Source organism: Siphateles boraxobius, unplaced genomic scaffold (assembly GCF_051911475.1).
Source record: "Siphateles boraxobius isolate OS27281-9 unplaced genomic scaffold, OSU_SipBor_1 9, whole genome shotgun sequence".
NCBI lineage: Eukaryota > Metazoa > Chordata > Actinopteri > Cypriniformes > Leuciscidae > Siphateles > Siphateles boraxobius.
The window spans coordinates 20,593,324-20,737,502 of NW_027509219.1; the positions used below are offsets into that span (position 1 = coordinate 20,593,324).

At 38.7% G+C, this 144,179-nt stretch overlaps 5 protein-coding genes across 6 annotated transcripts in view; 2 read left to right on the plus strand and 3 right to left on the minus strand.

The window, feature by feature from the left end:
* The first annotated feature begins 17,571 nt into the window (after positions 1–17,571).
* Positions 17,572–61,057, plus strand: slc16a1b (solute carrier family 16 member 1b). The gene is made up of 5 exons (XM_077223953.1): positions 17,572–17,767; positions 37,711–37,994; positions 56,741–56,884; positions 56,999–57,793; positions 58,801–61,057. Exons 2-5 carry the CDS (start codon positions 37,778–37,780, stop codon positions 59,037–59,039), a joined length of 1,395 nt encoding a protein of 464 aa, XP_077080068.1. The 5' UTR covers positions 17,572–17,767; positions 37,711–37,777; the 3' UTR covers positions 59,040–61,057.
* A 495-nt stretch (positions 61,058–61,552) lies between these two features.
* On the plus strand, positions 61,553–74,351 carry zmynd12 (zinc finger, MYND-type containing 12). Its single transcript, XM_077223958.1, has 8 exons — positions 61,553–61,970; positions 63,159–63,300; positions 63,393–63,564; positions 68,811–68,980; positions 69,219–69,341; positions 69,425–69,506; positions 72,485–72,630; positions 73,749–74,351. The coding sequence occupies exons 1-8, from the start codon at positions 61,858–61,860 to the stop codon at positions 73,860–73,862; spliced, it is 1,062 nt and encodes a 353-aa protein (XP_077080073.1). The 5' UTR covers positions 61,553–61,857; the 3' UTR covers positions 73,863–74,351.
* rimkla (ribosomal modification protein rimK-like family member A) lies at positions 74,352–111,187 on the minus strand. The gene is made up of 5 exons (XM_077223954.1): positions 110,509–111,187; positions 96,267–96,497; positions 84,819–84,905; positions 78,866–79,069; positions 74,352–77,550 (listed from the first exon to the last, which is right to left on the minus strand). The coding sequence occupies exons 1-5, from the start codon at positions 110,669–110,671 to the stop codon at positions 77,036–77,038; spliced, it is 1,200 nt and encodes a 399-aa protein (XP_077080069.1). The 5' UTR covers positions 110,672–111,187; the 3' UTR covers positions 74,352–77,035.
* A 2,441-nt stretch (positions 111,188–113,628) lies between these two features.
* prdm2a (PR domain containing 2, with ZNF domain a) lies at positions 113,629–121,155 on the minus strand. Its single transcript, XM_077224299.1, has 3 exons — positions 121,075–121,155; positions 119,072–119,149; positions 113,629–118,932 (listed from the first exon to the last, which is right to left on the minus strand). Exons 2-3 carry the CDS (start codon positions 119,112–119,114, stop codon positions 114,476–114,478), a joined length of 4,500 nt encoding a protein of 1,499 aa, XP_077080414.1. The 5' UTR covers positions 119,115–119,149; positions 121,075–121,155; the 3' UTR covers positions 113,629–114,475.
* A 14,461-nt stretch (positions 121,156–135,616) lies between these two features.
* Positions 135,617–144,179, minus strand: part of pdpn (podoplanin) — a 10,418-nt gene continuing 1,855 nt past the window's right edge. Inside the window, exons 2-5 of one of the 2 annotated variants that reach the window (XM_077224544.1) lie at positions 138,028–138,372; positions 137,803–137,908; positions 137,475–137,523; positions 135,617–136,852 (exon numbers count right to left, since the gene is read on the minus strand). In XM_077224544.1, the coding sequence (XP_077080659.1) occupies positions 136,796–136,852; positions 137,475–137,523; positions 137,803–137,908; positions 138,028–138,372 (557 nt within the window). In that variant the 3' untranslated portion in view covers positions 135,617–136,795. The remainder of the gene's footprint in view (positions 136,853–137,474; positions 137,524–137,802; positions 137,909–138,027; positions 138,373–144,179) is intronic. The other variant, XM_077224545.1, reaches the window with a different exon arrangement.

Below are 144,179 nucleotides of genomic sequence, written 5' to 3' on the forward strand. Positions count from 1 at the left end.
GTAAAGACAGAAAGGGATGGAGGAGAGCCTCCGGTGAGTGGTGGTTAATATTGCAGACCTCTGAGGCCACAGATAGCACTTTAAACAACGGCCTGACATCCGAGACCTCCCCACACATCACTCTCACATGCTGATGTGTAGACGGGACACAGGACACTGTCAGAGAAAAACAGAAGACAAAGATGGACAATGACAAAACTAGAGAATGAAAGTGATAAAGAGAGATGTCCTCAGCTGTCATGGCTATGCTCTTACTGTATATCATGTTCTGTGAAACAGACACTTAAATCCACCTGTAAACGAGTAAATCTGCACATTAGACATACCAAATTATCTATACAGCTACAGTACAAACCACATTACGTAATAATCTGGGACTTTATTTGATTTGATTATTTTAAAGAAGCTGTATGTGACTATGACGCAATTTTGTTATTTCATCAATGAAGTTGTACGTTTTGCCCAGATGTGATATACATGCAGCCGTGGTCTATTATGTAAATGAATTTAGACACCAGGCAGTTGAGCAGAACACTCCTGCTGAGAGTGTCCCTTAAATAAAATGTCATCCATTATTATTCATCATTATCTCTGAAATATGTTTTTGAGTCATAAGAAGCCATTTTATCAATGTCAGACAGAAACCCTCTTAGATCCTTTTTTTTTTTTTATTCAATTACACACACTCTTACTCTCGTTCAAAGGTCAATTTACCTGTCTCTTTTTAGCCCAGTGATCTCACTCTGCCTTTCTGTCTCACACACAGGGGTTAATTTGCTGCTCTCACCTGTCTGTCTCTGTGGGGCTGCAATAATGCCCCTGTCCACTTATCTTAATTATGTGTCAGTGAGCGTATCTGTGTGACACTGAGGGGTGTGTGTGTTTGTGTGTGTGTGTGTGTGTGTGTGTGTGTGTGTGTGTGTGTGTGTGTGTGTGTGTGTGTGTGTGTGTGTGTGTGTGTGTGTGTGTGTGTGTGTGTGTGTGTGTGTGTGTGTGTGTGTTTGCACGCACTTGGGTACATTTATTGAATTTGGGACCTTTAATCTCCTCATCAGAATGGACTCAGAGTCTGTCAGGACCACTGTCGAAGAGAAGACCATTCTCTCCCTCACTCTTTCTTTCTCTATCTGCCTATAAAAGAAGTCTTACAGGCTCTGACAGCTTTAAAACTCTATTTGAAAATCGTTGAAACTAAAACTGAATGTTTTAAAGTTCCAAGTAAATAAAAATCTTTTACATTTCAAACCGTGTTTACAGACAAAAATGTCCATCAGTGTTTGTGTGTTGTAATGCTGAATCCCTATCATCTCAAAGCCTGAATATGCTGATGACTTATTGTTCTTTGGCTTTTCAGGACACAGCATGCATCTGAGAAGACTTTCTGATCGTATCCCTCTAATCTCATCTAATCTAATCTATTCTAATCTAATCCTAAAGGTCTACAGTCAAAATGCTGACCTCATCTGACCTTTACCAGCTCTCACTGAAAGTAGTTTTCTCTGTCATCTAGTTGTTGTATTATGGGAAGGCCTAAATCAGCACTCAAATGAGTTTCACTTTATGCAAAGTGTTCTTTAGGCAGAATGGAAAACAATAGATTTAATGGGATACTGCAGATTCTTTTGGCCTAAAAGCACGTTTTAAAACTAATATTTTAGTGTGCAAAATCAGCTGAATGTTGGATGTCAATAAAACTCAATTATACTAAAACTTAAAGTTATTCGTAATCAGATTACCTTTTCATTAGTAAAATAAAGCATTACTTTAAAATTTACAGCAAAATATTTCCTTTTTGAAATAAGTAATGCGAGTCACTTTGTTTGCCCATTTATTGTGCAATTGTTTTGTCTCAAGATGCTCACCAGTAATTGTTTTTTTCTAAGGCACGTTTATAAAAGCTATTTAAATGCCCTAATTGAACTAAGGCCTAATCCTGGCTTAATCTAAACCCTGTCTGTGAAACCTGGGGCCTGTACCATGATGGTAGTTGAACAAACTCAGGGTTACAGGATTAGTTTTGAGTTGACAAAACCAAACCAATCCAACCAGGCTTTGTTGGTACCATGATGCTGATCATCAACTTTCTCTGTCAACTCAGGCTTTGCTCCTGAGTTTAGGAGTTTAGGTGTGACATCAGTAGCGAACAGCCAATCACACGTTGAGAGATTGAAACTGAGATTAATTTCTCGCGAGAGAAGCAGCGCAATTCACTTATTAAATTAAAGTATTAAAATTGGAAGAATTTAAACAAATTTACACAGTAAGAAGAAAACAGATGTCTATGAAAGAGGACAACTAAAAGAGAAAGTCTCACTACTGTATATCAGTGCAAGTAAAAGTTGTGAAGTTATTTTATACAGCTGATAAAGGTTTAGAGAGAATTGAAAATTTAAGCTCTCATGTAGTTATTTTAAAGCTTCATCTATTGATGCTAAAGTGTATTTATATTACCTTTATATATTTATTCATTTAAACTGCGTAATAATAATTGATGAACTAAAATTGTACATCTGTGATTGATTAAGGGTATAATAATTACATAAATAATATCTAAATCATACAAATTTATTATTCTAAATAAGCATCACTAAAAACCAGACGGTTTTGTCTTTAAAAAATCATTTGCTATGTAGTGACCTTTAATTTGGAGTAGAAACAGGTGGAGTGACTTTATCGCATCAGGCATGTGCCACTTTGCTCACAGCTGATTGGTCCAAGTTTGGTTTGCAACCTCTTACCTGGAACATAACCTGCCCCGGACCAGGTTAGCCATGGAGCGTAAGTTACTATGGCGATGAACACTGCTTAAAGCCAAACCACTTTCATGGTCCCTAAAACCCAGGGTTGTCGCAAACTAAATTGAAACATAGCTGGCTAGCCACCTAAACCGGCTTCATGGTATAGGCCCCTGGTCTTTATGTATTTAATTTCATTTTATTAATCAAAGTCTTTGATGCAAACCTACAAGATAAACATTCACTTTTGTGTTCTTTTTTTCCTGCAATCCAGAATAGCAGTACAGCTGAAAGGTTTGTTTGAGCTGCACCCTCTACTGTACAGACCTGCATTTGCATTTTCTTCAGCCTGAGGCTTATTCATTTCACTTTTGGTGTAAAATGTCCTTTTCATTTGCCAAAAATATAACTTTTTGTTGTTATCAAAAAACAAGCAAAAAGCTCAAAAGTAACTTAACACATTACTTTCCAAATTACTCACAAATTACCATCCCCACTCACTCACACCAGCTCAGAGATCCAATCTTTGACGATCATGTTAACATAATTGGTTACAAGGTATTTTATGATGTCAGAAACACCAGCAATTTCAAACTGCGTTTTTGAGACTGTCTTTAGTTCACGGCAGTTTTAAGGAGAAAATGCTCAGCAATGGTGTTGACTTATGAATTTGCACAAGGTTTGTCTTAAAGCATATTAAAAACACCACATAGACATATAAACAACATTTAAAAGCTTGACATTAAAAAGATTTTCACCACGGGGGGACTTTAACTTTTCTAACTAAACAATTTTACACAAAGTAAATAAATACAATAAAAATAAAAAAGATAATATTGTTCACAAATAATAAGATATTGTTCAAAATTAAGTCAAAATATATATTTGAAAACTTTCTGGTTGTCAAATATTTGTTGAACATGTTCATTCATGATTACATGAACTAATGTAGCAAATAATGGCATTCATGCATGTCTTTTAACATGTTCCAATATTTTGGAACCTGTGTACTATATTCAGTTCAGGGATATTAAATAATTTTCTTGGGTGAGTTGTTATTTTATTTCATTGAATTTGTTTATGAAGAATTTTTAAAGAAGTATTTGCATGAAATTAATAAATGTATTAAGGCTGTTATGTACAGTAGATACCAAGTAAAGAGGTGCAAATGTAATTAATCGATATTTTTTTAATCTTATGATATCTATTCTCACATGCCCTGTGCCCAAAATAAGGGCAGTTAAGATAAGGTATAAAGTAAGGTGTAGTTTAACCTGCCTTTTATTTGTCATTTTTACTCAAGTCCTACCAACCTACTTAATTCATCTTGTCCACTAGAGGGGTCAGTGTTACAGTAATACCTTCTCTTTTTTTTTACAGTCTATGGTTAATAAGCCTACATAAAATGCCCAGAAATCGTCTGGATACTGTGGATAGACCATTATTTGATAATCTTCAAATGCCTTTATTGATATCAGACAAATACATAAAAATCTTATGTTTCAAATCATTTTAAAAGACTGTGACAAAATTTGCCTAATGTAGGCCTACTCATTCAAACTTTAGCAAATAAATTCAAAATGTGAAAATGAAACCTAATTTTTGCATAGCATATAGCAAATTAGAGAAAGAGTATATGAAAGACTGTTTCCGCCACATAATAATTTGCCAATTATTTTATAATTATTGTTATTATTATTATTATTATTATTATTTATTTATCAGCATTGCGCGATATGGGTCAAAATTGTGAAAAATAAACTCACAATTGTAAGAAAATGTCAGAATTAATGTGAGCTGACTTTTTCCCCCTCAAAAAAAAGTCAGAAAAAGCTTCCATACGAGTCAATGTTGTTTAGTTGAAATATGGATCATCATTTCTCTGGGTTGCAAGGCACCTGCTGTGAAAATCTGATGCTGAGAATGAGCCTGAAGCTGCCAGTCGGACAGCAAGAAAGAAACCCAGCAGCTACAGACAGTTCGAGAACTGTCCTGAGCCCGACAGAAAAACCGTGTGAGGATCTGAACATCCGTTTACTTTCATTCATCTGCAAGTAAACAGTGACAGATAAAATAAATAAAAAAACATTTATCAGTCGTATTTTTGGACATTCACTCACAGCACCGCCTCCAACCATAGACAATAAAAGAACCGACTTTATAACTCCTGATCTCCACTAGATGTCGCCATGGTTACAGAAACCACAGTTGAGCTCTGTCTCCTAGGCCGGATTTGATACATAAGTTTTAAATATATCCAGATTTATATTTGATATACAAGTTTATAAGGCCTCTAAATTATCAACACGATCAAAACTTTGTTTAAAAGCAATCATGCCTTTTGTCATATAATTGATAGTTCATACTTTTTTTTAGCAACTAGCCTATAAAAGGCCCTTCCTATTGAAACTCTGATTCTCCTTAGAATCCTGCTAGGCTATATATCTTTCAAAGTTTTATTTTATTATAAACATTAACTTTAATTTACTGAATTATTAACTAAGTATAATTTAAAGTAAGGGTTAAATAAGGCTTCAGGTGTTTCTTAATGATTTTCAGTTGCTCGAGTGGAGACAGTAAATGGTTGAGATATGTAAACTTGGTGGTTTATGAACTGGAGAGATTAGAGTCCTGCTTTATCATATTATAACCTTGAACTTAGGATATAGTATTGCTTCTGTTTTTTAACTGGAACAAAAATGAACCATAAAAGTGTTCCACGTGGTTTGTGCATGATTCTTCAAGTCTTCTGAAGTCTAGTATGAGCAACAGCCAACAGACCAAAATTTATGCCATTATTCCCAGAAAATATTCCCCATCGCTTCACATTTTAAATCTCACTCTCAATTCTGTGTGTTCGAAACGTGACACAATTAAGAATTGAGCTTCGGCAGAGAGGAAGAGTATCAAGGCAAGAACATCTTATATAAATCCGAGATGTGCGCTATATTTTAAGTCATATGGATAACTTAAATGGTGCTTTAACCCCATAAAGTCCCCCCAGATCCTGTACACACCTGACATTTTCATCCAGCCCACATGGAATGATGGCACTTGCATGTTCCTCTCCTGTTTGACAGATCTTGGCCGCAAGCAATGCAATGCCACATGTTAGCCAAGAACAAACCAAATAAACCAAACCTGGATCTAATGTGGGCCACAGTAGATTTTTATTTCAACCCTATTTCAAGTTTCTTAGGCCTCTAAATTATCAACATGATCAAAACTTTTCTAAAAGCAATTATGGCTTTTATCATCTAATTGATAGGCCTAGTTTATACTTTTTTAGCAAGTAAAAGGCCTATCATTTAAAAAAAAAAATGCTTCCTCTTCAGTGCGTGATTCACATGTCGTTTAGCATTTGTATTTACTTACATTTTATGTAATAGTCTGATCTCACTGATTTACATTACAATTTAGGGCTTTTCATACTGCGTTTAACCCCGGGTTATCATTTTTTTACACTATTATTACTGTATTCTTAACAGTATCCTAGTGTATAAGATGTTTACAGTATGTTACTGTAGATTTCAGTGCATTCTGGGGGGAAAATTAGCCTACTGTAACACCTCCTCAGGTGTATGGTCGGTTAACTATCATTTTTTAAATCACTTTGTGTTTTATTCTGATGTTATTTATTTTCAGCTTTTTTCCTTTACACTGGCACAAAGTGTTAGGCTATTGAGATTTTACAGGTATGGCTATAATTGTATTTTGTTCATTGATGAAATATGGCTAATATGCTGGTAAATCTGTATATTCTATAATCTGTACATCTTTGGCTATGAAATGTAAAAGATGAAATCTGAATAAAGCTGTTAATGTGAAGCAATAACTGAAGATATAAATTAATAAATTAATAAAATAATGAATAATAACAGTATCTGTACTTTATTTTACAGTAGGCATATGCTTAAAACTTCTAGAGTTAGTTTTACAGTAATTTTACTGTGGTATAAAATACAGAAGCTTGCTGGCTATTGGTTGCCAGTAAGTTACTGTTGATTTTATGTTACATTTTATACAGTGTATATGATAAAAATATTTTGTCTAAAGGTTCAAACTGTTACATTTTATTATTAATTTCTCTGACTACTATTTCACACGTCAGGCTTCACAGGGTCAATGACTTTCTTGTCCTTGACAGATGAGGTCACTATAAATTCATAAAGTGCAACTTTCATTCATTCTGTAGATTTGTTTGAGAAAAACAGAATTACTGAATGACAAACTGATTCTCATGTGCTCAAGCTGATTGTACTTTTCAACTCATTGGAAAATCTGCAGCACTGTTGCTATAATTAGTATATTAACATTTCACTCACTATGTCATGCACTGTTCCACAAGGACTATAATGAGAACACCTCACACACACACACAAACACACACACACACACACACACACACACACACACACACACACACACACACACACACACACACACACACACACACACACACACACACACACACACACACACACACACACACACAGAGAGAGAGAAACCAACTCCAGCCTGTTGGTTCTGGTTAAAACTTCCCCACACCAGAAGGAACATGTCATGCAAAAACACTCATTCACACACAAATGCATTATAAATACATTAATTACATGTATATGTCGTTATAAATGCATTTATATGAAGGGTTACAAGTGATTTATAAGCAGTCATAACAGAGGTCACAGGTCAGTATCCATATTCTCATTCAGGCCGTGATCAAATCCCATCTGGTATCATCACATCTAAGGAATTCAAGACCCTTGTTATCTCAACATGTTTTACGTCATACACATATTTATGAGCACATTGTTAAAGGTCAAAGCCAGCAGCTAGCAGCCAGCAGATCTCTCATTTCCTTCACAAGCTTTTTGAAAAGCAACCACCCCTCTACACTTTCAAATCTCTTCCTTAAATCAGATACAGATGGCCACACAGCCACCTCCTGTCCACCAATCACAGCAGAGGCGGGTGCAGGCTCCACCTCCCGGCGTCTGAAGGGTGACAGGGTGCATGTGGAGATGAAACAACCCCTCTGTGCTGTAAATATGACATGCATGACCATCACAACAAACATGCACACCTATATACACATGACAGGGATTGGCAGTGTGGTGGGATACGGCTGCTCTCATGTGGTTTAGAGCAATAACTCTCATAGTCGCTATATAGTATACACCATGTAGGGTAAAAAATAAACGTATATGTATAGATATATAAAAGTAGAAGTGCATCATTTTGTGATGTCTAATTTGCAGAGACAAGAAAGCCATTAGTTGGTCTGCATTGCAAAAAATGTAAATACTGTGCACGTGCAGTGGTATTAAAACATTGCTCTGTTTGATTAAACTGTCTGAAAGCAATCAAGTTTTGCTTCTTATTTTGGTTGTGGCATAGAAATGATGCACTGCAGCGTTGAGGCATTTAGTAATACAGTACAGTTTTCTGTATAAAAGTTTTAAAGTAAAAAAAACTAAACATAAATTTTCATGTAAGGTTTAAAGTCACATGCAACATAAAGTTTCATTATTGCAAATCTTTGACATACAACGATGTCGTTTCAGGAAATATAGAGTCTCAATTCAGCAACAATAATTCTTTCAAAAAATATATGATCAATAAGTTATGACAACCTGTGTTTTTACATTGCGTTAACTCATCAGAAACAGAATACATACAAGAATACAACAACCATACAAGAATCAACTTATTTTATTTAAAGTCAGTTTAGTTTAAGTTAAAATGACTTAAACATCAAAGTTAATTGATTTTTGCTCAAAATTTCTACCCTATGAAATGTTTTGGAACTTGGCATAACTAGAATAATGCATATTCTTTATAAAAATGCATTTTAATATTTTATTAATTTACATGACTTTTCCAGGTCTAGAAATCACACTTTTAAAAGGCTACCTCATATATCCAGTTTTCCAAGTCCTCGGGAATCCTGGACCTTCATAGATAAAAACAAACAGTTGTTCAGTAAGTGAATTTAAAAGCTTGGTTTGTCTTGGGACTGTTACGTTAGGAACGAGGACACAAAATGCAAGTAAAAGGCTCTTATTATAGTGAAAATAAAGATGATGATGATGTAGAAAAGTCCAGGTGATGCAGGCGGTGGCGCAGGGACTTCGATGGTCAGACACCAGGTGAAGGATGAAGTGCCGGGTGCTCTGAAGAGTGACGACGTAATCCAGACACGAAACGAAATCCAACAAGACGAAAACTGGAACACTGGAACTCGAGACGGGACACGAAGCACGGGAACAGGAACAGGCAACACAAATACTTCATGGTTAAAAACCAAAGGAGACCGTGCATTTTCTGTGGCAGCCCCGCGTCTTTGGAACAGTCTTCCTTGGCATATCAGAGCCAGTGACTCGTTAGAATGCTTTAAATCTATGCTGAAAACACACCTATACGCTATGGCCTACAATTGCCCCTAGGTTTTAGTATACTGGTCAGGGTAGGATATTAACCCAGTGTTTTGTGTGAGTATTGTTTGAGTGTTTGAGTAATTTTTAGATATGTACAGCACTTTGGCCAACTCGTGTTGTTTTTAAATGTGCTTAACAAATAAAAGTTGATTGATTGATTGATGCAACGATCTGACAAAGGGAATGAGAAAGTGGTAAGTCTTTATAGGAGATGAGATGAGTGGCAGCTGGTACTGGTGAGTGATCGCAGCTGGATACTAATCAACTGTGACGATCCGGACACACCCACTCACACACTCACACACATGTAAACAACAAAGCACGAGACTAGAGAGAGACACCGGATCCATGAACCATGACAGTACCCCTCCCCCTAGGAATGCCTCCTGGCGTTCCCAGGACTCCTTACCTGTCGATTGTAATCATCGATAAGAGAGTGATCCAGAATGTCTCTTGCAGGTATCCAACTTCTCTCCTCTGGACCGTAACCTTCCCAGTCCACCAAGTACTGGAATCCGCGCCCCCTCCGCCTTGAGTCCAGCACACGATTGACCGAATAAGTTGGTTCCCCATCTACGAGCCGCGGCAGGGGAGGAACCGGGGTAGGCGGATTAATGCGAGAATGAAATACGGGTTTAATTTTGGATACATGAAAGACGGGGTGAATTCTCCTGTACACTGGAGGAAGGTTGAGGCGGACTGCCACCGGACTAATGATCTTGGTGACAGTAAACGGGCCAATGAATTTGGGAGCAAGTTTATTAGAAACGGAGCGGAGAGGAATGTTCTTGGTAGAAAGCCACACTTTTTGACCAACGACGTATACGGGGGGCCTAGACCGGTGGTGATCGGCTTTGGCCTTGGTGCGCAAGGAGTCTCACGGGCTCTAGTCCAAGTGCGGTGACACCTCTGGAGGAAGGTGTGAGCAGAGGGGACCGCGACCTCGGATTCCAGAATTGGAAAAATGTATGGCTGGTAACCTACGCTACACTCAAACGGAGATAGGCCCATGGATATCACTGGCTACGTGTTGTGGGCGTACTCCACCATAGAAAGTTGTTGACTCAATGAGGAAGGATTCTTGGAAACCAAACATCGTAACGTTCTCTCCAAATCCTGGTTGGCTCTCTCAGTTTGGCCATTGCTCTGGGGGTGGAACCCTGAGGACAGACTGACAGTCGCCCCCAGAAGCTTACAAAATTATCGCCAAATTTTGGACACAAACTGGGGTCCCCTGTCAGAAACCACGTGTGTCGGGAGGCCATGTAACCGAAAGACGTGGTCAACGACAATCACCGCTGCCTCCTTGGCTGAGGGTAATTTGGACAAGGGAATGAAATGAGCCGCCTTCGAGAACCGGTCCACTACGGTCAAAACTACCGTATGACCCTGGGAGGGTGGGAGGGCGGTAACAAAATCTACAGCGATAAGGGCCAGGGTCTCGAAGGGACTGGCAGCGGTTGGAGTAACCCATCTGGGGATCGATTGGAGGTCTTACCAGTGGCACAAACTGAGCAAGCCAAAACAAAACTGTGAATGTCATGAGCCATGAGAGGCCACCAGAATCGTTGTTTGACTAAAAACCTAGTCTGATTAACTCCTGGATGACAAGCCACATTGGAAGAATGCCCCCACTGAATGACGCTGGACCTCAGACCCTCAGGCACAAATAAACGATTCGGTTGGCAACCGACCGGGGGCATTACCCCTTCTAAGGCCTTCATGACCTTCGATTCGACCTCCCATATGAGTGTGGAGATGAATAGAGTCTCTGGTAAAATGCACTCGGGAGTAGACGGGCATTCGGAACGATCAAAAATGCGCGATAAAGAATCGGGTTTGATGTTTTTAGAACCCGGGCAGTACGAAAGAGTAAAATCAAAACGACCGAAAAAAAAGTGCCCAACGAGCCTGCCTGGAGTTCAACCTTTTAGCAGTCCGAATGTATTCTAAGTTCTTGTGATTGGTCCAAACGATAAAAGGTACCCCCGACCCTTCTAACCAGTGACGCCACTCCTCCAATGCTAACTTGACTGCCAACAACTCTCTGTTCCCAATGTCATAATTGCGTTCGGCAGGAGATAGACGGGAAGACAAAAACGCGCAAGGATGCATCTTGTCATCTGAGAGAGAGCGCTAGGATAACACTGCTCCTACCCCCACCTCTAACGCGTCGACCTCCACCACGAACTGACGTAATGGATCAGGGGTTGTCAGAATGGGGGCTGAAACGAAGCATCCCTTCAGTTTGGCAAACGCAGCCTCGGCTGCGTCTGACCACCTGAACGTCGTTCTGGGGGAGGTCAAGGCGGTCAGAGATGCGGCTAGTTGGCTGAAGTTGCGAATAAAACGTCTGTAGAAATTGGCGAACCCCAGAAATCTCAGTAGGGCCTTACGAGACTCTGGACTTGGCCACTCTACCACAGCCTTGATCTTCTCAGGATCCATGCGCATTCCCTCAACCGACACGATGTATCCTAGGGATGGAACAGACTGTGCATGAAAATCGCATTTCTCCGCCTTGACAAAAAGCCATTCTCTAGCAACCTCTGAAGCACTCGTCGGACGTGCTGCATGTGTTCCTGGAGAGAAGAAGAAAAAATCAGCACGTCGTCCAGGTAGACATAAATGAACTGATCTATCATATCTCGCAGCACGTCATTGACCAGTGCCTGGAAGACCGCTGGACTGTTGGAAAGCCCGAAAGGCATAACCAAATATTCAAAGTGTCCCCTGGGGGTGTTAAACGCGGTCTTCCACTCATCCCCCTCCCTGATGCGGACCAAATGATAGGCATTACGTAAATCCAATTTTGTGAAGATGGTCGCTCACTGCAACCTCTCGAAGGCTGAAGACATCAACGGCAAAGGATAAGTATTCTTTACCGTGATGTTGTTCAACCCCCGGTACTCAATACAAGGTCGCAGAGACCTGTCCTTCTTCCCCACAAAAAAGAACCCCGCCCCCGCTGGAGAAGAGGAAGGGCGGATGAACCCTGTTGCTAGAGAATCAGAAATATATTTCTCTGGTCGAAAACTCTTTTCATCTCAGTGGAGAGCTCCTGAAACGAGGTGCAGCATGGATCTTCATTCTCCCACACCACCGTTCCCCATAACGCCGCTTTCCCAGTCAGGAGGGTGAGCACAAAAGCGACCTTGGAACGCTCAGTCCGGAAAGTCTTGGGCTGGAGCGAAAAATGCATGGAGCACCGGGTTAAAAGGGCTCTGCAAAATTTTGGATCACCTGAATAGGGCTCTGGGGTTGGTAGGCGTGGCTCAGACTCTCCAATGGTGTGAGGGGAACGGCCGGTGTGGGCGGCGCAATGAGAGCCCGTAGCTGTTGGATCTGCCGGGTGAACTCGGACACCTGCGCCACTAACGCCTGAACAGCGCGACAATTTCAGCGTATCATTTAAATTATTTTCTTGGATGTCCAGACGAGCCATACTGTTACTCAAACAGTCCTCCATCGTCAGCGCTGGTGTACTTGCTGTACCCATTCTTGGTCAGATTGTTCTGTTACGTTAGGAACGAGGACACAAAATGCAAGTAAAAGGCTCTTTATTATAGTGAAAATAAAGATGATGATGATGTAGAAAAGTCCAGGTGATGCAGGCGGTGGCGCAGGGACTTCGATGGTCAGACACGGAGTGAAGGATGAAGTGCAGGGTGCTCTGAAGAGTGACGACGTAATCCAGACACGAAACGAAATCCAACAAGACGAAAACTGGAACTCTGGAACTCGAGATGGGACACGAAGCACGGGAACAGGAACAGGCAACACAAAGACTTCATGCAACGATCTGACAAAGGGAATGAGAAAGTGGTAAGTCTTTATAGGAGATGAGATGAGTGGCAGCTGGTACTGGTGAGTGATCGCAGCTGGATACTGATCATCTGTGACGATCCGGACACACCCACTCACACACTCACACACATGTAAACAACAAAGCACGAGACTAGAGAGAGACACCGGATCCTTGAACCGTGACAGGGACAGTTCACCCAGAAAAGAAAATTCTGTCATTATTTACTCACCCTCAAGTTGTTCCAAACCTGTATGAATTTCTTTCTTCTGCTGAACACAAAAGAAGATATTTGATATTTTGAAAATGTCAGTAACCAAACAAGTAGGCCCCATTTACTTCCATGGTATTTTTTTCATACTATTAAAGTCAATCGGCGCCGTCAACTGTTTGGTTACTGACATTCTTCAAAATATCTTTCGTGTTCAGCAGAAGAAAGAAATTCATACAGGTTTGGAACAACCTGAGGGTAAGTAAATTATGACAGCATTTTCATTTTTAGGTGAACTATTACTTTAAGTCATCTTGAGGGACCCTGCGTTGAGAACCACTGCTCTACACCATTTTTATTTTGTAGAAAAAGCAGAGGACAAGACAGTCTGGCTGATATGTTACATATTTGGGCCTAGAACCTGTTTCTCAATCTGTGATCAATACGTATTGATGGGTATTTAGTGATCATTATTGGCTTCGATCAGTGTTCGAGTGCAAGGAATGTCCTTCCAGCTCAGTCAGTGAACATAAAATCCCCAGAGGGCAACACATTCTTTAGTTTGGTCTATATGTGCATCTGAATTAGGCATTTAAATCAGATGTGTTGTACTGCATTCTGTACTATCTAGAGCATGTCACATGCTTCTCTCTCGACATGCCTCCCCTTAGTAACGGAAAAAAGAGCACAGCTTCTCTGCGTGTCTCTGGTGAGCGTCATGGTGACAGTTGTGGTCCTGTATTGGCTATCTAAATGTATAACTGTATTAGACTTTATATTTCTGTTGTACTGAAGGTCTTGTGATGCAGGAGTAGTGAGTTTAATCTGTATTCAATGGTCGTTTGACCTGAACTAATCTGGCCTCTAAACTGGAATCTTTCCACCTGGCTTTATCCAGTACTGTCAGAATCACACAAAAGATTCTTCCATGAAAATGAATCACTGAAACAACCATAGATAAAGATTATTTTTGAATTGTGCTGTTCTTCGGGTTACGAATTCGAATTCTGGAAATGACTTTGAGATAAGAAGAAGGGATATTAGAACAATTTAAATCAGAGGGCCATCCACCCTTTTATAGGTTGTGACCGACTGTATCCACAGTTTAATCACATTATTCTGTTAAAGTACTGCTTCACTCATCTCAGCTGCTGATGTAAATATTTAGTTTTTGTGCAGAAAAATAGACTTCTGTTTATCATAAATGGAACAGAAACCGGAGGAGATACAGGCGGGTTTCCTCTTGAACTGCAGGGAGATGTTTTGAAAGGGACTTGAGAAGAGAAGAAGTGCAGCGTGGATAAACAGGCCTGTGGACTAGTTTACTTGTGTTGTGGGTTAAAGTTCCCACATGTGATCTGGTCAAACAGAGATGGGTCATTCTACATCTGCAGTAGTGGAAAAACAACAGATAGAGGGAGAGGATTTGTGCATGTTGGCTCTGTGATATGGGAAAGATGTACACTCTCTAGAACAAAAAAAGAGTGTTCATTTAACCTATGTCAGTGTGGTCCATAACAACACTGTACACTTTAATTGCATGGTCAAAAAAACAGAAACATTTTCTTTTGTGTTCCACAGAATAAAAAAAAAAGTCATACAGGTTTGGAACAACATAAGAGTGAAAATTCAAATAGAAATTCAAAAACATCCCTTTTAAAAATAATTGTTTATGGAAACTGCTCTAAAGCTAAACCTATAGCTTTTAGCTTACTATTACGTAGATCTAACCAAATTATGTTATTGTAACCGGTACTCTACCCGCTCCCAGCAGGATTTGAACCAGTGTTTTCGTTGAACAGGTGAGAAGGACCCATTACATTTAGTACCGTGACCCGGATTGGATTGAGGTTTAGGTTGAGTGTTACATATATAGGCCAGCAAGAGCTGTATGTGTAAACCTCACTCCCCTGGCCTCAAGAGGTGAGCTAGCGACTGATAATCTATATGCAGACTTGTTACCGCACCCGCCTCCCATGCCAGAGACTTCGAATCCCGCTTGGAGCGGGTTGAGTAGGACTGGTTACATTATCACTATTTTTGCTGCGCAATTCTTGACTTTGACACTTGATATCATCCCTGATCCAATAACTAACATTTGCTGAGAAAATAAATGAATTGGTGATTTAGACTGAGAAAGGGCAATGGAAAGAGGTCAATAGGTACAATCACACAATGTACTATTCCTGTATAGGTGAAGTCTGAGATTTTAATGATGGCAGTGATGTGTGTGTCTGCTCCTGATAAAGTTGTCCTTATGGCTTTTGAACCCTAAAAGATGATAAAGCAAGTTACATAGAGAATGCCAGTGTCTGTTTAAAGTGCAAGAAAGAGAGAACGGTTAGCATATTAATAATTTATTTATGCATTGAATGAATAATGGAAGTGTTTGTTTCGAGCTGTGCTAAAGATCATACTGAAATTAAATGTGTTGAAAAGGTAATAATTTCACCTTTAAATCTAATTGATTTGGCACATGGATCATGTTAGCAATAATGTTTTCGGACATATGGTACCTGTAGCGCATGACTATAGAGATCTGAGAGATTCCACTTGATGTCCACTCCTATTTAAAGTTGGAATGCTTGAGTGGGGAGTTTCCTGGAATGTCCGTTTTTTGAGAGTTACTACTCTCACTCCTGCTGCATTTTTAGACACTCCAAATGTAATAAAAACATGGAATTTTGGAAAAATCTGGGGGGGTTAAGAATGCTTACTTTAAGAATGTTTAATCAAAACTGATCTCAGGGAATGATATACAGAAATACACTATAGGGGATCTCTATGAAAATACATCAGCTTCTGTAAGAAATCCTGATTATTGCTGTCAAACTAAAGACACACCCACTATATAAAGGTGAACCTTTGTAAACTGCATGTCTGTTGAATGTTCACAGACGTGTTTCAGTAATTTTACAAATGCACAGTTTGGAATTCTGTGGTGAGAATGTCCAAATTGAACTATAATTATTCCAAAATAGATGTGCAAAGTCATTTGAAGCAACTAAATTTAGCTTTGAGTCACGTGAGATTGATGTATGCAACTATTCCGTATAAGTACTACAAAGAGCTTCTTTGTTTATGGACTTTGTGACCACTATCTGTGTTTGCACACCAGCAATATTCATATAAACAGAACAAGTTGTTAACCAAGACTTATTTTCAAAACATTTCTTTCATTTCAGTGTTCTTTTATATGTCAATCTCTGATTCAGTATGCAGGAATTTGTTCTCTTTGCTGCTGTGACTGGAACTCATGCTTATTAACAAAAGGCACTAATTATTCTCTGCTGGTACAGCACAGCAATCTCACATGCTGTCAACTGGAAATGAAAGAATGGGAGACAGCAGAATATTGGTGAATACAAAAGAAGCTGCAGACATTAACTATTCTAAAAACATTAGGGATGCACCGATATAAAGATTTTGGCCGATACTAATAACTGATAATTCTTTATATTTGAAAGCCAATAACCAATATTGGCCGATAAATCTAAACCCAAATTTTTATATCATTTTTGAAAGTCTCATTTCAAAAACAAAAGTCTCACCATTAAAAGCCATGTCCCAAGCACAGAATTATAATGCATTATAATTTTATGTAGCCCATATGACAGACTTGTGCTGCCCATGTCACACGTAGGCCTAACTGTATTTTCTTTTTCTTTTTCAGTGATTCCAATCATATTTCAAGCAATTCAAAACCATCATGGTGAACAGTGCGCATCTGAAGTGTCTCAGCGGAAGGACATAATCCATTATTTTTTCCGCTTATATATATCGGCCAAATTTCCTTATCGGGACGATAACGATAGCATTAAAAATGAACATATCGATAGATACTGATATGGCGGCCGATATATTGTGCATCCCTAAAAAACATCCTAAGGATGTCTAAACACACTTTTAAACAATAATTTTGCTTGAGAAGTAATCGTGCATAAGAAAGTCAATAATGTCTTATCAAGGGTTGGCAATAGCAAAAGTAGCATACTGAGAAAATGTAGGCCTACTTAAAGTAAGAAAAATACTGGAAGTAAAAAGTAGCCTATATGCATTAAATTGTAGGCTACTAATATCTTATGTTTTTTTCTTCTGAATTTAATATATCTTGTTTAAGAATAATTAGACATTTTATTTTAAAACGCGGCCAAAATACTTTTCAACACGTTTCAGTGTTGGGCTCAACTTCAGTTGAACTTTTACTTCCTGATTTTTAAATCACGCATTTTTCGTTATCTTTAAACAGGCAATGGGGTTGTAAATAAAATATAGCATTAGCTTCAAAAGGTTCCAGTGAAGTTTTAACATCACGTTCAAAGTCATCATAACTCCTCGTGTCCTTGTAACTGGAGACTACTATTACACCAGCGCTCGTGGGGCAGAACAGTAGTTGTGCGCATGCGCAGCTGCACGGTTTCTATAGTCGAGTGGTTGGGTAAGTTACACACCAGTGACACCATATATCTACGGATCCACGGAGCCATTCGAGCTCTCCATGCTGCTCGGTGAACCGGGAGCTCACTTCACAGAAGGATATCGCACACTTGCAACCGGAGTTGGTGAATGAAACGCTCAGGTATGTGTTTTCCGTGTGTATTTACAGGCTGTGTACCACACGGTCCTGCTGGAGAGAGAGGGGGTCCATTTAAAAGTGCATTTTGAGCTTTAGAAGAACACAATGAATTAACATGAACTCTGGTGGTGCGAGCACACTCTCTTTGTGATTCGTTCGTGATGTTGTAAGTTAGTGGGCGCAGACCTGCAGATTGAGACAGTTGTGCCCATTTAAGACGGGCTGTTGAGTCAATTGGGGATTTGTGACCCTCCAACACCGAAACAGACCAAGAAAGGGGTCTCATTTATCACGTTGTTCGCTTTTCTCGCCGTTTGAGTTTATCGCCACGTACGCGTGTCACGCGCTCACGAAGCGCAATTATGGATGTGGGATGAAAAATATAATTAATTAAAACAGCATCTGTTCAATTGCGGATATATCAATTGTTTTATCATTTTGATAGAATTTTGAAGATTACTTTTGTGCTTTCTTAGTCTTAGGCTGGATCAAATCCTGATGAGATGCCTACCTAGATAAGTTTTTGAGCATCAGAGACATGTGCTGTGTTTTATATGATGCTTTCTTGGCAGGCATATTACCATGTTTTGAGACATTGAGTAACTTTAGCTTGATTTTCAGAGTAAGCTAATTTGGCCAGTTTGGGATATTTCTTCTCAGCCAATGTCACCAAGCAATTCAGACCAAAAGTGGGTAAGAGAAACACTGACGGTCTGACTTTTTTCACTGCTTGTAGAAGCTAAATTAGAGCTCAACTTCCATTTGTGAGAGGAAACCAAAACATTGAATAAACAAATAAGAAGTTCTCAGAAACCTTCACTCTGCTCCACTTATATATTTGGGTCAAAATTCTAACTGTATTTATACAGTCCATTTTAACAGTGGATTCTCATTAGAAGAATCTGATTTAGTTTATCAGCTTTTTATTGCAGGGGAAAGTTTCAACACCTCTTATATTTCATCATGAGCTTATTGGTATCATCAATGTTGCAAGCTAATCTCATGAGGTTAAATGTAGGTCGCCAAATCACCTCAGATTGAATCAAACAGATCCCTACTCAATTTAGAAGAACTAGCATGGAGTAGAACAATGGTTGGTAGAGAGATGTCAGTGAGGTCACACTGTTATAAGGGCACAAATGGTGCCACTCTGTGTGTGGTATTATCAAAAACCTGATATGACTTTGTCTCTGGAAATGGAAATCGGGCATAAGATGAACACACAATCATTACTTAACAAAAGAGCAACCTGAAATTATTTCTGTAGTAATAAATTCCACAAGGCTTCTGATTAGTTCAGAAGGCTTCTGTAAAGTTCAGTGGTGACGTCTGATTTGTAATTGATCAAAGGTTCACACAAGGCCAAATGTTGAGGTTGTGGGAGAAGAGCGGGTCTAGCATTTCAAAAGAGTCACAAGACCAATCAAGAGCACACAATTTAATTGATTTGTGTAGGATGCCAAACTGTCACCATCAAGCACACACTTATGGATATCATATTTCATTACAGGTATTGTTTAGTGCTAAGTTTATTATATTTCTTTTCATGTATAATTTGTTGCTAAGACAAGCCAATAAAGGGGTTGGAGGAGAGAAAAAGAGATTTTGAGAGAACAATATTAACTATGCAAATTATTAATAATATACCTAAGTAAAACAAATAAATAGTCAAAGAAATAACACTTCTGTTTTCTTTGTAACAAAATACTGTTGAAAAACAAACAGAACTAAAGTCCATTGTGGAGATGATGCGAGTATGTTGAAAATTCTTCAATCAAGTTCTCTTACGTTTACATAGTAAATTAAATGACTACTGTTTCACACTGAGGTAACTGAGCCTTACTGTCTGTGCTGTAAACCTCGAATCAAGTAAGTAAACATTAAACAAATAAGCAACTTCTTTCTCTTAAGAAAACCCAAACCTGTTGTGGAGTTGATTTAAGGGAGTTGAAAATACTACTTCAGAAACACCATGTCCACATTGTCTGGTGAGAGGCTGGCTTGCTCATTGTGCTGTGACAATGTCCCCTGCAGTGAAAAACACACTCTCACTGGGGACAGATGTGGCTGGGATTCCAAGGCAACTTTTAGCCAACTTGGCTAAATGGGGGAACTGGTTCTGGTTGTCCTTCCACCACACAAGTGGATTTGACTTTACTGAGAGGCTCTGCACTGATCTTTAAGCATAATGTTAGATACAATGGAGGATATGAAATCCAGGACAATTACATTAATAGAGCTATAGTTTAATAAAGTTAAGCATTTATTATCTGACTATATTTAAATACTGACTTTAAATAGGCCTGACTTATTTAGACAGCACTTTATTTAATTATATTAATATTAAAATAATCAAACACTTGAACAGTCTGTGAACAATCTTCTAGAATTCTCTCAGTCAGACTCTTGAAGATTGTGTCATGGGTGGTCTCATCAAGGAAAGGTAGAGATTTGAAACGGGGGTCAAGTGCAGTGCTCATATGAAGAAACTGAATTAGTGCCCTATCCATATCAGGGTGTCCTCAAAGTCATGTGCAATAGCAGCTTTGATGTCTTTCACTACTTTTGAGTCAGAGCCACTGTGCTTCATGGAGAACAGGATTCTGTGTTTCAATGGCGCGATCATTGTAATGGCTGTCTGTGGCACGGTACGTCCATCCTTCGGTGTTGATTGTGATGGATTCAGAAGTACTCACCCCTTCCTTCACCTTAGCCTTTGTTTTCTCTAGAGGTTTTGGTAGCACATTTTGAGAGATACGCGCCCGGCTTGGTAATGCATAACGGGGCTCGAGCACACTAAGTAGAACTTGGAACCCCTCGTTTTCAACATATTGCATATCCAGTGCCATGAGAATTCAAATTGCATTAGTAATTTTCTGTGCTTGATCTAAATTGGCTTGAAACTTTGCTTGGAATAAACTAGGCAGTGTGGGCTGCTACTGTTGGGTTGTTTTCTGTACTCCAGCTAAATTGATTTCGGGATGGTGCCGTATGCATCTGCATGTTGGACGCGTTGCCGGTCACTTGGAGAAACTTCTTAAAACACTTACGGCAAATTGTGTGGGTCTTGTCGACTACACGATTGCCATCCTTGTTCTCCACCTGGTAGCCGAAATGTTGCATTACTACTGACTTAAATGTATTGGGAGGGTCCGCAATCTCTGGGTTGGTTGCCATGTTTCCTCGTGTTCTTCAACTAGCTCGCGTCACATGATTGGAAAGGTAGTCACATGTAATTGGAGGACACTTACCGGTAAAATTAAAGAATTTATCCTCAACTAGTTTTGTGGTGTAGGTCTATGTATCTTATGGCGCTTTTCCACTGCATGGTACGGTACGTTTCGGTTCGGTACGGCACGCTTTGGCGCTTTTCCACTGCATGGTACGGCTCGGTACGGCTAACTTGTGCCACTTTTCCACTGCATGGTACGGTACGGTACAGCTCGCTTTAAATGGTACGACCTCTTTTGAGGTTCCAAGCGTACCATACCGATACTAAAATGTGACGTGAAAACACTACAGATCACTGATTGGTCAGACAGACAGAATCGTCACTACCAGCGTCATTGTATTTGTGAGACATCAAACCTGCTAGATATAAATAGCCAGTAACAGCCACCGCTGTAGCACCTGTTTTAAAACTACTTGCTTGACTTGCTTGAAGAAAAAAAACTTCCAAAAAAGATTCGGAATCGTGGTCAGTGGACGAAGTGCAGACGTTCCTCTTGTTGGTTGCCGAGCGGATAAACTATAACTGTAAGTCATAGTCCCACCCACTTTGAAGCAGTACTAACTGCAGTGGAAAAGCCACCGAGCTAAAGCAAACTTAGCCGCGCTGAGTCGTACCACGCAGTGGAAAAGCGAAGCGAGCCTAACCGTGCCACACCGAACCGTACTGAGCCGTACCGAGCCGTACCATGCAGTGGAAAAGCGCCATTATAATGTTAACTTCACATAATACTAATAGTAATTTATAGATGTGGTTGCATTGGATCTGGATGGGAAGGATAACTCTGAGAGTTGGAAAGGCTGTGTTGCGATTCTGCCTTCTCACACCGCGACACAGGTTCGTGGATCTGAGTGTCGCGATTTCGGTTTCATATCGTTACAGCCCTACTAGTCATGAATGCCACAAACTCACTGTTGCATGTCTGAATTTGAGTGTCCACTTTAAAGAGTGGACACAGTCAAAATTTCTGAGTCAATGGTTGTGACATTCACGACTCGGCTCATTTTACTTTGGCTCGGTTTGCTTTTCCACTGCAGTTTAGTACCGCTTCAAAGTGGGTGGGATTATATACTGATCACTATAGTTGTGCTGCCTCCTCGTCTACTGACCACGATACAGCCCTTTTGTTTCTTTTCTTTTAAGTTGCGTGAACCGATAGTTTAAAGCAAGTCGTTCAGCGGGTTTGGTGTCTCGTGTTGCAGATCCAATAATGCTGGTAGTGACGATTCTCTCTGACCAATCAGTGATCTGGAGTGTTTACACGTAACTTTTTAGTATTGGTACGACGGCGGAACCTCAACAGAGGTGGTACTAAAAAACTTGGTACTGTACAAAATCGAAAATTAAGCGGTACCATGCAGTGGAAAAGCGCCAACAGTCTTGGCAGCTGGAACGTATTGAGTAACTTAAAGTCTGTGGTTTTATAAAAGATGAAATGAAGGGGGGAAAGGTGAGCTTAAAGACATGCTTTCTCATCATCTATCTATTTAGTGTAAAGTTTGAGAATCAAAAGGGAATTTGAATGAGAATGGAGTACAAGGGGGAGGTGTGTATGTCTTAGTTCCACTGTTCTCTTGGTGGTAAATGTTAATTCTATTGATTCTCTTAAACAATTGTCAAAACCCTTAATAAAGCAGTGGTTCTGAACCTTTTTTTTAATCCAAGGCCCACTTTGTCCGCAACAATATTCGAAGGTGCCATAGCTTTGAGAATATATTTATTCACAATTTCTACTCATTAAATATTTTAGAGCTTGGCATATCTTGTAAAATGTGTTAATTATAAATTATAAATAAATTATAAATGCCCAAGATTTTATTAATGTATACATGAATTGTACAGTTCTTGAAATCACACTTTTAAACTGATGCTTCCTCATAAATCCTGGTTCTTCAAAGAATATTTTATTTTACGGGGGTGAATTAAAATAAATATCTTGTAGGGATGCACGATATATCGACCATCATATGCTCATTTTTGATGTTATTGACCCAATAAAAAAATGTGGCTGATATATTAAAGCTAATAGGCTAAATTATTTCATTCCACTGAGAGACTTCAGATGCGCACTGTTCACCATGATGGTTTTTTAATTGCTTGAGATATGACTGGATTCACTTCAAAAATTCACTTCACACAAAGTTATTGTATGACTCAAGAACTTGTATAGCAAATATAGCACGTTTTAAATGGACTACTATTATGGTACTTTTTAGAGCTTTTTTGGCTTGAAGCTTGAAAGCTTCAGTCCCCATTTATTGTCCTGAATTGTCAGTGTAATTTTCATATTTGGGATGAATTATCGTTTTAACTCTGAGTGGAAGAGAACTCTATCTCTCTTCAAATGTAAAGGTTTGTGCTTTAGTCAAATGTTTCCTCGTCAGAGTCCTATGGAGACAGACGTTGCATATCAGTCAGAAACCAACGAATGTTGGTGGAGTGTTTAAACCCACCTCTCAGGACTCAGGACTTTGAAGGGGCAAGTTATTTTAATGTCTGTGTAAGTGCCTGTGAAATTGTTTTAATGGATATTCCTTATATATTTCTGTGTGTGTGCTACTTGTTTCACCCGTTAATAATTGATCAGGGTCATAAGAACAGCTCTTTCTATGAATGAATGATTGTGGGCCCACTTTTAGATTTCCATCAGGCATTATAATGAGCAGTCTGTTTTCAGAAGCAAATAACCTGCTGTGTGTGTGTGTACTTTTGCAGAGTGTATGGATGAATAAATGTCACTCAGTACCATCCTTTTTGCTTTACTGTCCATCAGTATGATAGACTTTACAAGGCATTTGGCTTCAAAGAACTGTAAAACTTGTAGTTCCCAAAGTTTAAAATGTATGTAAGCAAAACTTGCTTAATGAACAGTCTGGTTTCTGACTAGAGGCATATTTCATGAGTGATTCACTTATGAAAAATAGGCGTTGGGCGTTCTCTATCAGATTTCTTAAGAAGAGGAAATTGTTTGAGGATTTCTTCAGGGTTATTGCAAAAATATACCAAAACTTACCATGGATTTATTTTTTACTCATGTTGTCGTGTTGCAGATCATTCCATATGGCTTCCTTTTCTAATTTGGATGAATGTGGAGTTAAGCTTTCAGAATTCGAAGTACCATAAAAGTATGGACGATACATCATAATTCTTCTGAAGCCATACAATAAGTGATCCGTTCATGAATCCGTTCTCTCATGAGCCCACCAAGGAGAGAGAATTTATTGAATATGGACAATATCAGTCTGTTCAGAAGACTTGGAACACCACGAAAGAAATTCCATTTCTTCTGAATTTCTAAGTCATACAGGTTTGAAATGACATGAGAGAGAGTGTAGTTTAGTCACACTGGTCAAGTTCAAAACAATTGAGTATGTCCTTCTCTGTTTGCAAAGAACTTTTGACGTTAAGTCTTTAACCTAAAAGATTGTACTTTTTTTGATTGTACTCATCCTTCGGATGAGATGTTAAACCGAGGTCCTGACTCTGTGTTCATTAAAAATCCCATGGCACTTCTCGTAAAGAGAAGTGTCCTGGCCTCATTCCCCAGCCCCATCCATTGAATTGGCTCTATCACTCTCTCCTATAGCTGTTGTGTGGTGAGCGCACTTGCGCCGTTGTACTGTGGCTGCCGTCGCATCATCCAAGTGGATGCTGCACACTGGTGGTGGTCGAGGAGAGCTCCCGATATGATTGTAAAGTGCTTTGGGTGTACACTGTACTGCTTTGTTTTTAAATAGTGCATGTTTAATGTTTTAAAAGTGGAGTCCCAGTTTACATCTTAAAAATAAATACACTTTTGCGTTTTGTCTTAACTCTGGGCAGCCAAATCATGAGTCATATAATGAGCTATTGACATTTTTGCAACATCTCATATTCATCCATCACACTCAATATAAAAGGTAAAATAGAGCACATTGCATCGTGGGATACAGTATTCCCCCACATTTATACAGATAGGTTATCTCAGTAAAGAAAATTTGTATACTTAATGTAGCAATAGTAAAAATAGTATATTCTTCTAAACATAGCTGAGGGCCCTCATTATAATGGCAGCTGTAGACTGGTTGACCAGAGCTCTAGTCTAGACGGCTGTAATTGGCCATATCTAAAGTCTCATAGTCTCTAAGTAGGTGACTACGTATTTCTTTTGTTTATCTACCGTGATCTTTCTTATTACACTGTAATTGGCCTTTCTTCATTAATGTTCTGCTTTTAAACATTTCTCAGGAAGATGCATTTAATGTTTACAGATGTTTTGATGGAGGTTGAATTGAAGGTTTATTTATAGGCCTATTCAGTTAGGCAATCTATTTAAAATTCTTGGGATTTTGTTATTCTTTTGAGCATCTCAGAAATGCATACTCGTGTCTAGCATATATAAAGTCTTAGGTTTTATGTTTAGTTTATTTGTAGTGATCTGTTTTGTTCAGTGCCAGAGAGGACTGATGTTCACAGGAAGATCCAGTTCTACAAACTTATGTTAAGAACCATATGGCGTTTGGAAGGTAGACTAAATGTCACCGCCGTAACAAATGGAGATTATGTATCAGGGACTGCGTAGGAAGTAGGGCTGCACAATATTGATGAAAAATGCAATATGCGATTACTTGTTAAATAATGTGATATTCGATATGCAATACATTATTGCTTTAAGTGTGTAAAACTTATTTAAATTATGTAAACAAAAACTATTTAAATACTATTTACATTTTCAGAACTGTTTTCCGCAGCTTATTGAGCTTAACTCTTTTTAACGTCAAGCAAATCGCATGCAAGTAACAGTCATGTGCCCAGCCTAGTCGACCTGAAACTTTGACTTTTCGCAACTTTTTGTAGTAGCCTATTAAAATGATTCAGATATCGCAAGCCGTTGCGATTATGCATGGCTCGATTATGCATATTACGATATGTACATTTTTGATGTTTCAATAATTTCTATCGTGCAGCCCTAGTATATGAAGTGATATTTCTTTCAGACTTATTTAACCATAAAAAACTAGGGTTATGCATTCTTATCATTTTGTATACTTGAGTACTTGACAAATTAATCACCAGAGTAGTTATTTTTAACTAGGTTACCTGTCAAGTTAAAGGTACAATATGTAGGATTTTTGCAGTAAAATATCCAAAAGCCACAAGGCCAATGTTATATATTTTGTTTAGTTGATTAATTACAATATCCCAAATGTTTCAAACAATTTGTAAATCGTGAGAAAATTGCGATTTTTAACCAAGGAAACAGGGCGTGTGAGCAGGGGTGCGGAGTCGCCAGTCAATGACGTCATATCCGCGTTACCCTCGGTTTCTGCCAGGTTTGACCTCGTACTGCCATAGTAACCATGGCGACAGACGTTTACAACTGGCCCGTTATGCCTAGCAGGACGCTCACGCTGTTGTTGTTTTGTTCAAACATTTTGGACCATGGCAAGAAGACTTGAGACAAAAAGAGGACTAAAACGAAGATCAACATCTTTCGAGATGCCGAGAGCTCCACGTCTGCGACTAACTTCGACTTGACAGAGACGCGACTGTTGCATGTACTTTTAGACAGGTGAGCAAATGTACATAAAACAAATGTTATCAATGTTAATCAATGTTAATCAATGTTATTTAGTTCAACATGATGAAATGTTAGAATATGATCTGTATGTTATTCTAATATCGTATCCACTTTAAGGTATTGCTTTTAACATATAAGGCATTAAACGGTCTTGCACCTCCATATTTGTCTGATCTACTTTTCACCTACCGTCCTGCACGCTCTCTCAGATCAACTGAACTTGGTTTACTGTCCATCCCTCGTTTTCGATTATCTACAGTAGGTGGAAGGTCATTCAGTGTTAATGCGCCAACATTATGGAATTCACTGCCCCTTTCACTTCGAAATATCTCATCAGTGACTGCTTTCAAGACACAGTTAAAAACATATCTGTTTAACATGTACTTCGCCTAAATGTGATTATATGTGCCCTTTGTGATTGTAAAGTTGTGTGTCAGTGTTAAATGTATTATAAAGGTACCATGTAAAGCGACCTTGAGCTTTGGAAAGGCGCTATGTAAATAAAACTTCTTCTTCTTAATGTTGATCTAGCTTGACGTACTTGGTCTCATACAGCCAACACACAACCTAACTAACAACATTCAACACACTCAAATGCCGTTTAGTGTGATAGTGTAACTGTAAGAGCAAGTGAAACAGCGCTGCGTTACCTCAAGTTTGATTCGTCTAATAAACTGACCTGTGTGAGTATTAATTCAGCACTTGCGTGTAGTTCGGTAGAATGAAATGTCCTTATTCTTTTATATCCGCAGGACTCGCGTTGCGTGTGGCGCTGGTATACGTCTAGCAATCGCGCCCTGCTTCATACCACTGTCATGTTAAAACAATGCATTCACTCATCCATAAAAGATCCATCAGCTTGACGACAAGATCCATAATTCAGCTTAATATGGAATATACGTCATCAGTATACGCCTTTGTTATTGTAAGAGGTTAGCGACCCCTGGTGGCGAAAAATCCTTGCATATTGTACCTTTAATGAGACCTTCTGCGATAGTTGGTGTTATAACAGTATTCAGACGTACACTGTTTACATTACTTGCCCAAAGCAGTCGTTGCCATCGTGGCCTAATGGTTAGAGTCAGACTGGTAACCCAAAGGTTGCAGGTTCGATTCTCAATACCGGCAGGAAATGACTGAGGTGGCCTTGAGCTAGGCACCTACGCCCTAACCGTTCCCTGGGCGCCACAGCAAAATGGCTGCCCACTGCTCTTGGTGTGTGTGTGTGTGTTCACTACTCACTGCAACTAATGTGTGTGCTTAGGGGTGTGCGATATAGCTAAAAAATTATCACGATATAATGTTTCATATCGTTCGGTAGCGATAATTATTGACTTGTTTATAACTTGTTTATAACCTTTTTTTAAAGAAAAGTAGAAAAGTTTGAATTTAAACCAGTTTTTTTATTTATCCACATAAATGCAAACAACAAATTATATTAGTTTTAGCTGTAAAAAAAAAACTAAATAAAATGTAAACAAAAATATCTTCTTTGTCTTATATTAAGATAAAAAAAGTGTCAAAGAAACTCTTGAACTTAAATAAAATGTTACAAAAAGTGTGCAATGTAAAAGTGTAAACAGAACAATCAAGGCCAACTTTGAGGTAGATCAACATCTGTAATTTAAAAAAAACTTTAAGTTTTATAAATGGGGTAATCTTTGAAGAATGAACAAATAATGTTTTGGTCATCACATTAAAAATAACATTTAATTATGATAATATTTAGTTTTGAAGCGCTGGAAAAAGATGTGTAACTACTTGAAAGCATTTTACTATTCGTGCCAAACTTCCTTAGTTGAAGTTAGTGTTACTATACTATAAATCCATGGTGAATGTTGCTGATCTGTGGACTGTTGCTGATCTGTAGTTCATTCATGGCACAATGTTTCTCCTGGTTTCCAAGTCAGCGCTGTTTGATCTAATCAGTTAATAACGGTGAAATTTGAATGCTTCTCACTAGATCTCACAGCGATGTTATTACTTGTGGCGAATTCAAATGCTTTCTTTACTGGATCTCTTGGCGCTGTGTAGTAAGTGTCGCTTGATCAAGATCGGCTCGCGCTGGACTGATATTGATGGTCCAAACTGATAAATGGTCTGTGAAGCACAAAATAATGAGTAGCTTAGTTTCGTTCCGCTTTCATTACGTTTGCCATTTGATGCAACGTTGTGGTGGTCGCGTCATCTTTAATTTCGCACTCCACTTACGGTCGATTAGAATGCACCTTCAGTCAACATGATGTGTAGAGCACGGTTCATGGTTGCATAGCAACGACAGACGCCACGAGAGCGCAAGCGCTTTGGAAAGCGGCACAGCCGCACTTTCCACACGTTTTCGACCTAATATGTGAACAGCCCCTAAGATCCACGGGCGATGCGCGCGCATTTTAATTAAAATATCAAGCACTATATCAAACATTTTTTCAATATCTTTACCGACAATGGTGTACCGTCGATAAATACCGATACCGTTTTATCGCCCAGCGCTATGTGTGCTCTAACTTGGATGGGTTAAATGTAGGGATTAAAAGCGGTGGATAAATTCTGAGTATGGGTTGCCATACTTCAAACATTAAAACAAGCTGCTCTGAAAAACATAGCTACCTGTTTGATTGGCCTGTTGAGAAACAGATTTGATTTATATTGAAAAACATGAGCTGACAGCCTCAAAAGAATTTCACTTAAAATGTCATAATTATATTTAAGTTTCAGAGAGCAAAGTGAACAGAATATGGAATAACATTATGATAGTGTGTATGCAATATTATCCATGTTTAATGGGAATTAATTAATGCTGGCTGATGATGGATGATCTATTGACCAACTAGTCGACCATTCTGACTTATCCCAACTTTAGATTAAACGCAACACCTCACCTACACTGAGAGGGTAATAATGGACATTTGCTTCCTTTTAGTGCTGATCTCTTGTCTCTTGTAAAAAGCACAAAACCATCATCTCTCAACTTATGACTAGTCAATATCCTGCAGCTCCCAGTAGAGAAATATTAGGCCATAACCTCTTTGGTTGAGAGTCTGACTGATATATACACACAGATCCACTGTGGAGGGCAGTTCAGGACATCCACAGACTCTCAGGAGACTGATGAACCTGCAGCCTGTCCAACACTGCAGTCTCAGGAGGAAAGGGACTCTTCATGGCTTAATTGGGCCATATTGAAGCATTCAGGGAGATTTATAGGCTATTTAATATTAGACATGGTCATGGTCCAAGCAGTTTTTAAACCAAAATGATTTCCGTATGGATGCATACTAGGGCTGGGCGGTATGACGGTATATATCGCTACCGCGGTAGAAAATGTCATCCATAACAGATTTTTTAATTCCGCGACATGTAAATAAGTGGGCGTGGTTAACTCAGACTGAGACACTGAGATTTGTCAAAGAAACATGGAGAAAGCAGATAGGGGTGGGAGAAAAAATCGATCCATCGATGCATCGCGATTCTCTCTCCAACGATTCTGGATCGATTCTGAGAATTCCAGAATCGATTCTGAGCTTAGTTTTTAACCAGATGTGCGATGACGTTGAGTTTGCTTTAGAAACACCTGTATTCTGCTTGCTTCCAATTCCTCACACACATACACCACTCGAACCTTCCGTAAAATAATCTTTCATAAAGTTCGGAAAGGTTGAAGCGAATTACAAGGACATTCACAGGCTTCATTGCACAGGATACGCTGTGAGAGACGCGCGCTTTCTTTGATGTTACACTTGAAGTGTGCTGTCTCGCCCGTCGGTATTTTCCTTACAAATGCTCTACGAAGTCATCATTTATGTGGTTTGGAATGCAGTGGACTTATACAGGTCCTTCTCAAAAAATTAGCATATTGTGATAAAGTTAATTATTTTCCATAATGTAATGATAAAAATTAAACTTTCATATATTTTAGATTCATTGCACACCAACTGAAATATTTCAGGTCTTTTATTGTTTTAATACTGATGATTTTGGCATACAGCTCATGAAACCCCAAAATTCCTGTCTCAAAAAATGAGCATATCATGAAAAGGGTCTCTAAACAAGCTATTAACCTAATCATCTGAATCAACGAATTAATTATAAACACCTGCAAAAGATTCCTGAGGCTTTTAAAAACTCCCAGCCTGTTTCATTACTCAAAACCGCAATCATGGGTAAGACTGCCGACCTGACTGCTGTCCAGAAGGCCTTCATTGACACCCTCAAGCAAGAGGGTAAGACAGAAAGAAATTTCTGAACAAATAGGCTGTTCCCAGAGTGCTGTATCAAGGCACCTCAGTGGGAAGTCTGTGGGAAGGAAAAAGTGTGGCAAAAAACGCTGCACAACGAGAAGAGGTGACCGGACCCTGAGGAAGATTGTGGAGAAGGACCGATTCCAGACCTTGGGGACCTGCGGAAGCAGTGGACTGAGTCAGGAGTAGAAACATCCAGAGCCACCGTGCACAGGCGTGTGCAGGAAATGGGCTACAGGTGCCGCATTCCCCAGGTCAAGCCACTTTTGAACCAGAAACAGCGGCAGAAGCGCCTGACCTGGGCTACAGAGAAGCAGCACTGGACTGTTGCTCAGTTTTGCATGTCATTCGGAAATCAAGGTGCCAGAGTCTGGAGGAAGACTGGGGAGAAGGAAATGCCAAAATGCCTGAAGTCCAGTGTCAAGTACCCACAGTCAGTGATGGTCTGGGGTGCCATGTCAGCTGCTGGTGTTGGTCCACTGTGTTTTATCAAGGGCAGGGCCAATGCAGCTAGCTATCAGGAGATTTTGGAGCACTTCATGCTTCCATCTGCTGAAAAGCTTTATGGAGATGAAGATTTCATTTTTCAGCACGACCTGGCACCTGCTCACAGTGCCAAAACCACTGGTAAATGGTTTACTGACCATGGTATTACTGTGCTCAATTGGCCTGCCAACTCTCCGTACCTGAACCCCATAGAGAATCTGTGGGATATTGTGAAGAGAAAGTTGAGAGACGCAAGACCCAACACTCTGGATGAGCTTAAGGCCGCTATCGAAGCATCCTGGGCCTCCATAACACCTCAGCAGTGCCACAGGCTGATTGCCTCCATGCCACGCCGCATTGAAGCAGTCATTTCTGCAAAAGGATTCCCGACCAAGTATTGACTATTGTGTGCATAACTGAACATAATTATTTGAAGGTTGACTTTTTTTTTTGTATTAAAAACAATTCTTTTATTGGTCGGATGAAATATGCTAATTTTTTGAGACAGGAATTTTGGGTTTTCATGAGCTGTATGCCAAAATCATCAGTATTAAAACAATAAAACACCTGAAATATTTCAGTTGGTGTGCAATGAATCTAAAATAGATGAAAGTTTAATTTTTATCATTACATTATAGAAAATAATGAACTTTATCACAATATGCAAATTTTTTGAGAAGGACCTGTATATTTAAAATATGAACCTCACTAACAGAAGGCTGCTTTCAATTTCAAATGCTGACGCGCGCTTTGTTTGTGAGACTGCTCGCGCATGCGGCTGTGCGACTCCGTGTAGTGGTTTAATGTACTTGTGCAAAATTAACGTAAACACAGTCAGTTATGTCTTAAGGGATTAAACGGACAGGACTCACCGCATTACTTCTTTTATTTCAAAAGAGATGCGTGCGTGAATGCAGCTTAATAGATCTCCCGCAGTCTATGATGTCATAGTAAAAAACAACAGTAAAGATGAAGAAAAATCACTCACAGTTCTTGAATGGAAAACGTTCAGATAATCTATAGGCTACTCAAAGCACTTTTTGTTTGTTGTTATATTTTTCTATGCTCCTCTTTATTATTTTTTATATTAGTTTAAAATTCTTAACATACAACTGTTTTAATAAAAAAAATTTAATTTGTAATTATTTTTTAAAAGGTACTTAATTACTTATGTAAACTAATGAATTAATAACGGGGAGAAAGGGAGATAAAGAATCGTTCTGGAATCGGATCGTGACTCCCAGAATCGGAATCGGATCGGATCGTGAGGTGACCAAAGATTCCCACCCCTAAAAGCAGATCAAGAGGACCTACAAAGGAATTACGTTTTCTAAAGGGTTGTTGTTAACATGATATTTTCGGGAAAAAATTAGCAGCAGTCAACTAGCAGTGCAGCACCCATAGGCTACAGTTTAGAGGAGTGCACGTTCGCAACGGGGAAAGCATGAAGCTTACTTGACAACATCAGTTCATATATCAATATCGTAACGAATAGAAATAACCTTAAATAATGTATAGTTATCTGCATCTTTCCGTCTCTTATGTATAGTTACTTTTTAAACACGAAAATCAAATTCAGCATGACACGCAAGCGGTTGCCGTTGTAAGGAACAACCTGCTTGTTAAAGCGAATGTATAATCCTGTATCTGAGGCAAAATTACTAAATATGCAGCGCGAGTTATATATTTCTAACTCCAAACAATTGGCCATTGAACCAGCTGATAAAGTCTTCCTTTGATTCGATACGTGATCACAAATTGACACTCAAATGAACCAATCGCATTTTACTGATGCAAAAGACACGCGCGTGCACACGCACTCAGAGGGAGCGCGCGGTGTGTCAGTATTCACCGGGCTATGGTAAAATAATGACGCAGTTAAGAGGTGTGTATAATTGAGTCTACCTAGTCAACACTAACAGTAGCTCCTGTTCGGTTTTCATACTGCTGCGCTCCTTCATTTGATGAAATTGACACTTCTGAACTTCTCTTTATTAAAGCTCCAGGTGACAGGTTGCTGACATGGCAAAAATGTACCGGGGAACACATGTAAACTAGTATAGTATTACTAATATCCTACAAAATTAAAAGGAAGTAACTGATGTATTATGAATATAGAATAGTTCAATATAAAATATTCAGATATTATAAACTAATTGAAGTAAAGCAATAACATGAAATTAAAAAAATATTCAGCAACACTTATTTAATGTTGAATTGCACCTATGAATTGTATTTAATATCAATCAGCTGGTGGCAGTTCATCTAAACGTTGATGAGTGTGTTTTGTTTACTATATTTAGCTATCAAAATAGTACCAAAGAAATACCAAATAAAAGAAAAATCAAACAAGGTGAAATACTTTTAATTTCTTAAGTAGTTGGGTTTATTTATTATACAAAGCCCTTTTTGTTGATTTTTCATGTATAAATACAATATCGTGAAATATATCGTTACCGTGAAATAAAATAAGTGTAACCGTGAAACAGAAATTTGGTCATACTGCCCACCCCTAATGCATACATTGTGTAGATGTTTTAATAACGTTGTGCTGATTTAACATTCATTTCTGACCCCTGAATATTACAACATGGTTTTGCAGTAACCAGAAGTATTCATCTTTGCTTAATGATTTATAAATAACTTTATGGCAGTTAAGCTACACTGCCCTTACGAGGGCATATGCAAAGTCACCGTAAAACAAAAATGCTTATTTTAGATATCTGGAGGTTTCAACACACACATTACGTTTTCCTGTACTAGTTTTAAGTAAGATTAAATGCATACGTTTTTAGAGGATTAAAAGAACAGCGGGTAGGAATGCACAAGTCTTATGTATGAGTTGATCTAGCTCCAGCTGATCTGGTATTCTGCTGGGGTTTTGGCCCCTCACAGGTCTCAATGGAGTGTGTTAGGAAACAGATCAGCACTTTAAAGTGCTCAAGCCTACGGATTTTTTCTAGACTCAGGGGTTTTGTCAACATGTGATTGTCTTCATTAGCCCATTGCGTGTGTATGGAAAAAAACAACTGGGCATCCAAGTGAAATTTGTAAGCATTTATTGCTCTGTTTCACTTCCCATGCGCTGTCTGGTATTTCTCATAGAAAATGTTGTTTTTTGTGTGTGTAAAAAATCCAAATCAGCAAGTTGGGATGGTGATTGATTGACAGATTTGCTGACCAATTAGGATTAAGAGGAGGGGTTAATGCATTACTTCATTGGCAAACCAAAGAGAGGTTAGTCTGTAGTTATCAATAAAACATCACAAGGAAGTTGGAGAACGTGGGATCTCAATGCTCAAGTCTCAATTCTCAGTTTGTTTCCTGAACAATCCAGCTACTGTCTATGAGCTTGTCTGACGACAGATGTTTGTACGACTGATGCCATTAATATACAAGATTAAATCACATAGGCCTACTGGGTTGAAACAGTCACATGCAAGTTGACATGAAATCAATATTCAGTCTATTTCTACTTTAATGCATGTTTTTCCAAAGAAAATATTTTAGTCTTAATATTTAATCTCAACTTCAACTTGTTCCTCTAAAAATAATTTTCTTGCTGATGTCACTTTTCATGCATGCTCTTTAGATAATGTTAATTTTTATTATTGTTATGAAAAATATTAAGAATTTTGCGTTTAGGTGTTATTTTTAGCGAACTTGCACTTTTGCAGTCTGATTCCATTCTGTTATTGCCTGTATAGTCGCATCCCAACTTTTTTTCTCATTTCACAAGAAACAAGATATTTGCAGAAGTAAAATGGTTGCAATTTTGCAAATGGCAATTCTACGGATGTCACGTGTAGGTGAAAAGAAAGCAAGACCCTCAAATCCGTGGCCGCTTGCAATTCTTCCCCTCAGTTTATTAACTGTTCTCACAGATTCTTTAATTGTTCCCTAGGTTTATCAAATCGTTCCCATTAATTAATGAACCGTACCCACGAATTTTCAATCCGTACCCACAATTTCATAATCCGTGCGCACACTTTCGCAATCCGTTCCCACAGTTTTGCAAACTGTAGGCCTACTCATGGATTTGTGGCCCGTTCTTCATTTTGGTCTGTAGTCTGCCGACACAAGAAGAACAAATCTTTTTGTATATTGTTTTATTGTGTATTAAGTTAAGAATAACTGTCTTAACTTCATTCTTAAATTCCAGGCTATAATTTGTAGTAGAGACAGGGTGGAATTAGATTTAAAGAATTATGTCATAATCTTGTCCATCTGTTTATTTGTGATATTCTAATACTCTCAATTTTATCGGCAGGGGTTGGTGTACTTTCAATTAAAAATAAATTTTACCCCAGGTCTTTTTCTAATGCAAATATTTACATTTGTACAAAATCTTATATTTGTAATAATTGCACTGCAATATTTATGACAAAAATCCCTGATCACTGCACTAGATTTCACCAACAATTACCCAAACCTGCTAAATCTCTTTCATCCTTTGAATGGCTGGAGTGTACTGTACACTCTCATGCTTTTAGCTTCTTCAGACATGCAACAGCAAGCCTTGACAATTCCCATGATTCTGCAAATACCATATGACCTTATTAATAAACCGGTTTTAACAAAAAATGAAACTACATTGTCATGGTTGATCGGGCATAACCTAGACTAATGTGGTTAAAAGGATTTACAAACCTGTATGACTTTTTTCTTCTTCTGTGGAACATAAAAGATGATATTTTGAAGAATGCTGGAAACCAAACAGTTTGATTTTTCCCATTTACTTCCACAACAAATAACAATGGAAGTCAATGGAAACTGACTGACAATTTGATTACCGACATTTGATTACCGACATTCAGAATGTCATCTATTGTTCCACTGATGAAAGTCAGCCATACAGGTTTGTATTGACATGAGAGTGTGTAAATTATGATACATTTTTCACTTTTGGGCGGGCTTTGAAGATGCTGTATGTAATCTCTTTTTGGGCTATGCTAAAGTGTATAAATACCATATGTTTGCAGATATTTAGGAAACATGCCAAGTTCACATACTTGTTTCTCAAAAACAACAATATTACAGCCATTAATTCTGCTTTAAAATGTGTGTTCTGTGGCTGTATGTCTGTTTTTGTTTTAGTATGTGTGATTCCTCCTACTGCCAATATACCCAATAGTTTTTCGACACCTGAGGTTGCCAGTTGGCGGACAACACAACGTATTGCAGCATTGGAAGCTAACAAACTGGGTCAGAGATCGTAGATTCTACCTCACCCAAAAAGCCACGTTATTCATCTTAAAAGTTATTACCAAAGGCTCATTTAAGGCACAATATATACAATCTTTTTTATTAAAATATCCAAAAAACACTAGAATGTTATTTAGTTGACTTGTGTATTTGCATTATTCCAAATGTTTCCAAAAATGTTTAAATCTAACTAATCTAACTAATCAACTAATAATTGTTGTATAGTAATTGTTGTAACACTGTTAGTCTTATTGTTTGAATCTCTTGGTTTTTATTTTATTTTATTTACTACAAGTTACATGTTTATACCCAAAAAGTAAATTAGACAATACTATTTTGTCAAGTGGCTAACATAGCATAATCAGAAAGAGCTTTATTTGTAGTAACAATAAGTAACCACCGTACAATGTTTTAAAATTAATTGCATGTCTTTCAGCAACATTTTTATTATGATATTGTAATATCGATCTAGCTTACTGCAGTGTGCAACAAGTCTCATACCAGCTACAAGGCACAGAGTAATGTTAACGTAATTAAATGCATCTTTATTATGATTGTTTTTAACAAGTAAAACAGTGCTTCCCCTAAACAGTAGCCCCTGAAGTGCACGTGTCACCCCACACATTACCTCACAGTAGTTGCATCATAGCAGCTATTTGAGTTTTCAGTTAAGGAAGTTCTGCCTGAAGCAACAGAGCGGATTTAATTAAAAGGGGACTCCTTACCCCCATCTGATATATGCCCCTTCCTCCTATCTGAGGCCCTGCAGTGATTTAGCCTTCACCCCTCCAAGCACACATACCAGCCTAGACCATGACTTTCATGCTCAAATAAACCGATTCTGTGCTCTAAAGGCAAAGAGAGACAGAAAATACTGTTTGTGTGTAAAGGCATTTGTGGCAACATCTGTTCTTTTGATGTTTCTAGGTCTTGTATGTTTGTGTGTTTTGACATCAGCTCTGTTAAAGAGTAACTAACTATAGCAGTTATGCTCAAACTACAAGCTGTTTACACAGTGTTTTTGTTCACGCTTTGTTCATTCACATGCTGTACTCTTGCTCTGTCCGCGTGGATAACTTTCCCTGAATTGGATCTTGTCCAGTGTGATCTACAACAGCGTCTGACAGAGTTCACAGGGTTAGGGTTGAGATCTCTCTGGTGAATCATCTTATTTCAGTCTATGCTTATGTGCCGCCTTCTCTAAATCCTTATCTTTTTCTCCTCACAGGCTGATCTAGTTCGCTTGAAGCTCAGCTGATTCTTCTCTTCATCCTCATCAGTGTGTGCGTGTAAAGATGCCGCCAGCGACAGGAGGGCCTGTAGGCTACACTCCTCCAGAGGGCGGCTGGGGCTGGGCAGTGGTAGTAGGGGCCTTTATCAGCATTGGCTTCTCCTATGCCTTCCCCAAATCCATTACGGTGTTCTTCAAAGAGATCGAGGTCATTTTCAATGCCACCAGCAGCCAAGTGTCATGGATCTCATCAATCATGCTGGCTGTCATGTATGCGGGAGGTCAGTTTTGTATTACTACTTTTACTTCTGTCCTGCTTGGTACTTAAAGTCCCCCTGTCAATAATTTAATTCCTTAACTGATCTTTGATCACCAAATGGGTGCATTTAAATTTTTTTTTTTCCTGTGAAAAAATGTATTCAGGCCTTAAAATAGCTTGAATATAACTCTACACCCTTGCTTCATTTAGAATACGTGGATCATTTAGTATAGAATGAATATGCAAATGAGCCCCGCCTCCACTCACTCGTACAGGTTTGTCTACAGGTCGATGTATCAGAATGGTATCAGAATTAGGTGAACCCGACAACTCCCATGATTCCATGCTCCATCACTGCATCATCGTTACATCTTTGTTATTGTTTTGAGTAATGTGTGATGAACTCTATTGATGAAACTAGCATACTTTGAAATTAGGCTTCCGAGTTAACGCACAGCAAGTACACATCTCACCCACTTGATATCAACGCTTTGTCATGTCGCATTCCAACCTAAAATTACTTGAAAACGTAATCTGTGAGGGTTTGCCTGCAAACAGCTGTGCCGAAAATATGAATACAACACGCTATATTGTAGATTAAGCTTTTTTCTATGGAAAACCATTATAAAGAAAATGTTTGCATTGAAAAAACAATGGAAAAACAGCGCCGTTTACTGCTAAAAACTCATTCTGTGTGAATATCCTACTGTTTGTTGTGATTGAAATACTGGTAGGTGATATGGATCGAAAGTGCCCAGAAATTGATGTTTTTTCACATACATTCCTTTTCCTTCTTTTGAGAGGTGATCTAAATATTCGTGGCATGAAACAGATGGAAAATAGATAGGCCTGTGCTGCAGTTCATTGCATGTTTCCCTCCAGGACTAAAAACTATGAGTTGTTCAATTCTGAGTTTTGTGTAAAGGCCCGTTCACACCAAGGATGATAACGATAAAGATATAGTTCTAAAAATCATTCTAAATATAAGAGATTAGCTGAGTCCGCACCACAACTATAACGATAATAACACAGGGAAACAATATTGTTAGAATCACTTTCAGAATGATTTTGTCCTGCTGATAAAGGATAAAAACAGTGACAGCCAATCAGAATCCATCAAACATTAAAGAGCTCGAGCATTTAAAGTGGCAGGTGACAAAACTGCAGTGTGCGCTTTTTTTAATAAACTGAACATCGTCTGCTGGTGTGGACACTAATAAAGTTATTTTTATAGTAGAGATGTGCGGATGGGCTATTATTTCATCCGCAACCGCATCACAAATCTCAGTCATCCGTCTGCCATCCATCCGCACCAACGTTTTTGACCAACTTTCAAAACCGCACCCGCCCGCCATCCGCTGATACAAGGCGCTGCTAATGACAGCCACGAGACTAGCAAACCGCCCGCCACCCGCACGAATTTAATTACAATATTTTTTTTCGTCACGTCATCCACCCGATCTGCGGTGTGTCCACGGCTATAACCGCCAATCGCGCATCTCTATTTTATAGTTATCATTTTTGGTGTGAACGAGCCTTAATTCTCTCTTTAGCTGTTTTGTTTCTTCTGTGTTCTGCTAGAGTAAAATAAGGTGAGATCTGAAACACAGCTGTCTGTTTAAACAGGTTTTCATATAATTAAGCTGATTAGGTAAATGTAGGTTTAAACTAGTGTTCCTACCAGATGTTCTAACAGGCAATCACCCAGAATGCTGTGCTGATTTGTCATTACACATTAGACTGTTAAACCACACTTATTTACTTCTTTTTTATTTTTATTTTTTATATTTTTTATTTTCGTTATTTTTCCAAAAGCAAGAAAACAACAACCAAAAAAAACATCAACAAAACACAATCAAACAGACAAAATATATATATATATATATATATATATATATATATATATATATATATATATATATATAAATATAAATATTACTCGGTATAGAAAAACACAGACATTATAAGTGAAGTATGGTAAGATTATCACAAAAAAGTTATTCTTTGTTACATTAAAGTATTGAATCACTTGAACCCAAGGAATATATTTTTATACATTTGAAGAATTGATCATATACAATACCTATACGAGTTAAAAAAAAAAAAACACTACTGCAACACATTGACCCAATTCTTGTAGAATGTCTGCCCAAGGTCACTAAATCGCAACTGTCTTTTTTTTATTCAGTTAACCTTAATCTGGTTGTATATGGGTTATATAATCAATCCAATCTCTCCATAGTACTGAAAACAACTGAGACTTTAGTCTTAGAGCATAGGTTAGCTTCTCCATTGTAAAGATATCATGTACTATGTTCTTCCAGTCTTCGAGAGTGGGCAAAGTTGGTTGCAGCCACTTTCTTGTAATTGCTTTCTTGCTTGCTATTTTTAGGATTCTGAACAGGTATTTGTTTGGAAAATCACTGCTAATCAAACCCACTTATTTACTTCTATGAATTTTTGGTTTAAGGTTTGAAAAGTTGCAGAGTCACTTGACACTGTACTAGGGAGGATACAAACATACAAATAGTATGACTAATATTTGCAGTCAAATAACACGTCAGAGAAAATGTGGCCGAGTACTCTGTAGACTGATTGTCACTTCCTGGTGTCAAACGTGTCTGTGGTTTCCACCACACACTTATATACACTGACTACATTAGGTTCATGTTGATCTGCACGTAGCCTGATCTCAACAAAGAGGCTCTTCCAGTCACCTATAACCGGAGAAAGGCAGAGCGAGGGAGGGGGAGAGAAAGACAGTTGCTCTTTTCTTTTTTCTTTCTTGTGAACCAGTTGTTGTAAATGTGACTATTTAAAAAAGTGAATGTTTGAAAGGAAAAGTGTAGTTTGCATAAACGTTTTACATTTATTAAATGAGCATGTGCTGTAACCTTATGAATGAATCAATCTTTATAACTTTCTATCTTTTTTTTCTTCCATAAGGGGTGGTCACACTAATCAAAATGATGTCACTGCTATATGGTATCATTCAAATAATAAGAAATGTTTCTTGACAACCAAATTAGCATATTAGAATGATTTCTAAAGGATCATGTGACACTGAAGACTTTTAACAATATTACCATTTTTACTAGAGTTTCGGTTTGTTTTCAGTTTTTTTTATTAAAGGGGGGTGAAATGCTATTTCATGCATAGTGAGTTTTTTACACTGTCCATGTTTAGCATAGGAATCCAACTCTTTAACAAAGTTTCAAAAATTAAGTTGTACATTTGATGGAGTATTTCTGTGCCACAAGTACTCCTTCCCGTTTGTCACAAGTTACGGAAAGTTTTTTTCAAGTATGGGTGTAAGGAACTCCGCTTTTTGGAAATATTAATAATCAATAATATCTTGTTATTATTAATTATAAATATTTGGGTCAGTTAATTGGATTAACTTGATGTAGCTGAATTAATATTACAATCAATTAATCAGTTCTTCCAACGAACTCTTTTGATTATTAATTTATTCTAAGAAAAGGGTATCTTCCATGACCACAGAAGAATAATTATTTCTTCGCCTGTACAGTACTTTGAGCCAGTAGCAAAAACCGTGATCGTAAAGTGACTTGTATTGCAAACAAAACAGAACCAAATACATATTATGTACAAGTTTTAATAACTAAATATAGATATTTATATGAATATAAATAAACTAAACAACATACACACATGAATACATAAATAGGCTAGTGATAGGATGAAATTGGAAACCGGAAGAGGGTCTATGAGAAGAACCATCAGAATTTCATTTTCACATTTCATTGAATTGAATACTTGCATTTGTAATGGGATCAATTCTTGAAGTTGTTGAAAATTGAAGTCGTTGAACGCATCGCTGGTTTGGTCAAGGCCTGGGACTCTGTTGAGGCCACGCCGAGCACCCAGGAGAAGTGAGGAAGTCGGAAGGATGGGTGATTGGAGTCGTTGTTGGTTGGAGTCTTTGTTCCAAAACTCTTGAGATTGTCCTTGGTTCTTTGTGAGAGAGTCATCTCTCTCCTGCCTGAGCCCATATCTGGTTGGAATCGAGGCCTGCTGGGCCCTGGGGCCCCCGTGGAGGGGGAGGGGGGTTCCCCCGAATCACCAGAACAGTGTTGCGGCTGGATGAAAGAACTAAGAGAGGGAGGTCACATGTGGACTGTCTCTAATAAGGCCTGGAAAAGATCCTCCCCTAAGGGTTGAACTCGACCAATCAGAAAGGTGACATGTCTGAGAGGGAAAGTGGCTCTTAGTTGATTTACGGATCTTTGTCCCTAGCATGATTGTACGTTCATTAATGCTCAGAAAGCTATAACACATCCACACTGCATTCTAGAAGAAGGTGATTTACATCAAAGTGTGAGTCATTAAATGAGGATTAATTAGGTAGGAGGCATGATACAGGTGAGGTTACATTGATCGTTAGTTGGTTGTATACCAGGATACATACCATAATATATACCTAATAGTACGCGAGACAGTAAACCATTTACACTGTTTCTTTCACAGTTTTATGCATGTTCATTTATAGATCAGTTAGTCTATGATTAATGCAGCAAAGTCTGTTTTAAAGAGGGTTTCTGTTTCATAGTATCTCTCTTGAGTATGTGGCCACATTCCTCGGAGGTCGTAAAATCTCCTTATCATGCCCTGTAACATGACACTGTTTCTGCCCTTGTGTTTGTTCATTTGGGCTGTGTGAGGAGTTTCATAAACCTTTGTATATAATGAATAATTAGTATGTGTCTGATTGGTCCATACCCTACATGGGCGTGTGTGACGTCAGATGCGCCGGGATCTCCTTATACGGGTCCTAAGGGCACTTCTCCCGGAAGAGCGCGCGCACCTGTAGCCTAGAGCGAGAGAGTGAAGGCAGTAGGCCCACCAAAGCGCTGTGCTCTACTTTTGCAGATCGTCTAATGCTGAAGGATGGCGCAGTCTCGATAAAGGTTTCACGGTCGTGCGTTGGAACCGCAGGCGGTGAGTAAAACTGCTTCAAATGTCTGTGTGTTAACTATCGGCGTGTAAGCACGGCAAGTAAACAACATGATCACGTATAGTTAATGTATCTATGGAGCATGCGATGTATGGTGTGTGTTTAAATACATTTGTTTAGCTGGCCACTGTAGGTGTCTGTTTGTTTATTCTAAAACCAAATCATGTCCTCATAAACCACATCATGTCCTCATAAACCACGAGTAAACCACACACACAAATGTTGTGAACTCGCGCATGACATGGTGTTCTAAAAACACTGCGCTCAAGTTCAAATCATTTCTACTTTTAAAAAACTCTCGAGACCTTGTATTTTCCCCCCATTTCACTGCTCATTTCACGGGATCTGATTCGGGATCAAAAATGTATGGCTGAATCTGATTGTTAGCCATGGTTTGTTTTGGGATGTTAGTCATGGCTTCCACACGCTCTCAACCTTCATTAATGATACATTCAAAAAATACTCCTTTGACATTGCCAAACATGCAGCTTCTCCTAATGAGTAAAGTTTATATTATCTAAACTTTCAAAAAATTGTCTGTCTTTGATTTGACCAATCTGTGACTTTTAGACCCTCTCTTGGTCAAACAAATTGTTGCCATACAATTTGCAGGTGAGAGTTCACCATACATGAACTTTGGCACTCTAAAATGAGAATATCCTATACCATTTTCAAACTTCTTTGGTCTGCTGATCACGTTTGACCTTAATTATTTACTTAAAATTCCCCTTGGGATTGTAAGTTGTTCAGTTTTCTGAGGGTGGTAATGGTCACATGACATGCTGCAGGTAAAAATAATAATAATAATAATAATAATATCTGTTCTTTGTTTCCTCATGAACCCCGCCCTCTAAAAAATGCTGGGTTGTTTCAGCCCATGTTTGGGTAAAATATGGACCAACCAAACAGTTCTGTCCATATTTGACCTAAACATGGGCTGAAACAACCCAGCATTTTTAGAGAGCGGGGTTATGAGGAAACAAAGATCAGAGAACAAAGAAATTGATTTGAACACAAAATCTAGTGTGGTGGCCCTTTTGTCCTTTACTTTTATTCAAGGTCTGGACACTTCTCTTGTCTTGACGCATTCATGTCAGCACTTATTGAATTTATATAATATCTTTGTGTCATGTATTGAGTCAGTAACTAAAAAGGTATTCTGCATCTGCGCACTTTACTGCGCAATTGCAATTATCACATTCAACACTAAAGACATGTTCAAGATGAGCTCTGATCTGAGTGTCTTTCTTACTATTGTGTAAGTGTAAAAACATAACAGAACTGGTGGCTAGATTTAAAATGACCCTGTCATGCAGCAAACCACAAAGAGTGGAAGCATTTGTCTATCCTACCTCAAAAGTTCTGCAGAGTTGCTTGCTTCAGATTGAGGAGGGGACAAGCAGCCCTTACGTACCAGGAGTAAAGTGCAACAGAAATTGTCTAAAGGTATAACAAAAGAAAGAAAAGGAAATGTCTGGGTGTGTCGGACAGATGGATGCTTATGAAAGTACATACAACCTCTTGCGCAGTTTAACTAAACCAGTAAAGCCAGCGGAGAAAATATTCAAATAAATTGTTCAAACACATTTTGAATCCAAAGCCCTTGATGTTCATGGAGCGCTTTCGCTTTCATAAACGTAATCAACAAAAGACAGCATCAGAATCGGATAGGGGTGTAACGATACACGTCACGATTCGATACAAATCACGATACTGAACTCAAGATACAATACTATCACGATATTTTAAGCCAAAATAAGACTTTTTTATTACTTTATTATTAAAATAATACCATCATTATCAGGACCCATAAATATGACACTGAAACACTGAAACTACATTAACTTTTTTTCCCTCACATAATACTCTTACACAGACAAGACAAGCCGCACACAAAGACTCTCCCAGTGGTCGCCTATGTCCTGCCTCTCCCGTTATTAATGCACTATACATATAGGGATCTCCCAGTCACGTGACCCCTAGCCGCGTGTCAGCCATTTTGACGGAATACATCCGTGAGCTACTCAGTGGCAATGGATCTATTATTAGGGGTGGGCCACCCCTTATAATAGATCCATTGCCGTGGGTAATATATATTAATAGTATATTATTATACTAATAATATAATTACATAAAAACGTTTTGACATTGGGCTACAGTGTGTTAGGTAAATGCATTTACCAGTAACGTTACATACTCTGAAGCTAACGGAGCAGTTCCACGGCTCTCTTCTCTACTCTTTACTACTACTTTAATACTGTTTCTAGCTAATGTTGGTAGGTTTTTTTTTCACTGCTACAAAAGAAACGTAGAAAAATGTAGTCAACCCATACACCGTTAGAACCGTGTAAATTTTTTTTCATTGGTTGTTGTTAAATCTTACCCAGATACGATGGTGCTATTTTCTGTTTGGCTATTGTGTAGCTCGACGAACAACACCAGAGGAGACGCGCTTGATTCCTGCCAGTTCCACAGTGAGAGCGGCGCGGCCAGAGTTTTGGCCGCGGCCAGAGTTTTGGGCGTTGCGGCATATTAAATATATTACAAATAGTTTTTCAGCGTGAGAAATACAATGTGTGGCGGGAGAGCGTGACAAAAGACCGAAATGAGTGACTGTCACTCTCAATGCGTGACACTTGAGAGCCCTGTTATGTTATGCTGAACAGTGGATTTATAACAGTTGATCCTGAACTCCGAGAAACCATTCATTAGCCTTCGATGGGACAACTTACCTGATCCAAAATGAAGACTGCAAAGCTGTGTTGAGTTGGAAGCCAAACAGTAACACCGCCATCAGCGTTTTGCCTGTTTATTGCCGCCAACCACTTGTTTCTCCGTTTTGTTTCTTTTAGGATACGGTATAAAGATATTCCTTTTGTACGATCACGTATCTGATCGCACCCAACTGCACAGCATCACTCGTGCATGATAGAAATATTTCGCGACGAGCTGTATTATCACCGGCGGTATAGCATTTTCTATTCTGTCAAAATAGCTGCTCCAAATGGCGTGACGTCACGCGGGACGTCCCTATAAGAATAAACCATCTAAAATGCTTTGAATAATACTACTAAAACAAAATGTGATATGATTAAATTATGTTTGCACTTTCAATTTGAGGAGTGCCGTATTTATACCTAAGCTGAGCCTTGGATAAAACTAACTATCGCATAGAATAATGCTTACATCAAGCATACATATCGTCGCATTTCATATTGCGATATCTAGATCTAACAATGTATCGTTAAACCCCTAGTACAGTACATATAGTAGAGTAAATGACCGAGCTTAGGAGGCTCACAGAGCACTGCCAGTTCAGGCGATGGGTTGCACTGCGCTCTGCACAGTGAGAGCAATCAAAAGAGGCTCCTTACTGAGTCGGCGTCTCTACTAAGACAGCCGCCTTAAGACGCTGGTACTGCAAAGAAAGGCAACAGCTGAATGTCACGTAAACAAATTTGCGACTAAGCGAAGTGAACAAAGAACGGTATGTTACATTTGCAAAAAGAAACCAAAAGATAAATTAACTGAATCAGACTCAGAAAACTCTATGGCAGGCTTGTCCCTGAAAAAAAACTGACCACAAAATGATCTGAATCCAAATATTGAAGAGGTAAAATTTAAAATAGAACTTGACGTAGGATCAGTGCTGTCAATATTATCATACACGGATTACAAAGACAATTTTGACAAACTAAAAATAAAATGCACTTGAGACTACACAAGTGTGAAAATTGCACCCATGGGAAAATTAGAGTCAGACCAAAATGTGAAAACAAAAGGTGTGTTTTAGATCCTTATGTGCTGGAAAAGGGTGGAGTACCCTTATTTGGATATGAATGGCATTCGGCTCAATTGGCAGTCCATAAGACATGCGAGTTACCCTCAAGGTAACCTTGTGCTCTGTGCAGGACAAACTAGAACATGTGCTTGCATAATCCGCACATGTTTTCCAAGATGGCATTGTAACACTGAAATGCGTTAAAGCAAGGTTTACTATTGAGACTAGGGCTGTGAACCTACACTGGTCTCAAGGTTTGGTTCGATTACGATTATCATGTCATCGATTCAGTTCAATTCGGTATCACAATGCATTTCGATGCACCGCATCCTCAATTTTCAAATTTACTTTAAAAGTGATCCGTGCGCGTGCGTGTGTGTTCGTCTGTTCGGGAATTCGCAGTAACAGAAACGGTGACAATCCAGTTTGAATTTCAAAGGCCTGTTTATGCCATTAAGAAAATACATTTTTATCAAATCAATTTTGTTTTAAAGAAATGTTTATTTAAAAACAGCCCTCATTCATCAGTGTATATGTCACCATTAGAGGCGCGTGCATCATCCATCGAGAGTTCACTGTTGAAGATGACGATCATTTATAATCACCCGTAACAACACAGAATAATTGTAATTTCACCACCGGCTGGCAGCGAATACTTAAATCAGAGAACAATATTGAGGCGGGTGGATTATTTGTTTTGGCTGCGGATTCGGGTGACGTTGAAGCTCATTCTCTTACTCTAAAGCAGTCCAGGTCTGCCAGGCTTAACAGCTCGGGGTGAACACGGCTAACATTGTTTATCAATTTAATATAGCTATTACCTCCTGCCTATTCTATTTGTGCGTGACATGAAAAGTCAGAAAAGCGTCAGTACATTATAACCAGTTATGGTCTATTACTGAACCGATAACCAAATCGTCCTCGTCTGCATCGCGATGCATCGTAGAAACGATTAATTTCGACAACCCTAATTGAGACTGGTTTGCAGCCAAAATTTCACAAGGCACGGCCTGTACCATATTCGGTACGCCCAAAAGTGGAGGCTGAGCTAAAATGACTAGAAGGCCAAGGAATTCTGTCTAAATTAAGCTGGACTGACTGGACTACACCTATAGTTCCAATTGTCAAAAGTGGTGAGGTAAGAATCTCTGGTGACTTTAAGCTCATAATTAACCCGGTCTTGCATATTTGCGTCACTATCAGGTGAGCAACGTTTTTCAAAAATTGGTCTAGCCCAGGTGTACTTGCAAATGGAGATGGAAGAATCTTAAAAAAAAATACCTGACAATAGACACGCATAAGGGTCTCTTCCACTACAACAGACAGCACTACATGGACAATTGTGAATTTTTCAATGATTCAATCGAATACCGTGGAAACCATATTGACAAAGACGGCCTTCACAAATCTCCAGAAAAACATCAACTCTCTTTTGAAGGCACCAAGACCAGAACATGTGAATGAGCCTGTAGCGTTTCTTGGACTCATTAATTATCACAAATTCTTGCCAAATCTTTCCACAGTGGGACATCCATTGAATGCATTGCTGCAACAGAAAAGCATATGGATGTGGTCCAAAGAGTGTGACAAGTCTATAAAGGGTTAACGCACTGACCCAGTCTCCAATTGCATTTGCATCTAGGTCCAAATAGGTCCAGATTGATCAGGAGGGCTTAAGCGTGATATGGGGAGTAGGGGTGTAACGATACCATCATGTCCCGATTTGATACATATCACGATACTGAAATCACGATACAATATTATTGAGATACTCCAAGACATATGATAAAAGGTTAACAAAAAATTTACTGTTGATTTAAAATGCTAAATTTGGTTTTACATTTTGTTTGTAAATGAATAGACTTGGACTTGGTGCTGGAAACCCAATGCACAGGACAATAGAAACACCAGAAAAAAAAATATTCATGATTCTGAAGCTGAAAATACAGAATTATTTTAGACTAATATGTTTGCACTCTGCCACTGACTAAATATATTTAAAATAATATAGCCCACTTTTTTCTGCTACCATAAGACATTTGGCATTATCAGGACCCACAGATATTCCCCCATTGCTTTATTATACATTATTTTCAACATCATATAGTAGTTTGATGTAGGACTGACAATAATCCTCTTAAATTATATGATGTTCTCACACAGTAATTTTTATTTTGGGTGAACTATCCGCAATACATAGTGTCACTATCCACGATACACATTGATTCATTTTTGTATTGCAATATATTGTGACACGATATTTTGTTACACCCCTAATGGGGAGTGAAGAAGTTTAATAAGTATTTGTATGGGTACCATCCAGAAGCTGGCCCAGAACAGACAGGAGTGGAGGGCCTTTGTTGCTGCCCTAGATGTCAGTGGCATAAAGGGCAGTAAGCAAGAATAGGAAACACTTCACTCTGATCACTGATCAAAAGCAAAAGTGTTCCGGGTGATTGCTGCACGACTACAGCGTTTGGCATTGTTCCTTGGTGGTCATAACTATTCAGTTGAGTTCAAGGGCACAAAGTACCATGGCAATGCAGATGGATTGGTGCATCTTCCTCAGGAGAACCTAGATGATGTCAAAGATGACACAGATGTGTTTCACATCCCTCAAATGGAACCATTACCTGTCACAAGTGTTCAAATACAAAGGGAGACACAATTAATGATCCTGTATTGGCCAAAGTGTTTGACCTATCCATTAAAGGATGGCCAGCTAGAGGAGATCCACAACTTCCTGACTACTCAAACAGCCGTGAGCAGCTTTCTGTAACACAAGGATGTATCATGTGGAGTACCTCAGTGTGCAAGGTACTCACTGCTTTACACATGAAATGAAAAGCCTGGCCAGAAGCTATATTTGGTGGCCTAGACTAGATCACCAAATTGAAGATGTAGCTAAAACATGTTCTGGGTGTGTCAGATTCAACAACAGCCACAAACAACCACTTAACATGTGTGGGAATTTCCCACCAGTCCCTGGCAGCGAGTCCACATCGACTATGCGAAACAACGAAACAAACTGAATGCTTCTCCTGACATGCGTGTTGCCCTCTCGTCCTGCGAACCGGATTGGGACCAGATTATGCAGAATAAGCAGACCCACCCTTCTCATTAAAAAAAAAAAAATATATATATATATATATATATATATATATACAACACACGCACTCGTTCGCTCCATCGGCAGCAACACACAAACACTTGTCATTCCTTGCGGCTTCCGCAACACACTCTCGTTCGCTCCATTGGCAGCAACACTCACATTTCAGATCAATGTATTTGTTTTCCTTAAAATTGTAATTAACACTAACTTTATTCTCATTTGAATTATAAATATATTTGCTTTTAAACTGTGTGATTTTGGTTGGGGGACAGTTGTAGGTTAAGTTTGACAAGAGTTTACAGTTTGACAAAAGCACAATGTTGTGTTTTAAAATAATAAAAGTCTATCTAATATAAAAATCACACTGCTCTGTTTAGATAGCAGTAGTAGGCTACAATTCGTACCATTCAGCGTAAGCACTGTGAGTCAACTGTGATGTTTCCATGCACATTTTTGCGCATGTGAAAAGGATGATTTTTTTTCCTGTCGATATTGCAACGTGAGTGAAGTTGCTACAAAGCCAGTGCTCGAAGTGGGGCGATACTCACCGGTATGCAGTCCCGGCACTTCTACATTTTACCTGCACTTTTTCTTGCGTACCGCTACTTCTCGCATGTAGCCGGTAATAGACCACTGACAGAAAAAGCGCCAGTGTCACGCCTGTTGATATACTTCGTTTGCAGTGCGTATTTTTTCCGCACCCATGTTAACAGGTTCGAGCTTTCACACTGCACGCGCATGCGGTCGTCAATGCGCTCCTGGTGCTGTGCCTATACAGCAGTGCAGTGATCGTTCCGAGTCTATTTTTGCTGTGCTGCACGCGCTGAATTAAAGTGACAGCTCATGGTTCGTGGTCAAAACACAGATTGACATGAAAATATAATAATCTCACCATAAATGCATTTAATTCAATAAAATGTAGTAATCTAAATGTATTTTTGGACTTGCAGACTTGGAGGTGTAGAAATCTCAAATGTCATGATTTGCCAATGCAATGGAGTACCGGCACCTTTCTTTTCCTCACTTCAAGCACTGTACAAAGCCTATAATAAAGAATAGTTTACCATCAAATACATCGCGATTCGCGAATGTTGAAACATTTTGATTCTAATGAGTTACGTGAGCATAATGCCCCTTTTACTTTCGCTTTAAATGATTTCGTTTTGGCTTGTTTATAGTTATTATTTTTTTAAATTCTTGTTCTGTTCTGAATATTACATTTAAAAGAGTTTGTTGTGGAATATGTTTTGTGTATTTTTTAAGCATGCAGCAAACGATAGGCTATTAATTGGTTAAAATTCCAGTATGTAGGCCTATAGCTTGGATCAAATTAGTTCAGAATCGACTTTGCGTTGCAATCGCGTCAAGGATCAGCAAGTGCACGTGCATCATCAGAAGTGGTTAAAAAAAAGTGCTGAGCTGATTTTTTTTCTGCGCACAAGCCTATGGGTCGCGAAAAAAAAAAAAAAAAAAAAAAAGGGTCCCTCTTGAAAAAGTTTGAAAACCACTGCTGTAACGAATGGCCTGGGTGAACGCTTTATTTAGTCCCTGAGTCCCATGGAAGGAGAGTGCCACTGCGAGAAAAGATTGCAAACTAACTTTTGGCCTATAGGAACTCCACTTGCGTAAATCTGACTTGCTACGGCGTGGAAACTAAGCTGTGTAGCCAAAATCATCCGTACTCAGGACCTTGCAAGTTGGTCATAATGTGCTTGCTAGAGACTATAGACAAATCACACCAAAAGTGGCAACCAGGTAAAATGTTGACTAAGACTCACTTGCACAGTAAGTTCGTACCAACATGGTTTGGCGCAGACACATCTATCTACTTTTGGATGCAACAGCAACACAGGTTATTTATTTTCAAAACATCGGAAGTGAGTACAGCAAGGCTGGAGGGGAGGAACTGTTGTGAATTTAGTCCATAACTAAAAAGTTATTTTGCATCTGCGCACTCTCGTGTTGAATGCAATCATTGCAATTGCGTAGTAAAGACATGTTCAAGATGAGCTCCGATCTGAGTGTCTTTCTTACTGTTGTATTAGTTTAAAAACATAACACTGTGATATCTGTGGCTGTTTTTAGCCTTGTAGAGTGTTCGAGTTTTTTCCAGTGTGAGTATAACACTGCTGTGCTCCTGTACATTTTAAATCTCTGTACATTTTAAATCATCTCTGTAAAAAAATATTTAACAAGTAGCTCTCAGACTGAGTATCTAAAAAAAATTATCCTCTTCTGACTACCGTGTTTCTGAACCAGTTTATATAATCGTGTATGTGTGTATTTGGATCACTGCTGTTTTTGTCTCTCTTTTTTTCTTTTTTTTTGTGGGCTTGAAAGGATGGCCTGTTTGGTGCTACACAAAGCTTGTCAGAATAAATTAATTAAAGGAATGTGACTGGGCGACAGAGAAATTGCTTTGAACTCTGATTGGCTGCATCAGGCTGCATCTGATTGGCTGTGGTTTCAGATTCTCTCATAGCTCTGTGATGGATTCTCAGATTCTCATTCTTTTCTGTGTCTGTTTATTGTTTAAAAGTCTTTGTTACCGTGACTGAACCTTGTTTTAAAGTTATCCAGCTCTAATTGCTTTAAAGGGTTAGTTTGCCCAAAAATGAAAATTCTGTCATTAATTACTCAGCCTAATGTCGTTCCAAACCTGTAAGATCTTTGTTCATCTTCGGAACACAAATTAAGATATTTTTGATGAAATCCGAGAGCTTTCTGACACCTCTATAAACAGCAACGTCATAACTTTCTCATACTTTCTCAAACTCATACTTTAAAGGCCCAGAAAGGTTAAGACATTGTTAAAATTGTCCATGTGACTACAGTGGTTCAAGTTTAACGTTATGAAGCGACGAGAATACTTTTTGTGCGCAAAAGTAACTACTTTATTCAACAATTTCTTCTCTTCCTTGTCAGTCTTCGAGCCTATTCACGTGAGCATGCGTGTGATACTGACGCAGGGGCTGACCAATAGGCTACTGAGCTGGCGTGAAACGCGTCAGAGACTGAAAGGGAAGAAAAAAATTGTTAAATAGTCGTTAGTTTTTTGTTTTTTTCGCACTTCTGATGCTGCGGCCGCGCAGAAAGAATAAAATGCCTTGTAGAGGACAGACGTGAAATGTGTGGGGAAATCCATTTGATTGAAGTTTAAGTGAGAAATAGTTGCAGTGGTCTGGTCAACCGCTATAGAGTTGGTGTCACTATAGAGTAAAAACCGGTGAATGCAGTTTACAGTAGTAGTGGGAAGTTCGGCTCATTTTACTGACTCGGATCTTTGAGTCTCATTCAGCAAAATGAACAAATCTTTTTTCGAGTCATTTCATTATTTCAGCATAATATAATTAAAATGGCATGATAAATATCCCAACACATCTAGTACTTACGAAAATGTTGATTACATTTGTAAAAAGAATAAAAATAAACTAAAGGGTAATGCAGCCAAAGACAGATTATAAGAAACCTCAATGTTTTATTAATTGATTAGTTGTTGGGTCTTAAGTTCAGGCTATTGCAGACTGATTCTGTTGGTTCACCTCCTTATCCGAGACGTTTTTTCCTTTGCAACTTCATATTGATCAGGTTAGTTCTCCTCTCGTGTCTCGAGACGTTAGTTGTCGACTCGCCAGTGTCTGACTCTGATCTGTCTGCCGGGCCGACCGTGCCGTCTGTGTGATGCATCAGGGCCGGAAAGAGAAATGATTATGATCTTTCGAGTCTCGAGTTCGGGTTCGGACGGGTCCTAGTCTTTCGTTCTTCCTGTCAGTCCCATGTAGGCTATGCTGTCAGTACCGGAAAGAGAAATAATTAGTTAATCCGGTTCGGAAGGGTCCGAGTCTTTCGTTCTTCCTGTCAGTCCCATGTAGGCTATGCTGTCAGTACCGGAAAGAGAAATAATTAGTTAATCCGGTTCGGAAGGGTCCGAGTCTTTCGTTCTTCCTGTCAGTCCCATGTAGGCTATGCTGTCAGTACCGGAAAGAGAAATAATTAGTTCATCTGGTTCGGAAGGGTCCGAGTCTTTCGTTCTTCCTGTCAGTCCCATATAGGCTATGCTGTCAGTACCGGAAAGAGAAATGATTAGTTCAATCTTTCGAGTCTCGAGTTCGGGTTCGGGACGGGTCCGAGTCTTTCGTTCTTCCTGTCAGTCCCATATAGGCTATGCTGTCAGTACCGGAAAGAAAATTGATCAGTTCATTTTCTTCGAGTCTCGAGTTCGGGTTTTTAATCCTTTGTGCTTTTGTCACGTGACCGCTGGTATCTCGCATCAAATGCAACATTAGATTCTTGTTATTGACTGCATCTGAATGTATATTGTTTAATGTTTAGGAATTAAAATACAAATTTATGTGCCATAAACATTATCTGAAAAATTAAAGTTCCATCTTATAAGCCTATTTGTCCCTGTCCGTCTCTTTTCTAAATATTTCTTGTGCATCTGTGGTGTGTTTTATTATAAATTATACTTTAATTAACTACTATAATATTATACATTAACTACGTGCTTGTTTGTAAAAAGGTTGTGAATTAGTAGGCTATTCAATACGGTGACAAGTCACGTGACAAAAGAACGAAGGACTGAAACCCGAAGACTCGGAAAAAAATGAACTAATCATTTCTCTTTCCGGTACTGACAGCATAGCCAATATGGGACTGACAGGAAGAACGAAAGACTCGGACCGGGCCCGAACCCGAACCAGACAAACTAATCATTTCTCTTTCCGGTACTGACAGCATAGCCTATATGGGACTGACAGGAAGAACAAAACACTCGGACCCGTCCCGAACCCGAAGACTCGAGAGAGATGAACTAATCATTTCTGTTTCCAGTACAGATTCAGAACCCCTATGTTGCGCAATGCGCATGTGCGGTCAACACAAAATGAACGAATCACTCTCTGAGACAACTCTGTAGTCCCGAGTCATATTAAAGATTCATTCAAATTGAACGAATCGTTCATGAACGACACATCACTAGTTTACAGGTTTCAGAGAAAGACAATGATATGAGGACGTGTGAGTTGCGGCCAGTGAGCCAGATCAGTCGCGGTAAGAATACTGTCATGTTTGCGGACCAAATAGCTCAATACAAGAGCCAACGAAAAACGCAGACGTGAAATAAAATTTCAGTTCACATTCACTTTTCTTGAAAATATTTAGCTATTAGGTCTATTTAAATGCTTCAGTTTGTTTTCATATTATAATAATATAATATGAAAACAAATTGAAGCATTTAAACTGATATATTATATCACTTCAAATACTTAATTTGTTTTTTTATATTATATTAGGCCTATATTTTATTATATTATAAACCTAATAAAGAATTGATCTTACAAGGGTAGGCCTATTGTTTAGGGTTCCTTGAAACCCCCTGCTAACGAAAATATTGGAAATTCATAAGCAATAAACAATCCTTTAACTTGGATAGTTTAATGCTATACCTGTACAAATGAATTGACTGTACAAAAGCACTCGGTGTAACAGCTTAATTTTTTCATATTATATTATTGTAAAGAAATTGAACTGTCCTGCAGAAAATTTTGTACATTATTTTTTATAGAATTTCTTGGTAAAGACTGGTACAGTTAACAGCACTGTAAACGATTCTCAGGTAACCTAAAAGGTAACCTTCATTTAGTGACTTCTTAATTAACTGCTTGTTTTCAAAAATATTATTTAATAACAATGTTACACCAATGCTCAAATAAAATAGAAATGGCCCATTCAAGTTAAGTTACAACTGCATGTTGATATCATTGTGTTTCTATGTATGCTGTACAGGTCAGGTATAAAATGTTTTTGCTCAGGTGGCGAAAAATGTCCGCCCAACAGAGTCCGCCTAAAAAATTAGAGGGAACATTGGTCAGAAACCTCTCTAATTTCATCAAAATTATCTTAATTTTAGTTCCGAAGATGAACAAAGGGCTTACGGGTTTGAAACAACATGAGGGTGAGTAATTAATGACAAAATTTTCATTTTTGGGTGAACTAGCCCTTTAAGGGTGACGCTGTTCTAAATGGGGCTTTTCACAAGAAGAGCACTACACTGATGGAACAGTTTATTTATTCACCAAGAAAAAGATTCTGAATGCTCTTTCTTATACTTGTATTGCTGTCTTCTGTGATGCACAGTATCAAAAATATTCACTGTATATCTTTGAAACCGCTTATTAAATCTTGCAAATGTGTATTTGTATGGGAACTCCAAATTCTGTTGAATAAAGGAATGTTGTATTAGGCTGCTTGTTTTGTCTGCTTTCCATAATGTTCGAGCCATGTTTACTGAAATGATCAGAATTCTGCTCCTGTTCTGATCACTTTAGGTCAGCCCTATCTGGCTGATAAAGTTTTTCTCCCTCACACCACCTCAGTTGATCACATTTCATGTAGCGAAGTTTTCTTCCTCTGAATCATCTCCGGTGTCCTGGAGTCTTGTTTGAAACAGTCAGTGGTGTGAATGACTGCGATGCCATCTTGTGGTGGAACATTAGGCTAAAAATGTAGCCTAAAACTCTTAAAGTGATTTTTCTTTTTCAACATATGGTTGTCAACCTCAGGGGGTCAAATTAACATTTTTTTTATATTCTATTTATTACAAGATGAATTTATAACTATTATAAAACTATTTACTTATTTGCTTATTTACCTTTTCTAAACATTAGATAAACAAATTAAATTTACAGTTTATGAAATGATTTTTTTATAAAATACCACAGTGGGTTGCAAATTTAGTTTTAGCTCATTTGTTTTTCCCATTGTTACCCAATCTAGTGTCTTATATATTTAATTTGTATATCTATATTAATAATAAATAATCAAATAAATCAGTTTAAACTGTAATTGGACATATGCCTGTCTTTTTTTTTAAACCAACCTGTTTTTTCTCAACAGGACCAATCAGCAGTATTCTGGTGAATAAATATGGTAGTCGACCCATCATGATTGCTGGAGGGGTTCTGTCTGGCACAGGATTAGTCGCCGCATCCTTCTGTAACACAGTAGAGGGTCTTTACTTCTGTGTGGGAGTTATAGGCGGTAAGTACATTGAATGATACTGATCATGAAGACAGGACGAGTACAATTAAATAATGAAAGTTACAAACTCACTTTCTGAATCATGTGTACAAGCTTTCTCTCCTCTATTTCTAGGACTGGGTTTGGCTTTTAATCTGAATCCAGCGTTGACCATGATTGGCAAATACTTTTACAAGCGGCGGCCAATAGCTAATGGCATCGCGATGGCGGGCAGCCCAGTGTTCTTGTCCACCCTGGCCCCATTGAACAGCTGGCTGTTTGATTATTACGGGTGGAGGGGGAGTTTCCTCATCCTGGGAGGAGCTTTGCTAAACTGCTGTGTTGCGGGGTCGCTAATGCGACCCATTGGACCAAAACTACAACCTGCCATTCCAAAAAAGGATGGGGAACCCAAACGTCAAGAGAAAAAAACATGCCTTCAGACTGTCAACAGCTTTCTGGATCTGACCCTGTTTACCCACCGAGGCTTCTTGCTTTACCTGCTCGGAAACGTCATCATGTTTTTCGGCCTCTTTGCACCCCTTGTGTTCCTCAGTAACTTTGCGAAGAGTAAAGAGATTTCCAAGGATAAGGCTGCGTTCTTGTTGTCCATCCTGGCCTTCACTGACATGATTGCTCGGCCGTCCATGGGCCTGCTGGCCAACACGCGCTGGGTCCGTCCTCGCATCCAGTACTTCTTCGCAGCATCTGTGCTGTATAATGGCATCTGTCACTTGATGGCGCCATTCTCCACCGATTACTTGGGTTTTGCCATTTATGCAGTGTTTTTCGGTGTGGCGTTCGGCTGGCTCAGTTCTGTGCTGTTTGAGACTCTCATGGACCTGGTGGGCGCTCAGAGATTCTCCAGTGCTGTCGGGTTGGTCACCATCGTGGAGTGTGGACCTGTGCTGCTGGGGCCGCCGTTACTGGGTAAGGCTGGGTGTAGACCAAAAACTACAAAATAATAATTCTCTTCATTTACTCACCCTCACGTCGTTCCAAACCTGTATGAAGAATGTTGGTTACCAAACAGTTTTGTTTACCACTGACCATTTGATCATCCAAAGGCGGCGGCCAAGCAGGTTTGGATTGATAGAGTAAATGATGACAAAATTAGTTAAAGACTATTTTCACATTGTTTTAAATTAAATGTTGACTTAATATATAAAATGCTTGAATATTTTCTCATCATTGAAAGTGTTATTGTGTAATATTAATGACATGACAAAATAGTGACAATTTATAGAATGTTTTTAGTTTTTCAAAAATATGAATATATAAAATTATAATAAATATATTAAAAATAATAAATAAATAATAAATATTCATTAAATGTATTAAAGAAATATTAATAAATATAATTAAATTAATGTGTAAAGTGCTTGAATATTGAATTTAATAGTACATGTTCTCCAACTAAAATGTAATTAGAAAAATGTATGTCATATAAAAAATATGAATATCAAATTAAATATTAATGTTACAATTAATATGTAAAAATTTTAATATTTGGTTTATTGTTCTCATCAAATAAAATATTTCAAATAATAAAACCAATATTAAAAAAATATGTAAAATGCTTGGATATATTCCAATTTTACATACTCTCATCAACTAAAATGCTGTTACTGAGACTTAAGTGACTTCTTAAAATATTGACTCAACATAAAAGCTGATTTTATTTTTTAAACTGTGACTAAAATAAACCACTAAAAATTAACACTAAGTGAGCAATTTTTAAGTTCCACTAGCCCTGTGCACTTTCAGAATGCGCAGTCTTGACCAGATTGTCTTGGCTCAAACAAAGACCAAATTGAGTCGGGACTTAACGTGCTTCAGCTTTAACTACACTAATCGATGAACGTCATTGCATGTCCTGTTCCAGTTACTGTGTAACAGAGATTGATGAAAGCTTTTTCCCTTTTTTTCCCTTGCAGGAAGACTCAATGATATCTACGATGATTATAGATACACATATCAGGGTTGTGGAGCCATCCTGGTGGTTGCCAGCGCATTCCTGTTCGTGGGAATGGGAATCAACTACCGGCTATTGGACAAAGAGAAGAGGGAGGAGGAGAGAAGAGCTAGGCAGGAAGAGAAAGATGAAGAAACAAATATAGACAATGCCCTGAACGAAAAGGCAAAGGAGGCGGATGGAGACGAATGTTATGCATGAGCGGACGTTGCCAAACGGAAAATGACACTTTAAACTGCTCACACATGCCAAGAATCCATGTCTTCCCGTTCTCACTGTCCAAAATGATAAAGAAATGCACAGAAACACAGAAAAGAAATGTTCCCTACTTAATGATTCGGCCAATGTTTTGAAAAGCACAAAAAGACTGTTGCCAAGAAAGTCTTTTTTTATGCAATCCCACACACACCTCAAATGTTACTTTCATTCTCCCAACATTCAAATGGGAGTCTCTCTGTACCTTAATGACCCAATTCACATTTTTCTGGTACATTACAACCATTACGAGAGCATTCCTAGTTTGAGACTTCAGAAGTACACAGTTCATCTGCCTTTTAAATGAAACAAAATGCACATTTCAAAATAGAGCAGATTTTCATTAGAGAATTGCCATGTGTCATTTTAAGGTGAGGTGCGCACAGAATTTTGTCAGGTCAAGACATGGGAGAAGGATATCTATCATAGGAATAGTTGTTTGGACTAAAGGTCATTATTATTTGTAGGATACACTCTTTTTTTTCTTTTTTTTTTTAAGTTGAGTGTGAAGTTTTTATGTATTTGTAATGTAGTCTTCCCCGTTCTGATTGGCGGGTTGAAAATAGTGCCAGGCTATGCTAGACTGCCACATGAAGGCAAAACGCAGATGTAAAAGGTTTTTGGATTGATTCAATGGCAACTTTCATGCTCTGTTTTCCAGATCATAGACTTATAGAATTTATGAAGTTAAAATATGAAGTTACTGTGTTTTGCCTTTTAGCGTGGCAGAAGAATTCATGGTTAGTTTCCAAGTGCAGTTTAATATGCGGTTTTGCTCCGCACTGGTGATCTCATGATCTCTCATTGCTCATCTTTTTATTCATTCACTGTTCTGTAACCATGGAAATTTCCGTGGTTACTGTTTTTAGGAATGCTTGTTTTTGTCTGAGGCAATTCTCACTTCACATGAGCAGTCTGTTGGAGATGTGCTTTAGCTTCTCTGTTTTTACCTTTTAATTTAGTGAAGAGGATAATTGTTTCACTAGGATACATTCAAATAGGGGATCCTTTTTAAAGTGTGTGTTGACTTGCCATTTTCACCATGTTGTTTTTAGATGTCTAGAAACTTTTAATTACGGTTGCCAACTATCTATAATTATGTGCCTTTCTATCTACATACAGGTAAATACAATGCTAATTCCTGAAACCTCTTTTTACGGAGCTGTTTGCGATTTATCAAGAGGATGTGTATTGATTTTAATTTCATAGTCTGAAATTAATTTTTATTTTGTGCCATATTGAGGGAGAGTAGGATCCTTAATTTCAACCTGAGCCAGCAACAAACGTGGCACTGAATTTCTGTTGGCTAAAGATAACTTCATTTCAAGTTCTGTTATTTAGGCTATTTATTTAGCTTTTTCCCTTAGTAGAAAAGTATCTGTCTGGGTCTTTGGGGATGTGTGCTCCAGTTCTCTGGTAATCTCAGAGCTCAGCTGAATAATAGCAGCTGCTAGAGAAAGCAGAAAGAGGTTCAGTGCAGTGTTAATGACACAATTTCAGTATCTCCGATAAGTTCATCGCTGCTCCGACTGCTCTTCGGATTACAGGAAGAGCTGTCTAAACTCCACTCGACTGTGTGTGTGAAGGACAATACTGCTGTACAGAAAATGGACCACCCTGAGAATTTTCCATCATTTTATTCCCACTTTTTCTTGTTGGCCAACTGAACAGAAGTAACACTAACCACGGTGCTTTTTAAACGTCTCCTGTTAGAAAGACAATTGACTGAGGTCAAAAGAGACTGAGGTAGGAAGTATTTGATTTAGTGTGTGTGTGTGTGTGTGTTTGTTTGTGTGTGTGTGTGTGCACAGAGATTCCATACAAACTCAAGGTTTCATGATTAATTTAGGAGAGTGGGTAGAGTATTTTTGGTAGGCTATTTTAAACACCATCACGTGTGAAATGTTGTATGTTTCTGTTTTGTGTGAATGAGCAAATCAATAAACTTTTTTTTTAAATGTTAAGTGTTCTTACTGAGTTTAATATATAAATTCTGATATAATTGTCATTTTATTGTTGCATACACCCTGGGTGATGAGATGTGCATAATGGTAGTTAGACAGGTTGTTAGTATATGGGGTAAGTTGTCACAATAGAATGTGACGCATTAAAATAGATTTTCAGCTAGATTTTAAAAGGGCGGCAATTATTAAACAAAACTGTAATGTAAAATGTGAAAAACGATACACAAAAATAGTATTTTTTACATTTAATAAAGCTTGTAGTATGCTATATAAAACATGTTATATATAAAACCTGTGACTATGCCTAGTCTAGAGGAGGAAAAATACACTACAGTTAGATATTTTAAGTAACTTTTTATCACGGAAACCAATAATTTCACCACCAGATGGCGATAAACTTGTAGATCACGTTTTTACCTGTATTTGATTTCGAGACAAAAAGTTAGGCAAATGAAGCGTTTTGTTTAGATAATAAATTACGTAATATACCTTTGGAAACACAATAGCAACGCTATTGTTACACAATAAATTGTATAAAATATATAAAACACCAAAAATCCTGGGGCAGTTAAATCCTCGTCGGTTAAGTTGAGGTCGTCTCCATGGGAACCCATTTGTAAAACACTGAAATTATTCAGACACAAAGCAAGAAATATTGCGTGAGCTGATTTGTAATGGGAAAACGGTTGAAGCGGTTTGTGGTAAGAACGCAGAATTAAAGCTTGTATTTGTTTTTGTTTCGTTTTATATTTAAGCACATTTTGCAGGCTGAGAGTTTTAGTAGAGATTTGTACATTGGGATGTCGTTCACTATAAACCCTCTAGCAAATCCCAAAGGAGTGAAAAGGCTATGCGAACTTTGCCAGAAACCTGCTCAACTGAAGTGCACACAATGCCTGGTCACATTTTACTGGTGAGTCTGGAGCCTTCGGGTTATTCAATGATGTGTCTAGTCATAATACAACTCCTTATACTGGGAAAGAATACTCCATGGTGTAATTGCGCTTACAGACAGCAGGTGGCATCATAGGCACACATGATAAGCACGCATTCTTCTTTGCCGTGTTACTGCAGAGATGGAAAGGTTGAACGAGTTCAAACAGCTGGATGAGAAATTATGTGCAGAGGGAAGAGAATAGCCAGCCATGCGTGCTTAAAACCAACCAGGAAAAAAGAAAGAAATATGACTGGAAAAATATATGTTTTTTAGTTTCGCATCCGTGGATTTTTCACTTGCCGTTTTAAAGTAACCACGACGCATATCTATGGTCTCACAGTGTCAACATGCAAATGTGTATCTAATCTATATTATATCTCGGTCACGTTTTTTTTAACTCCAGAAACAGATTGTTCTCCGATGGGCAGCGCTTAAAGCGATAGTTTTAAATGAAAATTGTATAAGGGGCGATTCCTCCGAGGAAGCAAGGGGCCCAGTGTCCTCCTCAAAAAACTAGATGAGAGATGAATCAATATATATTTAAAAAAAACGCAAATATTACTAGATGTTACGTAAAAAAAGCGTGCATTTTACTTAATTTTTGAATTAGCGCCAATTTTGGGGCGATAGTTGCTTGAATGATAGGTTCATTATTATTGAAGAAAAACACAAAACAAATCTTCCGCCATCCTCCGCCATTTTCAATCAAGAGTAGCCGGCGAAATGGGGAAAGTGAGGCGAAATTGACTCCTGCTGATATGTATACAAACCAGTCTGATATAAACTACAGAATGTTTCTGGTGGGGTAAGGTGTATCTAAAATCAATAAAAGTATCTTAGATGTGCTCATTTAGCTAGCTAAGTAATGTGTGTGTGTGTGTCCTGGTAAACTCTACATTATGGGGTCAAAATGTCCCCACAAAGATGGCAATATCTGAAATCCTTGTCCTTGTGGGGACATTTTTTTTGGTCCCCATGAGGAAAACAGCTTATTAATCGCACTAAGTGATGTTTTTTGAAAATGTAAAATAGCAAAGTTTTCTGTGATGGGTAGGGTTAGTGTAAGGGAATAGCATATACAGTTGGTACAGTATAAAAATCATGTCTAAAGTCCCCATAAAATTTGGAAACCAAACGTGCGTGTGTGTGTGTGTGTGTGTGTAGTAACCCTGACCACCAGCTGACTGACTGGATCAGTATTCATGAAAAAGTGTGTCCGTTGCTGGTATCTATTCACGCACCTGCACCATTTGGCACACTGCAGTCCGACCAAGACCACCACCAAAAAGAAAGAGTGAAGAAACAGGTTCATATGCACTCCAGCACATAAAATGGGGCAAATTGGTTTGTTAGCTAGGCAGATGTCTGATAAGTGTGTGTCTTGTATGTTTTCGACAGGAGTATCTAATAGAGATTGCTCATTTAGAGGCACAGAGGTGGGTGTCCAAGAAGAGGTTCCAGGATGTGTTGCCAGCCGCTCTCCTATTCCTGCGCTGGGCCATGCAGGTGTATGGAACCTGTGCTGTTGAACTGGTACCAGCTTATCTACTTCTTGCACAGGCTAATATAGGTGAGACATGCACAAAACTAACAAAAGACATGCACTAAAGCTGCAAAAACCAACCCATGGCTGTACTAATTTTAAATCTCTGTAAGGTCCATTAGATTGCAGACTTCACAGTTTGCTTCACTTCCTGAACTTCTCTGGAGGCTAACAGCCAATAACTTCCACTTTTGTAGAGAATGAAAACAAATGTTTGCTAAAAACCGAGGATGACATCGAGCCCTATTTTACTTCTTGTGGAACGGTCTAATAGTGGGCTCAAGGGTGGTGCTTGGACATGAACTAAACGGTGAGACGTTTGTTATGTAATTCAGGATGTGGCAGACTAGTCATGCAGATGTGTACTGTCTGAGTGAAAACCTCTGGCACTGAAAGCTCTATGACATACATAAGCATATGAAAGATTCATCTTTATGTGACTAGAAATTTGATAGTTGGCATGGGATAATTCACTGACATCAATTTGCATATTGTGAATATGATTTGGGGCCTTGATCCATTAAATATTGGGACACTGATAACTCAGTTCGCTGTGTCAAGACATTCCGCATCAAAATGCATCTGACATTTATAAACAACATCACAGTGCATCTACATTATAGCTATTACAAAACAAAGTATGTATAAAAAAAATTTCAGCCAGGCAATAAACAAGGTACAAAATACTTGCAATATACTTGCATTTCATAATAAGAAATGTTTATCGACCACCAAATCAGCATATTAGAATGATTTCTGAAGGATCATGTGACACTTAAGACTGGAGTAATGATGCTGAAAATTCAGCTTTTCCATCACAGGAATAAATTCCTTTTTTTAAGTATATTTAAATAGGAAAACAGTTATTTTAAATAAATGCAGTCAAGGCCCCGATCACATCAAACGCGTTTTTTGCAGTGAGAGGAGCCTTTTTTAAATTCTATTCCTATGTCAGTGAGCGTTCAGCGTGCTGTTTATGCGCCCCAGCCGCCTCGAGTTTTTGCACATTTGCAGTTGAAACAAAAAGCAACTCCAAGCAGAAAAAGTGCCCGACGTCATTGCGTTTTTTTCCACTCTCCAATCGAATGAATGGAGAGGCAGGCCTTCCGTTGTAGTGATGGAAACTACACACAGTTGCTTGGAACGCCCGGAGAGTGCTATGATGGAGGATAAACTTGTGGTGCTCTCGCGGGTTACCACCAGGCAGAAGCTTAACGACTTCAGCAACCGTAACTACCACAATGTTAACAGAAAGTAAATAAAGTTAATAAAAGGCTGTTTTGTCGTTTACTTTACTTACAGGATAGCTGTTTCGGTGGTTGCCTAGCAACATAAAAAACGCAGCGCACTGCTCCTTCGGGGCAATTTATTTTTCAAATCAATCTTACAAAACCCCTTAATTCCTGTATAATTCTTTTTGCAGGATTGTTTTCTTTCCATGCACATTAGAAATAAAAGATTTTAAAGGCAGTAATAAAGCTTTGTCTTCATTTACAGACAATTCCAGTAAGTGAAAATAGTTAGCAGCTGATGCTTACTGTTTTTTTTTGTAGTAGGTTCAGTGGAATTCTGGGAAGTGAACATTTCAGTGCAGTGGAATCATTTTGACATTGAGACAGCCCTAGGAATGGCCAACTCCTTGGGCAAGGGCAGTGCACTGGGTAGTGTATTGAGACACACCCTTGATGTCAGGGTTCTGTCACTTCTGTCTAGTCTATTTCTTGGTTTTGTGACAAAGCCCTGACACTCCTGTTTTGTCTAGTCTGTTTGCCTTGTTTCATGTGCTTTCATGTCATGTTTTGTCTTGTGCCATGTTGTCATGTTTTGTGTGAACACGTGGCTAATGAGTTCTCATTGGCTGTTTGCTGAGCCATTTGGCTGTTTGCTGTTCATGTCTTGTTTTGTGTGAGCACATGGCCAGTGATTTGTTTTACTGGCCATGTGCTTGTGTTTTAAGGCTTGTTCGACTTGAACCGGCGCTGCACAGACCGATCGGTTGATGACATCAAAGTACCGCGAGAGCGATTAGAGAGCAGACGGCTCCTTATGCTTTTGAATCGCTCTCGCGGTACTTTGATGTCATCAACCGATCGGTCTGCGCAGCGCCGGTTCAAGTCGAACAAGCCTTTAGTCATGTTTGGTGTGAGCACATGGCTTTTCATGTATGTTTCCTTGTGCCATGTGCTCTCCTGTAGATTGTCTAGTCCCACCCATCTTGTTTCCTGATTATTGATTAATTTGCCCCACCTGTCCTCCCTCGTTTCCTCCTTTGTTTGCTCTCCCTATTTATTCTCCTTGTGTTTGCAGTCCTGTGCTGGTTCGTACACTGTGTGTTTCCCTGCTGTGTGCTTCAGGCCACATTTACACAGCTGGGTATTTATAGAAATTAATATTTCCCCCTCTCCGTTTTCAATAATAACATAGTGCACACAACATCATTTTCAAAAAAGGTGTCATTTACATCAACCCGCATAAATACGCCGTTGAGCGCCATCATAACAATGCCAAACCTATGGGCGGCAGTGTAGGGAGAAGGATCACATGACGCTCACATGACATTAAGCATTTTCTGACGCATAATGTGAAGTTTGAGAACCTAAAACCTTGTTTCTCCCAGTTGACACAGCAGCACATAACCAGTGATCAGAAATCTTTCAGAAATCTCCACTTTGGCCGGAGTTTTTAGAAATAATTGTTTTCTGTGATAAAAATGGGGTTTTCGTGTTAATGAGAGCCCAAACCGCAGGAAAATATCTGCGTCTTCCCTTTGTGTAAATTGGGCATCAGTCAAGTCAAGTCAGTCTTGTTTTCCCCCTCTGGGTAGTTTTTATTGTATTTTCTTTTATTTTTATTATTAATAAAAGCCTATTCTTCTGCTTTTGAGTCCTCGCCTCAACCCCAAACCCTGACAGAACGAACCAGCCAACTGAGGACTCAGCAAACAATGGGCATCTCCCGGCTCCTCCGCTCATCAGATGGTGGAGAAATGTAGCAAGCTCCTTTCTCTTCGGCAAGGGGAGAACAGTGTGAAGTAGCTTGCTTACCAGTTCCTGTGTTTAGTAGAGGGGCTCAACATCAGCGACGCAGTGCTCAAGGACATTTTTAACAACAGCCTTAATGAGCCTGTCTGTGCCTGGGAGATTGGAACGCTGGGGATACTGTCATTCTGACAGTTTGTGAGGTATGTGTACAACCGTGGAGAGGAGAGTGGCCTTCCGCCTCTTGGCCCACCTCCCATTCACCTCACAAACTGCCATGTCCCTAGTGCTCCTATGACCCCTTCGGGGAGAGGGAGGAGGAAGAACATGTCCGCCTCATCTGCCTCCTACCCAGTGGTGACCGAAGAAGCGGCAGCGCTCCCAGAGGTGGTAAGCTCCTTCCCACAGCCTCGGCCTTGCAAGCGCAGGAAGAGGAGGGCTCCTGACACTTCCCTAAGTCCGGTGGTCCAGGTGGACCCAACTTCAGGGGTCTCAAGTCCAGTGGTCCAGGAGGACCCGACTTCGGGGGGTCTCAAGTCCGGTGGTCCAGGAGGACCCGACTTCGGGGGTCTCAAGTCCGGTGGTCCGGGAGGACCCGACTTCGGGGGTCTCAAGTCCGGTGGTCCGGGAGGACCCGACTTCGGGGGTCTCAAGTCCGTTGGTCCGGGAGGACCCGACTTCGGGGGTCTCAAGTCCGGTGGTCCAGGAGGACCCGACTTCGGGGGTCTCAAGTCCGGTGGTCCGGGAGGACCCGACTTCGGGGGTCTCAAGTCCGGTGGTCCAGGTGGACCCGACTTCGGGGGTCTCAAGTCCAGTGGTCCGGGAGGACCCGACTTCGGGGGTCTCAAGTCCGGTGGTCCGGGAGGACCCCACTTCGGGGGTCTCAAGTCCGGTGGTCCGGGAGGACCCCACTTCGGGGGTCTCAAGTCCGGTGGTCCGGGAGGACCTGACTTCGGGGGTCTCAAGTCCGGTGTTCCGGGAAGACCCGACATCAGGGGTCTCAAGTCTGGTGGTCCGGGAGGACCCGACTTCGGGGGTCTCAAGTCCGGTGGTCCGGGAGGACCCGACTTAGGGGTTCTCAAGTCCCGCGGTCCGGGAGGACCGACTTCAGGGGTCTCGAGTCTGGTGGTCCGGGAGGACCCGACTTCGGTTGTACCAGAGCTGTCCACTCTCCCTGTCGCGCCCCCAGTGGTGGCCGAAGAGGCTGCAGCACCGCTGACCTATCATAAACGGAGGAGGAGGAGAAACGCTTCCTCCGTCCCACAAGGCCTGGAGGCCATGCCCAAGCTCCTTGCCCTGCCAGCGCTGCCCAAGCTCCTTGCCCTGCCGGCGCCGCCAGGTGGCGTCCCTTTAGAGGAGGGATACTGTCAGGTTTCTGTCTCTTCTGTCTAGTCTATTTCTTGGTTTTGTGATAGAGCCCTGACACTCCTGTTTTGTCTTGTTTGTTTGCCTTGTTTCATGTGCTTTCGTGTCATGTTTTGTCTTGTGCCATGTTGCCATGTTTTGTGTGAACACGTGGCTTGAGAGTTCTCATTGGCTGCGTGTTCATGTCTCGTTTTGTGTGAGCACATGGCTGGTGATTTGTTTTACTGGCCATGTGCTTGTGTTTTAGTCATGTTTGGTGTGAGCACATGGCTTTTCATGTATGTTTCCTTGTGCCATGTGCTCTCCTGTCATTGTCTGGTCCAGGTGTGTTTAATTGGGGTTGGAGCTAAACTCTGCAGGACAGTGGCCCTCCAGGACTGAGTTTGGACATCCCTGGTCTAGTCCCTCCCATCTTGTTACTTGATTATTGATTAATTTGCCCCACCTATCCTCCCTCGTTTCCTCCTTTGTTTGCTCTCCCTATTTATTCTCCTTGTGTTTGCAGTCCTGTGCTGGTTCGTTGTATGTACACTGTGTGTTTCCCTGCTTCAGTCAAGTCGTTCAAGTCAGTCTTGTTTTCCCCCTCGGGTAGTTTTTGTTTTATTTTGTTTTATTTTTATTATTTATAAAAGCCTATTCTTCTGCTTTTGAGTCCTCGCCTCATCTCCTCAACCCTGACACTTGATCATTAGGCTTCTGTCTATACAGATAGACACTTTATATGCTGAGAATCCACACAGTGGACTTTTTGACAATTGAGGAAACCAGGCATGAATCTTTAAAACACTAGATGAACACTATCTTCCAATAAAAACATCAAAGATGGTTGTATTGAGTAGACACAGACAGGCCCTCTAATAGCCAGGTTCAATCCAACTCAAGAGGCATCAAGGACCCTTTGTTCATAGTGTGTGTTGTTTGTGTGTTTAGGTTTAGGTTCTCTCTCCCAGGCTCATGAGTATCTGTCTAAGGCTGAGTGGACAGTGATGAAAACACCAGGCTGCAGTCACACTGTCCTTCATCAGCTACACAGAACCCTGGGCCGACTGCACGCTGCTATGGGAAAATACACATCTGCTCTCACTCACTTTGCCAATGACGTGAGTCCTAATATACGTGGAACACTGTGATTGGATTGCATGTAGATAATAATGTACCAGTGGTATACTGACATTAGATATGATGTTTAATCATTTTAATTTGAACAAAAAAATCCATATTTCATGTCCATTTATTTATGTCAGTTATTTGTTATTCTCTTTAAACACCCAAAGTTCATTTTGAGGTACTGACTAACTACATTAATTTTTACATTTTAATATTTTTTTCTTTGTGCAGGTGTACTATGCCAGTGAGATGTTTGGTTTGGACAGTACTGTGACGTCTGGAGGATATTTCCTGATGGCTGATGTGTTTCTGAAGCAAAACAAGCCTGACGTTGCCCTCTCGCTCTATGCAGAGGTAGACACACACCCACCACCAGTGCACATTGAGTCATCTGTGTCTGTGAAACGTCTCTCATCGCATTGCGTGCGTGTGTACAGGTGGCAAGTTCATGGTACTCTCACCTGTGTAAGCTGATGGATGATATCAGTCAGAGTGGCACTCAACCAGAAAAATGTTTTGGTAAGTGGCATAAAGACAGTAAACCTATACACAAAGACATATCCGCAAACAGTCTCATCTCTGTGGACAGTAACGGTTTCATTGTTCATCAATTATCAAATGAATATATAAATATTAATATTATGAAGGGCCAATAAGGAAATAATTATATAAAAATATGAATCGTGAATATGTAAATGTAAATCCGAATATATATTTACAAGCCATATAAATGTAAATCTGAACATATAGTTATAACTGTAAGTCCTGAAATAATCCTGGATATATAAATGCATTTATTGTCTACTTAGCTTTTGGCACAGGATTGTGGTATTGAACATAATTTTACTCATTCCCACAAGTTCAATGCTTATAATGTGCTAAATTCCTGCAAACACTTATTAGCATGCAGGTTGAATAAGTTAACTAAACTAAAGTCAATAAGATCAGAAGGCATGGAATCTACAAGACCCCTGAAGATGTCCTTAAGTATTTGGCACCAACAATTTAGCAGCAGATTCTTCAAGTCCTATAGGTTGCAAGGTGGAGCCACCATGGATCGAACTTGTTGGTCCTGCATATCCCATAGATGCTCAATTGGATTGAGATCTGGCCATCAAAAAAAAAAAACTGGACTCATCGCACCAGGTGACCTTCTTCCACTGCTCCTGGGTCCAGTTCTGATGCTCGTGCCCAGTGTAGGCACTTTCGAAAGTGGTTAAGGGTTATCATAGGCACTCTTGATTGGTCTGCGACTACGTAGCCCCATATGCATCAGAGAGCAATGCACTGTATTATGACACATTCCTCCCATAACCATAACTAAAATTTTGTTTGACTTGTGCCACAGTAGACTCTGTTGGGTTGGACCGGACAGGATAGCCGTCGTTTACCCACGTGCATTGAGTGGGTGCCCAACAGCCTCCTGCTGGTTTGTGGTAGTCCCTCCTCGGTAGTCCCATTGTTGGTAAAAACTCACCAATGCTGACCGGGAGCAAAACAAGCCTTGGTGTTTCAGAGATAACTTACCCAGTCAATCAGATCTTAATTCCTGCCCATTTCACCTGCATCCTGCATATATATAAATTTACAAAATTCTTTTAATTTATATATATATATATATATATATATAAATTAAAAGAATTTTGTAAATTTAATGCAGTTCATATCCTGACATAAATTTGACTTATTATGATCTCTCATGAAATGTCACATCTGTATGGTACAGATTTAATTATTTATAAGCTTTTATGACAGCCTGTACCATCATGATTGTGTGTGTATTGTATTTAGTTTGTATGAGGTCATCTATATATTTAGAGCCATGTCATGAGGTTGTGTCCTAGAGCAGAAGCTACTTTATTCTACTGATGACTAAGAACAAACATGACAGAGGCGCTAGTACGTGCCGCACTCCTGCCCTAGTTCTCTCTCTAAGCCTATTAACCTCAGTGTTTTGGCTAAGTCTTCCAGTGACGTGGCTGGCTTAGCTCTGTGTCCATACTGGCTGGTCACTGGTCAGTACACTTGATCCCTCCTGCTCTCTGGCCTCTTAACGACTGACCTGAGGTCAGTAGACTGGCGCCGGTTCCGCCCTCTGGCCAGCCACATCACATTATAACTTCTGAGCAGATGACTCTATAGCAGGAAACAGCTCAGCCGGCCTTGCTCTGCATGTCACTTTGGATGTGACTGCACTGAGCAACAACAACAAGCATGACCTGATATCAATCAGGGACACAGACTAGCCAGTTTTATTTTTTATGGTCTCTATAGAGCAGACAGTCTGATCATGTCACTGGAGCCCTACATCAACTTTCAGTCAAGACACTTGTTAATGCAATAGGTATCATCATAATTACTCTTATTTTATTTATAAATGAATACATTAAATAGCAAATCAGTGTAATGCTAATGTTTAAAAATACTGTTGTTCATTGTGCATTTATCTTTGTTCGGAATACACACAACTTGAAATGTTTAAATAAACCAATAATATAAGCGATTACTTTTCAATTATACATACACATACATTATTGTTTAAAAAAAATGAAAGTCTTACCAAGGCTACTTTTATTTTTTCAAAAATACAGTACAACAGTAATACAAGGAAATATCATTACAATTTAAAAATACATTTTCTAGTTTAATTTAATTCCTGTGATTAAAGCTGAATTTTCAGCATCATTACTCCAGTCTTTAGAGTCACATGATCCTTCAGAAATCATTATAATATGCTGATTTGGGGCTCCTGAAACACTTATTATTATTATTATTATTATTATCGATGTTAAAAACACTTGTGCTGCTTAATATTTTTGTTGAAAACTTGATCAAAAATAATAATTCTTTGAATCAAAAGAACTTGATTTTTTTTAGCTACAAATCTTTTTTAATGTTATGTGTTCACTGTCACTTTTTTATAGCAATTTCATGCAACCTTGCTGAATAAAGTTAATTTAAATACATTAATTAAAAAAATCTTACTGACCCCGAAGCTTTAGAACGGTAGTGTACATACGCTGAAATTAAAAATTTTCATGCAATATTTAATTGAAATGCACTAAACATATTTGGAAACAAATTATTCATAGACAAGGTTGTTGGTAGATTTTTGAACTGGCTCAAGGGAGAGCTAGTATTTCTCTTAATGGACCGAGTGATCGTGGTTATCAGCCGATACAGACAATCTCAAAGTGGGAAAATATCGGCTGATTCATCAGCCTGACAAACAACGTCAAATGGAAACAACTCTGTGTAAGGTGATATGTTTCAAACACTAGATGGAAGATCATATTGCTGAATATCTCATAGATTAGAGATTATTCTACAGAATTCATCATACAATTTCACAGGTATTTCCCTGGTTTACTCACCTCGCAAGATCGAACAGTGGTTAAGCTTTTAATACCGACATTTGAAACAGTTTTCTCAGATACTACACTGACCTGTGATCTTTGTATCTAACATTGAGATTGCTCTTTTGTGTGTCGGTATAGATGAGGCCCAGTGTGTAGAGGCTGATCAGATGTTGAGATGTCTGTTAGAGTTTGAGGAACAGTGTGTGAAACCTCGCCCTGACCAGTCATTCGTGTTGGTTCATTCTCTGGCTATGCTGTGGTTGCTATGCAACAACTACACCAAGGTAAACAATAAAGATCGACTAATGAAATATTCTATAAAGAAACTTAATATGATACATTTACAATATGCTCTTGGATTCAACACTCACCTCCTCATCACTGCCCTGCATAGGGAAATTATAGTAAATAACCAAAACCTCGCCCAAACATCTAAATTAAATTGAAAGTGCTGAGATGAAACGTTTGAATCCAGATCTGGATGCATGGGTGTATATGAAGACATTCTGTGCTGTAAACATGTTAAGTTCTTGAATTCAGTGCAGATTAACACTAATAACACTAATGACTAAAGCCATGACCCTTCTATTCTGGTTGTAATGGGATTCTCCTTCAGGCTTTCTTCTACTTCCCCAACATTTTAAATCCCTAATTACTAACTAGTTTAACATCCCAGCTCTCATATCCAACTACAAAAAAAAAAAAAATCTTCCCATTTATTACCTCACATCTCCCCAGCTCTTATACCAAATTGCTAAAATCCCATTATTCATCAAACCATGCTATACTCTCTCAATTAAAGGACAACTTGGCAACTATTTCAACTTAATAAAACCGTTTAGAAATCATTTGGATGGTTAAATAACCTGTTCTGGTGAGAATGGTGACTTTCCCCGCTCCCCCCAGCGTTCCCAACCTTGCTTCCCAAGGCAGAAAACCAACCTTGCAACTTGGAAAAAGGAAGTCTTGTGAGAAGCGAGAACGAGCGAGAAACACAAACTGCTTTACGGCAATTCGACATAAACACACACGCCGCCCTCAATGTGTGTGATGTATTACCCACCTCGGTAGACATACTCCACATGATAAAGTTGGCCGGCTCCGATAATAACAAATGCACATGAGCAGCGGTAGAAAGGGGGAGGAGGGTGCCGCAAGTGAGTTTTGTGAAATATACGCCCCACAGCTGTAGGGGGAGCTCGTTGAGACAATATGCGACAACAAAAGTGAAAATCAGCGAAGAAATGGCTAGAGTTGCTGAGTTCCCCTTTAAACAGCTACACTTGTCATACTACCAGATTAAATTGGAAACATTGGTCTATTTATTATAAGTTTGGAGATCAGATTTCCTTTTTTGTTTTTGGTATATACTCCTTTCATGTTTTTGTGTTTGTGTTTATAGGCACTGGAGTATGGGAAGAAGGCTGAGGTGTTGATCCAGGGGTTAAGTGAACAAAACAGACTGAGAGAGTCAATTCATAATCTGCTGCAACATGCTGAAAAACACTTGGAATGAGATTGCCCGCTAAACCTATACACCACAGACATCCAAAAAACAATAAATCAAAACAGACCACAATTTACAGCACAATCAACAGTCAAACAGTGACATTACACTGTACGGTGGCATCCTGCTTAATTTTATGTTCATTCGCTAATCTATCATCAATGGATATTGGGAGATGATGTACAATTAAGGTGCAGTAACTAGTGAAATGGCTCCGGCAAAAAGGGTCCATTGTCAATACTGTACGAAGAACAGCTCACACAGAAGTCACTTTCAAACCTTTCTGCTGGTAAATTTGTGACTAACTCTAACCTGCTGCAAAATCTAAGTGGGGAACTCTCACAAAACTCCCAAGCACATGGATTCCTATTGTATTGATTGGATTTTGCCTGCAAAAGTTTGAAATGTGACAGCACCTTTAGTGAGGCAAACAATAGCAAAAGTTCAATGGAAAAGGTCAGTCAACTGTGATGTGAGATAAAGACGAGCTGACACAAATTTCATGTTCTGGACATTTTTTGAATGTCTTTATTGGTATTATTGGTTTTATTACGTAATGACACAACATCAATGTTAGCGTTCTATCACTAGTAATTTCTTGTTTTAAATTATACAACATTGCTTGGTTTTTGGCATTTAGGTTCCCACTAAAAAAAGGAAAACAAAAACAAAACAAGAGGCGCAATGAAATGAACACATGAGTCTCAAAACATTTCCCTTTTCCATTCAATAGAACAGTTCATTAGCAGCAACTGTTTTTTGTTGTGACGCTAAGTTAATTGCCAAGTCAGAGGAGTATAGTGGTACCTTAATACTCAGAAAGAGTATTATTTCATATAGACAATATTTTCCACTGAGCCAGATCTGATGACGCCATTTTAACTCTGTTCAGATTTAGGACTCCATTCTGAATTGAAGTATTTAGATTTGGAGTCACAGTTTTTATACTAAACATAAGGGGAGAAGAAACTTCCTGTTGTATTCTACCGGAAGTGGAGGCAGAGTGTGTAAGAGTTGGACAACCATATGGTGCGTTATCGCAAACACCGAAAAGTGTCAGTTTACAGGGACACTTGTTCTTGAGTGGGCTGAGGTGGAGGATGCAAGTCTCTGGTGGCATGGAATGATGGAACACATCACACACAAGACAGCAAATCACAACGCTTGAGAGGGGGTGGTGAGAAGAGTGTGTGTGTGTGCGCGCGCGTGCGTCTCAGGTGGTCAAAGTCTGTTCAGTCAAACTCACACTAAAACCCTTCGCCACTCCTTTCCCAAGCAAGATTATCGCATATAAACCAGTTTGTCCTTTTTCTCAACAAAACAAAATTATTAAATTAGGAAAACAAAAGACAACAGAACACTAAATATAAAACAAACAAGAAAAAGATTACATTTAACCATCAGGTCTCACAGCATCCATTTCTTAAAATTTTATAACGCTTTGTCCTTTTGTTTATTGATACACATAGGCAGGACTGTCTAACATGAATGTCACGTTTCCAAGGACAGGAATTTGATCAAGGCTGCTTCCCCGAGTTAACTCAAAATTTCAAGTCTATTTCATTTTAATGTAAACTGTATTTCATCTTAAGTCTGAACTCACATTCATTGATCTAAACTATGACGTCTAAAATGGCAAACCATTCCGAGCTGGTTTGGATTGTGAGTTTGGTCCATTTGAGGTTTGTTATATGCAATTTAAGACTCAATGTAAATTTGAATATGCAAATATGCAGAGTAAGGATTTTTAGAGTCTATATATAGAAGAATTAGACTTGAGGAATGTGCAGTGCTCAAAACAATACAATTCCTGGTTTTCTTTCAGGTTATTGGCTTTTAGACCACTGGGCTGAATTAAGAGAAGTTGTAGCACCCATTTGAGTTGACACTTCAGTTTTATTGTTGCATTATTTTTGTACAAACAAATCGTTGAAGACAAATAGCTTATCCATCGTCAGCGCTTAGTGTTGGCAAAACGTTCAGCCCTTGTGGTAAATGCATTAGTATTTAAAAGTCTACTCTATTTCTATGCAACTCACTGTTCAGACTCTAATATGTGGGAAATTTGCTTTTGGAGTGGCAGACATGCAGATTGACGTGTGGGCATTAGCAGGTTTGAATTAGACATTGGATAAAGCAGCTTTTTTTTTTCTTTTTTCTTTTAAAGAATTTTGTTCCCTTTCACATCATCTTCCATACTATTGATCTGCAAACAGAGTACATTAACCAATCCAAAATGGTGGACAGTGGAGGTTTCTAAAATGGCCACCTCAATTACAGAATTACCAAGTAGAAGATGCCTATTAACCAATTAAGTTCCTATAGGCCAAATCATCACTTACACATTAAGGATGGTAATTCAAAACGGGTCCCACATCAGTCATTCAATTTTACAGACACCGGTAAAGCAAATGAAACCTTTACGCTTGTCTGATCAGAAGTAATTCATTTACTACAGGCAGCCATTGCAACAGACTAAAATAACTCATACTCATTCATGCTTTTAAAAGAGTCGGGATGGATGAGAATATTCACAGCTTTCCAGTTTTTGTTCTTGGTGTCCCTCTATGTGTCTGTCTGGATGGGCTTTTTGAGGGCAGGGAGGTATGTGCCTTTGTATCCTGGTAGGCAGTTGAAATTTGGGTCCATTCATTTGCTCTTTCTTTCTCTCTCGCCCCATGCAAGCAATGTATTATGCCTTCAGCCAGGCTTTACCACAAGGTTTGTAACAGACAAAATTCATTCATTCTCTCTCTATAATCCAGAAGACTTTAATATGTCCTTAAGTGTATGTCAGTGTGTGTGTACCCTAACCCACATTATGAACATCAGAATCCAGTTTGTTGGTCGCTGAAAGGTTACATTTGGGAATCATGTCCTGATAAAACCACTCTACAGTGCATGCACCCTCAAATTATAGTGGCAAACGCATATTCCGCTGGTGCACAACAGCCAGACTAGAGTGTACACTATCTGGTGCACTTCCAAACTGCACTGTACACTTTTTAATTCTATAGTCTGTCAATGGAGAAGAAACATCAGGGGAGCAGCCTCAGACGGGGGTTTACAGGGAGGGTTAGTATGATTACACGTGTGCATCTGTATGCATTTAATGTCCACTTCAGTATGTGTTGCTCTTTGATGTCTGTGTATCTGTGTGTGTTTGTGGCTGTAATTCCAGCTCACTCAGTCAACAGTTTAATCTCACTCGCGAGGAGGGAGTTGATATTGTAAGCGGGATCTGCAGTGACAGGGTTGGGGCCCGTTTCGTTTAGATCCCCCTCACTCTCGCTGGAGGTTGAGCTTGTGCTCATGGTCGACACACCGTCAGGGATGGTACAGCTAGTGCCGGGTGGGCAGATCTCGTTGGGAATACACACCTCTGTGGGGATTATCACCTCAGGCTCGCTGCTAGTTTCACTGGTGCTGGAGACTACAGACAGCAGCGACATCTTCCTGCTGAGGCGGTTTGGCAGGAGTGAGAGGGCGTAGTCGGCCACGATACCAGCCACGTCCATCCCACACGCCTGGTCGAATGCGATGAATCCTACGTTGGCATTAGCCTCGCACACCAAAAAAGAACCATCGTTCAGCTGGAGCAGGTCGATCCCGCAGACGTCCATCCCCAAAATATTGCACACCTGCACGGCCAGCTGCTTCCCTTGCTCACTAAGGGGGCACATCATTCCCACCCCACCTAGAAAAAGGAGTGAAATCATGAGCATAGAGGCTAATGAGAAATTATGATTGTTAACTAAAACAATTAAAAGCGATAACTGAAATAAAGATGAAGTAGAATTTTTTATAGGAAAAATAGAAATGTGGTCTTGAACTGAAAATTAAAGTCATTATTTATTATTGCAATTATTAGGGCTGTCACAATTCCTTGATTAAATTAGAGTACTCGATTTAAAAAAAAATCCCTGATTGCAATTTACCCGTGTCGAGCAAAATACCAGAAGTGGCGCATTCCAAGGACGAGAATCCATGAACTGCATTATTAGATCATTTTGTAAGGCTGCACGATGTATTAAAACCATATAAAAAAAACATACTATAACATAGTACTATGGTGAATTCACAAAGGCCGCAATTCAATTAAATAAATATATGCCCTGCATGTTTAATATATAGCCCCATGCGATTGTGTCTCAGAATGGCTCCGTTCACGGTAAACGCTTTTTCACATGAACTGTTATCTTTTACATGCGTGGAGCATGCCTCAAACTCCATCTCTGAAGGTTGAGAGTTTGGGTTGATTGTAATGTTCATGTGCACCATTTCAACAGCTTTGAAATGTAAATAATTTATAAACCTACGCTAACACAGGAGAATACACTCAATATGTGTCTAAATATGCAAACTGATTTCAACTAATATTTCAAAATGAAAGCTAAATCCTCGCTCCAAGTTTGCATGTTTTTATTTCCACATATTCTATAGCATTTCTATCAAAGTGGCCAAATATTAAAGATTAAGTTAACATTTTAATTAAATGTCGTTTGGCCCATATTAAACAAGGATTTCAACTGCTGTAAAGTGGGACAACAAGAATCACCAGGCCATTGGTTCCCTCTGCAGGCATTTGTTATAATACATAATGTACATAAATTGATTGTTTATATTATGTATTTTAAAAATGTTGTTGTATAAAACCATAAGATTACTTGCTTTTGGTACATTATTAATTTATAAGCAAAAATGAATGCCTCGTTATTATATATGTATTTTAAGTCATTATAAAGGCCATTGTTTGCTTGGTTCTAGTTTTAGTACAACAAAAAAATATCTGATTACTCCATGTAATCATCGATTATTTTGACGATTAATCATTACCAAAATAATCTTTAGGGACAGCCCCATTACTTTTATTATATAAATCTTATATTTATATGAAGAAGAAAAAAATAGTTGATACAGAAAAACAAAAACACCCACAGATACCAAAAAAATATCAGCAGTTATATATATATATATAAAGAAAAATTGGAGGCGAGTGCACAAATGCATACCTAGTGAACAGTTGCTCTGCATGCGTCCGTCGGTAGAGCATCGCAACATGGACCCGATCACTCGCCCTCCAACTAGAACTACTCGCACATCCCTCCCATGGCTCTCCTTCACATACTCCTGAAACAGATATGGGGCATCATGGCGAATCAGATGACATAGGTCTGAGAGATGTTGCTTATCCCGGGCCAGGAACACAGCTTTACCTGCACAGATTAAAATGTGACATCATTAAAGACCAACTATGATCAAGTGCAAATATAACAGTAGTGAGGTTTTGACTGTAAAAGTACTTTGAAGGAATTTTTGGAACTACCTAAACAAAATGTGTCTACTTTAAACAGGTTGTGTAAAATGTACGAAGTTTCAAAGTGTTACTAAAAGCTAAAGCAAAGAATAATTCCTCTGCATGAGGAGCAAATAGAACAAGTAACAATCCAGGGTTAAATGCATGAACCTTCATGTGACGACAATCTTGTGGAACAGTGTCAAATGCATCCCTTTCACACATTAACAAATCATTTTACACTCTTGATACACAGGCAGGTGTAGCAGCATGAATTTGGCCACATATGAAACTGTTTTGTTTATTAACACAAGGAGGAAGAGAAAATAATTAGTTGTAATCGAAATGATTCAACCCCCAATGCAAATCAGGTTTATTGGCAAAATGTACAGACTTTCAGCTGTTTGCAAATGAACAAATCAAACAAAAGTAATTGAAATAGCTCACAACGACAAATGTTTCAAGAGGTTTCCCCAAATTAAACTGAAAATACAACTTTAAATGGCTTCTGCAGTCTCAAAATTATTCAACCCCGTCATGCCAAGTATCTTTAGTACTTAGAACATCCTTTTGCTGTTATGACCAGCTGAAAATGAGATGTATAAGCAGATCGCTCAAATACTCTTCCAACAGCTGCTAACTCTCAACAACCGCTCCATTCCAACATGCATTGCAGCCATCAAAGAACTTGGACTTCGGCGCCGTCCACGTTACATCCAAAGAAGTTCCTGTCGAAAGTTTGTTTACCATTAGCCTGGCCAGCCTGCTTCAAACATTCCATCCATCTGGACCACTGTCGCACGTCTGCTGCTTCATCAGTGTCGTTCTCGGTGCTAGCAACACGGGAAACGTCGCAAGATCTCTGCTCGCTCAGCTGAGCAGCACGGGAAACACGGCAAGATCTCTCCACACCAAGCAGGCCAGAAAACGTGGAGTGGATTCCAGTGTACTACGGCCTCTACACAGATTCACCACAGCATCAACACTCAGAATATAACTTTTCAATACACACTCCCTCACAAATAAAGCATCCTTCATACAAGACCACATCATGAACAAGGGATTAGACTTTATGTGCCTGACAGAAACATGGCACCAGCCAGGGGTTTACTCAACGCTTAATGAAGTCTGCCCCCCCCAGTTACAGCTACCTGGAGAGAGCCCGCAGCACTGGTAGTGGTGGCGGCCTAGCTGTCATACACCGACAGAGCTGTACCCCCTCCCCCTGCCCAGACTGTCCTCATTCGAATGCCTAGCATTTAAATGTAAACCCCTCTTCCCCATGACAATGCTCCTCATCTACCAGCCCCCCAAACCCAACTCAGCTTTCTAAATTCCACTATCGGTGTTTCTGACTCTGTCCATGAGTGTTTCTCATCCTACCTCGCCGGGAGAACTGAGCATGTCGCCTTGGGAGAGGCTAAATCCCTGACACACAACGTCACCTGTGGTGTCCCTCAAGGCTCAGTGCTCGGCCCTATCCTGTTAATTCTCTACATGCTCCCTCTTGGCCACATCATCAGCCAGCATGGAATTTCATTCCACTGCTATGCTGATGACACTCAACTCTACTTCAGGGCACACCCAACCCCCTCTGCTGCCCTACCATCATTTACTCTGACCACCTGCCTGGAGGAGGTAAAGGCGTGGATGAAGCAAAACTTTCTGCAGCTAAACCGCTCCAAGACGGAAGCCATCTTAGTCGGCACTCCACACCAGGTTCGGTCATCTGACATTACTAGCATCACCTTCTCTGGCCAAAATATTCCACTTTCAACATCACCTTCTCTGGCCAAAATATTCCACTTTCAACATCAGTCACCAACCTGGGAGTTGAAATGGACTCTCATCTGACCTTTGAGGCTCACATCAAACATCTCTGCAAGACCTCCTTCCGCCTCAGGAACATCGCCAAACTCCGTCCCACACTCACTCCTGCAGATTTGGAAAAGCTTGTCCACGCTTTTGTTTCCTCCAGGCTGGACTACTGCGATGCGCTCCTCACCGCGATCCCTGAGAAAAGCCCTGAGAAAAGCTGCAGTACATCCAGAACAGCATTGCTAGGATCCTGTTGAGGGTGCGCAAACATGACCACATCTCCCCATCCTCAAATCACTCCACTGGCTTCCTGTCTCATCAGGATTGAGTACAAGGTCTCCCTCCTTACCCACCAGTGCATCCATGGTGAAGCCCCCCACTACCTCAAGGAACTCCTCAGCCCACAGACCTCAACACATGCCCTCCGATCTGCCTCAGTGTATCTCCTGAAACCTCCCAGGACCAAGCTCCGTACAATGGGAGATCGGGCTTTCTGCTCAGCTGCTCCCAGTCTGTGGAATGCTCTCCCTGACCACCTAAGGACACCACAGACTGTGGAGGCTTTTAAACGTGGCCTTAAAACCCACCTTTTTAGGAGAGCTTTTGATTGAACTCTAGCCCTTTTCCTTATTGTTTTTATTATTATTATTATTATTATTATTTTCATGCTTCCCATGTGTTTTTATTTTTAGCACTTAACTGTTTTATCATGTAGCACTTTGGGATTTGCTTGAATATAAAGTGCATTACAAATTAAATTTATAATTATTATTATCCTCTGGCGGCGTTTCTGAGGAATCTTAGCCCATTCCTCATGAGCAATGGCATCCAGTTCAGTAATATTCTTAGGTTTGTGTGCTGCAACCGCCACCTTTAAATCCCACCAGAGATTTTTCCTATGGGGTCAGGTAACTGATGCCACTGTAGAATCTTCCAGGACTACTTCTGCAACAAAGCTGTTGGAATTTGAGGTATGCTTGGGATCATTGTGCTGTTGAAAGGTCCAATGATGCATCAGCTTTCTCGGCATGCCGTTTTCTACTAGGATTTCCTGGTAGTTCAATGAATCCATCTTGCCTTCCACAAACTGCAGGTATCCAGTAGCAGAGGATGCAAAGCAGCCCCAGATCATCACTGAGCCACCACCGATGTTCTTTTCAGCATATGCTTCATTCTTTCTCCTCCAAACATACAGCTGATCCATAGGGCTGAAAAGTTCCAGTTTTGTTTCATCACTCCACAGAACAGAATCTTAAAACTTCTATGGCTTACTTATATGATTTTGAGCAAATTGGAGGCGACTTTTCTTTTGCTTTTGGGTCAGTTGTGGTGTACGTTTTGGAGTTCTGGCATACGTTTAGCATACGCCCTACTGTGCAGCTAAAACCTCAGTGCCTGTTGCCACCAAGTTTTGCTGCAGGTCTTTTGCAGTCACTTAGGGCCGTTACATAGTCAACGCATTGGTACGCATACGTGTCCGCAAGGCTACTCATCGCTACGGCCGCCATTATGCGTCGATGCGTAGCCAAATATGTCGTCCTAGTTTTTGATACGCGACGCACCGATGCACGCAATACTATACGTTGTCGGTGGGGCGACATTGCAAGTATTGTACATTAATTCAAGTATATTATGTTTACAGAAAAAGGTTTGAATACAATGGCGGGCGAAGAGGAAAAATTATGCGAGCTTATACGTATACATCCGCATTTATATGACCAAATTATATTGATCAAATTTTGGCGCCGACATCCTAAAGTACTGGAAATGTCTCTCCTCGTCCAGGATTCGCACGGGAAGCACCAGAGACACAAACTCCCCATCCTGATCTCTTCTTCGGTTTAAAAGGCGAACATACCACCACCTATGTCTGCGCTGCCTTTGTTGCCGCCGATGTAAAATCAGCAATATGCACTCCTCTTCAGTTGTCATTTTGATCTGATTACGACGTGCCCTGACTCTTCTAATATCACCCGACTCTACTACCCTCTGTTGCGTGAGCGGTGTATTGCATCTCAAGCATCACCCGTGACGCTTGCGTCCACTGTTTAGACTATGAAAGGGAGCGCGCCACTCGCGTAGCTTGCTCCCGTTGACTATGTAACGCCCCTTAATGGTTTTCTGAACCTGCCTTCCCAGGAATCTGGTTTCAGCCGTTGATAGCTTCCTTTTTCTGCCCTGTCCAGGTAGTGTAACCACTGTTCCTTTAACTTTGATCTTGCAAACTTTGCTTCCAACTGTGTCTCTTGGAACATTTGCCTTCACTATCTTTTTGTGTCCTGTTCCTTGTTTGTGAAGGGAAATTATATCTTCTCTTAACTTTTTGGACCATTTTGACTTGGCCACCTTTTGAATTAGCCATATTTGTCTCAAAAGACCTAGCCAGTTCAGATAATTCATGTGTTCTACCTCAAGCACACCTGGTGCAACTAATGAAGCCCTTGATTAGTTGCATCATGTGTGCTTGAGCTAGAAAACATGAATTATCTGAACAGGCTAGGTTTGTTGGGACAAATATGGCTTTGTTCTAGCTCAAGCACACCTGGTACAACTAATGAAGCTCTTGATTAGTTGCATCAGGTGGGCTTGAGACAACACCTGTATTGCAGATTTGTGCTGTTGTGAGGGATTCTATTCAGGGGATTGAATCATTTTGAGACTGAAGATGATATTAAAAGGTGCATTTTCAGTTAAATTTGGGGAAACCACTTGAAACATTTGTTGTGGTGAGCTATTTCAATTACTTTTGTTTGATTTGTTCATTGCAAGCAGCTGAAAGTCTGTAAATTTTGCCAATAAACCGGATTTGCAATGGGGCTTGAATAATCAATTTTGGTAGGTAATAGTCATCTATCAGATACAAGGAAATATGGAAGACACTAATTGCTGGGAGAGACCTCTAGAGGAACCAGGGGTAAAGTGTCTCGCACAAAGGTGAAACAGCAGGATTGTGAACTCTCCTAGATGTTCAACCATCAGGCTGCCGCACCGTCACCCCACCCAATTCATCCTGGATCAGAGGACATCTTTCAAAACATGTCACAGCCCAACAAAGGTCAACATTGTGAGCAATTTTATTTTCATCTATAGTTCAATCAACCCGGTACCTTAAAGATTTGACTCAAATGTGTGCATCCTGCTTTACGTAACCACCAGTGTTCCCACACCTTTAACCAATAAATTTAAATTACTTATCCAGTAGTGATCATAAACTTGGTACGAATTTAAAAACAAGAGTGAGTAATAGGCCATAAATACTTTAAAAATGAGATTTGAACAGAACATTAAAAAAAAATTCAGTGTTCTGAAACCGCATTCAGAGACTGGTTGGGCTGATCTGGGAGCATTAATTTTTTTTTTTTATATTAAATCATTGATAAGTGAATGAAATTTTCATAATTTTCTTCAGGTGTGACCACTGGTTTTAGCTTTAATGAGGCAAGATCTCATCTGACCTCAAGACTCTTGAGTTAATCCAGACCAGTTTGTAATTCTGTATTGTTGCTGATCATAGGCAACTACCATTAAAATAATAGCATCCGTAAAAAAATGTTATGCTTTCAGCACACACACCTCAAATTTGCTTGGTGAAAAAAATCAGTGCAGGACAAAGACGCCTTATGTGCACTAAGAGAAAGAAAGACAACCTTTTTTTTTGTTTTTAACGTAAGAGATGATGTTTCTAAGCTCCTTGATTTTCTGAGATCCAGCAGTATAACTTTGAGGCGTTTGTGTTCTCAGGGCTCCTAAAGGTTTGTCAGCACCCAGATCTAAAGTCTAATGTGGCCTGTTTCTTTCGGTCCCCAAAGGAGCCATTATGCACACAGACTGTTCTAGTATCAGTTATTTACCTCTGTGTCCACGAGCGTTCTTCACCACCACAGGGTAACCCAGCGGCTCAGCTTCATCAATCATCTTGCGGAAGTTGTCATGTCCTCCTGGAGACACATGCATACACACAGCTTAGTGAATATGTAATGAATGTAATTAAAAGTGAGATTTAATTTGAGTGCCAAATTCATGAGCAAGACGCAAACAGCTCTAATGAAACAAGCAACACTGCGACATTCAATATCCACATGAGAAGAACTGCAACACTGACAGATTTTTTCTTTTGCCACACACATTTCCCATTTCCTGGATGGCACTCAATCCAACTACATAGCCAGTTTTTGAAGGTTCATGGCTTAAAGATGTTTTAAGCCATGAATGTTTTAAAGGGAGTACCACATGTTAGACCCAGAGGTTGTGCTATAAATAATTGTATCACTGTGAAAATTTCCCTCATGGTCTATTTTTACACTTTAAACTTGTTTTCATTTCCCCTTTAAGAATCTAGAGATATGCTATTCTATTTGTGTAGATTTTATATAATCTCAATTTAGCCAATATGAACAATTTCAATAATTAAAAATGACAATTCACGCTTTGGACACGTATGATCTGTTATTAATGTTTTAACTATATAAATAGTTTGTTTTTGAATATAAGTCACAGTCTATGTTTCTGTCTTCAACAACCTGAACTTGGCAAAACAGACTACAAGCTAGAGATGTTTAAAGGGAAAAAAACAGGTTTGAATTGTTTTCCTTGTATTTATATTAAAATGCTAGGCAGCATATGAAATGTCAATGTAAAGTAAATGACAGGATTTTTAATTAACGCAAACTCTGGTTTGATAGAACGTGTCCAAGATGAAAAACAGAGAGCATATGGAAAGAAAGTAGAAGAAAGAGAAACCTTAGAAGTGACTTCTTGACAAAGGCTTGTATGTGTTTTTTAAAGGTTTAAGATGTCCAAGCTATAACAATATAGGGATGCAACGATTAAAGATTTTGTAAGTACGATTATTGTCTGAGAAATAATCACGATTTAACGATTATCACGATTATTATGCATCAATTAATTTCACAACACTATATATGTATAATATCACATGAACACTCAACACTAGATTTTCACGTGTTATTTGCCACAACACAGTACAAAATTATAAAATGACAAACGATAATCAATCTCTTCCTTTGGAATTAAAGAGAAGTGCTTTGTAAACATCCAGCATTTTTCTTTTAAAATAACAAATTAAGTCAATGGCTGCAGGGCTCTTTGATTGAAATAGATCACAAAATGATTAAGTGTTTAGTTTGTTCTAAATTTATTTTCAACCTGAGGTAGAAAACTTGATAACATGAAAACAATATCTTGTTGGTATTTGACTTAAAAACAAATAAAAGGATAATAAATCCCAATGAAAATAAGAATACCAAAGTATTTGGCTCTATTGAATTAAATGTAAGCTAAATATTAACTATGTATTTCTTTTAAAAGAAAACAAATATAGTCCACATGTTATCCACTCCAATATTATTGTACTTATTTTAATACTCTTTTTTAAATTATTAATCCAAATTTTACATGTGCCTTTAGAAAATCATCTATTATAATCTCATTATTTTGGTTTGTTTGTTTGAAGTTTAAGTAAAAATTATAGAAAGAAACTGAGAACATCTCTCATGTAGTGTTATTAATAACTGAAATGCAGTTAATTGGTAGTCCTAGAAGTCTACACGGCCCTGATCTTATGTTAGTGTTTTACACCAGGCATATTAAAACTACAAAACCTAACATTTACAGGAGAAAGCAATAGGATATTAAGTTAAATGTTCACTGACTGAAACTCTTGAGAGCACGTCAAATTCTGTTTTCCACAGACTTGGGTAACCAAAACATTCCGCTGTTTTTTGGTTGTTGTTTTTTTACGTTGCACTGAAAGCTGAAAGTTGCACGCCGCGTTCTCCTTTTTCCAAAGCGCTAGGGCGGTTGCGCTCCAGAGGCGTATGTCGTTGCTGTGTTGGTTCTTGTCACTTGACCTAAGGTGCGCTTGCGGCATTTTGAAAAGTAGAGATGTTTATATCTCGATGCGGCGCGCCCGCGCTTGGAAAAAACGAGCGCGCCGCTTCCCTTATGAGCGCGCATGCCGCACGCTTACATTTGAAATAACGAACTTGAGCGCGCAAAAGACGCGATCTGTGAACAGGCCCTTAAGGCGTTTTTCCGGTGGGAATAGAGCGTCGCTGCTAGTCCCCCTGCCATAGTGGTTGACGAGCACGGCATTAAGCTGGTGCACCGCTGGTGTAACCTTGTTTTCGTTTGGTGCAAAAGTTCCGTTCCGTGCAGAACACTCGGTGTAGCATAGTCTTTACGATTAATTAACCGTGACGTTTTAAAGCGCGGTTAATTGTGAAATCCGGTAATCGCTGCATCCCTATAACAATAAAGGCTTTTTAATCTTTCTAAAGAGAGTACCTTGGAGTTTCCTGAATTTTTGGGTAGAAATATAATTTAAGCTTAAACCCAAAACAAAAGCCAGTATAACTAACTTTTAAATGTGTCAGCACCCTGTACATTCTCAAATAATGTTCTCTTCAAAAGCATAAAGAATATATTTATGGATGTAGAATCTGTTTGGCTGGTTTGAGAGGAACAGATGAACTCGTTCAGCGTTCAGTAAGAGGGGGCGAAAGAGAGAAAATGCAGTGCATGTCAGAACGGCTCTGCCAGGAACACGTCACTACAGCAGCTATAACCGCTGTTATACACCCCATTCCCCTTCTTTTCACTATCTCTCTGGTTTTTCCATTCTGGTTTTCTTTAGTGTAATGATGAGGGCTTCCCATTTCATTCTACAAATCGGAGTGTTGCATAAAGAGCCGTTGTTTGTCTGAATAAATGATAAATACAGGAGTGCACATGTATTACCATTCAAAATGTTGGGGGTTGTAAGATTTTGTAATGTTTTTGAAAGTCTCTTATGCTCAACAAGGCTGCATTTATTTGATCAAAAATAGACAAAAATATTACAATTAAATTAACTGCTTTATGTTTTAATATATTTCAATATGTATTTTTTTCAGGCGAAGAACAAGAGCTGAATTTTCAGCAGCCATTACTTAAGTCTTCCGTTTCACAATCCTTCAGACATTATTCTAATATGATGGTTTGGCGGTCAAGGAATAGCTTCATATTTTTATGGAAACAGTGATATATATTTTTTTAATTCTTTGAATAGAAAGTTTAAACTTGAATTCTGAAAAAAATTAATGCCGGTCAAAACTTTTGAAAAAATTTTAATGTTTAAAAAAAGAAAGAAAAAAAATCTCTTATGCTCATAAGATATATTTCAGTAACATTGTGAAATATAATTTTAAAATATAATTTATTTTTGAGATGCAAAGTTGAATTTTCAGCATTATTACTCCAGTCATCAGTCTCACATGATCCTTCAAAAATCATTATAATATGCTGATTTGATATGGAAACTGGAACAACTGGAAACAGTTGAGCTGCTTAATATTTTTTTGAAACCTGATACTTTTTTCAGGATTCATTGATGAATAAAAGTAAAAAAGAACAGCATTTATTCAAAATAGAAATCTTTTCTAACGATGTCTTTACTATCAATTTTATCATTTTAAAACATCCTTTCTGAATAAAAGTTAATTTCCAGGGTTTCCCTAACTGTACGTTCACACCGCCGCCGGCGAGAGCGAATTTTGCCGCTCTCGCCGGCGGCGGTGTGAACGTACAGTTAGGGAAACCCTGGAAATTAACTTTTAATTTGCCCTGCCAGCGACGCTGTGGAAAGATTTGTGGACGCTCTGATGCTCTGACGTAGATCGAACGCGTGGTCTTTACAACTGTCTTTAAAGGGGCCACAAAGCAAACAAGCATGTCGATCGTTATTTTTGCAGAAAATTGATCGATGGAAAAAACTTAATTATAGTGACAAGTTTGCTAATGAAATAAACAAATTAAAAGCCATTTGTGTGGTGTGGCTTTTGTTTTCATGGTTAAGTGCTATTATAATTTGCATTCCCGCTGAAAAACGAGCGTTCTAGCGCGAAAATATTGCCTATAAATACTAGTGTTGCGCGCCTTATCAAATTCAAATGATCAACATTCTCAATTTTGCTTGGGAACTAATGTGGTCGGAACCAAAGTTTACAGGACTGCGTTCTCTGGACTCCTCTCAAACGGAGCACCTCTATATTCCGATTGGTTGCCGCCGAACCGCGTCATTCCTTATTACCATAAAGTTGACCTGACTTCTACTCTCTTCGCCGCTCTCACCGTCCAAGACGCGCCGCTCTCGCCGGAGCTCGCCGCCGGCTCTCATTGACAATGAATGACTTACGGCCACTTTGACGCTCTCGCCGGCGGCGGTGTGAACGCACAGTAAGAAAATGTGTTAGTTAAGGTGTTTGTGGGTGGGGGATTTGGAATTGCATAACTCCTGACACAAATTAAGACAAATACTGAAACTTGAGTCTTATATCTTTTTAATGATGTATAGTTTGTAGCGTGCACGTGTGTGTAGGCCAGTGTTTATTTTGGCAGCCATTTTTGATTAAGTCTTCTTCATCTTGCTCGAAAATGCTTATTGATCTTAGTCACATTTGAGTCATTCTGTCTTTCATAGTTTTAGTTGATGCATTTTTTGTCAACTATTAGTCATTTCTTTTAGCCAAGCTTCAGTTACTTTACTTTTGGTAGCTATTTTATAAGTAGTCTTTAGAGAGAAAATATCATAATTATTCTCTCTAGGCCAATTCAATTAAGATTATGTGAAATTATTGACATTGCACTCTTTAGCAGTAGCACTTGTGCAGCACTACATATCTTTTCCTTAGTTCCGTGGTTCTCCAATTTTTTAGAGTGCCGTACCCCTCTTCCACTTAGACTGCAGTCACACCTTTTCCATTAAGGGACAATATTTGCCCCCTTTAATCAATTTTTCCATTTCATTTTTTTACCTTTGTAATACCTTTAAAAAATAAATAATTCCTTAAATAAAACCATTTTCAATAAATAGGCAATGTTAAAAATCGTTTAAAGGGGTGGTTGATTGCGATTTCACTTTTTTCATTTTAAATAGTGTAATTTTGCTGTTGGTGCATGAACAGTAGAGCCCGACCGATATGGATTTTTGGGGGCCGATGCCGATACCGATATTAGGGAGTAAAAAAAGCCCGATACCGATATATCGGCCGATATTATTTATGTGTATAATATAATACAGTAGCAATATTATTTATGTGTATTATAGTACAGTATACCAGTCAAAAGTTTGGACACTTTCCTATTGGTGTGTACAAACTTTTGATGGGTACTTTACACAGTAGCTATAAACAGAATAAATATATTTTATAAACACGTTTTGCAATGATCACTCAAATGTGGTAATCAAACACTTGTGTGACACAGATATGTAATGGAGGCAGGGGGAATGATAGAATGAGAATTATACAGCTGAGCTGTAACCAAACTAGTTTGCATTGCATGTTATATTATATTATATTATATTCTAAATACTGTTGCATAATCTTCACTAACGACGACTTTGTCTTTTAATTTAGTCATAACTTGTATCAATAAATATATAAAAAGTGTCACTGACAAAACCTTATTATCTTCTATTTTTACTCTTAATTCCTCTAATCTCTACCAGTGGAGGAAGAACTCAGATCTTTTTACTAAAGTAAAATGAATAAGATCATAATGAAAACGTTTTTAATTACATATGTACAGTACTTTTATACTATTTTAAATAATTAGTAAGCAAAATGTACTAAACGTGAAACTAGGCTACTCTTAATGCAAAATGGCCCTATATAAAGTGTTATAATTATATACATTTTTGGAATATTGCTTGATGTTGTAACGTAGCGTTATCAGGCAGAATGAGCTTTAACACGGTGTCTACACCGGACGCGGCCGTTACTGCTCGCGTCGCAACAGCTATTTACCCTAGACAAAGCAGAATCAGTTTACTGTCGGAGATCGCTCGCGCCACGCATTTTAATCAATGTTTCATCAACCAATTGCCTTAATAAATAAGAAGGCCTAAATATAGCAAACAATATAATCAGGACTTCTCAGCTGCGCGCTTGCAATAGTCACAAGCTCACACAAAACGTGACAGAGGCTTGTAGCAGAGAAATCAATTCTGTGAATTACACTGCGCAAATCACAAGTAGGCTACTACCCACCGGATGAAGAAGGGTTGGCTCTCAGTCTCCACAGGCTACATAAAATATTCATTTTATTTTATTTTTCGTGTTTGCATTTATGAGGAAAAACAATGTTACAGACGCGACAGTTCAGCACTACGGACGTGAGCGCTCTGAAAGCGGCACTAATGCTTTGAAACTTTCACATAGACATCAAACAGAAAGCACAAAACCTTTCGTTTCAAAGTGAATTTCGTTTTGTATTAATTGCATCTTAATTTTAATCAATGTTTCATCAGCCATTTGCCTGGATTTAATTTATAAGAAGTAAATTTAGCAGACGATAGATAATCTCGACACGGAGGCGCCTGCGGGTGAACTGGAGCTCGTCTCATGAACCGAAACTCAGCGTATAGACCTGAGAATTGAAATATATCTATATTGAAATGTCTACTTTTAAACAGAACAATTCAAAACGAAAGACAGACAGACTCATGTAATCGTATGAAATGTGCATTTCTCTCTGGCGCGCGCTCACTGAAGATCGCGAGTCAGCATCGTCAACTTCATCTTTGGCTGACACTGACTGAAAACACTTGTTTATTAATAAACAATTAAAATGTCTCCTTGCTATATTTGTTGTATTCATAATCATTATTTTTGCCAGTTCTTGTGACAGCTTTTAGGTGCTTTATTGGCAGCGCCACCCTTACATGAATCACCGTACCCGCATTTTTTAAAATATTCATTTATCGGCCATTATAAATGCCGATACCGATAGTTAGGAAAATGCCTAAAATCGGCCGATAATATCGGCCCGCCGATATATCGGTCGGGCTCTAATGAACAGTATCTGCAAAGTTGCTGCGCTGAAAGTTCAACGTAAGCAGAGATATCGTCCTTTAAAAATCAGGAAGTTTAATGCCTACAAAAACGACTCGAATGGGACTACAACGAGATCCTCCCGGGTTTTATACGTAACTAACCCATAAATTTACATCAACCCTCCCTCCGGAATATGCAAAAAAGGGGGCATGGCCATATTTCTGCTGCTTTGTCGAAGAGGAAGAGTTATAGCAGTAGCTATACAGCAGTAGCCATGCTGTCGAAAGTGTGTCATTTTCACCAAGCTGTCTGGTCTTCGGTGTTCGGGCTTCCTACGGACGCTGTAGTTCGTCAACAATGGCTACAATTTATGTTTGATTATGTTGCTGAAAATTACAATCGTAATTTAGCTCTCTGTGCTGCGCATTTTATGGAAGACAGCTTCCAGAATCTCCACCAAATTCAATGCCGGATTCAACAAGAAACTGTTACTAAAACATGATGAAGCAGTTCCAACTTTAAAACCAGAGGCAGCAGTTGTTGGGCCACAACCTGCAAGTAAGACTTAATCATTTTAAATGTATCTGCATGTATAATTTTAGACGTAATGTTTTATTTTTTATCAAGGACGTAAACAAATGCCAGTGCTGGCTTTAAGTAGCCACTTAGTTATGCTATTTCGTTTGTTTATGACAAACGCGTACAAACATTTTGGACCTGAATTTGTAATTATGTACTAATTTTGTAAATGTATTTTCCATGTATATTTTATTACGTAATTTTTCGATTTGATCAAGAATGTAAACCAATGTCAACGCTGTTTGTAGCTAGTTAGTTCTTTGTTATTTTGTGTGTATAAGACAAACGTGTATAAAGTTAAAAAATTATATGTAATCGCAACAGCAATCTTCAGCTGCTGTTATCAGATGTTTTCATGTTCTGTTGGCATTTTAACACAGTTGCCACATGTACACCTAAAGAAAACGATACACCGAGTAAACTAAGTTTTGTGAATAGATAAACGGTTGTTCATTATATCGACAAAACAATAACTTTAAAAAACGGTATTACTCAGACATATATTCAGTTATATTAAACATTTAATCAGGAGAAATTCATATCTCAAAAGCTAACAAGCAGCAGTAGCATTTTCAAGTAACAGCATATCGAAATTCTTATATAATAATAGTAGAATAGAATAATAATAATGATTCAAAAATGTACCATTCAGAAACGTTTTGTAAGAGCCGTGTTTGGGGAGGTTCTGCTTGACTCTCTTCATTGCCTCTTTCTGGGTCTGATTCTGGCTCAAGCGGATACACAGTATTTACACCATTATTTACATTTGACCGGAGCACATGCAGCTTTCGTCGGTAAAGGTAATGGGCGTGAAGTTTCCTACGCAGTTTAGCCAATTGCAACACAGCGGCCCAACTAAGCAATCTGAGCCCATTGCCCGTTTCTGAGGGAGTGGTTGCATAGAATCAGGAAGTCAACCGGTCGTTCAAATGACAGAGGAGAAAGCGGCTTACAACAAAGGTGACATTTATGAAAAATAAGGCTTTAAAAAAAAAAAAACACGAAGACATGTTATATTGCACCCCATAAACACAGTCATGCAAAGAAAAAAAGCAGTAAACCACCCCTTTAATATTAATACAAATATTATATTAAAATTGCCAGTAGGTGGCGGTAACTCATTGTCTTTATGTGTGAGTCATCGAGTCATTCATTGAATCTCACGATTCGTTCAAAGCCACAGGTTTCGTTGCAAAATAGAGCAATAAGCCTGACTATACCGTTTTAAATGTAGTAAATCACTTAAAGGCCATGTTGCAGGTTAACCACCACTGTCGATTAATGGGTACATAAATCACTCAAGATATGTATATCCTTTTTAGGAAGCGGTGGCAAGAGCCAACATGTATGATGGCCCGCAGCCGGATAATTTCGAACCTGCCAGACGTGAGAGGGCAAATGAGGAATTGCCAAGAACTGATGGCCGTCAAAGCCAAATAAATGCATGGTCCGAGGAGAATGAGTGGAGAGTTGGTGAAGTGTCCTGGTGGGTCGCTATCATTCAGCAACGCAGCAATGAGCACTGGAGCTAGTCTACGAGCAGCAGTGCACAATAACGACACTTTTTTTTTTTTTACTGTCATTGAATAGCACCGAGTGTAAAATCTGTTTTTTTATCTAGTGGCAGTGATCATAACGTTAGTTCAGATAAGTACCGGTAACCTTCGTCATAGTGTCGTAGAGTACTGGTTAACTTTGTCTGTGTCATCTAGAAATAGAAGGCATCATGCTAGCTATATGGGCGTTTCTAAGCGTTTACCTCTTCCTCCGGTGAAAATGTTGCAAACGTAGCCGCCGCGTGTCTGTCGCTGTGTTTGGCAGGTGCTTGTGTGGTCGGTATAGAGAGAGATAGGCAGACAGCCAGATAGCATAACGTTAGCATAGATAGCTAGCAGCTAGACAGATAAATAAATAGAAATATATAGTAGGTAGATTGACAACGTAGAGTTGGTCGCACGTCAGAGGCGCCCGCGCCATTGGATGTGCAGTTGCCGCATATACTAGCCTATCTATATATCTGTCTGTCTATCTATATATCTAGTCTATCTATCTATCTATATCTATGTATTTATCCATAGTCTGCGCTATCTGAATACTCGTCTACTACTCGACTCTCTAGTCACTCTCAATGCTCTCAAGGCGGGCTTTGGTAAATTCTCTCCCCAAGGTGACGTAATGCAATGCATTGTGTGGGAAAGGAGAATCGTTGCAAACCGCTGTAAGATAGTACCTACTTTTTCGTATTATATTCCGTTTTGTGATACCCAACAACATAAAATACAATGGATAACAGTTTAAATGTTTATTACCAACAAGCAAATTGCACAAATTCGTTGAAAAATTAACCCTGCAACACGGCCTTTAATGTTACCCTTTTGTCTTGTTTATAACTGTTGTATAAAATCAATGTCACATTTGAAATCGTGTGTATAATCGGGAAAAATTGCATCAACATTAAAACTGCTGGATATCAGCCTGCATTTTGTTCGCACAAACGGCTCGTGACAGAACACAGATCGACTGAATGACACTTCAATTTAAGTGGAAAATCTCAAATGAAGATTGCTGAACTCCAGCTTGTTTGTGTTTTCAGATCATCCGCGCTTCTTGAGGCAGTGTAGAGAGTGCGCGCGCATGGTTGCCAGCTATGTTACTATTGAAAAGACCAGGTAGAAAACAAGTTCTTTTAACAGAAAAGCTCTGATTTGGAGGTTAAATTATTGAATTCTGGTATTTGTGACCACAGCGGATTAAACTGAAACTTTCCTATTTCAGACGACAAACTACGCTTGGCTAACGTTACTGTTCTGTAACTCACTTGCCTAGTAACCATAGTAACGGTGTGGACGCTTTCGCGCTTTCTGCTATGACGTGGAGTGCGAGGTGCACTCGACGTTGCATGAATTTTTAGTAACAGTTAATTTTCTTATGGTATGAACTTAATCCTAGTAAAGGCAAAAATATGTAATACCTTTGTATCGAAATCCAAGACTTTGTATACCAAATTCAAGGCTTTTAAGGCCTTAATTTGAGGTTATTTTTCAATGCTTTTAAGATCCCGCGGGTACCCTGGTTAATGTGTCTTGTCCCCTCACAATGACAGTAAACTAATTATTAGGCAAACGTTACATTAGATGAGTCACGTCACATAGTGGTCTATTTTCAGTTAAAAATGGCGAAAATAGACAAAAGTTTATTAGTTTGCCTGATTATTTTTGTGCTTCGTTTAACATTTATGACCTAAAAAAAACTGTCAAATAGGAAATGTTTAGTTTAGCAACTTACATCTTATCTCGCACTTGACCGGCCGTAAACTGAAGCACCTCGAGTCGCTCCTGCCTATGAGTCGCTCTGCTAAAATTTGCGCTGCGAACAAAGCCCGCCTACTTTGATTTGATTGGTCATCTCAAATATTCTGACATTGACGAGCAGTGACAGACCAATGTGGCTCAGATGAACACACACACACACACACTGTCTTGTTTGTTCTGATGTGCTTGGCGCCGCTACGGAAGAACGCGCTGATAACAAGACTGAAGCGAACACGAAGGCTCATCACATATTTAAAGATTGAAAGGGAGAAAACAGGACCGAGTAACTCGGCGGATATCGCGCATATAATTTGTTTTGACGACGTAATTAAGGCGGCAGGCTTGTGTTGCTTAGACGGCCGCCTTAGTTTTAAAGTGCTGCGGGAAACCCTGATTTCTTTTTTTTTTTAAAGAAAGAAAAGAAATTACCGACCCCAAACTTTTGAATGGTGGTGTAGGTTACATAAGGTTCTGTATATAAGATGCAAGTAAGAAAAATGTAGGCTATTCCTTTATTTTATTACAAAGTGATTATTGGGGAATGATGCGTTAACAGACAAAGATAATCTCTCACCGTAGGAGTACGTGTCTGGCAGAGGCACTCCATGCCCAGCGAGCTCCTGGAAGGTCCAGAACTTATTGACACAGTTGAGGATGGCTTGAGGGCGGTTGACCAGACGACATCCTAGCTTCTCCAGGTGACGCAGTACGGTGATGTCGCTGTCCGACTGGACCCATGGGGTCGGAACACGCACCACAGCAACTTGCGGGTATGAGGTAACGATTTCCTGCCCAACCCGCAGGCCTGAAAGAAAGAAAGGGAAGATAAATCACATGCTGCAGTACAGGCAGTGCAGTCTGTGTTTTGGCCGCCACAGTATTGTGTGGAGGGATTACACTCGTGTATCTGAGCAACCAATGAGAGCCAGACTTTCATTTGGATGTGTTGCCCCTCTCTCTCACTTGCTCACATACAAAAACTCAATATGATAGATGAGCTGACCTTGGTTCACCAAACGCACGACAGCATCTAAAACGGCGGATCTCCTTCTGAGAGCAGTTACACAATGCTGCAGAAGGTCGCTTGCTTTGCCTCGCTTTTGCGGCGTTCACACTGACTCACTAACCCAGTTTGCACTGCTTTCTGTTTTTAATTAAGGTGCCAGTTTGGGTTTATGCTCACTTAACACCAACATTCACTTAGCAAAATCTGAAATCAGTTTTAAAGTCAGCGCTCATTGGATTTGACTTAAATCTTGCATTTTGACTCGGGTTACAAATACAAGGGCAGTTGAAAGCAATCAAACTTTACTAAAAATGGCAAATATGTAATTTTGTTGTTTGGATGAAACAAAACAGCTTTATGTAATCTCTGAAATCCTTTCTTGTCATGCTCTAAGCATGTGATTGAGTAATTCAAGAGACAACAGGAAATGTAAAACGGAGGATATAAAAGGAGCCATGAGGGAACAAGAGACAAAACATGAATGCGTCACAGTATTTCTAATCTCTCCTGCTTCTCCGCCATCTTAGGATGGAGCAACACACACAAACCACGACTCAGCATCTTCACTAGCAACTGCTACATCAGCACTATTTTCCTCTCATGGATCAAAGCAGATGGGACTTAAATGCAGTTAAACGGGCATGACAGGACTATATGGGATTTGGGCATATATGAAATGAAAGAAATACAATCATTATTGATACACAAGATGATATTAGTTCAAATTATATAACATTATGTATTGTTTGTTGACTAACAGGCAGTCATCTGCTTAGATTTTTTTACCACCTTGTTGAACATCCATTGTGAGGACAATAGCTCTGTTCCAAAACCTAGAGAATTCCTAGGGCCCTATGAAATCCGTTTTATTTTTTCTCAAATTCAGTTTTTTTTTTTTTTCAAATTCCATTTTTTTGGATTTATTTTTAGCCCTTTCGGATTTTTCGGATTTGCTTGTTTTCTTTTCACTTCTAAGCAGTATTGACCGTTAAATTCAGTTACACAAACTCACAATTCAGCTTTTTTATTTAAACTCTTAATATATTCAGCAAAGTACATTCAAAATTTTTCAAAATTAAGCCAAACCTTCAACAAATCTCTGGCCAAAAATAACAGTAACAGTTACAAGGTAGGATTGATGAATATTAAATCAAAGATTAAATGCAGACATGCTGCAGGGAGACAGAAACATTGAAACAACGATATGTGCCTGACAGAAAGCCAACACAATGACATTAAAACCACTTTTCCTAAAGTAAAAAATTCTTTATAACTACTTGCATACATCATTTATTCTTTCAAGCAGACATATTAACAAACATATTAAAGCTATTAACAAACAGTGAATATTTTTCTCTTTTTCTTTTGTTGCTTGACACGGACCGCATTAGGTTTATTACCCACTGTCACTTTAAGACGTCGGATCATGTCCAAAGACATGCGATCTCACTGTGATGCACATCCGATACGTCTCACAACTGTTTAAGAAATAGCCGACATAGTTTATGTGAATACTCTCCAAAACGGACATTTAGACATAATGTTGTGTGTATTTGTCTATTTAGACATGAAAGAGAGCTCAATTCAGTACTCGCGCGCTGTATGGCTGCACGCTTCGAGGTCGGGTGTGTGCGCAAAGAAAACCGTACCGGATAGAGCTCTATTTTGCATCATCCCTCTTATTCAGATCGCCTGCTCTACTCATTCTCCCAGACGTTTAATTTTTTTTAACGTTTTATGAGACCGCTGGTTAGATCAGCACGTTACAGTATACAAATGGACGCATCTACCACAAACGCAGCCCCCGTTAGCTCATCAGAAGCCACTCGCTTCGACATTTTTTTCCCTACGCGTGAACGTGAGGTCGTATGGTTACTAGGCAACATGTTTAACAATGCCATTTGGCTACGGTTTAGCTAGAGACCTTTCTACGTTTGTTGTTTTAAACTGAAAAATGAGAAGTAAAAAAAAAATTTGTTTATTTAATATGTCAACAAAATATATGCAAAGTCCGCGGGTATAAGATAATTCCGTTTTCACGTGTAAATTCCGTGATTCCGTCCGCGTTTTCCGCATCACGGAAATCATAGGGCCCTAAATTCCCTAAATAGGCAGCATCCTAATTGTCACACTGTCTATGTAGAAAAGCCTCATAAGTTACTCTACAAAAACAGCTTCTCAACGTTCTACACAAACAGTGCACACACATTGGAAACTCGCAATGGGTTGCAACTGATTTTAATAGAATTTGACTTAAAATCATAACCATAAAAAAAGAATAAAAATACAGAGCACACAAATATTGGGTGCAATAATACATCTAACATTACAACCAATTATAATATTAATTACAACCGAGTAATTACTCTTCCGTTCAAAGGTTTGGGGTCTGCAAGATTGTTTTAGAGAAATCTCTAAGGCTCACCTAATGCTGCATTTAGCCTATTTTATATAAAAAATTATACTTTTTGCAGGATTCTTTCAAAACAGCATTTTTTTTAAATAAAAATCTTATGCAACAATGTAAAAGTCACTTTTGATTAATTTCTATGCATCTAGGTAAGTCTATATTCGTAGTTGACATTTCTCTCTCTGTCCACCATCTTGGATCAGTATTTCACAACACTGATAAACATGGTGTTATCACATTTATTTGTTATTTGGTTTTGAATAAACTAATTACCTGACTAATTCACAATAAAACCTATAAAACAGTACATTATATAAACCAACTGTAACCAGCCAGGTACACTAACAGATTTGACACTCATACCAGTCTGACAAACTTCCGGAGGAAATGATAGTCATACATTCACTGCAGCACAGATAATCCCCCCTTAAAGGGACAGTTCACCCAAAAATGAAAATTCTGTAATCATTTACTCAAGTTGTTCCAGCCTGGATTAATTTCTTTCTTCTGCTGAACACACAACATATTATAAATAATGTTGGTAACCAAACATTTGGTGGACCCCGTTGACTTCCATAGTATTTTTTTCTTCATACTTTGAAAGTCAATGGGCTACATCAACTGTTTGGTTAACATCATTCTTCAAAATATCTTTTGTGTTCAACAGAAGAAAGAAGCAGCACTTCCCCTAAGTTACCCCTTCTGTCAGTCCTGCGGCAGCTGTGTCATTGTGGGTTAAGAAACATGACTGACTCTCACACTCACACACTGAATCCAGAGCGAGTGAGGATTTCAGGGTAACCTAAACTGTTAAGCACAGTATGGACACAGGGTTAACCTACTTCAGAGGTAGCTATAGAGCTGCACGATTATGACAAAAATCATAATTGCCAATTATTTCCTTCAAATTGTAATTGCGATTATCACAATTTACATTGAATATATGTAGGCATATTATAATACATGTTTACACAAAAATTGTTAACACACACAAGTACTGTCCCCCTTTACTTAACATACACATAAATTGTATGACTCATAGTAAAGACTAGAAAAATATTAGGACTATGCTAAAGCAATTAAATAGCAGTCCCAAACTAGTTTTTGTTAATACAATGTTGATATGAGCCACCACAGTCATTTAATAATATAAAAAATAACACAAAGTGAAAATAAAGTGGCATTTTTGGGTTATGGAAACGACAGTTGCCATGGTGAATACACAATACCAACAAGAACTGTTAATGACACAGCGCCTGCTGAATAGAATGAAAATCATACCTGCAAGCAAATCCTTCTCAGCTAACACGTGATATATTGGTATTTTACTTTTATTTCGTGACTTACTAATTTACATTGTAACGACGTTGCTCGTAGTTTCTTTTGCACTTTATACAGTGAAGCAATACACAGCGCGCGCGCCGCATTTGCGCGTGCAATTGAAGAGTGCGCGCTACGAGCACAGTATACGGCTGACAGGACTGTAGAGTCCGTTTTTCTGAGGTGAAAGACTTTTTATTTCAGCGTGTACTTGCGTCACTGCCTGGTATGTCATATTGTGCTGGGTTTTCTGAAGTAGTCGTGATTCGCCTCTCATAACATAATTATGCTCTAAACACACACACACACGCAGAGTGGATTTTCTTTTGTAATCGCGGCTTTGAACGATTACGTAATCGTGGCATCCGTAATCGTAATCGCAATTAGAAATTCGATTAATTGTGCAGCCCTAGGTAGCTATAAAGGTGAGGTGAGCTGGAATTAGATAAGGTATATAAACAGACAAAACAGTGCCTGGATAATACCACACAATTATTCAATATAAACTGCCACTCAAAAGTTTGGGGTTGTAAGGGTGTGTTTTTTTTGTCTCTCTTATGCCCATTACTGCTGTATTTATTTCCTCAAAAATATAGTTAAAAGAATAATATTGTCAAATATTACCACTTAAAATATTTTAAGTAATTTATTCCTGTGATGGCAAAGCTGAATATTTAGCATCATTACTCAAGTCTTGAGTGTCACATGAAATCACTCCATACTCAAAAAGAATTTGATCCTTATTATCATAAATGTTGTGCTGCTTAATATTTTTTCAGGATACTTTAAATAGAAAGTTCAAAAGAGCAGAATTTATTTGTAATTGTAAAGCCATATTACAAAATATCTGTCACTTTTGATCAATTTGATGCATTGTTGCTGAATAAAAGTATTAACTAGGGCTGCACAATTAATCGAATGTCTAATTGCGATTAAGGATGCCACGATTACGTAATCGTTCAAAGCCGCAAATAAAAAAGAAAATCCACTCTGTGTGTGTGTGTCTAGAGCATAATTATGTTGAGAGGCGAATCACGACTACTTCAGAAAACCCAGCACAATATGACATACCAGGCAGTGACGTAAGTACACGCTGAATTAAAAAGACTTTCACCTCAGAAAAACATACTTTACTGTCCTGTCCCGTTATACTGTGCTCGTAGCGCGCACTCTTCAATTGCACGCGCAAATGCGGCGGCGCACGCTGTGTAACGCTTCACTGTTTAAAGTGCAAAAGAAACTACGAGCAACGTCGACACAATGTAAATTAGTAAGTCACGAAATAAAAGTAAAATACCAATATATCACGTGTTAGCTGAGAAGGATTTGCATGCAGGTATGATTTTCATTCTATTCACCAGGAGCTGTTTCATTAACAGTTCTTGTTGGTATTGTGTATTCACCATGGCAACTGTCGTTTCCATAACCCAAAAATGCCACTTTATTTTCACTTTGTGTTATTTTTTATATTATTAAATGACTGTGGTGGCTCATATCAACATTGTATTAACAAAAATGACAATAACGAAATTATTTTGTTGACGCACTTTTTTTTATGACGATAACGCGACAATGACTAGCTAAAAATGGCTCTAATGTGACTAAAACATGCAGAGACGTTTTCGAGTTTTCGTTGACAAGACGAGACGGAACGAAAATGATTATAAGTCTGACGTTCACAATCACAATGCATGTCATTTCTGCCTATTTTGCGTGAAATCTGTCTGTTTTGAGCTAAAAAAAAGTATCAGCAATGCTACCGCTTCCTATCCTTGTTTTGGGTACGCCCACCACCCATGCTGCGCGCGCACCAGATTCCACACAACAACAACACACCTGCGGCTAGTCACTCACCACACATCTTCGAAGGACCATGGCGGCGAAGCCAATAAACGGCTTGGTGGTCGGAAACGACGAGATGATTTATGGACATACTTCAGTATAATCCAGCAGTTCTCAAAGTGTGGGGCGCGCCCCACTGGCGTGACAGGTCTCCTCCAAACGGGAGGAAATTTTCCTTTTTATGCCTTTATATCTTTATTCGTTCATGGCGAGTGAGCATCGTCAACTTCATCTTTGCTGCGACACCGAAAACACCAGTTTATTAATAAACAATTAAATGTATCCTTGCTATTTTTTACACATTCATAATCATTACTTTTGCCGGTTCTTTGTGGCAAGCTTTATGCGTGCGGCCGTGCGCTTAAGTGCGGCTATAACGCTCATTATCCTGTATAGCCTATTTAAGTAATTAAATTAATGTAAAGGGGCGATTTGTCCACTAATTTGTCCAGCACTTATTCCACATATTCTGGAACCAGCAGGCCATTCTGTGTTGAGCGCGCGACCCTGATCGGAATGAGTGAGCGGAGGAATATTCAGAAATGCTCTTTCCGCTCACATGCTCTGATCGGAACAAAAGAATATTAAAATAATTAATCATTAATTTATATCTTATACACTGCCCATCATTTTAATCCCATTTCAAACACAGTATCTTATGTCTATTTTATATATTCAAATCTATTTACTAAATCTATTTTAGTTTTTAAGTACCGGTAGGCTAAAGGCAGAGAGCTGTGTGCATTATTCTTCCCTTTGCCACATCATATCTCTGTGAGATGGGCTTTTCAGATGTTTCAGCTTCACTGAAAACAAAGTACAGATCTCAGCTGAACATTGAGCATATGACTTTTGATAAATTGTGCAATAAATTGTGATAAATGCAGGCTCATTGCAGCCACTAATGTAGGGATAAATAGACCTGTCTTGCCAAATGGATTTCTATTCTTTTCTTTTTTTTAACAGATTGCAAAGTGGCATTTTTTTTTCTATTTTTGAACTTGATAATTGACACAGCTGCACTTTTATATTTTAAAGACTACTTTTTTTTTTTTTTACTAAAATTGACTAAAACCTTTTTGCGTTTTCGTCGACTAAAGCTTGACTAAAACTTTTTTTGTTTTCGTCGACTAAAACTATTAAGTTTATAAGTGACTAAAATGTGACTAAAACTAAAAAGCATTTTCGTCCAAAAGACTGAGACTAAGACTAAAACTAAAAGGGCTGCCAAAAACAACACTGCAAGTGTACCACCTTCTGCATTCAAGGTTCCTACACATTTTTTCATTTCAAAATTGCATACTTTTCCAGACCTCTATGTAGATTTTGAAGACTATATTTAACAAATTCAGCATTATTTTACGCTTTATATTTGGTATTAGGGATGGGCGATATGGACTTAAAAATGTATCACAATATTTTCTGGCATTTATTGCGATTACGATATCAATGACGATAAAAATATAATACCATATTCACCACTGTTTTTGGCTACAAGTAGGCATGTGCCGGTATCAAATTTTCATGCTGCGATTAATTGATTGAGCTTTTATCACGGTATACGGTATTATCACGATATTTTAATTGCACAAGAGAAACAGACGGATTGGGGGTATCTAAAAAAAAAAACTTGCATCACAATGTGTAATTGTGATTGTCAAAACATTAATTTTATTTTTTAGTGACAACATGTTATAATGTTTACATGGTTACTGAGGCTACTGTTTGTATTATTGCTTAACACAATTTTCATGATTTCAATTAAATTCTTGGATTTAATTTCAATCTTGATTCAATATTGACTCATTTGGATAAATATTAGGTAGGCTACAGTAGATAGCCTGCATTTAAATGTTTCTCAAGAAAAAATATATCTCACATAATGCTGTAAACATACAGAGAGAAATGAAATATAATGCATACAATATAAATATAATAATAATATAAATATAAAAATGTAATGTGCCGTAATTTTCATTATAATAACAATTATATAATGACAAGTAAACATATATTAAAATAATATAGTGCACATATTTAGCAAAATACTCCTCTCTATAGCTATTTTCTTATAGTCAACTAACATTAAATGGCTTTCCTGAGGTAAATGTAACGTTCTGTGACATAATTGTTCTCCTGCAGTGTTATTGACCTCTTTCCGTGGTTGAAAAACACTGATTGATCGAAAGTACGTACCTTTCGGTGGGTTGTACTGTATCTTTAATAAAAAGTAACAGATGATCGGTTTACTTGATCTGAGGCGCGCGATCTGTCACGTCACATTTACAAGCACCAAAACAGTATTTATTGTCTGAATTTCGTTATAAAACCTGAGAGCTGATATTTTTTTCATATCAAAAGTAACCTGCTCTGTGTAGTCTGTCGGTGTCAGTGTCCTCTTTGCTCCGCGATTTTTCTCTGGGTGAGAAAATGGATGTGTGGCGCGAGACCGTGTGAAAGTGTCAATTGCGTGAGTCTCAAGCTGAATGCGTGAGAGTTGGCAGCCATGCGGGGGATAAATAGTCGGCAGCGTTCCTCCTTCCGCCGTCCTTCTTTTCCATGTGAGGATTGTTTACATTAGACTAGAGTGCGCACTGCATGCACAGTGCTTATACATGTGATGTGGGGATTGTTTACATCAAAGTGCACATGTGTTTTGCGCAGCATATACGCATTGTTTTTTAAGCGGTTGATGGAAAATAAGCTGATGCGCGTTCTAAAAATCTAAATTCAGATCTATTATTTTTCACGGTATTTCGAAGTCCCCGCGATAACAATATCGTGCATATTCATTACCGCGATTTATCGCATTACCGAATACCGGCACATGTCTAGCTACAAGTGATAGCTGCATGCAAAGTAAAATGTACCCTTCATCAAATAGGCTCCTATAAAATACCAATTACCGTACATAAAATAATTAAAAAAACGGTAAAAATCCAAACACCATCCCTTGCAGAAATGGAAAAGTTGCATATATACGTTTCTTCTGTAAAAGTGCAGATAATGTTTAAATAGTGCAACTATACTGAAAAACATCACACAGTTCAAATCATTTACAAGTTTGAAATGTAAAAAAACTAACTACGAATAGTTATAGCTACTAATACTACTACGAATTCTGATACTAATAACAATATAAACCGCACTAAGGATTGATGACCTGCTGGGTTCATGAATATTATCACGTCTGCGTTTGCGCATTAGTTTCTGCTTGCTCATAAAAGCTGAATAATTCCAAATGAACTCCATTATTTTTACAGGAAAATACAACAAGTAATATAATTTACATGTAGACGTCATGTACACTTTAATTCTGCGTGGTATGTAAGACTCTCTCTCTCATTGAGTGTGTGACAAACACTGAGCGCTCTCAGCAAAGTGACAGCATGCGCCTCACACTAGCGTTTACTGCGCGTCAAATACACTGTTGATTGAGATGAACTGATATAGTGGGCTTTACGGATCACTTGACGGAGAGCGAAACTCAAGCGCTCAGTCAGTGTTCGGCGAGATGAGCGGGTGAAAATCTATCTGTGTGTATCCTACCAGTTCCAGATTGTAGAGGTAGGCTAGTAATGGTGTGTTCACACCGAACGCGAATAGAGCGTCAAATATCGCGTCTATATGCTTGAACATGCGCTCGAGTTCAAATTTTTCAACTTGCGTGGAAGACGTTCGCGGCAAATGCGTCGCCCAATTCGCGACGCCCGGCGCGAATGATGCGTCTATTCGCGTCTTTGCATTGACTTTGTATGTAATCTACTCGCGCAAATAATTAAATTCGCATTCGGTGTGAACACACCATTACTTGTTTAGCGATAAACTTCAACTCAGCTTCACGTCCGCCTTCCGCCATGGCCGTGTGCTGCGAATGGGTCCCGTCATCAGTTAGGCTTTATCGTTATTATCGCGGGCAGACTAATTCTTATCGTGAGGAAAAATTTTACCGGTATATCGCAAACGATAATATATCGCCCATCCCTATTTGGTATATACAGTGATCTGTGAATATTTTTATTTTCTATGGGGTTTTTCATTGATTCTTGAAGTGACAAACAGAACAGCCCCTAAAATAAAGAGATACAAATAGAATTCTGCATGCACAAGAGAAACTTTTTCGTGCCCTTGAGAAACTATTCACATGCGCACAGGAATATTTTGTATATTTCTAGTTTTGTATATACTATAACTTAGGGTATGCGATCTTCCCAAAATTTCATATCACAATCTTATAACAATCACGATCCACGATCTGAATCGCGATCTTCCCAAATTTTGAGATGTACTATCGAGAATATCCAGATTGGAACAAGCTTATGGATTGATCAATTTTCTCACTTAAAAACAGTATTGCTTTAAACAATCAATTGTCAAAATAGTCATTAAACTAATGGTCGACCGATATTATTTTTTTAAGGCTGATGCCGATATCTTGTAAGAGCAGACTGGCTGAAATAATATGAAAATGAATTAAAAAAGAATCTCTAAAGTAAATCGACTTACTTTAGATTGCAACTTCTTGATTCTGTAATCATATTACTGTATTTTTCACGAATAAAGAAATTGTTTGGAAAAAAATAAAAAGGAAGTAAACTTAGTAATCTGGTAAATTAGCATGTACTGGGAATCTTTTTTTTTTAAAGGCAAGGTAACAGTCATTTTAAATGGAGTACAGTGAAAACTATGAATATAAAAGTGGGCAACTGAATATAGCACAGAATAGTTTGAAATCAAGGGTTTAAAGTTTGTCGATCGTGCATCTCCAGTGAAGCTGATCTGACAGTCACACACAACACGTTGATAACTAAACCTGCAAGGTTTGTGAAATTAAATATTTATTGGATAATGAAAGATTTGTTTAAATTATATAAATGCGCATATGCTGACGGTAAACAACTATTAAGTGTTTGCCTTTATGTTACTAAGAATATAAAAGCAAAAGCTATGATACTCTTTCGTATACGGTTTACATTCTTTGTTTAACAGTTCTATCCAGTAATGCATTGACAAAACTGTACAGAGAATAGTGTTGTCATGATACCAAAATTATTGTTTCGATACTGATACAAGGTCAAGAATTGCGATTTCGATACTTTTCCTGAAAAGGGAGAAACACTCTCAAATATCATTGCTGTGCTTTATTTTAAAACCGGGACAACATTCTAATCATATAACAGAGACCACAACTAATGAAGACATTGAATGTGACCGCTGAGCTCAGGCCCTGCTGTTCGCAGAGCCGTCAAAATAAAAGTCCCGTTTTTACGAGAACATAAATAATAGAGAGATCAATTTACTCAATTTGGCTTTCCTTAGGGTAGTATATCTAATATCAAGGCCTAATGTCCAATTCAAGGCATCCTCTATGGCGGAGAAACCATGACATGAATGGGATTAAGGCACAACACGTGCCAACTATGTGCATTCTCCTATTTGCAAAGTTCAAAGGTATTTAAAAAAGACTGGTACTATAATGTTATGGCAGTACACCATATTTCAAGGCCTTAGGTCTGCTTTAACGCATACTCTGTGGCCACAGCACAAAATGGGCTGATGGCGCAATAGTTGGCTTAGTGTGCAAAACATTGTGCTATGCCAAGTTTAATGGTTTCTCGTGCACACACAAAAGTGCACCTTGAATTCATTCAGATGTGTGTGACAATCACTAAATGGCTACCATGAAAAAACTACTTGAATTATAAATATTTTCATTCAATTCTTATTTTTTTATTAGGGATAACTAAATTGGGGCAATAGTCTGAAAATGCAAATATTTTTCCATACTGCATAGGAACCCTGTACATTTAGGTTTACAAATGTGCAACTTGCTTTTTCCCAGTTGAGATAATCAAGGGGAACTACCTCAATTTCAGTGCACAACAAATACTACTGCTATTTAAACACTACACTTCTCAACTCTTTTCTATGTCTATAAAATCTTCCCTATGACTTTATAGTTAAAAAGAAACATCTTGGGAAGTAGTTGATTAAATCGTTCCGGTCTGAAGCTTCACTTCCCACTAACTACGGTCTTATACGGTCATGTGTATGCATTATCTGCATGTTTTTTTTTTAATTTTCAGCAAGCTTGCAGTTTGTGCATGTGTGAGACAATCAACTGGTGTTAGATATCACATGTCTTAGAGGAATGGACACTTGACATCAAAACGTAATGCACAGATTTCGCTCGCACCATCACATGAAGTGAAAAATCAGTCTGCCAAAAGTCCTGAACCCTGATTGCCTATTGATTGCCGCATGTGGTGTAACACGCACAGCAGGTGAAAAGATAACATACACACTCTTGCGGCACACCTGTCAACAGGTTCACATATAAATTTAGGAAATTATTATTCAGGAATTATGGTATGTACTCAAACAATGGTCTTTAATCGCAATGCTTTTACTGGCACAAGTGACCATGACTATTTGCTGACCTACTCTGTTGTCTCACGTTGATGATGTAACTCAGCAGAATGTCAGGATCTCTGGGGGTTTAAATCCCAGAGCTGACCAACTGTCAACCACTTCTTTTTGGACCAAGACAGAATCCAGAACAGCACATTAAACACACAGACATAAACATGACAAGCCAACAACCTGCTCCGGTTGTGTTGCTGTCACAATCTCTATACAGCTGTCTACCTTTGCATTAAAGTAGCTCAATATGGTCTTAGTTCTTCTTTCCTTCTTATCTTGTCTATTCAGGTCTTCCTGTTAGACTGGCAATCCATTATGTCACAAAGTCACACCACTAAACTTAAAGTAGCTGTTTCAAGGCAGAGCTGCATTGGTGCATAGCCACTCCCTTTACCTCAGGTCCATGCAAAATGCTTTATGTCCAGTGCCAATCTGCATCACTTAAAAGAAATGCTGTCACGTCAAAACAAAACAGCCCCACCTTCCACAATGGCAACACTTGTTTCAATAACTCAGATCATTATCTTACAAAACACATTGCAACTTGCTGTCAGCTTATTATTAAAGGGATAGTTGAGCTGAAAATGAAAATATCACCATTTACTCACCCTCATGTTGTTCCAAACCAGTATGTTTTACTTCCAAAACGACTTTAGGCAGAATGACAGACTATGTCACCATTCACTTGCATTGCATTGGAAAAAAAGATGCAATTAAAGTGAATGGTGAGTGACCCAGGCTGCCAACCTCTCACATTCTGCCAAACATCTGTTTACCACTGAAGAAAATCGGCATGATGATGTTTTGGAACACAAGGGTGATTAAATATTAAGAAATGTATTATGATTTTTTGTGTGAACTATCCTTTTAATTTAACAGCATGACCACCGTACACGTTTTGTGCATTATATAAGGGGTTCTGTCAGATCAATTCAAGTCTTTAAGTGATCTGAAGTCATATTTGGCAGTAACCAACGCTGACTCCGATGTTTAAACATATAAGTGACTATTAAAACTAGACTGGTAAAACAAGATAATCTATGACTAAGATGAAGTAAGTTACAGTTAGGTGTGTGTATCTTTAAGCATCCCGGATACCACAAGTTAGACAATGTCTGCCTGTATTCTTAATATTGCTTTACTACCAGACCGTGATGAGATTGCATCAGTAATCGTCTAAACGACCGCAAAAACATCTTCCGACTACAGTCGTATTTCAGTCGAGGTTTGCACGTGACGAATCGGTCATTTCGATTAAAGCCCTTTGTATGTGAAACCTCGCACAAATGCGTCATAGCATGCCAGTTTAATTAATTCCGACCAAAGCTTGCCGATTGAATATAAAAAGGTTAAAAAACCTAAAACCATCGCTTGTGTAGCACCTGGATATAACGGGTCTTTGTGACCGTCGCGCCATCTGCGCTCGAGGCTTTAACATTATGTGATAATGAACGCGCTCGCACCGCACACTCGTGACTGTTCGCGCGCACATGGTAAAACAATAAATGGTAATATGATATCTAAATACTGATCTGAATATATTTAAATATTCGATTAAAAGGATTTCTCGACTAAACGGCGTTCCATCCATCGGGTAGGCTGTGGCGGCTGACTGAAAGTGGGTTAGGCGGTCACCCACCAGCACATCTAACTTAACGTTACACAAAACACATTCACACGGTGATGCACATCCGCTCAAAGCAAGCGTGCTAACCATCCACACTGACCAGTTTAGCCAACTCAACAGTTTAAACAAAAACCATTTCAGTACTTGTACAGATGGAATGTATGCGTGTATGTGCGCGCAGTTTTTACCGAGCTGTCCGTCCGTGATGGTCAGGACGATTTCATCCATTAGAAGATAGCGGAATTCAACATCGTCCTCGGCGCAGCGCTCCTTGAGAGCTCGCAGGATCTGGACCTGCGGGTATTCCTGGCTGATCCGCCGGTCTGTGATAAACCACACCCGGGAACACATGTTTTGGAGCTTGGAGTGCGGAACTTCGGGTAACTTAGCTTACAACAGGGACACGAAGCTGAAGCCACACAAAGAGCCGCAACACGTTTTTTTTTAAAACAAAACCCAGTTAATCCACTCTAGCCAGATCCAAAATCAAGCAGGAACGCACCTAAAATCGATTTTTAACGAACGTGCGGCGAGAGGCGGCAATTTTGCCTCCCAAATAACCGAAAAATGATTACGCGCTCCCCCCCCACTGAGGGCAACAGTAATTGCCCCCAACACGGGCTAACAAAAGCCTCGCTACAGAGCTCGGTTCCCTTTTGCTCACTTCGATTCAGACTTCAAAGATATACCGAAACAAATCGCGACAAAATGGAGAGAGGGCGGCTAAGAGGCTGGATGTTGTGACGAGTGATGCCCCTGCTGATCTCCGGTGCTCGCGCCGCTCTCTGCTCTACGCCTCGTCTTTCCCAGCACGCGCTTCGCGTTTACAACTCTTTCCCTCGCGCTCATGCACAGTCCGCACCAGCCAATGCGCAAGAAGGGCTCGCACTCACATTAACCAATCGCAGTCCACAGTCCTCACCGCGAACCAATCGGGGGAGAGAACAAGAGGAGGCTCGAGGTGTCCGCAGGAACCAATGGGAGATTCAGGGTGAAAAAGGCAGATGGGAGGGAGTGACGTATGCGCAGGCGTGCGCGCGCTCGTTCTACGCTTGGATTTTTTTTATTGTGTATGAGCGCGTGGCAGGAATTTCAGCAAGGGAGAAGGGAGGGAGTCTCCAAGAGCGCGCACTACCCCCGAACCGGTTCTGACCGGGCGTGGGGAGGTTTGGTTTGGTTTAGTTTGGATACCAACGCCTGTCTCGCTCATGCTACGTGTTGAAACGTTTTTGTTTTTTTTAAAGAACGGTTGAGCGAAGAATCCCCCCTCCCCGAGGAGGTGGGGAATGAGCGCGTCTGCAGGCGCATCCTCACTCTTTTGTGTAGATCAACCAGCGTTTTCTTATAGTCGTGGCAACACCATAACAACAAAACACTTAAGCTAAGTTTTTTTTCTTGGAAAGATAGATGTCGGATATGGATAGCTTGTCAGTCTAGAAATTCGAGTCAATATGGTGTCAGAGCAACCCTAACGGCGATGTTTAATTTATTTTGTTGTTTTAGTGACAGATACATCGCTTGGAGGCTATTCACACAATTCGTCACGGAAGCAGAACCCTTACTATTGTTATGTGAGATCAAATCATGCCACGACAAAATGACCCACTTTTGCTTTGTTTACACCCAGAAAGGCAGAGGGAGGGGCGATGGGGGAGAGAACAAGCATTATATATACATTAAAGACATTATTAAACCATCCGGTAAATAAATGATGTCTTTAAGTAAAATCAAACCTGTCTCAAATTAATCTTTCTTCTATTCTCTGTGAAATGTGATCTGTACAGTTCACAGAAATAACACAATGCAGTAAATCATGTCAGACTGTTGGTCCCGCCCTTATTTTGACCTGACACGTCCATCAACCCCAAGCGCCAATTTTCTTAGCCAATCAGCTTTCAATTAATATTGTCAGGGCGGAACATTTATGGCGTGATACTTATTTATTTATTTTATGTCGATATGTACAATGTACATTCCACAGCCTGAATAATGTTTATAAAACTTTGACCCACTCATGTAATATGATGGACAATTTAAAGATTTTCTTCAGCAAATGTATTACAAATAAATTATTTCTTAACAATGATATTGGCTACTAGGATGTACATTTCGTGCTGGTGCGATCATGCGGCGAGTCAACGCTGCCACCCAGTGGATATTATTACTATAACATCAGCGCACAATTCAGATAAGAAGCTTATTTTGGCATGATAAAAGTCATACGTAGAATATATAGAATGATAAATATAATATAGATTTTTTTAAATTTTATTGTTCTAAGTAACCAGTTGTGCAAGACAATAAACACTATCCATGATTCATTAACATTTCATTTTGTCACAATAAGTCATATTTAGACATATGCACTGTAACATTTGTCACAATAAGTTTGTGTTTATGAGGCTTGTGAGTGTTATTGGAATGCATCTAAAATGCCACTGACATGCTTTACCCTTGGGGTGCATAATTGTTGGGGTAGAATAAAAAAACTGATACATTTATGTTTGTGATACAGGATGTAGTTTAGCTTGTAGGCTACTGTTTTTTTTAAGTGATATTATGTAATTGAAAAATCAAACACATTAATTAAATGAACTTAGAACGGAGCAATTTATTCAATCATTCACATTAAAACGCTTCTGCAACCCTTCCAAAGCCTGAAAACGTTGGGTCAAGAATATTAGTGCCATAAAGCTAACTATTAGGCAAAAAATAAACAATGGATTAAAAGTTACATTATTTTGATAAAAAGGAATTTTCAGCAAGTTTATAATATTTGAAAGATTAATTCTTCCTGTTTGCGATTTCTCTCCAGAAGACAAGTTCTGATATATTATAAAGTAGCCTAGCTAAGTGTATCTTTCTGCTAGCAAGCTTTGGTAACATTTTCAGTCACAACAATCAATAGTGTAAACTTGTCGTTGTTCATGTTAGCCTTAAACTTTACCTGTTAACTTGTTTTCTCTCTCTCTCTCTCTCTCTCTCTCTCTCTCTCTCTCTCTCTCTCGATGATATAAATCTGATGCATTATATATATATATATATATATATATATATATATATATATATATACATATATATATATGCATCAGATTTATATCATCATTATTGTTAAATCATTGACCCTTTTAGACCTTTTTGTTTACCGTCATCATGGCCAACAAGACACGTCATCAAGACACATATTTGTGCTAAAACAATCGTCTTTAGAGCTACATTTCCAGACCTGATAGCTAGTGTCTTATTTCACGAATAACTATCTTCCCTAATGCTACACAATATGCGCATTAAAAAAAGAGACCTACTCATTTGAAAGCTGACCAAATATGTTTATATTTTAGAAGGAGAATGGCACAAAAAGGGAGAAATGGAGATAACTAGAAAGACTTTTAAAATATATTCATTCATATTCTTTGTGAACAGAATATAAATTTCTCCTGCCCCTTGTGGTGCAGATATATTATATTCTGACCCTTCCCTTCACCCATACATGGAATCTCTGGCATGCATGGAGTCTAAACTGCATCAATACAAACAACTAACACAATCTACAAAAATAGAAGCCAGTAACCATTACAACAAATACCTGTTTTCCAGTGAACCTCACTGAACACATATCGTCTTCTCTTAAACACAGTATACATTAATAAATAATTGGTAGTAATTGAGTAGTATTGCAATGCATTTTGACACAGGTGAATATGAACTACAGCATAAAGTGCATGATGATCACTTGCATGAGGATCACTTGCATGAGGAGCCCTGTCCCCCCCCCCCATCCCCCCCATCCCGATCCCCATACCCACCCCCCCCATCCCGATCCCCATCCCCATCCCCATCCCCCCCATCCTGATCCCCATCTCTATCCCCATCCACTATAATTCTAAGGTTTGAGGTTTATGTAATCCAAAGGTACTAAGCCTAGCTCCCGGAGATCTACTTTTCTGCCGAATTTAGTTCACGGTTTAATCTAACACACCCAAAGCCAGTGATTTTTAAAAAAAATAAGGACATTCTTATTTCAGCCATAATTTTAAGTTTGTTTCAACAATGTCCAATATTTAGATGCATATTTACAGGTATATGTTGCACTAAGGGGGCATTTAAAAAAACAAAGAGAAAAAAAAACAGATACAAGTTAATAGTTTACAAGTCTCATTTCTTGACTTGAAGAATGACAGGATGCATGATGATGTTGGTGCTGTCTGGCTGTTTAAGGACTGTTGTTGTGGTGCTGGCCTGCTGCACACTGCGAGTAATGGGTCCTCCTACTCTCTCTCTCAAGCTGAGAGACAAACGGTCCTCTCTTCTGGGCTGTAGCTTTATGTCGCCCACTCCCTGCTCCATTTTTCTACCTAAAACATGTACCCGAACACCCGGCTCCTGAGAATTAACCTGAGCAACTGAGGAGAGGACTATCTTGCCTTTTTTACCAGATTGAACCACAGATGTTGACAGAATAGAAGATCTTTTAAGTCTAAAATCCTGAGTATTATCAACTGCGGCATCTTGCTTGATGATTTGACTCTTCGTTATTATTTTTGGCCCATGGTTTGACCCTTGTGGCTTTGCACTCATATTTGCAATTTGTCTGCGAAGGCTCCCGTTGTTCTCCTGAGCTGAAACGATACTGAGTGTTCTTTTCCTTGAGTTTCTACTGGCCGGCCTCATGGGGCAGCTAAAAGCTACATGTTTCTTTAAGCTAGCATTGTATGTGAACTCCCTGCTACAGTGAGGACATGCAAAAATGTCTAGGTCATCCTGAGCAAAGGCCTTTCTCAGCCCAGCAGGTCTGCCCCTTTGCAACAGCTGAGATTTCTTCTTATTCAGGAGACTCATTTTTATTTTAACTGCTGATTCGTGAAAGTTCAGTTTTTTCGGTTGTCCGGCCTTTTGAGAGAGATTCTGCCTACTATTAACAATCCTTGCAGTTGATAACACCCCATTTTGTGCTTTTGCAAACTGCTTAAGTGGTATAGGGTTCTTTTTAGGAGTGTAGCGCTTTTTGTCACTAGCATTAGCACAAGCTAAGATGTGCTTGTGCAGTTCGGGCATGTTGTCAAAGCTCTTACCACACTTGGTGCAACGAATGGCTGTGCTGAAGGTCTGAGGGATGTTGTGGGTGGTAAAGTTGGTGGCTGATGCAGCCGTCATACCAGTTGGCGTTCGATTATGGTATGGAAAAGGAGGTGGTTTGAAACTTGGGTAGTGTTGATTAATGCCTAGACGTACATCTGGGCCTTTTGGTTTGACCCCTCCAGATGCCATGATTTTTATTGTTGTAAACATCTCTTCAGAAGTGTCCAAGTTGACATCCTCCTTGACTTTTGAGGTTGTGTTTTCAGATTCTTGCTTAATTTCTTTGATTGGAAGGCTTGGATCAGTCATGTCAGTTTTGGGACTGTTATGGTTTTCAGGTCTTAACTTGCCATGTACTACTTCGGTGTGTGAGCACTCTTGACTGGGATGGAGATCTCGCTGATGCTGTTCCAAGTTGCAGAGGAAAGCAAATTCCTTAGAACATGTTTTACAAACATAAATTTTACCGATGCCATGATAACTGGAACGGTGCTCCAGCAAACCTGTGTCACTCTTAAACAACTGTACACAAAATTCACATTTATAGGGCCACTCCTTAGAGTGATCACCTACGTGTTGGCTGAGAATCTTCATTGACTGGAAGGGCTGTTCACAAACATTGCACATAAAGTTCTTGCAAAAAGTATGCAAGGTAGGTAAATCATCTTCAACTGTGTTTTCCTGCTTAGAACAATCAGAGAACTGGGCTTTGTCCTGTCCCTCTTCTTTGCTCTCTGCTTTTACAACACTAGTGGAAGCCATGAGGGTTGGTGTACCATCTGTAGAGCTTGATGACTGCTCTATAGTAACCGACTGTGTGGGTGGTTCAGAAAGTAGGGAGGTGTCTTGACTAAGAGGTTGCGGCTCAGATGGGACATAATGTTCTTGTTGTAATGCATCAACAGGTATTTTATCTGAGAGGCAATGCACAGAATTAGCTTGGAGATCTGGGAGAATAGCTTCTGTAGACTGCAGTGCAACTGTATACTCAATAACAACAGTGTTTGGAGGAAAAGTCAAGGATGCGATGTTGGACTGATTGACAGGCAGAGATGTAGAAAATATCTGTGTGTCAGAAGCTAATACAGAATCTACAACCAACGTTCTTTGAGCTAGTTCACATATGGCAGGATCAGCGACCCAATGAGGGCCTTGTAAAGTCAGGGAAGGAGCTGCAGGTATAAGGCTCTCCAGACCTCCAGGAGCAGAGGACACCCAATCAGGGATTGTCACTTTCAAATCATCCTGTGAGAGATGTACAGGATTATCAGCGCAGTCTTCTACAGATGCTGTGGGTGGTACAGTGTCAGATACCAGGAAGGTTGAATGGAGAGTTTGAATGTCCTGATCGGGTTCCACTGTGGGAGTTGATAGAAATGATACAAAAGTTGGAGATGCAGAAGATGAACAATGACGTGGAGGGACTGGGGCAGTTTGATGGATGCTGACAGGAGCGAGCAATGGAGGGGTTAAATGGAGTGAGGCAGGAGGAAGAGCCAATTCAAACAAAAGCTTTTCAGGGTCTGGTGGACTTGCATCAGACACTGGCAAAACCGCAAGGTTTGATAGGTCAGGAGCACTGACGACAGCTGCAGCAGCTGAATCTTCAACAGAAGGATTGTTTACCCCACCATACTCATTCATAAGCACCTTCTGAAGCATACAAGAGTTAGGTTTATTCTTCCTCAAAGCAGGCTGAGTGAGGTAGACTCCAGTGGAGTCACAGTCTAAACTCTTTCCACTAATACTTAAGTCCAAAATGGACTCCTCTAAGGCTTCACTGCTGTCTCGCTTACCCACAGAGTTGGAGAGGTCCAATGGCTGTTGATTACAGGAGTTTCCTCCTGTTCTTGATACAGAGCAGTCCAATGGCAAGATCTGTTGCTGCATTTGAGCTCCATCAGAGCTGTTTATGGGTAAATTTAAAGGCTCAATTTCTTCATTGCCCAAGAGACTCAACGCATGGCTCTCCGACTTTGACATTTTGGCTTTTGTAGAATCCTGATCTTGATTTTCTACATTTAGATCAGGGGTTTGCTGTTGTGAGCTGGGAGGGGAGGTTGTCCTTCTCTTAAATCTAGTTGTTGTTGCAGGTAAAACAGTCAGGGATAAGGGAGGACCCAGATTGTGGCCATCGGCAATTAACGCAAACGACTGATTACTGCCATCCAGATTCTGCAGGAGCTGCTTGAGTTTGGGAGACAGATAGACAGTTTTGTCCTTGTGAAAGGCAACTGTCTCAATGCACTGAGGTAAATGAGCAGTGACCAGTGGAGCTCCAGACATAGAGGACAATGTTAAAGATGACAAGGAAGATGATGAGGTACTCAAGATGGATTCAGACTCTAATTCTGTTTTTATTTGTGGGAGTAAAGGTGGGGTCGACGTCCTTCTTTTGGCTGAGGATTGTCCAGACAGGTCAGAGATGAAACTTCTGTTATTGTTTTCTAATTTAAGAGCTTGTGTAATTAGAGCTGGACTGATTATAACAGCATTCAATCCAATCACAGCAGAGCCCCCAGAGATCTCAATCACCTCACAGTTACTTACAGCACTCGTCGAGACAATTTTCCCATCTATGTAGAAGCTGAGATTCTCTGAAATATTACTGGAGATGTCAACCATGTATTCCTTTTCCTGATCAATGTCCTCTGCACAACGTGGGTTAGGAGTCTGACATTCCTGTGCTGTCTCAACAAGCTGCTGTCTTTCAGGTTCTTGAATGATTTTGACCTTCTTATAAACACCTCTAGGAAGAAGCTGGCGCTCATGGATCCTGCGCTGATGTCTCCTTAGACTAGTATGATTCCTAAATGCTTTTTTGCAGTACTTGCAGATGTGTGAGGCTTTGAGATGTGTGAGGCCAAGGTTTTTATCATCCCTATGTTCACCATCAGCTAGATTTATGCACTTGTTTGGCTGTGGGTTTTGTGATGCTGTTTTCAAAGGTTCACCACTGCCAGGGACATTCTGACTAGCAGTACAAGTGGCAATTGTGTGATCATTCATCTTCCTATTTCTTTTTTCATGCCTTTTCTCATGCCTCCGACGACTAAACAGCGTACTGAAGGTCCTTCTGCAGCGATTGCATTTAAACCGCTGTGTGTGGCAGGTTGAAAGAGCATGTGTTTGTATGTGACGCTGCAGGCCTTGACTACTTGTAAACCTTCTCTCACATCGAGGACAGGGCAATTTACCCTGGAGTTTAGTACTATGGTCAAGGTCAGCCTTAGTGTCATTTGTAGGAAAATCAGTCCTATAATCCTGTTTTATCAATCCAGCATGCTCATGGTAACTCGCCTGACAGGCTTGATTATGATTAGCTAGATTTTGGGACACAGGCTGGCATGGATTCTGGAACAATTGTGTGTTTTGTTTGTCTTTGCAATCCATCTTCTCATTGGTTCTTTCTATCTCTCCCCCTTCTGGCTGCAAGATACCATGAAGTGCAGCTTCATCAGAATGGTCATCTTGAACCTCAGGTTGCTGGAGAAAAACCTCTGATGGCATACTATGTCTCTTCTCTTCCACAACTGAAATATATGAATATACCAGTGACATAAGAAAGAAATTTTAATTACTGTATGATTGTATATGCCCTGTGCAATCTTTTCCAACGTATGTCAAAAACATTTCTAAATGTACAAAATGAAGAAACATTTTTAAACTTACTGTCATCTGATCTCCACATCTTCCTCATTGCCCTCGCTAACATTTATTCTTGGGTATGTAAGAGAGGCCCCCTGTTGGCTGAAGGGGAAAATGAACACATAGGCTATTTTTTGACAAAGATCTAATTTTAGAATGAAGCACGCAAAGACAATAGCCTACTACCTTAAAAATAACTATCCATAAGACATATCTCTATTAATTACATACTTTATCAGAATTTATGTTTGTGTGAAAGATTAACCAACTGGGTGACAGAGAGTGCAGTTGCTGATTCATGGCATGCTGCAATGTCACTCTTGTCTGACATCTTAAACTAACCTAGGACCAACGCATACACATATACTCATAAATGTAATTGACATGTCTGAAAATGTGTAAACAAAGGATAATTAAATTATCATCATCGCAACTTTTCAAATGAAACAAAAGTGGGCAGTTGAGTTCATTACTGAAAATCTTTTTACTATTAAAAAGCATATCTAGATTGCTTATGACCTTCGACAAATATACATAAATTGGAATAACAAAACAACCAGATTGATTGAGCCAAGCACAGTCCAGCAGTGCAGTGTTAAGAGCTAAACATGCTTTTTCCAAGAATACTTACTCTGCCCTTCAATAAAAAAATAGCAGTAATGCAAACATACTCATGCAGAACAAAGACACATTTTACTGTGAAAACTGAAGACTGCTGTAACATGGCTGAGTTGTATAGTTTAACCAATTTGAAATTAGCTACAGGAGTGAAATTACTATTGTAAATGTCACTGTCATCCTGAGGTTACAATACAAGTTATGATTTATGATTTGATTTGTGATCATGTTAATAGATGTAAAATGACATGCATGTGGTATCATCTGAATCAGAAGGCTCTATATCAACACTTTTTCACCTGCATGTTAAAAAACCCTTAAAAATCATGGCTGGCCAGGCAGAGAGGGTTCCAAAGTTTTGTCAAAAGATTGTACAAGAATGCACAAAATAGTACCATGTATACATTTTACACAATTCTGAGAATGTGATGTATGAATTATGTTTTTTAATGGTTGTTGTGGGTGGTGAGTGGGTTGGCATGTTTGTAAATTAAATTACCACAACAAATCCATGCACAAAATGTAAAAAAAAAAACAAAAAAAAAACATGTTTTCAATTGGTGATGCAACCTATACCCCAAATTCTACCAGTATTACATGATATACTTTCAGATGTGGCTAACGATAAACATACAGGAAGTGAGATCCTCATGGGTTCATTTGTAGTCTACCTGTAAGACTATGGAGGTGTGGGTGGGGTCAGATAAATTTACCTAAGCTAATATTAAATAATCTCATTTTACTTCTTAGGATCACAGGGCGTCCTAATGCACTAAATAGACAACGTATCAATGTCAACTCAATGGCAATAGGCACGAGTCTTTGTCTACAATGCTCAAGAAATAACGTAATGCACCCATAACTGCCGCATTCCCACTCTACATATGCGGATCGATTTACCACCATGCAGCGAATGTTTGTAATATTTTCCAGGCCTATTCGGATTTATGCATGTGTTCAAATAATTACGCAATTACACAACATAAATGCATGCTGTCAGCGAATAGATCCAAGTGTTTAAAGCGGGAATAATCGTGTAAACATGTCTATTGTACAGTCAAGGCGCACATGTTGCGGGTGTCTGACAGGCTTTTAAATAAGAAAGCTCGTTTGGCACTGTCGCTAAGCGCAGACGGGAAGGTCACGGTCAGAGACACACGCTCCACGTTTAAGTGCTTCGACATGCATTAGGTTCGTACGCCTATATATAGCGGTGAGTTTTACGGCGTTATTACTTACAAAAAATAAATAAAAAAGCATGCGCGCTTAGTCTCAGTGCTAACTCGCAGACAACATAAATGAGGTTGACATCGCAAAACTTCGGCAGGCCGTTTTATGCCACATGATTTTGATTAGGTATGCCCTTTCTGGTCTATGTATTAAATTGGCAATACCTATGTATTGCTTACCAGCTTTGTTGTGACGCCTCGCTGCTTGAGTCTGGTGGGCACGCGCAGGACGGACGCTACTGCAGACTGCACTACTGACAAGGCGCATGTGCGAGATCTCATGCACCTGTAGGCTACAGTACATGGAATATTACACGCAAAGCAAAAGTCTCTTTAAATGATTCAGTTGTGTGCAATGAGTCAGTTTTAATTATTATTATTTTTTAATTCTGATCACGACAAATATATGTTTTTCCAAATTGGCAAAGGGACAACAGAGTGCCTTTTTTAACTGCATAATTAGGCTATTTTAAAATATTTTCAGGGAGAATGTTTTATTGGCTAGAGATTTTGAAAATTTTGTGTTTGGAATGTTGTTGTTTGATAATAATGTATTTATTGTTTAAAAAAATCCCTCAGAAATGTAAATGCATAAAAGCAATTTTAAAAGGAGATTATCGGCCTAGTAACACCCTCCAATGTATTAAAAAGAAACTCGGTATTATCCACCAACTGAATCTGAAGAATTGTCATTAATATAAAATATTACTAATTTAAGTATATAGTTTATACAATTACATATTTGTTTATATACATTTATTTATATTATGCTATATAGGCTAAATATGTATTGTGCTCAGTAAAAATTGCATAAACTAAATGGAAAATCTACTATGAAACTTGTGCAAATTAATTCCTTATTAGGCAAAACCCACGATTTGCTGGTGTGTTTTCATCATCCATTTTGTCAGATGACAGCAGAAATAAAGCACATACTCCTACATAAACAACCTCGAACCGAAATTTCATTTATAGGCCTATATAACATAGCCTAGTAGCTAATATAAATGCATTTTTTTACTCGAGGGCAAATGAGCACGGCGTTTATTACCAGCAGGTGTGTGCTCGTGTTAATGTATGCTATAGACATTAAAAACTATCAAATAAAAAAACATATATATTCAAGGTCTTTGTTCTTATCTGAATTAAATCAATGCAGCCTGTTCAATTTCAGAAACCACATTCCTGTATTTAATACGAGCGAACACTAGAGGCCGCGGTGTCCCAATTTTGTACTGATATAAGATGCTACACTGAAAAAGTAATACCACTGCGTCAATACTCAGTCGGACGTCCTAATGTTTGTGTTGGTGAACGTTTACGCATGTGTTTGTTTCTGTGTCAACAAGTAGAACCCTGGGTCACATTTTTGTCTAAAGAGAAGTGGGAACAAAAATCTCTGTGCAGTGTAGCATATTGTGAAGTCATAGGTCTGATACACGTGTGCCATTTGTGGAATGTTGGCTATATATGCCTAATTTGGTATCTGTGGTCAGCGGGGTTCTGTTCTATTCAACAATAACCTATTATATAACTGTCACATTACTCTGCATTAATCTTCACCTACTCGTCCTTCATCTGCGGGTCATCCCACTCTTATTCAATCATTTCCCTTCCACCCTCACACATTCACCATCATACTGAACATTCTTTTACATTAGAATGTGATTGTGTGAGAGTCAGCCATGCATGTTCCACTCGCATGTTAATGAGTGAGATCATGTGTGACCTCAACCCTGGATCAGCTACAGATGCTGACCTTTAAAAAAAAAAGCCCCTAACACTTTTACTGTATTTCATGGCTTATAAGATAATTGCAAGATGATTTTAGTTCTTCAACGTTTTATTATGCAGAGTTATGAAGAGTTAAACTGAATGATTTTAGATATTGCTCATTTAAATACAATCCAACTCTGTCACCATACACATGCCACACAATGAAAGTACATTTTGTTCAGCATCAAAGAACAGGAAAAAACTTTAAAGATTTTCAGAAGAGGGAGAATCTGGGAAGTGAGTGTTCGCCATCTTCTAGGTGTCAAGCATTTACCCAAAAGCCCCCAAATTTCTCACTAATCCTCATAATTAACCATTAACCCTTAAAAATACTCGCTAAAGCTATACTGACTTTTGAGGTCAGACCATCAGTGACCAATTTTTATTATTTTTTTCAATTTAAATTATTTATTGTGTATTTTTATTTATTTGATATTATAGTTTATTTTGCACAATATAAAATATATACAATTAAAAGCAGTGATACAATTAATACAGTGCTCATTCAAAGCCTCCACCTAAACAAAATGTATAGATAGATGTGTCCATCTATGAAAAAAAATACAAGTGTGTATAATTATTTAAATTTAAAAGCAAATTGATTTATACGCCAAACACTGTAAAATACAGATTGAACAAATATATGAGGAAAACCGGTTACAAAGTATTTTAAGCATCTTATATAACATGTTATAGAGGAAAACATTTTTCCAGATGGGATAAGCCATTCTATAAATTGCTAACCCTACATTTTATATTACTCTACAAGTAAGACATGTAGGAGGATGAAAATGAATATATCTAATAAAGATATTTATATAGAAAATAAAAAATATTAATGTCATAAATAGTAAATCTGATGTTTCTGAAATAAAAGAGCAGAAGAAATATATGACTCTGACTGGGTTGCAATCCTAACAAAACATTACTGGACCAACATTTTTTGGAGAGTAGGCAAAGTGCTTGCCCAAACTATTACAATATGAAAGCATAACAATTAATCTACATATTAAAAAAAAAAAGAGTGATTTTTTTAAAGAGTGATAAGTCAGACTCAAAATGTTGTGTAATAAGATATTTCTTGGATATAAGGGCAGGTTTCAGCTGAACTCTATCTGCATGTCTGTTATTTCCAAAATAAAATTGCCGTGAGAAAATCTTGTGTGCAGCAATGCAGCACTGATTCATTTACAAGATAACAACGGCATCCTAGAATAGATTAGGACAGTGATTTTAAGATAATTGTGGCACCAAAATGAATTGCTCTTTTTGAGATCTTCACAAAACAAGTTATCTTGGGTTTTCTAAAGTTATCTAGAGATAACTTTAGAAAAATCAAAATGAACACTGTACATTTGTATATAAATATCCAGTATATAAATGCAGTACGTTCTGGTAAACTGCACAAGTGTCTAAAGGCTCAGCTGCCTCAGAAGAAAACATAAAAAAATTATATTGCACATACTCTCTTTAAATTTTCATTCATGTACTGAGAATGAAGACATGAACACAGAACAATCTACAGAACACTGTGTGCGGTAGATACAAGTTTGTGCCAACTACTGACCATTGCCACACACATAGACACACTAAACAATAGTCACTTCTGAGCTGCGATTAGTGTTACATACAATGCATGTTCCGTCCACATATAGCACAAAGAACTGCTTAACAAAAGAGAAGGAGAGAGACTTGCATATCACAGAACACCAGATGTGAACTCAACAACAGCCTCCATCCTGACCCACCCAACACACACACATAAACTCAAATGTCAGCCTTACTCGTTACATCAGCTCCTCATGTACTGTTCATTTAGTTGACTTTTAAAAACACAGAAATACATGAATGTACTGTCATGGTTGTGGTGCAGGTCAAGGAAGCGACTGAGTCAAAAGGCTCCAATACAAATGTTTACTAATAATTACTTCCAAACATAGGCGCCGATTTATGTTCTCCTCCGTGGGTGCTCATGGGCGCACGGCCTTTAAAAAAAAAAAAAAAAAAGTTACGTTAGGCCTAGTCAAAAAATGTTTGCATTTCAAAACCGAACGAGAAGCGCAGCGCCGCGTCTATGACAACCCCAGGTAGCCTAACGCACACCGGACGCGCACTTTGTCAGTTTATGGCCAGCAATATTGTAATGTTATGTTTAAGGACATTATGGAATTAAGATAATGTCGGTACTATGTTATGATTGTACTGTACAATTAAATACAACCGTTGCAAAGTCTGCTGTCTGAACACTTTAACGTTACCTCAGAGCGTCCGTTAACTGAATGAAATGAGAATATCCAACCCTATCTCACGACGAATTCGTACTAATTCGCACGATTTAACCAAGTGGCTAAATCGTACGAAATCATACGAGCTGGCTCGTACGAAATCGTACGATTTTTTCATCCCATTTAACACACCCCTGTGTAACGGCAAATTCGTAGTAATTCGTACGAATGGATTAAATCGTAGGCTACTATATCCTACGATTTTGTTAATCGCATTCAAGAAGCGTGACCCAATTCTCGTTCGCACAACATCGCGATATTTATCAACAGTTTTACACGCCACATTTTGGTGAGTATTTATCAGACGGTGTCTTGGTGTTCGATATAAAGTTCACCTGAATATCACCTGAAAATCCGATCACATCAGCAATTTTCATTCGGCAGCTGATTTCTGTAAATGAATGTAAAACTAAATGTATATTGCAGCACAGGTTGAAGTCAGTATACAGTAACGACGATTTGAGACAAATAAATATAAATTTAATATGTAAATCGCGCTCTGTGGCACGGCAGGATTTTGAACAAGGTCCTAAAGCCGTAGCTGGGCGCCGCCGGTGTGTGTAAGTTACACTCATAGAGAATAATGTGTTTGAATTGTAAAAGACATGGCACTGCGCGACGCGCTGCGATTCTCGTCCGGTGTGCGACCCCTTTTAGGAAATGGGCAGCCGCCGACACAAACGCACACACCTATTTACTTGATAATAAAGCCGTAAAGTAGGCTATCTTTCAACTCAGGACCATAGCTCAGGACCACTTTTGGCTACAGAGAAGCAGCACTGGACTTCAGGCATTTTGGCATTTCCTTCTCCCCAGTCTTCCTCCAGACTCTGGCACCTTGATTTCCGAATGACATGCAAAATTTGTTTTCATCCGAAAAAAGTACTTTGGACCACTGAGCAACAGTCCAGTGCTGCTTCTCTGTAGCCCAGGTCAGATGCTTCTGCCGCTGTTTCTGGTTCAAAAGTGGCTTGACCTGGGGAATGCGGCACGTGTAGCCCATTTCCTGCACACACCTGTGCACGGTGGCTCTGGATGTTTCTACTCCAGACTCAGTCCACTGCTTCCGCAGGTCCCCCAAGGTCTGGAATCGGTCCTTCTCCACAATCTTCCTCAGGGTCCGGTCACATCTTCTCGTTGTGCAGCGTTTTTTGCCACACTTTTTCCTTCCCACAGACTTCCCACTGAGGACCCTTGCTACAGCACTCTGGGAACAGCCTATTTGTTCAGAAATTTCTTTCTGTGTCTTACCCTCTTGCTTGAGGGTGTCAATGATGGCCTTCTGGACAGCAGTCAGGTCGGCAGTCTTACCCATGATTGCGGTTTTGAGTAATGAAACAGGCTGGGAGTTTTTAAAAGCCTCAGGAATCTTTTTTAGGTGTTTAGAGTTAATTAGTTGATTCAGATGATTAGGTTAATAGCTCGTTTAGAGACCCTTTTCATGATATGCTAATTTTTTGAGATAGGAATTTTGGGTTTTCATGAGCTGTATGCCAAAATCATCAGTATTAAAACAATAAAAGACCTGAAATATTTCAGTTGGTGTGCAATGAATCTAAAATATATGAAAGTTTAATTTTTATCATTACATTATGGAAAATAATGAACTTTATCACAATATGCTAATTTTTTGAGAAGGACCTGTATGTGTGACAAATTCAGCTGGACTAAAAACACAGAGGCGATGTAGAAGAAGGACAGAGTCAGCTCTACTTCTTGAGTCCTTCAACATGCACAGTAAGATGCTTCACATGTTCTATCAGTCTGTTGTCGCTGTGGTGTGTTGGGGCTCTGGAGTTAAAGCAGGTGATGCTAAACGGATGAATAAACTGCTATAAGACTATACAACTTATCTCTCATGTGATGAGACGCTGTTGACAAGTGGAGAACTTGTAGCAATGACCACACCCACACCCTTACACCAAAACAGCACACATTTCCTTTAATAATCTGCTTGTGTCTTAACTGCCACCAAATGCTTGAATGTATTTATTGCATATATGTTTAAATGTGTACTATCTAAATTTGCCTATATTTGTAAGCTATTGTGTATTTTTATAAATAATTTTATAATAATAATAATAATTAAAGTATCAATCAATCAATATACATACACATGTCTTAGGATACATGACGGCTTCCTAACTTCATATGCCATCATTCAGGCTGTTCAGACCACACAGATTAGTGCATTAACGTGTGTATAATATATGAGAGAGAGAGGAAAGTCTCTGAACTTTGACCCTTGTAGGACCTACATAAGTGTGAGCTGAAGATTGTTTGTTTGTAAATAAAAGACAGGTGTAAAATAGATGTTGACCATATTGGACCACATACATTTATTACATAATAAAGTCTTGCTTTTGGAAAAACCTGATAAAAGTTTTGGCACGTGCTATGTGAACACACACACACACACACACACACACACACACACACACACACACACACACACACACACACACACACACACACACACACACACACACACACACACACACACACACACACACACACACACACACACACACACACAAAATCATGGACATGATTCGAAAAGGTTAAATGGTCCTGAAAAGAAGTCACAGTTGTGCTCCTAGCAGTCAAAAATGAGTGCATTGGAAATTAATGGGAGACGAATTTCATCGAGAGAAAACTTTTGGTACTGCGGCCAAGCAAAATCTTACTGAAAGCTAGTTTCAAGCTCAAATTTAGAACACAACTTGTTAAGATTTATGGCTTTGATTTTCTTGCCGTTGTAAAGTACAAAGTGTTTTTGAAAATATATATTTCATATAAAAATTGAAAATAGTATTTTTGTGCATTTTTCATAACAATAAACTTAAAATTCTGAAACTTTTTTTAAAGTTCACTTCTTTAGACTTTTTTCACTTCCGCAATAATCTTCCAAGTGTCATCTTTGAAAAGAGATCAAAAAAAGAGACCCACTGTGCTCTAAAGCATTCAAGATTTACGACAGTTTAAGTTGGAAAATTTAATTTTCAGGTCTGTGTTCAAAAAGTGAATAAATGGATTATAAATACAGCGTAAATATAAATGAGTACCATATAATTCCCCCCAAAATACAAAATATTAAATAAAAAACATTATCAAACTAAAATATTCCTTTCATTGAAATAATAATTTTTTAAAAATCTGACATTTCAGAGCACCTGTCACGATTAGCCACACACTCCCTGGGTTATCACGGACTACATTTCCCATCATGCACCACCCTGATTACACCAAACACCATACACCTGCACTGCGCCAATTACACACACCTGCATCTCATTCACACACACACATTTAAACAACTTCCACGCACCACACCAGTGTGAAGTCTTGACTTTTCTAGCTGTCATGCTGAGTATTTCACCCTGTGGATTGTTTATTGCTTTGACCTTGGACTGTGTACCCCGTTTCTGATTGTTCTCTGCCTACCTCGACTTGGATTTGTTACTGGACCTTGCTTCTCGCTGCCTGCCCCGACCATTGCTTGTTATCTGTTTTGTCTCTGCCTTTTCTCCATTGCCCTGTTTACTGGTGTTGATCCCTGCCTGTTTGACTACTCTCATAAATGCTGTGAATCCCCCTTGAGTCTGCTGTGTCATTACAGAAGACTTTGCCACACCTAGATCCAGCAGCGGGGTCAACCATGGATACAGGTATACAAATCCTGCATCTCCGTCAGGGGAATCGGTCGATTGAGAAGTATATCGAAGAGTTTATTGAACTGGCACATCTCACCTCAATGAGTGCCTTTATGATCTTTTTTCAGGGAGGAGTATCTGAACCGCTCAGTTTATTCATTCCCTTGCATGATCCTCACTAGACTTTAGAGCACTATATTAACCTGGCCTTTTGAGCGGCTCATCGTTTACTGTGGGGGTGGTAGAGGAAGAGCTACGTGAACCCACAGTATCCCCTCCTGCCGAGACCGAGTTCCTTCACGTCTCCTCTACTGAACCTGAGAATCCTCGCGTCACGCCAGTCATCGGGTCTGCCACCGGATCGGTCTATGGGCGTTCAGGGCTGATGTCCAGTTTGGCAGATTCCCTGCTAAGGTCCGCACGGTCTGCAAGGATCACCGTCCCGCCGCAGAGTCTCGTCCCGCGATGGCCATCCCGGTGTCTGTTCCAGCCCATAACCCCATAGCTGCCCCCAAGGAAATTTTTTTTGGGGGGGGGGGGGCAGTAGGTCTCCTGATGGGGCCATGGACGGGGGCCATACCCCGTTTCTGCCTACCTCGACTTGGATTGTTACTGGACCTTGCTTCTCGCTGCCTACCCCGACCATTGCTTGTTATCTGGTTTGTCTCTGCCTTTTCTCCATTGCCCTGTTTGCTGGTGTTGATTCCTGCCTGTTTGACTACTCTAATAAATGCTGCGACTGGATCCCCTTGAGTCTGCTGCGTCAGCACCAGAGGGTTTAAATTTATTGTTGGCGCATATTTTCTTTTTTATTGGTTTAAGTATAAACTCACTTAATTTTGATAATTATTTTTGGAAAAAATGAATTAATACCTTAAGTAGGCTAATTTTGCTTCTCAAGTAAATGCATCTTGATTAATGTTTGATTTTAAGATATTTTAACTTTTAAATGAGTCCAAAACAAGATTTTTTTTTTTTGCAGTGCATCAGTAAAGCTTTGCGTAGCTGAGATTTCATGCTTTTGTTTCATGAATATCAAACAAATATTACATTTGTATGTATACACATACATCCTTCTGTTCCTTTTTTTTTTGGTCCCCATGAGGTATTCGGCTTTTAAATCATTATTTGAAAATGTACAATTCAAATGAATTCGACTCATTTTTTTGAAAATGCAACTGCAGAAAGTTTTCTGTAATGAAACATACATAAATGTAACACACAAATAGATATTTATAAGACAAGAGAATGTTTAAAAATTAATAGATCTGATAACTGAATAAGTGACCTGATTGTAGTGTTGTGTGAACCTCAGCATATCAGCTGAGTCCAGTCTCTCACTGGTACTGTGTAAACACCATCCCTAGATATATATCACAGCGAGTGGACAGCACTGTGAGTGTTTCTCAAGGCCTGGGGAGTGACCAGAAACACTGAGACTCTGCATGTGTGTGTCAGACTCTTCAGTATACACAAGGCTGCTGTATTAGCCCTCCTCCCTTGAACACTCACATTCTTCTGTGCTACACATAATGATATACGCTTCACTATAGGCTTATTTTTATGACCTTACATGTATTTGTGTGTTTGTGAAATCATGAGATTGTGTTGGGAATTTCAGAGGTTCTGTGTTGCCTTTTCCACATTTATTCAGTCTAAGCCACTTACAGTTCTGTGATGTCACCGATTTTAATTTTACACTTTTGCGTATCTGCAAAATTGTGTGTATTTGTATTTCAGAGTGTGCACGTCCAGACATTGTTTTGTGTGTTTTGGCACTTCACTTTCCTGTGTGTTCATAAGTGTACATGAAGGCTTTTGCTGGTCAGGAAATGCCCTTCTCATTAGGAATGTACAGAAATCATTGTATCACAAACACACTGTTATAGAGCTCAGACTGTGAGCAGGACGTCAGAGTGGGTCTCCCACTAAAAGAGTCCATTGTTCATTGCTAGAGAGAGTGAGTAGCTGGGCTTCTGCCTAAAACCACATTCAAACGCATACACATACACACCCACATAAACACACACGCAGAAGTGACTATTGTATGTTACGTGATTAGAGGGCTTAAGTTCATGTGGAGAGAATGAAATATTTGTTAAGAATATATTTTGAAAGTCGATTGGAGTTTCAGTAGGTAAATTATCAATACTGGAAGAATAATCTCAGGACCAAATAAGCTAGAGGTTACTAAAACTTGAGTATTGGTAATTCTATTCATTTTACAAGTTAAATACTTTGTTCAGTCAACTTAAAAATGTAAATACACTGAACTTAAACAAAAAGGGTTTCTTACAAGCTTGTCGAGACAAAAATGTGGAAACTGTTTTCTCAAGCATGTTTATCTCAAAGTAAATTGTTAATACAAAGACATACTAAAGAGAGAGACAACAATGGACTGTGCATTTATTTGTATTTTTTAAATATGGAAAATATATATATTCTCATAAATATAATTGTTTTTGTCAATTCTTTTGCTCAAAATATATGTGTGTACTATCTTACGATAAAATAAATGCCACTTGATTTTTTTTTTTTTAAACCTATATGGGGTGGACAAAGACATTCAAGCTCATATTAAGGTTCTTGGCTATTCACTGTCAGATATTCACTGGCTCAGAGACTCCGACTATCATTGAATTAGCAAGTAATAGCTGCTTTGGCCTGGGTTTCATTATACAAAAGCAAGCATAAGTAGATTGTGGAGACCAAGTAAAAAGTCAGACATTGTGCTTTGGAATCTAGCAAAAAGCAATGAGGCCAAACATGAAAATACTATGACAGAGTAAAAATACTAGAAAAATGTGAACTCTTTGAATAAAATGTTCTATAGTAAACCTTAAATGGTTCTGTCAGATGGTTCATATAGCTAATAGATCATTCTAGGGTTTCCATCATGGGATAATTTTATGAATTTAATTTTAAATTAATAAATTCGTTTTAATTGATTTTTTAAATGCATTTTAGGAATTAAACAGCTCGTAAACATACTTTATCACAAGAAAAAAAATAACGTGTTAACAATGATGTAATAATAATTTAAGACATTTCTTCTTATATAGAAATGGCAGCTCTAGCGCAATTTCTACCGGGAAGACTCTAATGTCCCGCCATTCATTAACCGCAGATCTAGCCAATCATCACTCGACATATGGAGTATATAAGTCCGGTTAACACCCATCAATACATTCGCAGATACTGATGCCGGTGAACAGAAGAATTTGTTTTTAAAAATACTTAAGTATCAAAAGTAAAAAGTAAATGTCAATGCATTGTTTTATTATTGCTGCATTGTTGTATGTAATACTTACAGTACCTTATGCCTCTGAAGCAACCTAGTGAATACACCTAGGCTACCAGTTAGTATTATCTGTGGAATTAAGAGCTTTTAGAATGTTATAAAACATAGAAATTAAACAACTGAACAACAGCCATAATCATCTTTTTTATTTTATTTAATACTCCTACCACCCCAACAAAAGAAGTACACATCTATGTAGTGGAGTAAAAAGTAGGCTATGATATTTTATCTTTCAAATATAGTGAAGTTAAAGTAAAAAGTTTCCAGGAAAAATCATATTCAAATAAAGTACAGATACTCAAAAAGTGTACTTACAGTACTCAAAAAGAAAAAAGGATAATATCTAGCCGAGAAGACTAGTAATAATATTGCCGTTAATCAGATATTAGTTGTGTCAGAAATCGTGCTTATACCCTCATATCAATATCAAATTTATTTCTAGAACACAGTTCCAGTAGGGGGATTGAATGTGCGATTGAATAAGTGCACTCAATAACGTTAACAATTGTTTCGAACACCCTATTTAAAGTCTCTATGAAAAGTTGTTTGGCTTTTAGTATGAATATGTTGGCCTTACTGTTATCTATAAGCTAGTGTGCTCCAAAACAATGACAAAATTCGCATTTAGAAGACCAAACCCAACGTTGAAAATGAAAATCAGGTTGATGTCAGAATCCAACGTCAGATTGACGTAAATCTCCAACGCTGGACAGATGTTGTATTGTGGTTGAAAATGAAAATCGGGTTGACCTCAGAAATCAACATCAGTCGACTTTCATTTCCAAGCAAAATCCAATGTCTATCCGACGGTAGATGTTGACGTCAACCTGACATTGGGTTCTGACATCAATACGACGTCATTTTCTGACGTCAATTCGACAACGTCAATATGACGTTGGATTCTGACGTCAACCCGGCTTTCATTTCCAACCAAAATCCAATGTCCGCAAACAAAATGATCCCCTGACTGACGTTACTACTTTCTACTCAAGGATCTTGATAGAAATTTAGTGGAGTAAAAAGTACAATATTTGTCTTTCAAATGTAGTGAAGTTAAAGTAAAAAGTTTCCTTTTAGAATGTTATAAAAGCTTTTAAAATGCTATAAAACATTGAAATTAAACAACTGAACAACAGCTATAATCATCTTTTTTATTTTTTATTTAACACTCCTACCACCCAAACAAAAGTACACATCTAGTGGAGTAAAAAGTATGATATTTGTCTTTCAAATGTAGCTAGTGAAGTTAAATTAAATTTTTTCCAGAAAAAATAATACTCAAGTAAAGTACAGTTACTCAAAAAGTGTACTTAAGTACAGTACTCAAGTAAATGTACTTTGTTACTGTTGTGATGGATATTTCATATATCAACTGTCTTTTAGAACTAATGTTTTTCCCTGTAAATATCTGACCTTTAGATTATCTAACCTTATGATAAACTTTTACCTGATTTTCGGCAGTAGGCATCCTAACATTCTAACATTTGTACTGTTCAAAACTAGTGAAAACTCATGACTTTGGTTGTGTGAGTGTAAAAATAACAAATATGGGAAATGAAACTAGACAGATGTCTAAACTTGAAACCTTTTGGTAACCTAGTAACAAGAGGGCTTGTCTATGAAAAACCAATCAAATTGTGGGGAAATTATGTAATGTTTCATGTCATTTTACCATACCCTTATTCTATAAAAACTGTTGTATTCGTGTTTACTGGTGGGATTCTCTCTGAAATTTGTCTGAGATCCTCCGGCCATGATTAAAGCTTGTTCGAAGGCATTGTCTAAAGTCTGTCGATTATTAAAGCTGCGCAGGAAGTTAGAGTTATTAGGCTCAGCCGCCGTCGATGTGTAGACGTGCTGGAGTATAAATATTATATGTAGTTAGATTTAGGAAAAAATCTACCACGCTGTCCACCTCTGTATATAGATAATATATAATAACTTTCTTACTGTCCACTTTAAATACGTTTTGGGGGCAGCTGTTTGGGACTCACCCTACTTAACCAGAGCGGTCACTGAAGAACATATTCAATTTACAACGATGCCTTTATTCATTGACTCTCTATCTCTTCCTCTCTCTCTGTCGGTGTTTATAAGGGATTAGAGAGACAGAGAGGGAGTGTGTGGGTGTGTGTTTGTGTGAGAAAAAGGCAGTGCAGAGGCATGTATATGTGTGTGTGCCTAGTAAACCCTACGCTGTGAGGACCAAATGGAAATTGTTTGGACCCATGATGAAACAGCTTTTCTTCTTCTTCTTTTTTTGAATATGTAACAGTGCAGAAAGTTTTCTATGATGGGTAGGTTTAGGGTTTGGGGCTTGGAAATGTTATTACAGTTCAACTGCTTACACACAAAATCCTTACTTGTCACACAATTTCTGAAACCTGACAGTCAAACACCAGAAACACACACCAAATCTGCAAAACCATACAACAATTATTGGCCTTCGACTCAGTTTTCAATTTCATAAAAAACCTTTTGCAAACCACAACAGACAATTATCTGTGTAACACATTAAAATCTAACAGGAAGTATCTTGATTTCCTTTTTCAAACACAACCTATCAAAATGACACACTAGGCCTGCGTTCCAGTCCACTTTTAGACACGCACTTGCGAACTTCCCTAAGCACTTCCCCTCGGGGGAATCCCTGCCACCATTTTGAAGTGCGTTCCACTTCGTGAAGTGGACGAGGGAAGTTTATATGGACAGACCCTTGTTCCCTCGATTTTGACCGAGGGAGCGAGTCTACTTCATATGTACACTTCAGGCAGTTCCATATACCACAATGCAACACGATTGTGACATCACCGCAGATCTCGTCTAATCACCACCACCACAAACAACTCTAAGAAATAATTAATTATAATTTTTTAAAATTTAAAACAACCCAAACACACCTATATAAATTTGGATGCTGCATTAAACAAGCTCTTAAAGTGAAAAAAAAATAATTAATAAATCAACTCCATACCTGATTCCAAGTGATCAAGGGCTTAGGACGTTCCAGTTCAGCCCATTGCAGTTTCCGCCAGTAGTGGGCACTCTTGCAACGTAAGCAATGATGCACATCCGAGTGAACGAGACAAAGGGAAGTTAGCGAGTGAAGGGCATGTCAATTTTAAAATGGAACGCAGCCTAATTCATCAGTGCCTCACCCTAGCCCCTCACATGTGCAAACACTCATTGCGTTACTTAACACCAACCAATCATGGCGTTAGAATAGGCCTATACTGTTAATAGGCCAAAGGTCAAGTTTTTCGGAGTGTGTAATACATCACCACAAACTCTTACAGTAAAAAAATTAATCGTTTGGTTTCATCTTGCTTTCGTGTTAACTGTGAATTGTTCAACATCTCTCTGCCAATTGCTTTCAATCTTCTACAGAAATGTAGAAGTTCATGAAAGAAGAGCTTTAGGTTTTGAATAATTGTCTGTATATAATATATCCAAAATATAATGGCAAAGGTAGGCAACGTAAGACAAATGTTTGCTTTTGAGATGTGTTTGTGTTATTTTGAATGCAGTGATTAATTTAGCAAGAGATGTGAGGCATTTTGCATTTTGTGTGTGCAATTCTTGGATTTGTAAGAAGAAAAAAACTGTAACACGGTATAAAAACCATTAGGGGCTGAAAGTAAACACAGACAAACATACAATGTTATCTGGAATCCACTAACACAACAACACAACATGGCAATACAACATACTTTGGAACTTTTTTTATTGAAACTGAACAATAAAAACAAAACAAAACAAAGAAACACCACCCCCAAAATACAAAGACAATCACTTGGTTATAAGTGGATTCTGAGATCAAATGGTAAAATGAGATCATTATAGTGACGGGATATAAAGAGGAATCTGGCAAAAATATATATATATATATCGTTGCAAACAGTTGCAGTGTCTAAAGTCCTTTCTCAATATTGAAAATTTATTCTTCATCATTCAGTGCACCTATTACTGATCTTTTAAAGCAGGATTGCCACGCTAGAACATCAGTAAGAAACACAAACAAGAAATGCAAACAACTAAACCATGCAAAATGTCTTTATGCTGTTAAAATGTCGTAATTCATGGTATGAAACATCAGGATTTTAGTTATACATGCCGCACGAATGAAGCTAAGCTGATTGGAACACATAATAATGATGTGTCCCAGAGGAAGTGATGTCACTTTTGGAATGGGTGACAATTAAGAACAACACATTCAAGTCACTCCGTATTAATGCACTTCAAAAGAGTAAATCTCAAGCACTTATTGTGTGCTGCTCCCCTAAAAATATGAATTCAAAAATATTAGCTAATGCTGCTGACTGGCAAATTACACATTTTGAGCCTATTCTGAGAACAGAATGTGTCCACAGCATCTGCCTATATGTATCATAAACTGTACATAATGCGTCATAGTCCTATTGGACACATCTGTAGAGATGAAAAAGAGAGAAATTGAGAAAAATAATGATCTTGGATTGGCTTTTTGTCACACATGAAGAAATTAAGTATCTTTGTATGATATTTACACCAAATAAAAAAAAACACACAAGCTTTTGCTTGCATGTGCAGTTGTTTGCTTATTTTTGTTCATTAGGCCCTTCACAAACTCAAAGTTAGTGAGACCTGATTCATTCACATCCTGTTACATTAATATGCATTAAAAAAGATATTGTAACTTCCTGTGGCCTTCCAACTGTTAGGGTATAAATGAGGTTTATCAGGCTAAATAAGGGCCTTGTGGTCGTTGGGGAGGTGTTTTTTGCCGGAGGGTTGGGGAGGGCATTTTTTCAATTGGAAAGGGGATGGTGCACTCTCCTGCTTCCCTTATAGTCCTGGATGGATGGTGAGAGTGCTGCTTGCATTGTTTAAAACATTAGAACAATAGTTCAGAACTTCCGCAATTTCTTCTTCTTCTCTTCCTGTCGTGCCTTCCTTTTCAGGGGCTGGGAAAGAAAGACGACAAAGCAGTTTAGTACAAATGGCAGCAACAGACACTTATTAAAGCTTTTGTATACATGTAACATACAAAGATAAACAAACAAATAAATGACAGTACATTAATAGGTTATTGAAAATTTCAATTGCATTTATCAGTTTCATTCATGTGTTTTATTCAGAAATGATTCAGATATACTTGACAGAAATTGTGAAAAAAAAACGTGTTTTTAAGGACATGAATACAATTGGTTATTTTTGGCCTTCTTATTTAGTTTTTTTGGGGCAACACCATGTTAGTACCACAAATAATATAGCATCAACAGCACTGTTTTGCCACTCCATTTCAGCACATTTGCAGTGTGAATTTCTAAGATGGTGAAGAGCGATGCTAACCATAGTAACCACTGTACTTCTGTTTGGCTGGTGTAAAATTCCATTATGACATAATTTCCTTGTTCGGCATTAGCCTTGATACGCTTCAGTGGTGTTTTTCTCCAATATTTGCAATTTAGATGAACATTGGTTGAAGACTATTGGAGTAGCAACATAGTGTGTTAAGCTGTTATACATTTATATTTTAAGAGCACTGATTAATCAGGATTATCTATGAAACAGTAAGACAGTTACAGAAATCAAGATGCTGTCTTGTTTTTGAGGCTTTCGTTTCTTTGCAGTCCTACAACATAGAAATCATTTACTGTCAGCATGCAATATTTCACCTCAGTCATTCATACAGAGAACATGTTCATAAAGCAGCAACGACATCTGTCACACAGTATTATCAGTACAACATTAGACCTCATTGTCTTTCATTGTATAAGTAAAAAGGTCTTGTAAATAATGACAAAATTTTCATCCCTTTATATATCCCTGATATTTTTAAAAAGTTATATACGTATATATATAATAATTAAATAATATTAAATCATATAATCATAATAATAAAAGTACTTACGAGTACTGGCCCATTCTTCTGACCACCAAGATGATAACAGCAATGACAACAATCACTCCGACCAATGCACCGATTACGATCCCCACCAACTGTCCCGTGCCCATACCTGGAATAAGGAAGAACACCAGATATCATGTCAATGACTGCTCATCCTCACTCACAGATTCTCAATTCAAATTCTCAACTGTAACAATATTTACACTGTATGTCTGTAGTGTATCTCACCTTCTTCCCCCTCTATCTCTACAACATCTTGAGACTCTGATTTTGTGCTTTCAACTTCTCCTGGTTCAGTGGTGGTCACCTCTGCTGGTAGAGCTGTTGATTTTGATGCATTTATTGGGGCTGCGGTTTCTACTGGGATTTTTGATTGTGTAACTTGTGCTTCTGTGGAAACTGATGGCGCTTCTTCTGTTGGGACAGCTGCTTCTGCAGTCTCAGAAACAGGCACTGGTGTTGAAGCAGCCTCTTGAGGAGCTGATTCTTCTGTTTTGGCAATGACAGCAGTCGTTTCTGATAAAATTGCTGTCTCTGTAGTCACCTCGGCCGCTGTTGGCACCACCAGAGTACCTAGTACATAAACAACAAAAGGTTTTATAAAAATGTTATACTACAAACGCACCCTTAGATGTTACATTTCAACATAAGGGGAGAGCTCTGCATTAGAGATTTGGATGAAAATGGAGAAATTCCAGAGACACTGACACTGTTTGCTGTGTTTTTTTGGTTCTCTAGTGCTTGTATCAGATGGGTGAGCCAGAATGTTCTCATCGCCTGCCGTTAATAGTGAGAACATTCCGGCCTCTCCATCAGCCCAATAAACACAGACTTGCACGTTACTTAGGCAGTCACATTACGTACAAAAACATTCTGCCATTCCACCATACAGAAAGTCACGCCCTAAATTCAGTTCCACGCTAATGAGATCACTTCCTTTTTACGTCATACCTTCAACCAGACTAATTGACTCACTTCCTGGGTTAAGACGGCAATAATTGCACACAAGGAAATGAAGCACTGGAGAAAAAAACATTCAACAAAAAGTTTCCTCACTGGTTCATCTTAGATCTTTCTGCAACACTCACAATGACTTCAGCAACCATTAGAGACAAACAGCAAAAACTGATTTCAGATCTGTGCTGCTGTCGAAGCCAGATGGACTGCATATGAGAGATTTTCTCTCGCCCATCTGCAGGGAACCTCCCTTTATAATAACACCACCTCAGCTGCTGAAATAGACTGTTTAAAATATCAAACTCAGCACACATTATCAACTCTGGGTTAATGGCAAATTAATGTTAGGGTTCTTTAACAGAACATTTTCATATGAGTTTCATGAAGCTTATCTTTTACTGATTATTATGTGAATTTAAAGGGTTTGTCCACCCAAATGAAAATGTGTCATCATTTACTTATTTAGTCTTTCTTCTGTAAAACCCTGAAGGGGAAATTCAGAAGAATATTCTGGCCATTATTTTTAAAATGTTAAAATTATATGAGAGGAATATAATTTTTCAATAGTGCATATGATTTATTGTGAGGCCATATAATAATTTTGTTTGAGTTCTAAACCAAAAGTTATGGTACAGTAAAAATCTGTAGCTCTCCCTGCACGTTCATAAGAGAAGTAACCATGCTCATTTTGTGAACGAATCCTTTCAGTGTAGATCCAGTTCACAAAACCAGTAGGAATGATTCCTTCACAATGATCCGGTTTCTAAATGAATGACAATTTATGATACGTTTAAGGTACTTTTGAGTTCTTTTTAAAGTTTGAAAGCTTAATTTCCTTATTCATTATAACTATTGAAAGAAAGAGAAGCATACAAGATATCATATTTTTCGTTTCACAGAAAAAAGAAAGACCAACATGAGGTTGTCAATGACAGATGTTTCATTTATAGGGTGAACTTGTTTCAATAACATGTTCCCACTCAGTTTGTAATTTTAAACTTACATTTATATAACCCTAATTAACTAGACTCCCAAAATAAAGCGTCATAACAATTTAAGACCTCTTACGTGAGAGGAGAACATTATTTAATTGTAAGTGGGTGTTAAAAAAAACAACTATTCTGCTCCTAAGATCACTGTTGCTTTTCATAGTGCCACAATCAAACAAAACTATCCTGTTAATAATGGGGTCAGAAATCAGTATTTCCTGGGTGTATTTGTGCTTGTGTGCTTATATTAATGTTCTTGTTGACTGCTGCTAACAATCAGCTCATTATGTTTGAGACCCCAACAATTAGTTCTAAGTATAGCTCTTTTCCTCTCCAACCACCACACACACGCTCACATAAATACACATGATGAGGTGGGAGGAGCAGAGTATGAAAGCTTGTTTCCGCCACAAAATGAAAAATAAAAAAGGTAATTGCGACTTTTTATCCCACAATTCTGACTTTCTGAATTTCTCAGAATTGCGAGATATAAAGTCAGAATTGCGCGAAATAAAGTCGCAATTGCGTGTTATAAAGTCAGAACTGCGAGATATAAAGTCAGAATTGTGTGATATAAAGTCGCAATTGCGTGTTATAAAGTCAGAACTGCGAGATATAAAGTCAGAATTGTGTGATATAAAGTCGCAATTGCGTGTTATAAAGTCAGAACTGCGAGATATAAAGTCAGAATTGTGTGATATAAAGTCGCAATTGCGTGTTATGAAGTCAGAATTGCGAGATATAAAGTCATGATTGTGTGATATTAAGTCCCAATTGCGTGTTATAAAGTCAGAATTGCGAGATATAAAGTCAGAATTGCGAGATGTAAACTCGCAATTGTGAGAAAAAGACTCAGAATTGTGAGATAAAAAGTCGAAATTATTATTATTTATTTATTTATTTATTTAGTGGCGGAAACTAGCTTCCATAGCAGAGCATGGAGAAAGAGCCAGCTGTTCTCTTCCTCAGCATGGGCAGAAACTGTAACTGTAATTTATGTAAAAAATAATGTAGGCTACAGTCAACCGCTCATTATCAAGAAATAAACCCTGACATGGTGATCAGGACTTATGATGGCCATTCGTAATTTTATAATCTTACCTGTATATTTTTTCTTAAGCTTCTGCTCAGAAAAATAGTCCACTACAATGTACAAAACAATTGGCATAAAAGCAAAACAAACAGAAACACTGCAGCGATAATATTAATACTGAAGTCGTCTGAGGGCATTTTTACGAAAATTGACAACTGACACGCAAAATGGTGGCAGTCACGTTTGTATTAAACAATCAAAAAAGCAATTTGATTGCAATTGATAGCAATGATAGCAATTTGATTGCTCTGTGTGATATGAGAGACTTGAAAGTATAGTCCTATTGAATTTCCTGGATTAACAGACTGATATTCATGTTATTTTTAACGAGCAGGCGCAAACTTCCGGTGTCAGCCGCTTTAAATTATTTCAATTCTTTTACCTATATATATATATATATAAAAGTTTGTTATGCTGCTTGTGTAACAGGTATTATCTGTTCTGGTTGTGTTTTGGTTCTGTTTTCCCTGTTCCTGTTTGCCTGTGTGACTTAAGCCCTGTCCACACGAACACGGGTATTTTCAAAACCACAGCTTTTTCTATGCGGGTTAGCCGTTCGTCCACACGCAAACGCAGTATCAGGTCACTAAAACCGAACCTTTTTGACAACTCCTGCCAGGGTGAAGAGTTTCAGAAACTCCGATTGCAGTTTTGTCGTGTAACCGGAGATTTTGGCTTGTGACGTCGGAATACGCGCTGTTATCTCCTTTGCTTGACGTCAGATTGTGCGCCGCTATCTCCTTTGTTTACACAAGGCGAGTCTGTGCAATGGCGAATGTAGCCAAAATATTGCTGCTAATAACTGCTAACAGGGCTTATAACATGTATACAGATACATGCACAGTTCTCCCATTATATTGCGGAACAGAGGCGTCAGAATGTAATACTACGCAGGTCACAATGACAAGATGTTGTTAGCCTACGGAACTGGTAATAACCTTTTTTTCAAGGCTTCTGATTGGCCAACGTGGCTTTACAGTTAGGGTTATATCGCTTCCATAGCGTGTTTTTGCGTTTTCATGTGGACAGAGATTTTTTTAAAACTGTGCTTGTGTGAACGATTTTTTTTTTAAACAGAGGAAAAACTCAGTTTATAAAAATACCCATGTGGACTAGGCCTAGTTTCCTAGTGTGTGCCAGTGTGTTCCCTTGATTAATGATTCAGTTCACCTGTCGTCCACCTGTCTCATTTTGATTCCTCTGTGTTTTTAAATCCTGTGTTCATTCAGTTCTTTGCTTGGTGTCATTCATTCGTGGTTTTGTTATTTCTCAATCACAGTATTAAAGATTGTTATTTGAGCTTTCTCCTTCGTCGTGCTATATTGATAGCAGCCACACAATTTATTCCCACAGCTTACTACTACGTCTGCATGTTTTACTAATTTCATTTTAAGTAAATGGAGCACACTATACTAATAATTAATTCCTTCATTATACTAAATCATAGCCACCTTGTAAATAATTTTCCCTTTTTTTTAAATCAAAATGAATGATCAAATAAGTTCAATGTGATCTCAATTTTCTAAACTAAGAAAACAAACTCTTAATTTGTGGAATGAAATTCTTAATTTGTGGCCACGATATATTTCTGTCTGCATGTCATGTGCGGGGCTCCGGACAAAGTGGTATTTGTTGTCAAATTAGTTTAATTTTTTTTATAATTACAAAAAAAACACGTTGGTTTGTAGCACAAATAGTTTTACAGTTTACTGCACTTTGTTATTCTTCTATTTACCTAGCAGCTAGTTAATTAAAAGTCATACATTCACAGGAAATAGCTCACTTCTGCATTGAAAAATAAGGTGGATACAACATTGCCATTGGTGATGATCCATCCATCTATTTTCCAAACCGTATGTCCTTTTTGTGGACGGTGGCAGCGATAAGGAAATATCAGCTGAATGCCGTAATTGACCAATCAGAATCGAGTAATTTCAGAGCACCATGTAATAAAAGAAAGGGAGATTTGAGACTGTGAGAAACAGCAAAGACTAACAGCCTTTCTGCTATACAAACTCCAATGAGTCAGAAACCCACTAAAATAGTGCAGGCATGTGTGTGTGTCAGTGAAAAACTACCCATTAAATGATCAAATTCAAATCTATGACCAAGCCTGAAACATTTCCCTGACAAAAAAAAACATACCATAAAAGGGAAAGACAAGGAAAAGGAGAGACAAATATAGAAGGGAAAATCAGAGAACAAGGGAAATAGAGCACAAGAAGCCGGTATTGGGTGTCTGTTTAACAATTAATTGAATTACTCGAAATCTATATAAAAAAGAATGTGTGTGTGTGTGTGTGTGTGTGTGTGTGTGTGTGTGTGTGTGTGTGTGTGTGTGTGTGTGTGTGTGTGTGCGTGCGTGCGTGCGTGCGTGCGTGCGTGCGTGCGTGCGTGCGTGCGTGTGTGTGTGTGTGTTTTCAGGCTGTAAGGGAGTATGATGCTGGAATGTTTTTGTACAGGAAGAACAAGTGAAGAACATCTCATGAAAGCAGATTCCCTCACTCTCACAGATACACATACACACGCATGAGTGGGCAGCAGGGGACAGGGCAAGTGGAAAATCTCTCTTATCACTAGAAGAGTACACACACATGCTTAGGCTCTCACACTCACAATCTCCAGGGAACAACATATCACAGACTAACACACACACATCCTAATCTAAAATACAACAGAACTTCAGACCTGAGGGAGACAAAACTCAATATCTACTCAAGCTCCACAATTCCCCAAAAATCTAAATTCTAATCTAAATACATTTGTGAAGTTTACCGACATTGATTGTGAGTTCTGAAGAGTTCAGTTCAGATTCAGGAGTGAGGCATTCACCCTGATTGGCATTCAGATTCAGTTAATAGTTTTATGTTAATAAAATGTAATGGTATTGTGAGTTAATTTGGATTCGCTGTCAGACCGCGTGGAGTTAATTTGAGGACATTAAGAATGAGCACAATAAACTTCAGATTCAGATCCCTCATCCAGAGCACTGATGAGTTGATTTAGATGATTATTTTTGTATTCTTATTATAGAGTACTTATAAACATTTTAAATGAGCTTTTATTTTTATATTACTTTTATATATATATATATATATATATATATATATATATTATTTTTATTGCTTTTATTTTGCTTTTCATTTTAGTTGAAGTTTTAGCAGTTTTGTGTGCTTTAGTCATTTTAATAGTTTAATAATAACTATTTAATAGTTAATTAAACAGCTTTAATCTTTTTTTTTAAATAAATGCACCACTTTTGTGAAGTGTATTATGACTTTAATGTATTTTGAGTTGTATGGAGCTAAAGATGAATTAAAAACAAAATCATTGAAAATCTG

Bases quoted from the DNA above. Each gene is read 5' to 3' on its own strand.
- slc16a1b (XM_077223953.1), top strand. From the start codon at position 37,778: ATGCCGCCAGCGACAGGAGGGCCTGTAGGCTACACTCCTCCAGAGGGC. The intron at 56,885-56,998 runs GTAAGTACATTG...CTCTATTTCTAG, and splicing joins CTGTGTGGGAGTTATAGGCG to GACTGGGTTTGGCTTTTAAT. The intron at 57,794-58,800 runs GTAAGGCTGGGT...TTTCCCTTGCAG, and splicing joins GCTGGGGCCGCCGTTACTGG to GAAGACTCAATGATATCTAC.
- zmynd12 (XM_077223958.1), top strand. From the start codon at position 61,858: ATGTCGTTCACTATAAACCCTCTAGCAAATCCCAAAGGAGTGAAAAGG. The intron at 63,565-68,810 runs GTGAGACATGCA...TTGTGTGTTTAG, and splicing joins TCTTGCACAGGCTAATATAG to GTTTAGGTTCTCTCTCCCAG. The intron at 69,507-72,484 runs GTAAGTGGCATA...GTGTCGGTATAG, and splicing joins TCAACCAGAAAAATGTTTTG to ATGAGGCCCAGTGTGTAGAG.
- rimkla (XM_077223954.1), bottom strand. From the start codon at position 110,671: ATGTGTTCCCGGGTGTGGTTTATCACAGACCGGCGGATCAGCCAGGAA. The intron at 96,498-110,508 runs GTAAAAACTGCG...TCTTTCTTTCAG, and splicing joins CATCACGGACGGACAGCTCG to GCCTGCGGGTTGGGCAGGAA. The intron at 77,551-78,865 runs GTATGCATTTGT...TCCTTTTTCTAG, and splicing joins GCAGAGCAACTGTTCACTAG to GTGGGGTGGGAATGATGTGC.
- prdm2a (XM_077224299.1), bottom strand. From the start codon at position 119,114: ATGTTAGCGAGGGCAATGAGGAAGATGTGGAGATCAGATGACA. The intron at 118,933-119,071 runs GTAAGTTTAAAA...CATATATTTCAG, and splicing joins GATGTGGAGATCAGATGACA to TTGTGGAAGAGAAGAGACAT.